Source organism: Melopsittacus undulatus, chromosome 9 (genome assembly GCF_012275295.1).
Source record: "Melopsittacus undulatus isolate bMelUnd1 chromosome 9, bMelUnd1.mat.Z, whole genome shotgun sequence".
NCBI classification, from domain to species: domain Eukaryota; kingdom Metazoa; phylum Chordata; class Aves; order Psittaciformes; family Psittaculidae; genus Melopsittacus; species Melopsittacus undulatus.
This window is the reverse complement of record NC_047535.1, coordinates 20,861,677-21,005,855: the sequence shown is the minus strand read 5'-3', so window position 1 is coordinate 21,005,855 and position 144,179 is coordinate 20,861,677. Positions and strand designations below refer to the sequence as shown.

At 37.6% G+C, this 144,179-nt stretch overlaps 2 protein-coding genes across 6 annotated transcripts; one reads left to right on the top strand and one right to left on the bottom strand.

The window, feature by feature from the left end:
* Nucleotides 1–60,731: 60,731 nt before the first annotated feature.
* On the top strand, nucleotides 60,732–114,869 carry DMXL2 (Dmx like 2). 5 transcript variants are annotated; one of them, XM_034066001.1, is made up of 44 exons: nucleotides 60,732–60,818; nucleotides 69,756–69,881; nucleotides 71,588–71,659; nucleotides 72,477–72,555; nucleotides 73,154–73,307; nucleotides 74,258–74,324; nucleotides 75,791–75,966; nucleotides 76,677–76,860; nucleotides 77,804–77,978; nucleotides 78,788–79,021; nucleotides 80,096–80,373; nucleotides 80,553–81,249; nucleotides 82,633–82,754; nucleotides 83,764–83,853; nucleotides 84,852–84,969; nucleotides 85,698–85,817; nucleotides 86,269–86,496; nucleotides 87,004–88,683; nucleotides 88,967–89,077; nucleotides 89,833–90,002; nucleotides 91,083–91,180; nucleotides 91,344–91,509; nucleotides 93,575–93,839; nucleotides 94,473–95,569; nucleotides 96,560–96,751; nucleotides 98,112–98,188; nucleotides 98,855–98,985; nucleotides 99,683–99,931; nucleotides 101,522–101,703; nucleotides 102,035–102,168; nucleotides 103,019–103,104; nucleotides 103,326–103,527; nucleotides 104,560–104,677; nucleotides 105,511–105,573; nucleotides 105,955–106,041; nucleotides 106,122–106,243; nucleotides 106,991–107,129; nucleotides 107,734–107,794; nucleotides 107,883–108,010; nucleotides 109,584–109,661; nucleotides 110,263–110,354; nucleotides 110,933–110,985; nucleotides 112,029–112,246; nucleotides 113,347–114,869. In XM_034066001.1, exons 1-44 carry the CDS (start codon nucleotides 60,732–60,734, stop codon nucleotides 113,533–113,535), a joined length of 9,195 nt encoding a protein of 3,064 aa, XP_033921892.1. In that variant the 3' UTR covers nucleotides 113,536–114,869. The 5 variants fall into 5 exon arrangements, with proteins under 5 accessions (XP_033921892.1, XP_005145942.2, XP_033921893.1 ...); XM_005145885.4 differs by lacking the exon at nucleotides 105,511–105,573; XM_034066002.1 differs by lacking the exons at nucleotides 103,019–103,104; nucleotides 103,326–103,527.
* A 403-nt stretch (nucleotides 114,870–115,272) lies between these two features.
* On the bottom strand, nucleotides 115,273–135,310 carry GLDN (gliomedin). The gene is made up of 10 exons (XM_005145884.3): nucleotides 135,170–135,310; nucleotides 130,995–131,046; nucleotides 129,190–129,207; nucleotides 127,887–127,994; nucleotides 125,686–125,832; nucleotides 124,853–124,978; nucleotides 120,906–120,986; nucleotides 120,700–120,825; nucleotides 119,832–119,982; nucleotides 115,273–116,468 (listed from the first exon to the last, which is right to left on the bottom strand). Exons 1-10 carry the CDS (start codon nucleotides 135,200–135,202, stop codon nucleotides 116,009–116,011), a joined length of 1,302 nt encoding a protein of 433 aa, XP_005145941.1. The 5' UTR covers nucleotides 135,203–135,310; the 3' UTR covers nucleotides 115,273–116,008.
* Nucleotides 135,311–144,179: the final 8,869 nt, after the last annotated feature.

Sequence of the window (144,179 nt, the reverse complement as noted above, 5' to 3'; positions counted from 1 at the left end):
ATCACCAACATACAGATGTGTCCATGCCAAGAAATCCTTGATTTTGGTTATTTTACAGAAGAGGATTCCTCGCCTAGAAGATACTGGGAAGCAGGTCATGGAATTGATAAAACAATAAGGGTTTGATTCAGTCAACATGTCATCAGGTTGCCACTGCTGAATTAACAATATTTCCATATATGCAGTACATTTCTGGGTACTTACAGTGCTGTGTACCCGAAAGAAATGGGAGATCTATAAGATATAAAACACATTATGTTTCTTACAGAATAAAACTCACAGTTTGAGGCTTACTAGTCACACTTTAAAGAATATCTTTAATATTCTGTTACAGGCTATAGACTTATTCACCCTAGGCTCCCTTTAATAATCAATAGAAATCTAGTTGAAAGTCAATGTAGTCTAGTAGTCATTTCATTCTAAAATAAACATTTAGAGTAGATCAGACATACTATTCCTTCAGCATGTCCATAAAAACAGAAACTGACTTTATAGCCCCAGTCTTGTAGAATTTACCTGGCATGTGGAGATCTGGGTTAGAGATTTTTAAACAAAGCAGAAATAATATGGTTTGATCCCAGAGCCTATATATTAGTACCTTAACCAGAAAGCTACTGACTACTCCATCCTGTGGTTTATTATTTCCCTCTGCTTTTCACCAGAAGTTGCACTGTGGATTTAAGAAACCCTTCTGAAAAAAAAACAAAACTTACATTTTCCTTTAAGAACACTGTCTCCACATGCATTCTTACTAAGAATCTTAGTTTGAAACAAAGAGCAATTCTTAATGGGATTTTTGAAACATACAAATTTAATTATCTAAAGCTCAAGGTAGAAAACTGTTGTTACTGGATATATTTTAAGCCACAGGAATGGAAGTTTTATTTTAGCAGTCCCAGTGTTCTTATCAGTTGAAAACAACAGACTACAAAGTTCAAGTATACTCTCACAGCATTCATTTCACTGAATCAAAGCTGGCTTAATAAAAAGAAACAAACAAAACAAACAAACAACCCAACCACAAAATCAACAATTGTATTTACTGGAATAACAAAACAATCAATATCATATGCATTTAATTGCACTTTTCTAGTCATTTGTTTAAAATAAACAACTGTTGTTTTGAACAGAAGAGAGTATGAACACATTTGCTCATACAATTTTGCCCAAAGTAGTAATATTTAAAAGTATGGGATAAAATATCACTTAAACTCACTTTTCATCACAGTACGTAGAAATTTAAGGCATTTCCAGCCCTAATATAAAAATGACTGCTCTTCTTTAATACATCCCCCAAAATATATACTGTAAAGATTACAGTCAACTATGGTATTAGGAAAAATGTGAGTAGAGCTCAAATGAGAAGAAAAGAAAGTGATGAAGCAGAAACCCAAAAGTATATTAAAAGAATTCCATTATGTTGTTTAGGAAAAAAATCCCACAATTTTCCTAAATATTCCAGCATCTTACATCATCAGAATCTGAGACTTAACAAGTGACATATTGCCATTAATATGGTGAGATTTTATCCCCTTTAAGCATGTAAGCCCTTCTTGGTAAATATCAGCTTTATTTTATGAGTTGCCTAGCACATGAGTGGATGCATCATAAATAAATAAAATTTGTATTAATAAATTATTATGATAAAAAATAAATGATGATTCAAATGACCCACTAGCAAAGCACAGATACTGAGTTATTAACTTATTTTAAATTCAGACTTTTTAATTCACTCTTTGTTCCATGGTGCCACAATATTACTATACAGCTCCCATCTGCTATTTCTCAAAATGTAAAGTTTATGTTAACTTGACTGGAACGGGAACTAGACACTGGCACAGGGTGCCCAGAGAAGCTGTGGCTGTCCCATCTCTGGCAGTGCTCAGAGCCAGGTTGGAAGAGGTTTGGAGCAACTTGGTCTAATGGAAGGTGTCCTTGCCCATGGAAGAGAGTTCGAACTGGATGAGCTTTAAGTTCACTTCCAACTCGAACCATTCTATGATTCGATGATTTAACTATTTCTCAAATTGCCTGGATTATGAAGTAATATATGTAATGAACAAAACAGCCAAACACAAGAAACAAAAACCCATACACCACAAACAAAACCAAAACCAAACACAAGAATAGAGTAGAAAAGGAAAAGAGAAAAAAAAAAGGAAAGAAGGAAAGGAAATGAAAGGAAGGGAAAAGAAGAGGGGAGGGGAAGGGAGGGGAGGGGAGGGGAGGGAAGGGGGGGGGAGGGGAGGGGAGGGGAGAGGAGAGGAGAGGAGAGAAAAATCCACAGATAAATCTGATTACATTGAAACTGAAATGTTAGACAATATATACTAGAAGTCAGTGGCTCTATACATCTCAGATCAGATATTATGCATATACACACAATGCTAGAATTGAAACATTTTTTTAGTTAGAAGCATGAGCATATCATATGACAAAAAATGAGAAAAAATATATTGAAAGTTTAAAATTATTGCAATGAACACTGTTTTGTCTACTAAGGCATTTGCTACATATTCCAGGTATGGTGTTATTTTGATAAACTCCCACTTACAAGTCGCTATTAATGCTCTAGAATGGAATAAGGATTCTCTGATTCTGTCTGAAAAGTACAGAAGCAGTCATTCATGCTAAAGCCAGCAATAAGCCTGTATGGTAGGGATCTTTGGAGCTATGAACAATTTATCCTGAAATGTCTTGTGGATAAAAAAGAAAAGCAGTATTATATATATAAAGCAGTATATATGTCATGGTTTGAGCATGTTTTGAGGGTGTTTTTTGTTCAAGGTTTTTTCCAGCCAGGTGGAGGAGGGGAGTCTGGGAGGAAGGAGAGACAGGACACCTGACTCGGGCTAGTCAATGAGGTATTACATACCATAGCACGTGATGCCCAGGATGCATACTGGGAAAGAGAAAGCTGGAGGGGTAGAGCTCTGGGAGAAAAATGGAGGAGGGAGCACATGGTGCTCGGCTGGGCAGGGTGGAGTGAGTTATGGGTTGGTGGCTGGTGGTGTGTTGTATTCTTTTCACTTGCTGTTTGCTGTATCATTATTATTTGTAGTAGTAAATGGCAGTAGGGGTTTTGTGTTATGCCTTAGCTATTAAACCGTTCTTATCTCAATCCGTGGGGGCTACATTCTTTGGATTCTCCTTCCTAACTCTCCAGGAGTAGGGGGACTTGGTTTAAACTACGACAATATACCATTAACACTCATCAAAACTATAGTAACCATGAATAAGTTCTTCTGTGAAGGAAAGAAACCTCAAGGGAAAAATAACACCTCGAGAAACAAAACTTGTGCGTCTGCAAGAAAGAATGCCTAAGGGAAATGCTTCTCCAGTCAAAATTATCTGATTGGCTGTGGGGATGAAGTGACCCAGGGGACAATCATCACAGAACGTTCACTGCACAAATATGCAGCTTATAGCTTTTAATGCGATAAAGTTATGCATATTTACCGATATGCAAGTCACAGACATTGTGTTCATAAACTCTGAATTTTCAGACCTTCATCCTTGAGAGTCATGATAGAATAAAATGACAGAATGGTTTGGGTTGGAAAGGACCTTAAGATCATACAATTCCACACCTCCTGCCATGGGTGGGATACCTCACACTAGACCATGTCACCCAAGCCTCTGTCCAACCCAGCCCTGGACACTGCCAGGGATGGAGCATCTTCACTAACTTTCTTTTAGTTGTACTCATGAAGTCACAAGGTATGTGTATGCTCCTTTACAGTGCAGAAGCAGCAGTTTTAAATTCCAGTAAATAAAAAACTTTTGATTAAATAACTTACTGAATAATGTAGCTGGTTTACTGTATTGTTTACAGGCATAGTATGCATAGACTGTTCTTGCTTCTATTTCTTATTTTTCTAACATTCAAATGATATATTTGTGACTTGCTTAATCCTGGAGAAAAATATATTAATTGCATATTTACAGATTGATTTTTCAGAAGCTCATATGCAATGTTTTCTTGTTGGCCATGACAATCTTTGATATACCCTGATGAGATAATTTCCCTTAATAAAAAAAATTTAGAGTTTTAGGTGATACGAATCTAAACATCTCAGGGATCCAGAGAAAACTTGCATAACCAAATTGGATGGCATATAAATTAATCTGCTCCTAAATTTGTCTAGACATTAAAAATATTGCTGACTGACATTCAGAAATAAACTGTAGACAAAGTCTGGCACATCATTCTGAAACATATTTGCACATGTTATTGCTTAACAACAAAGCCATATGAGAACACAAAAGAAAACGCTGTCCTACACAATGAACTTGCTAGACATGGATCTAAGTGGCTGCTTAAAAAGCTAAGTTTTCTTAGAATAGGGACTCAGAAAAGATTCATTCAGGGTGAGATAGCAGATTCTTGCCACAGTTTTCATAAACCCAGATGCAGAGGTATCATGAGTCAACTTCATTAGCCAAATTAAAGAATATACTAAACTCTAAAAGAAAATATTAAGAGTTGAGAGTACATGAGCTTCCTACAACCTTCATTACATACCTTTAAACATTGATCAAAATCTCATCTTACAAAACATATTTGTATATTCTTGACAAGGTAGAGCACTAGATTTTGTAGTGAATGTGGATATAGTATAACTCGAATATATGTAATTCAAGTTAAAGTGGAAATATACAACAAACATTTTCATATATCCTGGTAAAGACACTGAACAGAGCAGTCCCAAATGAGACCATAATAGGGCATCACACTCTTTGTCATATTGCTAGTTATATCTAAATTATGCAAATAAAAAAAATGAATAAGAAATGTCATCTTTCTTAGAATGGCACCAAATTGACTATGGAAGTTAATGAATGAGAAATACTCTTCCTGCCTTCCTTTCATACTAGCATTAAGTAGTAACAAGAAAAGAGATTCTCCACTGAAAATCATTTCAATGCTAAGACTCACACTGGCATAAATCACATCAGAATTAAATGTAAAGTTTAAAGAATTAAATGAATTAATTACAGAATTAAATGAAGTAAATGTATACATGCATTGGTAAAATCCTAGTTTACATATAAAACCGCAGGAAACCAGTTTGGGCATTAATCTGGCCAAGGCTGCCAAAGTAGAACAGAGACTGTATTTCTGGGACTTTGATCCCATAAAAGAAATACACAACTATTTTTCTCGCAGTGTTCTCTTTTAAGTAACACCACAAGACCTGCTAGATCTAGAATTTGTAAGGAAGTGTCTCTTCCTGACAAAATTTTCATCAAAATATCTATTCACCTCCATTACTGAGCACTGGAAAAACATTCATTACAGCACCACCACCAATGTGCTCCAGGTACTGTTAGCATATGTAACCAAGGGCATCACAATACACCATTTTCCCTTCTGCTAAGGCAAATGTGACTGGGTCTCTAATCATACTGAATCCTAAGAAACAAAATCCAGCATGGACAGAAAAAAAAATGAAACTTAGAATTACAATATATTAGAGCAACAGTCAGGCAGAATTCAAATGGGTATGAGGTTTCATTATAAACAAAGTTTCAAAAGTCTCTATACTCATATTTTTTCTTTTTTCTTAAAGTTTAGTTCCAGCACCTACTGCAAATTACCTAAAAATTCAAATTAAAAAAACTTCCATTCCTCCATTTCAAAGGAAAACTTTCAAATACTCCAAACTTCTCCCTTGTTAGCAATGTTAAAGCATCTAAATCAAAAATGTATGGCAATGATCTGCTAATGAAATACTAGTCAAGTCATTCCAATCTTTTTCATACTTGTCTCACCCAGGGGAAGACAAAGGCTGAAACAAAATTCCATTTCTGACTGAGATGTGTGGATACCACAGCAGTACCATGCATAATAATCTTTATTCACCTCTGCTTTCTCAGCTGTCAAATTCATCATACCCCACTGCAAAAATTGATTGCTACCTTTTCCATTCACATTCTTCAATGCGAATGTCCCTATACATTCAAAGACATGATTTTGAGCACAAAGGTTTTAGCCTTATATACTCTTGTTAGGAAAAAGTTTTCAGATAGCCTTATAAGCTAGCTTCCTGTTGTACATGTCTGTACTTGACAGAAAGCAAATAGAAACACATCTATTTGCTACAGAAAATTTCCACCATGCAGACACAGTGGAATTAGAATAGCATTATGAAAAAAGTCCAAACTTAATTTCCTACTTATTTCATATTCTGAAAAGTGGTAGCAAAATATTCAAATATGGAAATGAAGGTCTCCATATTTGAACAATATTAACATCAAATAAGCTGTTTGCAAATGATATGCAGACATACATATAATATAGCTTAGCTGACTTCTCAAAATCTCTGGCCTTGACATTTCTAATGCAGGGAACTGGCATGAAATGAATACTGTTAATATTTTTCCATTTATTATTATTGGGGGTGGAGAGGGGCTTTCCAATTTGTATTTACTACAAGCTTAACTGGGCAAACATTTCTTGAGTTAACACTGGCTTACTAAACTGCATGGCTACTTCCATAGCTGGTACCTGATCTCAGACAAAGATGCCCTTCCATTGATCAGGCTTATTGAAGTGTTTGTTGATTGCCTACATCTGCCAGATAAATGACTGCTTCATATGGAAGCCTAATACAAAGCAAGAAGCAATTAATCAGATATGTTAAATGCAAATGAAGTAAATCAGAAAAGACAGAGCACTGATAAATGAACAAAATATTTTTCTTAACCAATCTATTTTGAGACAGTAGGCTGTGCTTCTGAGACTTCTAGGGCACAAACATAGTACTAAACCCCCCCAAAAGCATCATCTGCTATGCTGACCCCATCCAAATGCTAGAACAGCAGAAGCAGACTCAACAATGAATGTGACTATTAATCCAGGAATTGCACTGAGCACAGATACGCCCCTCTGCAGTAGCCATACGCAGACATTACCCAAAGCAAGCATAATAGCTAAGCATCCCTCTTCAGCTCTCTAAATGCTCTTTACCCTGGGGCTCTCTTCTTAGTGTTTCTTTTTTTTCCAATATCAATAAACATTATAGTAATAGCATACTGAACAACAACAGAGCCCTGGTTTTGCATGCTAAAACACTCGTTGAAAGCTTAAATATGTATCCAAGGATTCCTACCATGGTTTATAGATTAGTATAGAAAAAAATATTACATCAGTAGAGGAATGTAAAATTTGACCTTCAGTTAGACAGTGATTGGCATTGACTGTAATTCTTCATGAGATTTCACATAATCAACATGCTAATGCATGTGGGAAGAGTACATAATCAGCTGCTCTTGATCAGAGACCACTTTGCATGAGAAAACAATCCAGCACTGGCATTCAATTGTTCAGTTATCGCAACAATTGTAGCTGAAAACTAAAGTTATAGGGAAAATATTAAAGGGAAGTTGGAAAATTATTTGATTTTGAATAAAATACTACAATCACAAAAGTTTTATATACTTCAGACTGAGAAGGGATAATTTACTAAATCAGATGGATTTTAGTTACAAATTATCTACTTACTAATATCTACTTACAAAATATCTGCTTGCTAATACTGTTTGAGAACTTCTAACAATACACTGAAGTTATCCTGCAGTAGATGCATATGCTATCTCCTGTGATGCACATCAACAACAAAAGTTATCTACATTACCAAAACTTGGGTATTGCCTAACTGTACAACTGCACATGTAAATTCAGTGATTGCACTTAACTGCAATAAACAGTTAATAATTGACTTAGAGAACAGGTAATTTTCTTATATTCATGTGCACTTGCAATGAGTGCACAAGCAACCACATTTACACAAAGCAGAATTAAAACTGGGCCTCATTAAAAATATGACATTCATTACAATTAAATAGAAGTTTCAGGACCAAAGAATGAGATGTGTCTTCAGGTTGAGTTAATTCCCATTCCAAACAACATCTTGTACCTCTTCTGGGAACTAATAATGTTCTGATGCAGGTAGTTAAGAGGAAACAGAATTTAAATGAATTTTTTAGCACTGATCAGTTACAATTAGAATTTCCCTGTCAGAGGGAGAGAAAAGTAAAACCACCTCATCAGAGGGAGAAAGCCCTTCATTCTTCCAGCTGTCTAAAACTTAAAACTTACTAGCTCTCAATTTTACCAAAAATACAGATGCTATAGCACACACTTTGACACCCACAAGATACAAGCTCAAGATCAGAAATAGGAAAGCTTTACTAATAGATAGTAAAGTTTGTGACTACATTAAATACAGAAGTCAGCTAAGCCAAAGTTCCAATACAAACTGTTGATAAACCCCACCTCAGAAAAAGTTGTATAAATCCCCAGTAACAATTTATAATTTTGGAAATGTTTGATATGGAAAAAAGAAAAATACTAAAATGCCTTCCTCAGCACACCTGCAGTGTGTGTTGGGTTTGTAAAACAGCTAACTGGGTGTCATGGGTTCGGCAGTAGCAGTCATTATTCTCCTTCTTGGTAGCTGGTGCAGTGCTGTGTTTTGACGTTCGGGCTGAGAACGGTTGCTGATAGCAAGCATGTTTTGAGTCACTGCTCAAATGCTTGGTTTTGTCCAAGGCCTCCTCTGAGCTCATGCTCTGCTAGGGAGGAGGGGAACCCAGGAGGAGGGAGAGATAGGGTGCCTGGCCTGGGCTAGCCAGGGAGGTATTCCATACCACAGCACATCATGCTCGGGGAGGTAACTGGAAGTTGGCTGGAAGGGGGGGAGTTAGCTCTTTCTTCCAGGTTGGGCTCATTTCGGCGGGTGGTATCGTATTCTCTCTCCTTGTTTATTTCCTCTATCATTGTTTTTATTAGTGGTAGCAGTAGTGATTTGTGTTATACCTTAATTACTGGATTGGTTTTTATCTCAACCCGTGGGAGTTACATTCCTTCGGTTCTCCTCCCCATCCCTCCGGGAGTGGGGAGGTGGGGGGAAAAGGGGTGTGTGGTACTGCGGGAGACTGAGGTGGGGTTTTAAACCACGCAAGCTGTGTGGATTGGTTTTAAACCACGACACTGGGTCACCAAAAAGTGTGAAGAGTAGTCCTTTACATAACAGTTAAAATAAAGGAAGGCAACTATCAATTCAAATGGACTTTATCCTCATGTGGGCAACAAACAAAAGTTGTCAATCTATACTCTGCTGCGCTTATAACCATTTCAACCACTGTACAACTTATTCACTGCTCTGATCGCACATGTGCATAGGTGCATTTTAATTAAAAACCCATTCAGTGTCTCTGTTTTCTCTCTAGTAGAAATATAATGTGCTTCATGTTAAAAGAACTCCTAAGCAAATAAACTTTGTCAAAGAATGAAAAAGAAAAACAGAATTGACATGATCATCTACCTTACTAAGTCTCAGTTTGCACTTCAATACAAACTTACAGTAGCCCCTTTTCCAGTCCTGAGACATAATACTTTCATATTCCCCAAGAAGAACTCTAAAAGAGATGACTGAAAAGGAGACATCTCCTCAGCTGATTTGCAGATCACATACAATGACAGTGTTCTGGTCCTGGCTTTCCCTCTTTGAAGCAGCATTCACAGCAGGCATATTTGTACAAGTCCCTAAATATGTATCTAGGATATATAACTAAAACACAGATATACCTATATGAACATAGCAGTTTGGATAACACTTTCTGTGCTGAATGTGTAAACAGAAGCAACTCAGAAACAATTCTGGACTTGTGCACCTTCGCATGGAAAAATAACATTTTGTATTTCTTGGTTATACACACACATGTATATATATTGGGAAGAAGGTCATTCCAGCTGGCCCCTTTTTAAATTATTCATTGTTGTACACACAGATTTTTAGTACTAGAAAAGGTCACTCCTCTTCTGATTCTGCAACGCTTTCTTGTGGAGTAAAGAAGTGTCCCATGAATATGCAGACACACACCCCTGTAACACTTCAGTCACTGTGCATTAATGTGTGCTCTCTGTATATTTCAAAGTCAAACAAATAATACCTGTCATGAACATGAATTTCTAATATCTTCTATATTTCATTTTAAATGAAATGTCAAAATGATGGAAAATATTTTCCAGAAAGTTTGCAAAGGGCAGTGTCTAGTAAAAAGCTGCTATATGTAATTCTGCAGTGGTGCGAAACATCATTAAAGGGACACTGCCACAGCTTAAATCAGATTTTTTAAATCATTATTTTGCTTACATTTGTCAATCTTTACAAAGTGTAAACTGAGAACAGAAATCTGTTTGTAAACCTGATCGGTCATTCTCCAATTACAACAGCCATTTAGATTTCCATGCACCTGAGAAAATGGATGCCAGGATACTCTTTTTCTTTGTTATACAGTCTCATGTTGAGAAAATATTTACAAAACATATTGAGCTGGAAGCAGAGTTTGGATGTGTGGTGTTTGCAAAACAAATTATTTTCCTGGCTCTGTCACCTAGTATGTATAAAAGTATTTTTGTACATTTATTTACCAATATTGGTTCAGCCTATTAAGCACCAAGAAAGACTTAAGTTTACATGGGTATTCCAGTCACTCCTAATTCAAAACATAAGGTGCCTTTTACATCAACAAGCCAGGCCTAACAGCTATCCCCAGCATCAGGATCTAATATCTTCCTTGTGTCCTTGGCAATCCTCCTTTCTTCATAGCACTCAGGCTATATTTTTGTAGTCACTCAACAGGCTGCTTCTTTCACTTTTCTTCCCTGCCACGCAGTTAGTGGCTTCTGATGTTCAAGGAAGCCACAGTTAGGCTACCATCTTATGTGCCTAAATCCTTACTGAACATACCAGAAGCATTTCTTATCCATTTTTCTCTCAGCCACAGTAGTTCTGTTCTCCCATCCTCTGCTTCTCTCCCCAAACCATCCAGCCCCTTCTCCCCTGCCAACAGGAACATCAATGCTTAAATGCACTCAGCTTCACCCTGGGTTTCTTACCCATCACTTCCCACAATCCCAGACTACAATCAGTCTACCTTCTCCAAAACAGAACTTCTCAGTACACTCCTCTAGATGCATCATGATGACAGACTGCAAACATACAATTCTTCCTTGCAAATATGAAAGTGTTTAACCTGAGCAACCGCCAAAACGGTAGATGGTGCTAATTGCTTTTCTTATTCTTTGTAGTAAACCAACAGATAGTAAGTAGTTATGCCTGCCTTTAATACACTGCAGGTACAAGTTATTTCTTTTAGTCAGTCTTCAAGGCCAAATACCTGCACACTCTCCATTTTAAGTGGTCCAGCTTAACTACTCCAACGCAAAGGAGCAGTTCCTGATAGAAAACACTGGACTTCAGCAGGCAGTTTACAGCAGTTCCATTAATTCAAAGGCTCTATGTTGATTTCTGTCTGTAAAGTTTGTTAACAAATGCCTTGCTAATAAATGCTGCTGTACCCAAGTAGTAGTAGCAAAACAATTCCTTTTTGGCAGAAAATTGGTAGAGTGAAGCAAGATCTCCTTCTCTTTATCTGCATTAACATTTTGTCTTAGCCCCCAAAGCCACCTGTATGCAACATTTTTCATCTTCAGGCATTTTTAAAGATTTGGGTCTCAAAGATTGCTTCAGCAAGAAGCAAATATCCAAGCAGCTGTTGGATATTGGTTCTGTTTACTAAAGTGTATAAACAGATTTTGTGTTCCTGAACACAGTATTAACCAAACAGCATCTCTTTGTTCTAAGCCTTTTGACAGCCTACAACTTGCCAAGATGCTAACTCCCACTCTTTTTTTTTTTTCTCCATAGCTGTTGTGCAAATGCTTTGCTAACCACACATATGACTCCCTCACCATCACATTTTGGAGTTTGTGCTTCCCTCAGTTTACCCGCTCTCAAAAGAGCTCTTCTTCCAACCAAGAACCAATACTTGCACCTCTTCAGCTCTAAAATAAGTCTTAGGCCACATAACATTGATGTCAGACAATCCAAACACTTTCTCCTTACGTGATGACTGACATTGATTTGCTTTTGTTTCTCATAAAAAAACTTCAAGTGTGATGCTTAGGAAGTGAGAGGAACAGGTGTCTTTTCCTGTTGGGAATTGCTTTTCTCCAAAAGGAATTGTAAGATTCACTGTCAGGTGTTTCCTCTTTCAGCTCACGCACATTGTGCTTGGTTTGTGGGCAGTTCTGGTGAATCTTTGTTAACCCAATCAGTTCACCTATCACTAGATACTCTATTTTTATGAAGATAGCTAAAGTCATTAAGCCAAGTGACATAATTATCATTACCTAAGGAATACAAGAAAGTGTTGTTTAGCTGGGTGGTTTGGGGGTGGTGTTTTTGTTGGCACAGTCTCAATTTCTTGCAAACATTGTTATTTCAGACTTAGGATGCATCCAAACATAGTTCACACAGCTGAAAAGCTGAATCTTACCAAAAAGAGAAAGCATTGATTTTCAGGCAGAAAACAAATCTCTGATGTCCATAGTACCTGCACCCTGATCACTAGCAGATAAATTATTAATGCAAGTGTATGAACATCTATTTGTTGTGATTAGATTTCACTTAAATTTTAATTTTTAAAAAAGTCACAGGGGATTGAAAAAGCAGTCACATAAAATAAGCGAGTCAGTCAAAGTTTTATTTTTCATGTTTGTGTGCCAGGATTATCTCAAGTCTTATCATTCATGCAGCAAATTACCAAGAACTACATTAAAAATGTGTATATAGCCATTTTCATTTTTGAAAGATTCAAGAACATAAATAATTAAATGGGTGAGACATCTGTTATTTATGAGCTGAAATGACAGTTTTAATTTAGTTCTTCGTTTAGCTGAGCCTGACGTATTGAGACTAAGTAAAAGAAAACACAGGAAATATTTTAAAATGACATCTCACAGAGCTCAGACCTTCCAAGGGCACAAACCAAATATGGTTGGGGTTTGTTTGTTTGTTTTGTTTTCCTTCGAGGACCATCAGAAAACACTCTTGATTCATGACCTAGTATTGCATGTCCATGTGGATTCTGGTGACAAGGTAGAGCAACCACAGCGGCTTCACAAAATAAATCAGCTATGTTACTTCTCCACAGACATTCTGAAGAGACAAATTGTTTATTTAGTACAAGGATACCAGTCAAACATGTTGCTCAAACCACAGCACTATTATGAAGCAGAGTATTTCCCATACTTTCCCCATTCCTTTTCTCTCTACAACCACACTCCTGCACTTCTCTAGCTAAAATATCACACTGCCCTTTTTCAGTGAACATGTGAAATTCATAGACTTGCTTTCTCCCAGGGCAAATAAGAACTTGGTTTATTAACAGATAAAAGGGATCATATGCAATGATCCATATACCAGTCCTGATGCAGATCATACTGTTGTGAATGGAAATATGCCCCGTGAGAGACTCCAAAAGCTCTGTAACAAGGTTGCCATAAAGCTGGACGAGTCAGATAAAAATAAAACATGCCCATCTCCATGTTGCCAACTTGCCTGCTGAAACTCATGCTTTAGTTTGTGAAGAACAGGGATTGGGCCCAGATTACAGATGTAGTATTCAAAGCAGAACAAAAAAAACCCACACAATACTTTCTTTGTGATCCCAGTTATTTGTATATACTCCATCTCCAAAAAGCATATTGCCCACAAAGCTGAAGGACCCAGAACTGAGAACTCCTAAACTTAAGACATGCAATTATTTGTATACATGTATCATTACAATTTATTCCAGATCAAGTTTACTTTGGAGTTGACTGTCCCCAGGTGGATTAGTAGCTTGAGGATATTGGAGGATTGGATTCCTCCAAGATGGAAGTTTCCCAATAGAAAGGAATGTCATAATTCTCAAACTGAGGAGAATCAGGTCTGGGCTCCCAAGTGGCCATCCTGAGACAAAACTGCTTCTCAAAGATGATGGACATTCACAGTTTTCACAGAAATCAATGGCAGTCATCATAATTCACTCTCTCTGAAAAACATTTCTGTGAGAGAACAGGTTCATAACACGTGTTGAATCCAGTGATAAAGAAGGGTGCTGGAAAAGAAAAAAAAATAATGGAAAAAGGCCTAAGTCCAGGGACATGAACTTGGTAATAACAAACTATCTTTTATTAGATCAGTTATGAGAGGCAGACAAAAGGAAAGTACTCTGTTTTCCTCATAAGAGACTATCTGTGTCTGTGAACACTCCGTTTCTTAGATCTTAGGCCATCAGTGACATAACTTTACTACCATGCTTGGAATCTTCAGTAGCTTCAGTAATCTACTTCCACAGAGAACCAACTATATATTCAGAATTTCAGGGTAGTATAAACCTCCCACTGTTATACAACTGTAGTGTTTATTATTGGCATGGAAAATACCAATGTCTCAGCTTTTTGATTCTTCACCTACTGCAGTACTCTAAAAAGGCATTTCAAGAACTTGCATGCTTTACATTTTTTCTCTTGAACAAGAAAAGGCAACACAAAGTAATGCTGACATTTAATTCATTCAGAATAAGGTAAGAAAGTCTTTCTCTGCATCTTATCTCATTCTCATTGGTCATTGCCCATTTATTTAGTAGGATTGACTCTAGTTCAGCTGTAGCAGTTATTTTTTTCTCCTCCTTAGTAGCTGGCAGTGCTCTGTTTTGGCTTTAGTCTGAGAACAATGCTGATAACACACTGATTCTTCAGTTGTTACTAAGTAGTGCTTATGCTGACCAAGGACTTTTCAGTCTTGTACTCTGCCAGGAAGGGGGGTAGGGGAAGCCAGGAAGAAGCAGAGACAGGACACCTGACCCAAACTAGCCAAAGAGGTATTCCATACCACAGCACCTCATGTCCAGTATAGAAACTGCATGGAGTCACCTGGAAGGCCACTGGGCTCAGGCTGGGTATAGGTCAGTGGGTGGTGATCAATTGTATTGTGCCTCACCTGTAGGCTTTGGTTTTTTTTTCCAATTTCCATTTTTAGTTTTATATTCTCTCCCCTTCTTATTTCCCTTATTATTATCAGTAGCAGTAGTTTTATATTATACTTTAGTTATTGGACTGTTCTTATCTCAATCTATGGGGTTTATATTCTTTTGACTCTCCTCCCCATACCAACCTGGGAGGAGGGGGAAAGAGGGAGGGCAAATAAATGTCTCCCACACTGGTGACCTAGAGCCTGGGTTTAAACCACACCAATGGAAGCTATTGAGGTTTTCCACATACACACAGGGGGGAGGTATGGGGAGTGGTGGTTAAAAAAAAAAATAGAAAAGGAAAAAATCCCAAACCACAACTGCAAAAATAAGGGGAAAAGAATAGAAGAATAGGATCTATTGTTTTCACTGGAAGATTTGCCTGTCTAAAATATAAAAATCATGACTTTTAACATAATACGTAAGCAATTACCTTTCTCCCCAATATGTAGCAGTTGAAATGCTTATTAAAAGAAAATGCGGAGGGAGGTAGCAGGTGTTGAGGAGCATTCAGTCCAAAGACACTTGCTGGAGAAGTCAAGAATATTGAAAGAAATCAGGGACATACAAAAGGACAAAGATAGGTGAATGCCAGAAAAGTAACAGTGGGTGTGGAGAAAAATTAAATGATACCGATCACACAGATTAAATTACAAGCTTGTAGGTAAGCATTGCTGAGATGCCCACCTCATGAGTATAATCATTTGTAGCCACAGAAATAAGTTTCCAAATTACAGCCTGATGTAAACTTGGTCATATATACCCTATAACTTTTAAAAGGTACATGAGTTCATTTCAAATCCATCACTTTTCGATCAGAGGAAACTAATGTGTCCTGAAAGCACCTAATAAAAGATAAGAACATGAGGGCAGGACTGCATGAAATAGACTATTATAAAGTATTATTTTAGAACATCTGGAAATCAGATGTCAACTGGGTGGCCTTGAGTGACAAGAGAAACACCTGCTTCAGTCCTAGCATGTGGGAGCTATTTTGGCACTGGAGCTGTGGACTGCCTGATGTCCAGAAATCTACAGCATCTGGAAAAAACTTTGTTTAGGTCTACTTGAAATGCAGATTCATTCAAAGGTGCCAGATCACCAAGACATATTTTTAAAAGTATTAATGAAGTATAATTTTATTTTTGTGAGTCAAATTTCATTAGGCAATTCTAGAAGATGTATAGAGCAGAAATTATATATGAAACTTCCAACAGCATTGCTTCTCCTACCCCTGAATTGAAAGAATAGAGGGATGGGAACACAGTATCCAACAGAAGTAGTTATTATTTACACACAGTGAAGTTCAAAGCCTGCAGGGAGAAAGCATTAGTTCTCCTTTAAACAAAAAGGAGACCAACTCTATGCATTAGTTTTCTGGACATGGCTCAATGCTTGTCTGCAACAGGCCAAGAGATACTTGATGGACAGGCTGATGGACACATTGAGGAAGTTTGCCTTGCCAGACAACAACCCAGTGGACTTTGGTTCACTCAGGGCTGCAGCAGCACTGAGGGGAAAAGCCCTGCTCCCTCAAGACTCACTGTAAATCTGCACATGGTTAATATGAATTGCTTTTGCCACGTGGTAGATTTCTTCAGCAAGTCCTGGGGAAAAGCACTGCTGGCAGATAGGTAATACTTGCTGCCACTTAACAGTCTAAAGACGTCAACTGATAGAAAGTTTTGGTTCTGAATCTAGGACACTAAAAGTTGGCCAGATGAGCAGAAGGATGTTGCCATCACTGAAGATAGGGACTGACCATAATGTAAAGCAAAAAAAAAAAAAGGCAGGCAGGTGCTGAAACAGGGTAAGTTGTGAACTGCAAACAGCTTTAGTATTCTGTATCTGAAGGTGCTCTCAGCTCATGACTGTACTGAACAAGGTGTATGTCATACATTGCAGATTCACATAGGTTCCTTCCCTCACTTGACTACCATGCTGTTCTTGCAGCAGGTTTGGGACACTGCAAATTGAAAAATGTGTACTGGTTATATAGGAACACACTATATATTAAAAACATCAAAAAGTGTTCAAGATTAATGAAAGGTTTTCATTTTTACTTGAAACCCACTTTTGTACAAAAAAAAAAGGCAAACAAAAACAAACACGAAAACCAAAACCCAAATTATAAGAATCTAAATAGCATTATTCTTAAAGCAGAGAAGTGGAATACTCCACTATCGTCAGCAACAATGATCTCATTAAAAATAAAATTACATCAACCCTTCGCCTGTATTCCTCACAATGTACCATTGGAAGAGCTTTATACTAGTGTGACCTTTGCAAAGTGAAAGACTTATGAATTCTGTAGCCATATCATGGATAAAATAACTCCAAACTATGAAATACATTTTATCCACATTAGTTCTACAAAGAGTTGCTCAAAACTTGCCATTTTGCTTCCCCACCAAGAGAAGTCAGAACTGAAAAACTTCCCAAACTAGAGTAAATCTGAAAAATAAATACCACTTCAGAAATAAACTCAAAGTTTAATTTGAAATGCTTTTCTAAAAAAAGAGCTGTCTCAAATTTTAGAATATTCTATACTAGTGCAAAGGTTTTAAAGACCACTTTGTCTAGTTTATGGAGTACTCTGTTTCTAGTTTTCCAACAAGTGTCAAAATACCAGATTTTGTGATTACAAATATGAGACCCTGATTTCCATTAGAGGATGTTTCAGTGAGTGCTACACTGTGGCCATCAGAAAGCTTTTATTTTTTTTTAATAAAATAAAATAAAACCCAGCAGCTTGCCTGTTTTTTGGTCAGGAAATGTCAGTAACAGGACATAGCATACCCCAGTATAATAACATGTATCTTCTGCACACCAATACTGCCAACATGTGAGGAAATCATTGAAGACAAAGTATAAGATCTTCTGTCCTAGCACTTATAACTTAATAGCATACTACTAAAAGTAAATTGACATTTAAAAAAAACAAGGGAACTAAATTTTTCAATTGAAAGTATTGAAGGGAGAGGAGATTAAGATCTTTCTTTGCAACTGACCCAATTTTATGACAAAAAAACCCACATTTAACAGCAATGACATACTGCTTCAAATGAAATCCAAACATCAGTGCTTTTATATGTCCACTGATAGAGAATCCTAGAGTTAAAATCATAGTTATAGTCTGTTGAATAAACAGATAAATGACTAATACACCCATGCAATAGAAAGCATAAGCAATTTGTTATTCTCTAACAATGCTTCTAAAATGTGGGAAAACCAAGTTGACAGGATTTTAGGTTAGCTTAGGTTGCAATTATAATGGTAGGAAAAAAGAAAGTCCAACTCCAAGCTTTAAAATGATGAACAGTTCTGCATGTGCAAATCATGTTTCACCACATTTTAATTACATACATAAGTATTTTCAAACTATTATGTGCAAAACTAAAGTAATGGTAATTTTGTATTCTCCTCCCACTTGCATAATAGCTGACTGCATTTAATTGAAACCTTCCTGAAAACTTTTGAGCTGAGACTAATGATGACAGTTTTGAGACAGCAGAATTTTTCAAAAACTTAGATGGTGAGGATAAAAAAAGGGCTATAATGAAAGTCTGTTTGCAACATTAACTAGAGTGCTTACCAGTGCAGAAATACCAGAAATTATCAACATACATCTTTGCTCAGGTAAGCCGCAGGATAATTTACAATGCAAAAAGATACATTCTTCACTGGATTTACACAAATTTAATGTATATATCCCAACAGCTTAGTGTGAAAGACAAAAAACTTTAATTTCTACAAGCCACTTACGAGTTCTCCAAAGCAGAGAAAACTGCCTGTAGATGTATAACAAAAAGTCAAGGGCAAATCTTGAACAAATAAGAACTATGTTAGCATTTCTCACGTGAGTTGTCCCAGTCATCCAGGCATGAAATAAAGGTTTTGTTGATCATAGTAACAAGCAGCAACACTTCAGTAGAGTGTACCAGAAACAAAAACTACAGTATCATTGAACATTATACAGGTATTTACAGTCATATCTGGGGAAAAAAAAAATAGACATATGATACAAAGACAACCTATCTCTGAAATAATTCAGTAGCATGCAAGCTAAGGTTAAAAGTATTGAAAATGAAGAAATTGCAACATGTCCCAGTGCATATAGTTTACTTTTTATAGGAGATGAAAGGCTAGATGCAGTAAAGGAAGTCTCAGAAGCTCAGAAGTCAGATCTTGACTTAGTACATAACCCTATAAAATAACTTAACAGCCTTCCTGTTTTACTTGATGGCCTGTATGCCGATATCAGAACACGTGATAACTACATACTTGCCTCCTGCCCCCAATCCTTCTGAAACACAGAAATGAAGCATCACTTTGTCTTTAGGAAGCCAACAAATGAGCAGATTTTCAAAGTTAGGGCTCTGCTGCTATGACTTTGTTGTTGTCATTGTTGATAGAAGCATGACCCCCGTTTATCTATGATGTAGCTGTAGATATAGCAAAGGCTAATACTTGCAAACTTACGTTGCGTTCTTGGGTGGTTTATAAAATGGACCCAACAAGGCTGGATCATAGAATCATAGAATAGTTAGGGTTGGAAAGGACCTTAAGATCATCTAGTTTCAAGCCCCCTGTCATGGGCAGGGACTCCTCACACTAAACCATGCCACCCAAGGCTCTGTCCAACCTGGCTGCCCAATATAAAAGAAAGAGCCAACAAAAGAGGATCAGCTACTTCAACATAAAACCAGTCCTAGCCAGCATGCTGCAGGGAAATATGGGGGTCTCAAGCATCAAAAATGGTACCAAAGGAAAACAGGCATTTTCCCCACTTTCCCTATACCCACCACTGAATCTATCCCATTTTAAGTAACAGTCTCCCATACCTTGCCTATCTAAAGCATAAATAAGTGAATAAAAATGAATAAAGATACCCATGCTTTCCCTAGATATTTAAGAGAAAAACAGTATGAATAAGAAAACAAAAACAAAACAACAACAAAAGATGACAAAAAAATATTGCAACCAACTCCTTTGTCTACAAATAAACCATACAAAGAAATATCTATCATTGTCAAGCTTCTTCCTTTTGATTTCTTGCATCGAGAATCCAATTTAGAGATATATTCCTGTAGTGCAATGATGCTCATTCACCTATTAAGTTAATCAGTGGTATTTGTTCCCTCTGGATATGTTTTTGAAAAGTTCTTTTCATTCAGTCCCTTTTCAGGATGGCAGTCAAGTCAGGAGGCAAAACAAAGTTAACTCTGATTGTACCAAGCTACCAAGCTGCATGACAAAGCACTACAGATTCTAAAATTCACCTGTGGAAAGGCACAGAGTGTTCACAAACACCTGAAATGGCCTGTTTTTTTCTTACTTGCCAAGCTGAGTCTGAGAAAATTCTTAATGGACTTGTAGCAATGAGGAACAGGAAGCTAAGAATGTGTATACATGGGATAGACAGGCAATTGAGCTGATCCAAGCAGTACTTCTACACTGCATATCACAGTATTGCTTCACAAGAGGACATTAGTGCTGTATTGCAGTCAAAGTAACAGGTCCTGCTGAGCTCTGCAGGCTTCTGTCACCTGCACAGCTTCCCACTGCAAAAGAAACCTGTTCAGAAATACCGATCCAGCTTAGTTAAAGAGTATAAAAAGACACAAAAAATTGTTCTCCCGCTGGCATAATGGGATATGATGAACTACTGCCCCATCCAGAATTTCTATCATAATACCTCCTTCCACTTTGGGCACACCTGACAAACAGGCTTAGTCTGGTTCCTTTGATGTACCCTCAGAACCATGCAAACAAAACCATAATTGCAGTAACCTTCCATAGCTATATAGTGGGCACATTTAATATATGCAGCTGGCAACAGACTGGTTTGCATCATGTGTATGGGAAGAGCATCTCCAATGTCAACTTCTAATTCTATCCAGATAATAAATGCTTTAAAGGCAATCAGCTGAGTTTTGCTTTGTGTTTATACAAAAGTTCACACATTGGATCCCAGATATTCTTTAAGCCTTCTAATAGGGACCAGTAATAGCAGTTAAAGATATAGCAACTTTAAAAAAAAGTTTTTAAATAAATACTGCCTTGAGGATGTTTGACCTTTTCTGCCTTTGAAGGGAAAAACAAACAAAAAAAAAAAAAAAGCCAAAACATAACCCAAGACTGTCAATCTCACCCCTTGCAACTACCAAGGGAAGAGGAGTGGAAAGGATGTGTGTGTGTGTGTGTTGATTATTGTTAAAAACAAAGCCATAGATTTGGTCAAGGTCATAAGCCTGCCTTGGCAGATATGCAATCCTAGAACTCCAAGGAGGAACTGTCCACTTTCAAAACTTTCAAGTAACACAGGTATGTATCACAACTGAGTTTCCAGAGCAAAATTCCTCTACAGATCTGTGTGGCTGATACGTGAAAAGAAACAGCAAAGTGTTTCCACAAAGAGGCCAAACTCCATGCTGTGTAGGTCAGCTTGCTCTAGTCCCAGGATCTGTGACCTTACACACCTTCTGTGGTATGCAAGGCTGCAAATCATTACAGCTTAATAGACCTTTAACAGAAGAACCAGCTCTCTGCTTTGCTCCATGCACCTCTGGAGAGAGGGAACAAACATCCAATAGAATGGTAATCAATACATACCTGACAAAAGCAATGTACATAAATTATAGATGAAGGGTCATTTAAATACATTCAAACAACACAGCCCTTCAGATGCACTTGAAATGCAGATCTTGTTATAATGAAAATTGGCTTCTGACACATAATTGTACAGGGAACATTTTTCAACAGAGGCAGGTCACATCACAAACTCTGGCACAGGCAAAAGACCAGCTGCTTCAGAGAGACAATACCATCAGACTAATAGTAAACTGCCAGTTATTTTCTGCTTTCCCAAGGTCCAGGTCCTTTGTATTAACTGAAATTTACATTTAGGTATTGATTGCCTTCAGCAAAGTGTTTCTTGCTTCATGGTTCCATTCCATTCATTGCCTGCTTACTTCCACATATCTGCCTTTTTGACCACTTTGTCTTTCAGACCAAGGAGTGCTGAAGGCACTGCTAACAATATTATTCATCTGTTGGCCATCCTTTTGCTCAAGGACCTGAGCTAAGTAAAGGCAAACATTATCATTTTGCTTATACCACATCTGCACCAGAATAACTGCTCCTAGAGCAGTTCCTTAGCCATGTCCCCTGTTCTTTCTGTGGTGCCAGTGAGAAATTAACTGAAGCACTGACATAACTAGTCCATGCATTTCTCATGAGCAAACTTCTCATTTTTAATTTTCTTTATTAATCTCTCTCACATATTTTCTTTCAGTTATAACTTTTCTCCTCTATTCTTCAAATGCTATCTGGAAAAACATGAGAAAGAGCAATCTAATTTGATTCAGAGGTATTCCCCCTCAGATGAACAAAGGAGTGAGCACCCTCAAAAATGAGGCACTATAGAAGTTTATTTTGCAACAAGTACAATGGAGTATGTTATGATTCCAGAGACAATTCTACCTAAATCACAATAGCTGGCTACTTCAAAGGCACATTATCTTTATTTTGTCATAAGCAAGGTGTGGACAATTTCACATGGTAAACTGATGCATTAGACAACTAATTAAACCTAATTTGCTCACTAACCAGAAGTATTATGTCAGTGACGGAAACACCAACACCACACCCCCTCCAGTTTCTCTTATGCTATACTTGTCTAAAATCTACCTCCTTCAATCCCATGCAGAATATATCCACAGCTTCTGAGCCTTGTATGAAGAAATTACAGAAAGGGACTATGTGCAGAAGTAATCCAGCACACACACAAAAAATTTAAAAAGTAATTGAAAAAGAAATTTTGCACCAACTATCACTTTATCAACTGAGATCATGCCTCACTTTTCTCCTCAACATAATCATTTTCTTGAGGAATACAACTTGATAGCCTGCCCCTAACATAGCTCTTACTGTCAAAATTTCTTCATTCATACTTTCATACCTCCCAGCTTTTAATATCTATTCAGCTGCATGCAAGAGTGAAATATCCCATTAAAATTTAGACTAAGCAATTCTACTGAAAAGCTTTACTGTAAAATCTTTGTCTAGCTTGAATTTAAACTAAGGAGACTTGCCCTGCTCACAGGAGCATCAAAATCCCACAAGCACAAGACCCAGTTGTTTCCAAGAGGTTTACACCTTGCACAGAATGGCAAAAGAGCAGCTAGAAATGAAAGCCTGAGCATTCCTATAGCATAAAAGAAATCCCTATCTAGCACAGAGCTAATTCTACAGCAGCACATGTAGTAACCTGGTAGATACCTAGAGCTCAGTTTCCGCAACAGCCAAGTGCCCGAGTGCAAGTGCAGACTTAGTGCAACAAAATGAACTAATGAAATGGTTAAAGAGCATGTAGCCTGCCTTGAGCTCTGTGCAGCCACGTTAACAGCCAAGAAAATTCAGGTACAGCAGCCAAGACAATTCAGGTAAATTAATACAAATTGCAGTCACCACAGCTGTATGCATACCAAAATAGATTATTCTGATTCCAAGTAGACACAAATGCATAAAACCAGACCTTAAGATGTTTATAATAGGTCCAGATTAGCACATGGCATAAGCCCTTTCCAGTCCCTATTCAGTTCTCCTAGAATCACTCAGCACACAAGAGCAGAGATGAGGTCTGTATAAAATAACATGTACTTCACAAGGCACTCTAGCCCAGAACGACTTTACTGCTTTCCTGAGATCTTTCCCAGAAGGAGCAGGGGAGCATTTGTTCTAGTCAAGGACAATTCACCTTCTCTTGCACCCAGCTGCCAGCCTAGCTCATGTGGTTGCCCCTTCACAGAATCACAGAATCCCAAGGGTTGGAAGGGACCTCGAAAGATCATCTAGTCCAACCCCCCTGCAAGAGCAGGGTAACCTAGAGTACAACACACAGGAACTTGTCCAGGCGGGCCTTGAATATCTCCAATGTAGGAGACTCCACAATCCCCCTGGGCAACCTGTTCCAGTGCTCTGTCACTCTTACAGTAAAGAAGTTCTTCCTGATGTTAACGTGGAACCTCCTATGCTCCAGTTTACACACATTGCCCCTTGTCCTACCACTGGATATCACCGAAAAAAGCTTAGCTCCATCATCCTGACACCAACCCTTTACTTCCGTCCAGAATCACTCGCCACAGGAACCAGTGATGTTTCTCCATTCTGCAGCCTTCCCCGTCACTTTCCCACAGGCAAAGCAGAAATGGGATATTAGTACAGAGGTAAACTGTTGCAGGGATTATTTTCAGAATTCCTATATAAGATGCATTTTTAAGAAGAGGTACCTGCGGGTGCTTTTATTTGCTACAGTGTGCAAAAAAAAAACCAGTTACATGACAGCTACTCAAATAGGAGGGAAGGCACAAAGCATTAATAAAGCACATTGAAGTTCAGTTGAACTGAGGTGATAGGATTACACTACCAGTTGGTAGTCAGACTGTTTGGCAACGTCAGAGATCTTTGTGTCTCCTGAGGACAGAAAGCAAGAGCTCCTCTCAGGAGCCATGTCTGATGTGACTAGTGGACAATTTGGTTAAGTGTTCACTATGCCTTTTTAGTCAAGACTTCAAAATGCAAATGCCAGGTACTGTAACTCACTGCAGATCAAGGTGGCAAGTACACCCCTTCATGTATTAAAAAGACAAATCTAATATTCTGGGTTAAACTACAACACAGATTTAGATGTGCAGATGTACAAAATATGACATCACATAACTAGATAACTAGTATAAAACTGCCAAAGTTTAATTGGTCAACAGTCAGTATGACTCGAGATAGAAATATTTGCAAGTTGTATCATACTGTGCAAGAAATAAAAGCAGAAAAACCAAAACTATAAAAGCGGACTTGCAAAATGAAAGCTCTGCAACATTCCCAGCCACAACTGTAAATCCAGATACAGTAATTTATTAGTAACACTAAATAAATTAACTATATTATAGTAATTGTAATAACAGCAGTTATGAGAATTAACTGGAAGTTCAGAGGAAACCAGGTAATACTTGACAAAAATATCAAATCCTTACCAGGACCTCAGTGTTTTTCACTCCCATAGCATGCTAGGGTAAGCAAGTGACTATGAAATCACACCTTTACACACAACCTGTGTGCATGTCATGCATGCCACCATATTCAGTACAGCCTGATGAAAGAGGATTTTATTGTTAGTGAAACTGTGCTGTAATGGAAGAGGGAGAGGGAGAATAGGAGATCAAACGATGAGCTCAGCAAGCCCTGGCAGAAGTAACTGGCCTTAAATAAAAGCTTAAAGGTCAGAGGGGAAAAAAAAAATAGAAAAAGAAAAAAAAAAAAAGAGGAGTTCAGAGACATGCACATCTATCTTCTTTGAGTATTACCAAGGCATTCAGGCACTTCCACTTCCTGGCAATGCCTACCAAGTGTTGAAGGCAGCAGTAAGCATGCTAAAAAATACTGAATGCAAATAGAACCTCTCCTTTACTTGCTTCCTTTCCTCCTATTTTGTTGGGGGTTTTTGTGGTTTTGGTTTCCCCTCTAAATTTACAGTTGTGCAGGCTGGTCCTAAAGGGAACTAGCTTGCCAAAGGTGCATTTAGGCCAAGTTTGACTGTGTATGAGCCCACGCTCTTGCTGAGCAGGCCGAGTGAAATCAGCATTAAAACTCACTGCACAAGGGAAGAGAGTTACTGGTAAACCCAGTTTCAAAACAGTCAGAACTATTCATGAAGGAAGCAAATATTTTTGGCCAAAGGAGGGGGAAAAATATTCTGCATGGCCTAAAAATGAAAGCATCATGTCAAATACTTTAATTAATCTAAAAATTTAAGCAAGGTTTCAAAGGTTAAATGAAACAAAACGTTGATGACTAAAGCAGTTTTGTTTCTCTTATTTTTATATTTGTCCACTAACAAAAATTCCACTTCTCACAAGACTGCAGTGTAAACCAATGTTGCTGCACAGAACCCCAAAAAGATGTAACACTTTGTTATTAGCATGAACTACCCCTACATCAAGGATGTTATTGTCATTAGTATTCAGTCAGCTGTTTCACTCCATAAAATACAGTTCTTCTAAAATAAAGTGGTAAATATTACTAAGAATTCAAAGAGAAAAGGGTTTTCCTATTGTATACATCCCTCAGTTGACCTTTAGATTTTGCTGGTCTGGTGCTACACTAAAATAAATTCTTACGTTCTCCCATATTTTCCTCACCTTACAACAAGTTTGATTTACACATCATTTCTACCTCAATAGAGTTTCTATTGTTGAGACTAATAACCAATATTTCCTACAATCACCTCAGTATCTATATAGACATGTCATTCTAATGATTGAAGATGTGGATCTGGCCAACAATCTACAAGGTAGTATCTATTTCCACCTGAAAAAAAAATGCAGCCCAAAAACTACATGCCTCTACTTACACCTACAGTCTTAATATTGCTCCTGTTTACCATCGCAGCTTTGCCTGCATGAAGAGTTGAGTTACTGAGTGATCCACAATTGACAGGACAACGCAAAGAGGACTTGAGAATAAGAAGCCATGGCCAACAGGGTAACACAAGCTTTGGTAGAATTTCTGGGTTAACAAGTTACAGGAGAATACCTGAAACTGCTAGAATTGATACCAGCATAGACTAATTTGAGCAGCAGCCTGTGCTGACACATAGCTAAAAAAAAAAAACAAAAAACAAAATAGGAAGAAAGGTACAAAGCATGTATGCATATACCTGTCACCACACAGAAATAGAGTGTGGAAAGCAAACCAGTTTGGTGATGAGTTGACACCACCTTCACCATCTTACACTGAGACAAGCAGAGCAAGTGTCCAATCCCCCAAGGCTTCACTGCACCTACTTGCTGTAGTGCTAACTGGGGCAGGTCTTAGTTAACTTCCTGCATACATGTTCCTGTTTAAAGCTTCTCTGACATAGTTTATCCCTCACTTGGCCCACTTACTAAAAGAGCTTAACAGTGTCATGCTGTTTAGTGTCTCTTTTGCCATGGGGAAAGAAGGACTGATGCACGTTCTTTTTCTAGAAAGGAACAGACAAGGAGTACTTCCCCAAAAAGCTGCCACTATACTCAGTGTCAACTAAAGCAGGCTATGTCCCTGCAAAGTCTTAGAATTATAACTGTCCTCTTCCATACATCACTGATCCTACTAACAGGGCTGCAGTAATCCCCTATTGCAATAAATTAAATTTTCAATTCTTGTTCTGCAAGTTAAAGAATTATCTAAACAATTGTTACATGCAAATTCTCTGTAGAAGGGAGGTAGCAAGATATATTGCATCTCACATTAACAAGCAAGTTCATTTCATACAAAAGCCTTACTATAGAGCTACAGTCCCTTTTCCTCCAGACCCTAAAACCAAAATACCTGCCATATTCATAAATCCCAGATAGCTTGTGGAGTCCCAAGAGCTACTGTGTAATGAGTTTCCATCTTCACAGGAACTACATTATTCGAAGGACCTTGCACTTCTAATTTGTCATTGTAATGTGTTCTTCAATACCTTGCACTGACATTGTGTAATTTGACAGTGTTACATGAATTGGTCTCTGAAGACAAGTTATCCAATAATATTCCCAGTGCCATTAGTTTCACTGCTGAACATGGCCACTTTCACAAGAAGGACAAAGGATATAGTTATTGCAGAATAATTATTTCCATATTAGTTAATTTTGTTACAAAGAATAAAAGTGGCCTCACTAAAGCTTAAACAACCTCCACCACCCTCTTTCTTTTTAAGTCTCCTAAAACAAAGCTGAAACTGCCAAGATGGCAATGATCAAATTTATCATGCTCTGCACTAATATGTTCTATGGCTTAAAAGGGCTTAAAAGTCTTTGTGGATGACACTACTTTATCATAAAACAGCACCTAAAAGTCATTGTACAGTAGCTCCACAGACTGATACATCAAACCATGCACCAGCAAATCACTAACCATCAGTAGCACTGCCACATGGCTGAAGTTCTTTATGCAAGGAAGAGAACAGATTTGAGGACAGTAAGCAAAGACCAGGGATGACAAAACATATATGCCAAGTTTGGCACATCACAGGATTTGCTCTTATTTGGAGCATGCTGTACTTTTCATTTACATTTCCCTTCAAATAACATGCTGTTCTAACAAGGAGTGTTCTAGGGTTTGTTGGATTATTGTTTGAGGTTTCCTGGTTTGGTTTGAGGAGGACTTTGCGGGGGATCCTCTTCCTTTTTTTTAACAGCTAATATCCATAGTTTACTCTGATAATAACTAGATGAACATCATTATCACACATGTCCCTTAAAGCATATTTTAACATAGTTTAAGCAAGAACTGCTAAAAGTGGAACTCATTAGCCCAGACTATTACAGATGTGAGGAAAGAGCTCTGTAAAACAGACACTTAGCTACTTGATTATGTTTAAAAAAAGATGCCAAAACATTGATGATATAAAAATTACTGGTAAAAAATTTGGCAGAAAGATACATTGACATTTCAAAAGAGTATCAGTCAGAACAAGTAAGTATGACTTCTAAGCAAAGTAACAGGAATTCTCAGCTTTACATTCTTCAGCTTTGCTGATTTAGGGGCTGCAAAGTTGCAGCTCAGTTCCCAATAACTCAGTGTCTTACTCCCTCTGCTGGAAAATCCATCCTACTACACAATACAAAAATGCATAAAGATGAAGTATTATTATAATATACTTTTGACTCCTCCTGCTGGGGGAGGTTGAGGCTCTAACATAAACACAGCTCAGTGCTTTTGGAATGAATGCTGCGTTTCCTTAATTTATTAATTTGGGTATAGTGCTTCGTTTTTGTTAATTACTTGGAATCTTAAGTCAAAGGACTGCAACAGTTACTACTTAAAATCTCAGTTGATGACAACTTTAAAAAATAATTTTCATGATTAATGCACACATTGATTCCTTCCAGGAGTTTGGTTTTGTTTTTTTTTTTTCCAGAAAGGAGGGAAGGAATGCTGTGTTTGAACAAAATTCTAGAAGCCAATTTTTTCTCAAAGAGAAAACAATGAGCCAGTGAGCAAGCACTTCGTAAGAACTTCCATACACAGATACAAAAACTAATTTTAGGTTCCAGTGATGCTGAAATTAATGCTTAGGTACCAATCACTGGTTGAAATCAGTAACAGTATAGCAACTAACCAACATAATTTGAAGAAAACTCCCTGTGAAGATTAAGAACCAATGGAATTAGTTGTTCTGTATAAATATTTCATAACTAGCGTAACTCATGCCACCATAACATTGCAAAGAGGTTTTCCTAACATACTAGAGTAGGGAGTTTCTGGGGTAAGCATGTGCAAGTAAACCCATATACTGAAGAAATACATATGGAGACATTACTTTTTTGATACCCGCCCATGCTGCTGGAAATACCTACTGCCAAAATACAATTGCCACATTGATGAATTTGGGTTGAATACCTACCCAGATTCAAACCACTGCAGTGCTTCCAAGAACCAACTACCAAAATTCCACTTAAGTCATCAGAAGAACTATAAGGAAAATGAATGAATAATACATCAAAAAGCAATTTCCTAAATGAGGCATTTATTTTGTGTAATAGCTACATCATACACTTCAGGATGACAGTATTCAACTCCGTTATCTAAACTGCATCATGATTGAACACATTTTCTGAAAAGAACAAACTGTAATGAGTTGCAAGTAAAAAAAATACAGCCTTATTAAATGGAGTAGTACCCATGAAATCCTGAGAACTGCTTTCTGTCACCAAGGCCCTATTCATACACCCTCCTGTGCTGAGTCTGCTCCTCTGACAGAAAAATAATGTATTCTCCTTCCAGCTCTATAGTATTTCAATTCTTTTTGTTTGCACCCATGTATAACTGGTATGCAGCCAGCTGAGATAAAGGCTACTGTCAAGTTTGTTGCTGAGAGGTTAAAAGGGTAGAAGGGCCTTGCTACAACTCTTGTTCCTATGGCACTAACAGACAAATAATTCAAATATTATGCAAAGATTTTCATCTTTCTCTAGTTTCAATACTGTCAGCTTCTCAAAAAAAAAATAATCAAGCTGAATCAGCACAACTCTTGTGACAATCCCAAGCTTCTGGGCAGGGGATAAACTTGAAAAATGTACTCAAATCAAGTGCATTTGGGTGGTCAGATGCAAACTTGTCCCATATCTATTTACATCAAAACCAGATCATGCATTAGCAGAATTAGAATGCAAAAGGATTTTGCATAGTTGTCCATTTAGGATAAGGTTCTATCTACAGGCAATACTATTGTAATACAGCCATTTATAAACACAACAAAATTATAATACTTTGGGAGCCCAAATTTTGTGTACCCCAACCATTACTCAGCCTGTAAGATTCTAGCATATTAAAAATGCCTGCACTCTTCAGCACAGCACAGCCTGTGTTCATACTGCCAACCTTTATCAGTGCTGCCTACTGCAAATAGCACCTACCTGTGCTATTCCCATGAACATAGGACAAGTGCCAGCTGGCATGAACCATGCAAACAGCTGAACAGTATAGACTACCACATGTCAATGTCTCAGCTCCTGCTGACACATTCACAGTTTTCTGTCGCAGACTACCATGACCCTTCAGATGAATGTTAACTAGTACTTAGCAGAGCGATCCTGTTCAACTTAAGACAGCTGATCTCTGCACCAGAAGCCTTAAAGTAAAAATCTTGTCTAGCAATAACCATTAAACACTGCAAAACTACATTTAAAAAACTGCCTGAATTGATAGCTTTCCTTCACAAGCAACTGACCCACACAAGGCACGCATGTGAAGCAGTGCTGAAGACTGCCTTCTGGCAAACAAGCTCCACCCAGAACATGTAAGCAAAACCGGAAGTCGCCCCTGTGAACAACAAAGAATGTTAGCACCTTTGGAATTACTACTTTTTCAATCCAGGAAGGGCTCTTAAGAATGAGTTTCACCTGATGAATTTTGGACATACATGATGAGTGACTGGAAAATAAGAAACAACAACAAATGAAAAGGTTTTCAGAGATTCATTCAACTCAGGAAAAATAGTTAGGGGAACATAAAAAATAATGCAGAAGATCTGAAAATTGAGATAATATCCACAGAAATATGCAGAGGAAACCAAACCAGAGAGGAACAAGAAACAAATTAGCCTGCAAGTTTCACACACAGCTGCACAATCAATAACAAAAAAAGGAAACCTCAGAGTAGGGGATATCTCCACAGAGCTGTCTCAGAGCAAATCCCAGGTGGCAGATTTCCCCACAGCATTGGGGGGGGGGGGGGGGGAGGGGGGAGGAGGGGTTAGAATTTTACAGTTTTAAAATAAACAATGTAAGAGCAACCAGTGTTTTTCTGCCACTTTAAAATGTGATATATTGTTATAGCTGCTCTTCAGGGCAGTCTCCTTTTTCAAATGACATCACCACAACTTCATTCAAGTAAGGTATTGGACTGGGAATCAAAACTCATTAAACATTTTAAGTGCTTTGACAGCATGCATTAGGCTGCCATAGATCTTTGACCAATGCATATAAACCCAAGAACAAAAAAAATGCTTAAAACAGTACCTGGGAAACACAGCTGCTCTAAACTTTTCCTGCATTTCCCAATAAGTCACTATGCTGACCATGGCTGTCAGCTACAATGACCTAACAATTCCCACAAGTTAAAAAAAAAAGAAGATGATGACTCATTTCTGCAACATTCATTAGCAAGGAAATGATCATCCAAATGTGTGAAGACAGAGCATAAGCATTGGCGAGGAGGTGAAGGGAAAAGGAGCATCAAAGATTACTTGGATTCTGTACCATCCGGATATTGTGGATTAAGCTGGATTGGAAGTAACAATCCAGAAGCTTTCAAATTTGTCCTATCCTATGCCTCAAGTTTCTCCTGAGAGTGTCAAGAGCATTAAAATTCTTTTCACTTCTGCACTGTCTTACTACGGCAAGAACTGAACAAGGACTTTCATCAGCCTTTTTCTTCCTGGAGTGTTTCCATACATTGCTCCGAAGTTTCATTATATATATTGAAACAAAAAAAAAAAAAAAACATACCATTTGCTGTATCTTTTCTTTCAAAGCAACCTTTTTCAAATTGCATAAATAGCACAGATCTACTCCCAAGTAATAATCGAACGTTTTCTGTAAATGACCTCTTCTTAAAGGATTTTACATTAAAGCAATGCCAGGAGACAAACAAATGAGAAGAGATGGTCTCCTTTGACTCGGGCTCTTTTTCCTAAGGAGTCATTTTTGAACGACTTAAAATAACCATGAGTTGTTCGCAGTTCGATCCATTTAGCAAAACCGTATAAGCACTCTATTACAAGTATGATTATTTTCAAGAGAATATTATATTGGCAGCCTTTTCATTCAAGTAAGTAATATGCTATTCAAATACTGTATTTCAGTTACAGCTTTCGTAAAATGGTATTTTTAGAGCTTTTAATTTCTGGGGTGATGCCAGAAATTAAAGTATAAAAGACAGACTTATCAGATGACTAATAAATCTTTCTAATTTAAATCGGCTTTGGATCAAGCTCCAATACAAAGAAGTTGCTGAGCTTTTTCCTGACACCAATGTAAAACGTGTTAGAATGTGCAATGAGATACATCACATTAATGGATTTTGTCCTGTTGACAGGTGCTTTTCAACAGTTTAAGTAAATATTTAAGATACTGTCATGGTTTGAGCATGTTTTGAGGGTGTTTTTGTTCAAGGTTTTTTTTTCCAGCCAGGTGGAGGAGGAGAGACAGGACACCTGACCCGGGCTAGCCAATGAAGTATTCCATACCATAGCACGTGATGCCCAGGATGCATACTGGGAAAGAGAAAGCTGGAGGGGTAGAGCTCTGGAGGATAGTGGAGGAGGGAGCACGCGGTGCTCGGCCAGGCAGGGTGGAGTGAGTTATGGGTCGGTGGCTGGTGGGGTGTTGTATTCTTTTCACTTGCTGTTTGCTGTATCATTATTATTTGTAGTAGTAAATGGCAGTAGGGGTTTTGTGTTATGCCTTAGCTATTAAACCGTTCTTATCTCAATCCGTGGGGGCTACATTCTTTGGATTTTCCTTCCTAACTCTCCGGGAGTAGGGGGACTTGGTTTAAACCACGACAGATACAAACTATTTGCCAACTATATTATTTAATCGCAGAATATGTATAAACATTACCTCAATTGCAAGTGTCATTATTTTGCTTCCTAGGCTACATTTTTTAATCTGGAGCTTTTTTTTTTTCCTCCATAAAAGTACTTGTGCATTCAGCTCCTACTCTCATGCTGTGTAAATCTCTTGACTACGCACGTCTAAATTTCATTTTGTTGTGGTTTTGTCCTTTTTCCCCATATCATGCACAGAAGGAACTCAGAACCAGCAGCAGGGCTCACTGCATAATTATTAACTCCAGTGGGAGATTGTGTATGCATCAACAGTTTTGGAATTTTTTAATTTTTCTAAGGACTACTTCACCTCTAACTCCTGAGGTTGATTTTTAGTTTTATCACAGGCACATTTAGCTTTGATTTAATGTTGTGTTTTTTAAGTGTTAGTATTTCTTAAATATACATAAACCTGTAATTTTATAACCTAACACTGAGAAATACATATTAAATGTAATGAAATATTGCAGCAGTCCCGGAGAGTGAACTGTTATGTTTTCTATTTTTCTATTCATCTGAAATTAAACCTACTAGTATTTGTAGTAAATAAATACTTTGCTAGTTTGAACCCATTTTTCTTTTCCAGAATTGTTCATGTTGAAAATTAGTAAGTTGAGCAAATATGAACTGGGAATAATGAATATTTGGATGAATACAAGTGAGCTAACAGTCTGATCAAGAACTGTATTTGTCATTCTTCCCCTTTTACTGTGGTGTAACTTACTTAATTTGCCCCTCAGTAGTATAATTTATTCTTTTGAATTCAGAAAAAAAGTAGGAAAAATAGTTTGAAATACAAGGTAACCGATCCAAGTTCCATGCACATGTGTTTCTTCTTCCTACAATAAGAACTGCAAGCTCCTATACCCAAAGATAGGAATAACAAAATGAAATGTCCTATTCAAGACCAAACCAAACAGCTGTTTAAAATTCAAACAGCTTGAAAACACTGTTGTGTTCACCCCAACCCATCAGAATGACTCCATCCAATCTATTGACATACCACATTTCTTACACACAGTTTTTGAAACACATACCCAGGGATAGCAATTTTTGAAACTTTACCTCTATGCAAAAGTGTACAATTTGGAAAAACAACCTAACAAAAAAACCTCCACAAACACCACACTGCCTCAACCATTTCCCTTATCTGCCTACTAGTGCCAAGAAACTGTAAACACTTCTCAACTATTTGAAAACTGCATCCTTGATACCAACCTCATATCTATTTGCTGGTGTCTGTGTCTGATTTGTAAAACAAATTAAATTACAAGGCATAAAAAACTATGTTCTGAGTGTTCATTTGATAAGAATTAAATTTTGGTAGAGTCTAGTAAATTCTCAAAATAACCTACAACCTCCTTATATTCAGACCATGCCACTCAGAAGTGGAACTATATTAAAGAGAAAGCGGCTATTGCAGAGGTGCTGTTGAACATGCCTACAGCTCCTAGCAGTTGTTCCTCCTCACATGGATGTTCCTGTATTTCTTACCATTGGCTTTTGTAGGTGCAGACTGTCTCCTAACATCTCTCCTATCCATGCTCCATTCTTCTAAAAAGCTGAGCCTAACCAAGACTTTTAGATCCATCCCCTCAGCTGTAGTTTTCCCATGCAAAAGCAGAAGAAATTCAGTTTATAGAAGTCTTTTTTATCAGCCACGATTTGTAAAGGTGCTTATTTAGAGAGATTAAAATCTGACTTAAACTTACAAAGTGCATATACAATCAGCCAGAGCAAACCATATAATTTCATTAATAGTGATAACTGTGTGCTACCTGTGCTCCCATCCAAACTTTGCCTTTTATCTATACTGTCTCAGCACATACCTGGACTCAACTGCTTAATAAGGCAAAAACAGTTAAGCCCACAAAACTGGTGGGCCTTCAGTTCATTACTGTAGACATCACCATGCTCTTCTGGTGATGTCAAGTGAACAACAGCAGACAGATATGTCAATTATAAAGTCCTTCCTTGGAAGACCTGTCACTAAAGCAGATGGGATTTGTAGACAATCAGAACACAGATGTCTTTGTAACACTCAAATGTCACACTGAGCAACAAAAGTCCTATAGCTGTCACTGTGAAGCATCGCTGCTTCATCTTGCAGAGGTGTGCAGGCATGTTGTTACACTTGATCTCTCACTTGATCTTCTTCCATTCACTTGTCTCTGTCTTTAAGCAGGTTCCACACGGCACCATCTCTTCCACTAAAATTCCTTGTTGTGCATAGGAGTCTTCACATCTATAAGCTAAAGGCTAGTAGCTTAAGGGCACATCTATGTGAAAGAAGCATGCTTCATCACAACTATGTTAATGCTGTCACACCTTCTCAAGTTCAGCTGATACCAGCTGAACTTTATCCAGCAGCAAAACAAAATACATTGTGCAACTATACAAAGAAGAACCACTAAAACACAGATTAGGCTTAAGATAATGAGTTTTTAGAGGTTTGGAGCTGGCTGACTGTGACTGCCTACAAAGTTTCATAGCCTAACTGAATATATGCTCAGTACTTTAAATATGAAAGAGAGTTAAATAACTCAGTCTCCACCAGAATATTCTGAATTCTAGTCTCCTCAGCAAGAGGGTCTCCCGGTATTGATAAGATATATCACACAAAGAACTATAAATTATACTTCTAATTTTGTACAGTTCAATTTAGTTAATAAGAACAGATGTTGTTGCTTCCCTCTGTACATATTTTTCTGTTGTTAAGAAAGTACAGACTATGTTTACTGGTTTTTAAGTAACTATGAACCTGATACCTTGTTTCCCAGCATAATTTTTCTTATTCCATCTTGACTGGCACTGTCAGAGCACAGCAATCTGCAGAGCAATCTCCATGCTCATGATTAAATAGCTCCTCATGGTATTATTCATTTCTCTGGGAGATATGATGAATATATTCCGTAGTTAAATGCATGCATCTGAAAAACCCCAACATTATATTTTAATATTTCAGCTCAAGTCTTGATAAAGAAAGACAGATACAAGAAAATCAGTTCCACCACTGATCTCATTTCAATTTCATGGATTCTCCTCTGCAATCATAAAGCCGTGTACTAGCCACCCTGAATGGAAATATTAGCTGTTTTAAAATGATCAATATTACACAGAAATATTGTGTGTATTGGAATTATGGGCCAGTAAAGGCTGTAGATAGTAAAACTTTGAGGGCTGAGTGACTATTTTCAGGTTTACGGTCAGTTTCCTTTGCTGCTCATTGCAAGACCCAAACCAGCCCCTTCACAAAAGCAGCATCTCTTGTGAAACAGGTGCTGAAGAAGTGCAGCCATGCTCTCTAATTACCCTTAGCATCTTCAGAAAAAGGATCAGCACACTGCCAGGCAAGAAACATACCCATGTTTCATTTTATGAAATAAAGGAAATAGAAGTTTTGAACAAATTCATGCAAAGGCAATGACACTGAAGTAAGGTCATAAATCATGCTAGCTCAGCTTAGCTTCTAAAATGGAGACAGAAGAAGCTGCTGGGTTTAACATGCTTGGTAAATTACGCCTGCCTTTGATGAAAGTAGGATTTTATTCTGATTAAAGTCAATGCCAACAGGCTTTCTGCACCTGCATACTGCACTGGCCTGGCTCCCATAAAAAGAAAAAAATACCACCACTAATATCAAGTATATCTTTTCTCAGGAACAAGAAGACACCAATATCATCACTGTACAGCTGAGGATGTATTCAGAACTACACGACTTGCCCAAGTACACGTAAAAGTAAGGAACTGTATACACATCTTCCTCATGAAGCTTAAAGTTTACATCATTCCCTAGTTGAACACAGATAGGTTCATAACCTAGGGTTCTACATGCATTAGATTATCTTCTACACCGCCCCCTGCCTCTCCCCCTACCCCCCCCCCATCTCTCTCAAGCATTCTTTTCCTTTCTTACTGCAACTTTCTAAAGCCGAGAAAAGTACTAGTAAGAGCGTATCACCTTTGTATGTCACTGAGGTATGAAATCTTTCTGCCCAGCCTTTTCATATCCTCTGCTAGAGTCATTACCTTGGGGATCATCCATATTTAGAAGACTTATTTCCAAGCCTGAGTATTTAGACAAACACTCAGACCCCTTGCTACAGGTTGAACAACAACAACAGAAAAAAAATAATCCTAAATAACTTACTAGGATGAAACTCTCAGTGACTTCAACAGTACATTTTGCTTTTGAATAGGCAACAGTGGACCCATAATCTCAAAATGCCTTGCCAACATTCATCACTTATTAAATGTATTTGCAAAACAACAAATCAAGTCCTAGCAAAACATACAGGGTACAAAAGGGGGATGACAGTAGTGTAAAATAGTAAACCCAGCTTTCTGTAGAGTTACTTAAACCAGTGGAAGAGTAAATAAAATGTTACAGTGTATCATTTAAAAAATGTGGGGGGGAAAAAAGAGGGTATGTAGGGAAGCACAGAACACTTTCCCCATTGTTATTAAGTCAGTGATAAAGTGAGAACCATTTCACAGCTAGTTTAAAGCGTTGGTTTTCCCCTTTAATCTCTTAAGTTTATTCAAATTGGTGAAACTAAAGTACAAGCAGAATACATACCTAACAAAGGCACATGGATCTCAAACAGTTTTCCAATAGGTTCTCTAAGCTCCAGTTTTTGTAAGGGAAAAAAAGCTGTGTACATTAGTCCATAGCAGAATATAACCACTTGGTGTCACTAATGATCTACGAAAAGGGAGCAAGCTACTGCATTTTACGTGTTTTCTGATGGAAATATTTCCATATGCTTTGATAATCCTCAAGTTTTCAAAGAATACCTACATATTTAGGACCACATTAATTTTAAGCAGGTGAATAACTGACAGTACAGAATCTCAGGAGGTCCGTGTGTGTTCCCAAGAATCAATACTATTTTTGCCTCGACTCTAACTGCATAGCATCCAATTTAGCAAGCAAGAAAATCCTAGCATAGAGCAACAATACATGAAAGCAACTGTTTCTATGCAATCATTCTGAGAACAAATCAAGCTAATCAGTTGATGCCAAAGAGAACAAAAAAGCCAATATGCTCCTACGGTAAAAATCAACAGCTCCTTTATTATAATTTTTTTTACCAACTGATAATAAAATACAGCATTGACAAGAACTTTTCAGTGTGCTTTTTATGCCTGTATGGTTGATCTGTAAGTGAGGTTTAGAGGTGAGAATGCTATATGTATTTTTTTCCTGCAAATAAATTAACTTTCCATAAGCAATGTTCTATTTTAGCCTCAATAAAGCAAAGTAATTAAAAATATTTTCTTTCATCAGGTTTAGCAAAAGCAGTTGTCAAGCTGTCAGCTTTCTAATCACTTCACAAAAGACATACATACAACAAATCATTCAGGACAAAATTAACCTTTTTGTATTCACAATATTTTCAGTATAACAATATTTAACATACAGTTTTCTAAATGAACTACCCAAGTAGTACTTCTGATTCTTTTCAATAGAAAAGGTCAGCTATAAAAAAAACCCATAATTTTAAATCCAAAACTACAGAGAACACATTTATCCTTTATAAAAAGTAGAGCATTACCCATTTCCTCAAAAATTGCTTATTATTCAAATGTCCTGGTTTGAGCAGTAACAGTCATTTTTTTCCTTCTTGGTAGCTGGTGCAGTGCTGTGTTTTGACTTCTGGGCTGAGAACGGTTGCTGATAGCGAGCATGTTTTGAGTTACTGCTCAAATGTTTGGTTTGTCCAAGGCCTTTTCTGAGCATGCTCTGCAGGGGAAGGAGGGAGGCTGGGAGGAAGTAGAGACAGGACACCTGACTCAGGCTAGCCAAAGAGGTATTCCATATCATAGCATGTCATACCCAGGATGTAACTGGGAGAGACCCGGAAGGGCTGGAGCTCTGGGGGATGGAGGACGTATCAGTCAGTGCTCAGTCAGGCAGGGTGGGGTGAGTTATGGGTCAGTGGCTGGTGAGCTGTTGCATTCCCTTCACTGGTTATTTGCTTTACCATTATTATTTGTAGTAGTAGTGGCAGTAGTGATTTGTGTTATACCTTAGTTATTAAACTGTTCTTCTCTCAACCCGTGGGGGCTACATTCTTTGGATTCTCCTTCCCAACTCTCCGGGAGTTGGGGGAGCAAAGGGGGGAGTGAGTGAATGAGCTGTGCGGACTTGGTTTAAACCATGACAAAGAGTTAAGTTTTCTACTACTATCATACAATCTTGCTAGGAAAACTAAGTTTAAGGAATATTAAAAAATGTTATGCTAATAACAGTACATCTCATTAAGGTTTTATACCATCACCAATGGTTCCATTTCTTTCACACATGATCCCAAACTCATCATGTCCCACTTAGCGAAGGCTTCCCTTTGTGAAAACTGTATGCTGACTGATAGAAGATAATATGCTTGTTTCCCTTTTATTTATGAGTTGCACATTAAGTATCTGGTGTTAATGTGTATGTACACAACATACATATGTTATGCTTTCCTTTCTCCAGTGCTATGTAGCTTGAGTATTCAGCACGCATCATTCCGCAAAGCCCAACAAAATGACATGAACAAAACAATTTGGTCAAAATATGGCACAGACAAGCTAGCAAATTTATCTTGCTATTTGTCCCTGCACTTTTTAATTAGATAATAAAACACATATTTGATGGTTTTATTGCAAAGAAGATACACATATGCATGCAGAAAGAAAACAGATATTGCAATGAGATTGAGAAGGATCCTAAAATTATGTCAGCAGATACAGATCTGTTAAAGACAGCAAAGCAATGCTGTTTTATATCAGTTAAGGTCCAAAGTATCTTAAATACACTTGTCTTTATTACAGTATCAAAAATACTCTGGGATCAGAAAACTTCATAAGCTCTCAGGCATCTGTCAATTGCACAACAGAAAAACGCACTTCTGGAAAACAAAGCAAAACACAACAAACAAAACAAACAAACACAAAAAACTCCCCATCACAGCTAAAAGCCTGACTTGTACTATTAAAGTTGAAGATCTTTTCTCTCGAGACTGGGGAAGGCAGAATTATTCCATAATCACTTCTTGACACATGAAGCCCTATTCCTGAATAGGTGATTCTGACTATGTAAATTAAAACAGCTTTGGATGTTCCATGGGTTTCATGTTTTCTCAGTTTTATAGGTGCAAGGCAAGTTCATTTGCAACTATCTGTAACCTAGAGTTCTTTAACTTGCAAAAGCTTATAAGAAAACTAAAAGGCTTCTGTTGTGTTTCTCTACATATCCATTCTGCCAGTATGTGCCCTTCCTGTAACATAACATGCTATGTGATGTTGCATTTGAGGGTGCTTAGTCATTTTCCCCAGTGCAGCTATCAGATTATTCCTCAGGAAATTATTATGACCTACTTCGCAGCATTGCTGCTTACAAATTACCAGCAAGGAGGGACAGATTTGAACTTTGAGGCACTGAACTAGGAAATGAATAGTAAATATTTCTGAACAGCAAACTGACAACGAGCTACACAAAGGTATTGGAGATTTTTTTGCTAGTGTAGATCATCAGAATACTACCTTGCAGTTCATGTCCCAGAGAGTTATTTGGAAAATGCTGTTTCAGCCTTCCCCCACCCCTTCTTTTTTGTTGTTCTACTAGAAACCCCATTCCTGGGCTAACCTTCCTACTTCTCGTTCTAAAGTGGGGAGGAGAGAATTTAATTGAAGTGAAAACTCAGTTCTCCTTTGATGAGTTACTGTAAACATAAGGCAAAGGAAAATTCAGTTAATTTTTTTTGTATTCCTGAGTAGCTCTCTTAGGGTTTTGAAATAGCAATTTTAAGGTCTGCTGAACCCTCAGATGGAGCTGCAAGCAAAAACGATTTACAATTGCATCTCATTGAAGAAAGTAACCAGGTTTAAAAGTATCATGAGAAGTTTCCTTTATAGCCAGCATCATATCTGTTGAGACCAATGGTGGCTTCTACCATTTGCTGGACCTACAAGCCTGAAGCTCCTCATCTGACACAACAAACATTTTACGAAATGAATCACAGAACTTTCTCACAGCTAACACCATCTGGCAGAGTTCTGAAACACTGAAATGTTACCTGATGGGTACAACCCTTTCTAAACATAGTAGCACAGACTAGCTCCTTTCCCACTACATCTTCCTGCAACAACTGAAGAAATTTTTTGAGGCATGGATAACAATGTTCAATACATACTTACATATTTTTGCTACCTTTTCTGTAGTATGTGCACTATCCTCCCAAATTAAAAACAAAGCCAAACAAAATCACACAAACATACAAATGACACCTAAACCCCCAATAAGTTAATCACACCGTCTGCACTGGCTTGTCATTTTTTCTCCCACTGCCATCTGTTCAGTTTTTTTTCAGCTGGAAGCAAGAGAAAAAGCCAACAACATTCAACCACTCTGTGCCTTGGAAGTTGGAGGAGCCAAGAGACCAAAGTCTAGAAATGGACCCATATTATCTATATATTTTTAGACACATTGGAAACTTATATCTTTTGCATGTCTTATGAGCGAAAAAGAAAATTGTATGGTTTTGTCAACATGAATGTAAAATGACCTAACAGAAATGCAGATAGTAGGATAATTATCTTAGGCCTTTGGGCTCTATGTAGCCAAACACATAAATCCACTCATCTCTTCCCCATCAGGAATAAAAAAAAAAAAAAAAGAAATATATTAGAGGCACTTTCATTCTCTGCAGTTGGAACTGGAAAGCAAAAGCTTGCAGGTTTCCCAAGTTACCCACCTTGGGGGTGGGAGTAATGAGGGGAGAGGAAAAAAACTAAAACAAAATGAAAAAGAAAGAAAACAAAACAAAAACACCCCACATTTCTTTTTTTTTTTTTAATTTTAATTCCTCCTTCATAGTTGTTCTGGTTTCTATTTTTCAGTAAAATGTTTCAGAGTTTTCTTCAGAACAGGGATTCCAGTCAACAGCAGCACTAAAAATTATTCTGAGTTCTTTACTTCATTAGTACAGCTGCACAGATGGAGAATTTGCACTGGTACTAGAGATCTAAGCAACCAAACATCAAATTAAGCTGTATAAACCATAATAAAACATTATACAACTAGATTACAAAACAGCTGATTTATAGCTAGTACATTTCTTGACCATGGCAGAACAAAAAAATCCAGGCATTTGCAATGTTGAGCCATCTATCCTAGGCATCTCTCCTTTTCAGTTTTATTTACTGATTTAGGACCAAGACATAATGGGAATAATTAATCTTTGTGCTGGCACTGAGCTCGGTTCAAGAACAATATGGAGAGCACTTGGCTGCTCTCAAGCCTATCAGCATTATTTTGGCTCTTTGATACAAAGCAGTCAACATTCAAGGTTGACATAATCCACTACTTGGAGCAACTGGCAAGGTGTACTACAGTGCTACTGGTAAAAAGCAGCTCAAAACCACAAAAATTCAGCCCGGATGTCTCCCGCTCCAGAGATTCCCAAAGAGGCGAAACAGAAGGTAAGAGGTAGCAACTATTGGAGTCATCACCAGCAAAACACTTAACAGTTTCTTTAGCTAAGTGAAAGCTTATGACTCCAGAACAGGTTAATGAGGCACAAAGACGTGCTAGGATAGAGAAAACTGGAGACCATTTGAACATCAGAATACACTGTTTACAGATCCCCTATGCCTCATATCAGATTATTCAGTAAAATTCAGTAATAGAGCACAGCTTGTGTCCAAATGGCTATTTGCAGATGGGAAAATAGTCAAAAAGGCTGAATAGTCCTACTCAGGCTTGCTGGCCTTCTTAATAAATACTTGTATTTAAGACCAGCTGCCCTTAGACAATATAGTATCTGATACTAGCCACTGGTAGTCTGAGATCCTTTACAGACCACCCCACTCCTCATTGCATGTTGGGATGCACAGTCAGTGCTAAAAATAAAACTGTTTTAAGTTATTTGACAAAAAATAATGGCAAACACCCATGAGTAACAAATACAGCAGCAATTGTGATTAGTCTATTTGATCTGCTTAACTCCAAAAATCAAAATACAGACTGTCTGATAACTATGACTACAAGGTCATTGTTAAGTGATCCCTTTTTGAGTACATTATTATTAAGACATAATAAATACTATATGACCTACATAACAGACTGCTAGTCCTGACACTTCAATTACTGGGTTTACGTATTTGCTGGAAAAGCAAAGCAAAACAGACACACACAAAAATCATTGTTGATCAGATATGGAAAAAAATATTATTTACACAGCTAAAGCCTCTTAAATTCATAAGATCCAAGGAAAATTCAAAATATTAAAAAAAGGAAGAAGAGACTTTGAATTCAGAGAAAATAAATATTCAGAGAGGGGAAAAAAAAAAGAAAAAGCTTTTTCCACAGGCTTTAATTTAAGGAAAATTATACAGTTTTGTGCTCCCCTCAACGCAGCAAACCTTTGTGAACAGATGGTAGCAGTTCTGTGTGATGCAGTAGGCAGCATTCCATATCACGCTGCTGGCAAATATCACCACCATTTAAACGACTTACTCCTGTGCACACCCTCAGAACACACGTACACATCACTGACCTGTCAGAGATGTTTGGCACGTACCACTTAACTCAGTGGTAATGAGCAGGCAAGACACAAGTTAAGACAGTAAAACAAAACCTCAAAGAAATATACACACATTAAATGACACAAGAAACACTTTTCCCACCAAGTCATTGGCAAAAACTATGTGTTTACTTAGGCCCAAATTTCACCTTCTATCTTAATTTGAGGTCTATGACTGGATATCTAGAGTGCTCTTTTGGTGAATTTGTTTCATAGCATAATTAATGACGGCTAGCTTTTGGCTGATTTCTCATATCCTGTTTGTGTTTGTAGGAACTGAAGGAATGTTTTTCCACAAGCACACATCTTTATTATAATCACAGAATTATCTGCAAGATAAGAACTCACAGTTCATATCCCAAAATAATCCTAGAGGCTCACAATAATATGAGCAGTCAGGCAAATTTTACTTTAACATGTCCTGTAGCATTCTACAAATCAGTTTGAAAAATAGAGTAAAATCATCATATTCCTTATAAATATGCTGACACAGGTATCAATAATCCTTAACTGTTACAGCATCACAAATCGCCACAGTTCAAAACCTCTATGGACTTCTCACTTTCTCTACAGAAAAGCTACAAACAACTGAGTTGTTCCATATGCAATATTCTGGGAAACAGATTTAGCTTATTCACAACAGGAATTTGACTTTTATTATTTATGATGAGTAATAAAGAGTCCACAAGAGTCAGTCACCAGTTCAAAACTATGAAGTCCATAGAGCTTTGCAAATCATATTTCATCTTTCAACTTACTACCTACAAAAAAAACCTTATGATGCACGATTTTAGCAACTGAATACATTGACAGCATTTTGTTCTTGAGATATGTTCCTTAGATGCCACTTCTAGAATGCAATTTACAAATATATAGTGCATATACCTTCAATATTAATGTTCTTTATGTATTACTGCAAGAAATTCTCAAAGGCTTTTCTGTGGACACAGATTATGAGGACTGTGAAATATACAGGAATGATTCGTGTCAGGAACTTAGGCGTCCTTGTCGCCATTGCACTTTGTGTGAAACCAGCCCTCCTTTGTGACCGTGATTATCATAAGTACTCCTGTCAATAAGGAGAAACAAAGGGGATAATCTCTCCTAATCAATCGCTTTGTTTTTCAAAGGGGACTTCCCTTTAACGGTTTGACTGGCCTAAGGAGATTAGATAACCAAGAGATACATTTTGTTACAGGATGTTGCAAACTTGGGTACTAGGCAAATAACCATATAAGGTATAGAACAAAAGGTTAAGACTACGTTAAGCTTGTAAGCATTTTTCTGTTAATACATTACTAAGAAAATTCAACAACGTCTTCACCGGAGAAAGACCCCAGCAAACAAGAAAAGAACCAAGGAAAGGGGCCACGTCGACATTCGGGTAAAGAAGACAACAGGATTGTCTAAAACCCAAGACTGAGAAGTATAAGAGACTGTACTCCAAAGATCCCGGTGTGCGTTGCTGGTCGAGCAGAGACTCCCCTGCGCACCCAGCGCTGTTTTGCTTATTGCCTCTCTTAAATTTCTAATCAATTGTGAATAAAATCGATTGGGACAAAAACCCGGTTTGCGGTAAATTTTTATAACAAGGACACATATTATGTAAACCAAGAAACATCTGAACATCTGAAATTCAGTAAATTCCATGGCAGTTATGACTCACTAACTCCACCATGCAAAGATGACAAACTGCTGTCTTCCTGAGAAAGAAATCAGGATAGCAAAAATTCTAGATAAAATACCCAATAACTAAATAGGCCCAGTGCAAAAAGGTATCCGGAAGTCTTGGTTGCATGGCTCTTCAGTACTGAAGAGGAATTAAAAAAAAAACAAACACATATGATACACGGGTAACCAATGTACAGGGGGGTAATACAGAGAAATTGTACAAGGGGGTTAAAGGAATCCCTTTGCTTAAACAAAAGTATTGTCTGTCCTAAGTACCTGCCATTGCCATCTTGCCAAGGCATTGATTACTGCTGGAGGGGGAGAAGCAGATGCTAGTTCTACTGACAAAAGCAGATGGTTGGTCCTGCTGATAAGCCGGGGAGAGGCAGATTGGGCGACCAAGCCATAGGACCATGACAAAAGCACAGGTGTTTGGTCCTACTGAGAAGTGGGGGAAAGGCAGACTGGGCGACCAAGCCATAAGACCATGACAAAAGCACAGGTGTTTGGTCCTACTGAGAAGTGGGGGAGAAGCAGACTGGGCGCCGACTAAACCGTAAGGCCATGTCTGAAGGTTAAAAGGTGTAAAGTTTAAGAAGAAGAAGACTCATTTACTTCATCTTGAAGACCCCTACCCACAAGAGGAAGACTCATTTACTTCATCCTGAGACCCCTGCCCATGACCAGAAGGGGCACTGCGCAGGTGCAAAGGACCTTCTGGCTCATTATAATACAAAGCAGGGATAGATAATAAATATGTATAGGTGAATTGAGCAACCTCATGTCTATGTATACCTTAAGAGAATAAATGTAAAGGGAGAACAACCCTGAGGTGTGCATGCTTTGCAGGAGCTATCCCCATGCACCTCAGCACTGAATAAAAGCGTACCTACTTTACAACTTTAACGAGTTGTGGAATCTATCCGCGCATCACATACACAAAAAAAGCCAAAAAAACAAACACCAAACCACAGAAACAATATAAATCAAGATACTGATGCGCGGATAGACTCCACAACTAGTTAAAGTTGTAAAGTAGGTATGCTTTTATTCAGCGCTGAGGTGCATGGGGATAGCTCCTCCAAAGCATGCACACCTCAGGGTGGTTGTCCCTTTACACTTATTCTCTTACGGTATACATAGACATGAGATTGCTCAATCCGCCTATACATATTTATTACCTATCCCCGCTTCGTATTATAATGAGCCGGAAGGTCCTTTGCACTTGCGCAGTGCCCCTTCTGATCATGGGCAGGGGTCTCAGGATGAAGTAAATGAGTCTTCCTCCTGTGGGCAGGGGTCTTCCAGATGAAGTAAATGAGTCTTCCTCTTCTTAACCTTTTCACCTTTTAATCTTCAGACATGGACTTAGGGTTAGTTGGCGCCCAGTCTGCTTCTCCTGCCACTTATCAGTAGGAACAAACATCTGTGTTTTTGTCATGGTCTTAAGGCTTGATCACCCAGTCTGCTTCTCCCCGGCTTATCAGCAGGACATTTCATCTGCTTTTGTCAGCAGAACTAGCATCTGCTTCTTCCCCTCCAGCAGTAATCAATGCCTTGGCAAGGTGGCAATGGCAGATATTTAGGACAGACAATACTTTTGTTTAAGCAAAGGAATTCCTTTAACTCCCTTGTACAATTTCTCTGTATTACCCCCCTGTACATTGGCTACCCGTGTATCAGTCCCCCCTTTTTCTATAAAGTGAGTAAATTCTTTTACTCTATTATTTATGACAGACCTATCCATGTTAAAATTATACCTGGAGAAGGCCTTGGTTAAGTATATCTTTGAACCATTCAGTAACTCCTCATCCAATCCACTTCCAACAATTTTAAGCTTTTGCATATTCCCCTGCAGTTTTCCCAGCTTAGCATGGATTGATTCAGAATGGTCAGATTACGTTCATGCAGCACATACCTTTGAAATCCTCAAAACCTTTTCTACAAGACACCCACTGTATCTTGCAGGACTCAAACCACCAGATGCCTGCTGCTTAAAAACCAAAACTTTTTCTACAAGACACCCACTGTGTCTTGCAGGACCCTAACTACAAGATGCCCACTGCCTCCTGTGATTGTAAACCATAGGACGCCCGCTGCTTCTTGTTTTACACTTAAAACTTTTTGTACAAGACATCCACTGTGTCTTGCAGACCCAAACCACAAGATGCTCACTGTCCCCTGTGACTGTAAACCACAGGATGCCTGTTGCCTCTTGTGGGTGTACACCAAACGGACACTAGCAGCCGGGTATACACCTAATTAGGCCAAGCTTCATGTAGTATGTGCAGAACTTGTACTGCCCTTATCTCATACCTGGATTTATATTCTGATTACAATTGCAACATTGTGTTAACACTCATGGATCACTCTATCTTTCACAAATTTGTCTGTTATTACCGCTCGATGTGACTTTCCAGGGAGCTTTTGGAGCCTTTTTGAATTCAGACGCTTTGTTCTCTAATTTTGATAGTAGTGAAAGTTGTGAGTAATACTTGGAACGGCCCCTTCCACCTTGGTTTGAGATCTTCTTCCTCTGTGGGTCTGAAAGATTTAATCTCCAGGTTGTATATTATGTACTGGACTCTCCAGTCCTCTTTTTCGAGTTCCAGCCACATGGTTTTCTTCTCCCACTTGGAGAGGCACTCCCTGTTGGACCCCATATGGTCTTCCATATAAAATTTTACATGGTCTAGCCTTTTCTTTCGACCGAGGTTTAATTCAAAGCCTTAATAGAGCCAGTGGTAAGGCTTGGTACCAATATTTATTTATTTCCTGACATATTTTACCAGTCTGATGTTTTGATCAGATGAATTATCTTTTCTACTTGCCCACTGACCTGGGGCCTGTATGGTACATGTAGTTGCCAATCAGCTTCTAATTTTTGCTAGTTTCTTGTAACTATTTTGCTCTAAAGTGCGAGCTTCGGTCGGAAGAAATTGCCTCTGGTGCTCCAAAACAAGGTATATCATATAACGATGTTCCAATTACTTGTCTTACATTATTTATTCTACAAGGGAATGCTTCTGACCACCCTGAAAAAGTATCCGTTAACACCAACAAATATTGGTAACCTGTTCTCGGTAACTCAGGAAAATTTATTTGCCCTCCTGAAGTATCTTCCAGAGTTGATTACAGGGAATTACAATTCGCCCATCATGTATCTGAACCCAACCCCCTTTTTCCCTGTCCTTTGAGATCTTCAATCAATTTTCTATCCTCCTTTGAATATCTAGGTTTAGATTTCTCAATTGTTAGTTTGCCATCAGGGATTCAGCTTCTTGTTTGGCTTCAATATTGGCCAAATTATTTCCAGTTTCCTGATCAGAGTCACCAGCTTAAATTTAAAAACCAAAAAAAAAACCATGAAGGAGATAACCAGTGGGCTTCTTTCTGTTCCAGAACTGCTAATACAACATGAGACACTAGTACAGTAATCTTTTGTCCCAAGGTAAATTTGCAAGCCTCTTCAATGTTCATGACCACTGCAGCCACAGCCCTTGGGCATCTGGGCTATCCTTTGCTTGCTTCATCCAGCTGTTTTGAAAAATGCACCACTGTCTTCTTATAGGGTCCTAGTTTCTGAGCAAGGACCAAAGCTATTCCCTGCTCTTCATAGGAATATAGCCAAAATGATTTAGTCACATCCGGAAGTCACAGAGCTGCAGTTCTCATTAGCTCTGTTTTAAAGCCCTCCTCTACAGAATCAGTCTATTCCAAAGAGAGAAGTTTCTTTTAACAGTTCATATAGTGGTCTTACCAGAACACCATAATCATGTATCCATGTCTGCATCATCCAGTCATTCCCAGGTACGTACTCCTTGATGGCTGATGGTCATGGTGTTTGATAAATGGCTTCTTTTCTAGCAGTTCCAACTTCTATGTTCTCCTGTTGTTTCATATCCTAGGTAGGAAACTCAGGTTTGAATTAGTTTGGCCTTTTGTCTGGATACCTGATAATCATTCAGTCCCAGAAAATTCAACAATCCCACCATTAACAAGACATATTCTTCCTTTGTTCCTGTAGCAATTAATAGGTACATATTGTAAGAGAGTCCCTCTGAGTGGTGGATTCCATGTTTCTAGTTCCAGTGTTAACTGATTTCAAAACTTGTCGGACTGGTTTTAAACCCTTCAGGTAATACTGTCCAAATTAGTTGAGTTTTCCTTACAGTGCCAGGATTTTCCTTATTCAAAAGCCAATAAATTCGGGTTTTCTTTGGCCAATATTAAGCAAAGAAAGAGTCCTTTAAATCCAAGACAGCAAACCATTTGATTATTATTCAATTTAGTAACAAATGCCTATACCCCCCTTCCTTGGCAGTTCTGTAAAGTCAATCTGCCATTGTTGGCCTGGTCCATTTGTTCCTTTTTAGATTTTTCCAGACTGCAGGGTCACTTATATTACTCTCCATTGCCTCCCAGGGCCATCTCTCTCCCCGGTTAGTTCCCCCAAAAACACAGCAGTTAGTTACATTCAATGCTTTAGCTATATTTTCAGCAAGATTTACAAAGAGATTTTTTTTTAGCAACTGTGGGAATTTCATATTGGACTCCAGTTTCCATTTCATGATAATACATGATGTTGTATTGACTCTTTATATTTTTCTTTGATCTTAATACTAATAATCACATTTGGGTCTTCTCCAGTTCCATATATTTTAAGTCCAATTTTAGTTACTTTTTTTTCTGTTTCCAATTTTTCAGTTAAATTTCAGTTAAATTTACTGGCTTGCAGGCACGGGTTGTACAGCTATTCCTGCTATTAAACCTCATAGAGTCTTACATTGATAGTCATATCTCCAGCCTGCAGTATTCCAGCATACACAAGACCATCCTTTTCTTCCACAGAGGTGTATCCACCTGGGCAAATATATTTTGGTTGGCTACTATAGTACCACCTCCACTCTAAACTTCCACAATTAGTATCTAAATTATCAAAAATTATTGACAGTGAGGTACTCGAATTGGTTATAACTTCATTGTAACTTACTCCAATTAATCTTCCTTCTGAATTTGTTCTCACTGAGTTTGATTATATATGCAACTGCCTTTCTTTGTTCCTTTGCATTCATAAACGGTGTGGTAGATCATTATTTGAGAGATTACTCTCCCTTGTCTAGTTGTGGTAATGCATTCACTACAGTTGTTGTGAATGATTTTCCTATCAGAACTGACACCAAAAGAGGTCCGGTCAGGATCATAGTGCTCAGCGGTCACAGCCCCAGGGGTTGCAGCCCTTGGCAGGCCTTTTCAGCTGCAGCACCGACTCCCTCCGGTCTTGCCCTCTCTGGTAGGTTAAAGGTATACCCCACAACAACTATTCCAACGAGGTGGTAATTTCACACCGAATGCAAAAAGAACTGTAATTGATTTCTCAAAAACTATTCGTGGTCTCCCCTACCAGTAATAATATACTTCAAACAACTGGGACACTTGGCTCTTAAAATAATTTCAACTATATCTGCATTTCCCATATCAAATTTACAGGAGTCAATATAAATTCCTTCAGTTACTTATCCGAGTCCTCTTGAGGGTCAGCTTGATGTCTCCGGGTTCAGTCACAACTTTCCATTCTTTCCTTTTATTCATGACGCATGTGTCCACCCTTTTTCAGCAGTTCTTATTGCCGTTTCTGTAGTTAAAAGAACAAGAAAAGGTCCCTCCCAACGAGGGGATAAACTCTCTTCTTTCCAGCTTTTATGTCATTCTTGTTCTAATTCATTCACTGCAGCCCCCCCATGGCACTCCCCTCCAGGGCAGTCTCACTTCCAGGGTCCAGACTCCCCATAGCACACACACCGATCTGGTTCCACAGAAGAGCCTACTCCCCCACGTCTACTCAACATTCCTTCTCCACCAGTTTCAAAGCAACCGCTTTTTTTTTATCCACTTTCCATGTTTCCTCCTTTACTCCCAGTCCGCATTTATCAACATGTCTGTTTCCACTTGTTTGTCTATCCCGGCACCCATCCCATGCTCAAACACAGGAGCTGCTCCAGCTCCCTCCTTAACTTTAAACATCTTTCCCCAGTATCACAATCTGAACAACATCTCTTTAGCTTTTAGTTTTTCCTGTCCTTTTCCAAAGCCAAAATTAAGGGATCAGGAAGAGGTATATTAATTTTGCACTGTCACATCTGCATACATTCCATTTTCCTTGTCACTTCAAAACAACATTAATTATAACAATGTACCATAATTCAAAGTTCCATTCTTGGGCCATTTTCCTTGATCTTCCAAAGTATATGAAGGTCAGCATTGGTTACAATATTTTACCAACGTTTTCTTGTTTACAGAGGCCCCAGAAGATCCTCTCAGTTCTTTCCAATGTGCCAAAATGTAACCCAATGGGCTTTTCTTCAGAATTTCCTTGTTTTGACCGGCTCCCATTTCAGCCAATCTTTTACAAATCTCTATAGCTTCTTTCTCAGTGCTCTGCAAATGCACTTATGAAAATGAGAGCACCTACACAAGTTTCAGTTACAGCAAAATTTCCTTTGCAATCATGCCTCTTATTTTTTTTTTTGACATTTTTACATTTTTTTTTCTTTTTTTTTTCTTTTCTTTTAATTTTATACACAGGACAGATACAGGACCACAAAACATAGACACTTCGTCCGTCTCCGGCCACTCTCCTCGCGGAGACACGGAACCGCGGATTGGGACTCCACACTCGCTTCGTAGCTATGCTACGTCTCAGTCACACAGAAACACAAAATTACACATGGGATCCCCCACTCACACTATGGTTCCGCTTACCCTCCTCACGGTTCTCAGAATTTGAGATACAGCAGAAACCTGGTGGGTTCGCTTACCCTTCACCTGCCCCCCTAGCAGGTCCGTCCTGGCTCCCAAAACTTGGGATACAGCGAAAACCCGGGCTCACCCGATCCGCTCCCAGGATCGCTAGCAGCCGCTCTATCGGTCGGCGAGCCCCCCGCTTGCAAGCCATACCAACCAAGGGGAACTTCGCTGTGCGCCAGACGTCTCTGCGCGCCTTACCAGCAGCCCCGGGCCACGCGTACGCCTTACAGGCCACCTAAATTACCAAAACCTAAATTACCAAAACCCAAATTACCAAAACCCCAAGCATACCGTTTCTCCGCAGCCGGCACAGGTTGTTGTCTGTCCCCGCAGTGAGCAGACGAGAAGTGGAGGTCCTCCAGGCAAACGGCCTGTGGCGCCGAGGATGTCCACCCCTTGGCCGATCCTGCAGCCGGACAGAGGTCTCCTGGCTGGCTCGCCAAATTGATGCGCGGATAGACTCCACAACTAGTTAAAGTTGTAAAGTAGGTATGCTTTTATTCAGCGCTGAGGTGCATGGGGATAGCTCCTCCAAAGCATGCACACCTCAGGGTGGTTGTCCCTTTACACTTATTCTCTTACGGTATACATAGACATGAGATTGCTCAATCCGCCTATACATATTTATTACCTATCCCCGCTTCGTATTATAATGAGCCGGAAGGTCCTTTGCACTTGCGCAGTGCCCCTTCTGATCATGGGCAGGGGTCTCAGGATGAAGTAAATGAGTCTTCCTCCTGTGGGCAGGGGTCTTCCAGATGAAGTAAATGAGTCTTCCTCTTCTTAACCTTTTCACCTTTTAATCTTCAGACATGGACTTAGGGTTAGTTGGCGCCCAGTCTGCTTCTCCTGCCACTTATCAGTAGGAACAAACATCTGTGTTTTTGTCATGGTCTTAAGGCTTGATCACCCAGTCTGCTTCTCCCCGGCTTATCAGCAGGACATTTCATCTGCTTTTGTCAGCAGAACTAGCATCTGCTTCTTCCCCTCCAGCAGTAATCAATGCCTTGGCAAGGTGGCAATGGCAGATATTTAGGACAGACAATACTTTTGTTTAAGCAAAGGAATTCCTTTAACTCCCTTGTACAATTTCTCTGTATTACCCCCCTGTACATTGGCTACCCGTGTATCAATACCAACTTCAAGTTCCACAGAACATATATGTTCCCTGTCAGAAGAGCAAATACAAGTAAATAAATTCCAGTCCATTTTTCTGAGTCTCTCCCAGTCATCAGAAGTCATTAAGTCACATATCAAGCAAATATTTGTCAGTCCATTTCCTAATCAGGCAACTTCTCACTGAACACAGGACTCTGTAACTCTAAAATACTGTTTGGATGAGCTTTTTAATCTAAAAATATAGTAAAGAATATAATTTGACCTTTCATTAAGAAAATGTCAGTCAGTAACTCAAATTTAACTCACTGAAATACTGCTCATGGGTATTACTGTTGCTTACTACTATCTAAAGTTTCCTTCACTAAGACTGGTTTACAATGGATAAAAAACAACTAAAGACTATTCAGTGGACCTGATTCTAATTAATTTTTCAGCTGGAGAAGCATATCAGGGCAAAGCATCTAAAGTAGAGGTATTTGGGGAAATTTTTGGTTTTTAACTTTCCATTTCATGGCAGATTTTGTATTGTCAACTGTTTACTGATTGATGAGGGGGAAGAATATCAGTCTCACGCAGTCTCAGACACTACTAAATATATCCCCAGCTTTTTAAAAGTCAATTAGACACAAGAACCTCCCTCAAGTTTTAAAAATACATTTCACCACTAAGTCAAGTTGGTGAGAGATGCCTCAGAGTTATGTTAGTAAGAAGGAATATTGATAACTATTTTACTTGACTTCAAATGATCCATAACTGCCAATAGGCTAAATACTGGGGACCCAAATTTACTCACAGTAGACACATTGGTGGTGCCTAAGCCACAGCCCATATAGATACATTGCAATGTTGTTCTCAGCATAACAAAATGCCATTGAGTTAATCAGCAACAGCTCAGGTCAAGTGTCAACAAGGTCACAACAATTGTGCTATAGACATGAATACTTAAGAGTTGATGATTAGAGCCTAAAAAAAATAATAAATCAGCAAGCTAAACTAAACCCCAGCAATTAGCACATAGTACATCAATTACACTGATGAGTAGTATACTTTCATAAGGGGAAAACACATCTCATGAATTCCCTTTATAGTCAACAAATTAGTAAGACATTCTGCAAGCAGTCTGAAATACCTAACTAGGTACTATACATATGCTCTGCAAAGATTTTGCTGAGCATATAAAGAACAAAAATTACAGTGTGGAAACTGTTTCCACTCCTCTTTCTCACTCAGTATACTTTGAGATAGAAAAATAGTGGTTATTGTTTATTAATATTGCAAACAGAAGAACATAAGTTCATAATGACTTTTAACAGCTAAATCCATAAATGTTTGCATATTTTATTTACATCTTCAGTTCAAAGGAAGCAAAAGTGACAGATAAAATGTTACAAGCTTCGTTGATTTTACTTACAACTTAAAAACCCATGCTACAATCTTTTGAAATATAATTATCTATTCAGGCTTAAGTTAGTTAGGGTCTTATCAAAAGCCAGTGAGTCTTAATATGATGAGTTAGGATGCTTTCAGGTACCTGTAGGAATTAAGCTAGGCAAAATAACATCAAGATGCACATGTTTTTAAAACAGTCTACATAGGTGCCAGTAAAATTCAAGAAGGGTACCATGCAGAAATCAAAAATGAAAATAACACAGGAGAAAAATTCTTCCCTTAGTTTTTTTTTCTTATTAGAAGAATAATAGCCATCTAAAAAAGTTAGAATTTATTAGTGACAAGGTACCTTGAAGAAATAAATACACAGTACAAAACCTACTAAGAAATCGAGACAAACCTGAACTGATGACAGGCTTTCCAAATGTCAGTCCAAAATAGGGCAACCATATGGGCTTAAGATCCCCAGAAGGGCTTTTAATTGTAGTCTTCCTCAGTCTTTGCTGTGGTGCTTATATAACGGTTAGTGTTGAAGATGTGGCCTGAGCCTGAAAACAGTCATCAGAAGTTCATAAACAGAATCCTCTTCTTGTGTCCTCTGGATATGAGTCTGTGCTATAAATAAACCCATGCAACACCATTCCTATCCTCCTTAACGACAGAAACATCTGCTGTTGACTCAGTATGCATCTGAGAATTGTTTCTGCTTTTACCCCAATAAAGATGATATAGGGAAATTCCCAGGACACCTTTCATTTACATTTAGTGCCAACAGAACACTTGGTCTGATACAAACTATTTTTTGTTATGTTATGAAGTTATTTGTCTGCAAGTGACATTAAAATCATTTGTCATTCTACTAACTCATTTACAGTAGAAGTTAAAGAACTCTATGTATATGACCATTTGTGACTTCACTGGAAGAATTCTAGTTTCCAGATACTTGAAAGATGTATATAGAAAAGAAAGATACACAGATGATCAGAACTGCAGGAGTACAAAGTATTCTTTCATCTGAAAAAAACTATTTGTATTAAAACAGTGCCTCCTACCATATATTCAACCCAGACACTCAAAAAATCATGCTAAACATGTTTGTTTGGTAGAAGTTTCACTAAGCTTCTGTATAACATAAGCGTTTGGCATAGAGCACACAAATTCAGTCAACTGAACCAGTTAATACTTAATCCTATGCCATTAAAGTATAATATTGTCCTGGGTTTAGCAGTAGCAGTCATTTTTTCTCCTTTGAAGCTGGTGCAGCTCTGTATTTTTGACTTTCGGCCTGAGAGCAGCGCTAACACTGTTTTTAGTAACTGCTCAAATATTTAGACTGACCAAGGACTTTGTGAGTCTCATGCTCTGCCAGGGAGGAGGGGAAGCTGGGAGGAAGCAGACAGGACACCTGACCCAAACTAGCCAAAGAAGTATTCCATACCACAGCACATCATTCCCAGGATGTAACTGAGAGTTCCCCAGAAAGGCTGGTTCACTGCTGGGTGGGGGCGAGGTATTAGTCAGTGGGTTGTGAGGCGTTATATGCTCTTCCCTTGTTATTTCCTTTATCATTATTATTATTGGTGGTACCAGTAGTGATTTGTGTTATACTTTAGTTACTAAGCTGTTCTTATCTCAACCTGTGGGAGTTACATTCTTTTGATTCTCCTCCCCATCCCTCTGGGAGTGGGGGGAGGAAGGGGAGGAGTGAATGAATGAGCTGCCTGGCTGGGTTTAAACCACGACAAACATCATGCCACACATCACTACTAGGAGTAATTAATGTTTATTCTGCCTCTGCTTGTCTAGCATCTACTCAGTCATTTCCTAAAAATAAAAAATTAGAAAATAAAAAAGTCCTAAACCACTCCCCACAAAAAACTCTACCAGTCTGCAACTGCCATCACAATTATACAAGGTAAGAAAACAAAAGCTTTGAAACTTCCAAAGAGAATCAAGACAGCATGCTTAGATATAGCCTTCTCCTTAGCCACAGAAAGTCAGCACCTTCAAATAAGGGCGTCAGCTCCCCTGTGCTGCTTAAATCACCTGTCCTTTTTCCTACTTCACCACTTAATGGATTGGCATTTTTAATCATTAGTTACCTCCTCCACAAGTAGCCAATTGTGGTTTAAAAGAATTACCAAAAGGTTTCATTATTAATGCCCTTTTTTTGTCTTCTGTATAATAGGAAGTACAGGTGATTATTCTACAGGACAGTAAGAGTTAAAACAGGGGAAGATGTTGAGACACCTATGCACTACCCAAAGCATTCTGCATTTAGATATCCCTTGGGAAGCAAGACTGTCAGTTTCCATAAACACAATCTTTTAAAAATATCCAAGCAAAAACTGTGCTGTAGCAAGAACTTTTCAAGAGTATGTAAGAGGTAACCATCCTTCATAAAGCCTTTAAGGCTTTCTACAGAAACATGGTGAGCAACACTTCACAAAATTAAGACCATTACAAGGACAATTTACAAATTAATATCTTTTTGGCAACTACCTTGTTCTGTCAGTAATAACAAAGGTTGGGAGAAAACCCACACAGCAGTTCAGAAATCAATATGAAAGGGTGTTGCATCTTATGGATCAAAGAACAGGATTTTCTCTAAGTAAAGCTAATGGCTGAATTTGAGTTCAAGAGAAAACAGGCAAGTAGTTCCTCAGGCAAAAAACGCAATTTGAAAAACACAAAAAAATACTTCAAGAACCCAGTGAAGTTTTGAGACAGTCATTCACAGAAACATAAAAGCATTACGCTCACAAGTTCCCTTTTTTGTGGACAGGTAAAGGCCTTCAGGAGGAACATGGAAAGCTGACAGTGTTAGAAATGGGGTGTGTTTTTTAGGTTTCAAGATACCAAGCCTGGAGTGCAGTATTTGACTTCTGAAATGAAAGGCAGTCCTGCATAGGTATTTATCTTGCATGATGACTCTTGTGAGTCTTGCTTTCTTTCTCTAGGCTGTGCACAGCATATTGCTTTTGCACATGCTTTAAGATTTCTTCCCTATGCAGATTTCAGAGTAAAGAATTTTTTTAATTTTCTCCCATCCCATAAAAGCCTCTCTTTCGCCGAAATAGGAAACTCTCATATTTTACCCCTAAGCAAAACTAGAACAAACAAAACCAAAGATTTTCCTATATATAATCATGGTTTCTATATCAAAACATGGTATTTCCTTCTGATTATTGTATAATACCACCTTGTTTTGCCATGTAAAAATACTTTTTCTTACTGCCAGTGCCACTAAGTTAGTTACCCATGGCATCCACGTAATCCAGTGTCTGTTTTCTAAATATGGATCTCTTTCCTTTGACTCCACCTCTTTTTGGAAGCAGTAGCAAAGATTTTTAAGTAAAGTCTTAACCTTTGAATACTTGTAGATTTTTTTTACCATCCCCTGTAGCTGAAGAAACAGAAAGCAAAACTGTAGTTGTCCTTATGCATGATGCAGGCAAGGTCTTGAGAGGTCATCTAATCCATCCGGCTAGAGCAAGCCAAGAGCAAAGGACCCTCAGCTTTCCTAACACATTCTTAAAACTCCACCTAAGGTAGCTCCAGCTTATCAGCATAAATTAAATATGCCTTTTCTCAGGGTAGAAAGAAAGTAATTGAACAAAGCAGCAAAACAGTCAGAAATTAAAAGAAAAATGAAGAGAATGAAGGGCTTTTAGCATTATTATTATTATTATATATACAATATTGCTTCATGCTCTTGGGCACAGAAATCACTGTTACATATACCACAAATTTCTTTAATGAGAGGTCTTCAGGTCTCTAACAAGGAAGAATCAATTAAGGTAAATAAAACAACCTGCCAGCAAAACTCAGATGAAAACACTTGTTTTCAGGAAGAACACAAAGGCCTTATCTGCAGATGCTTACAGAATGATTCTTGCTCAAAGCTTTGTGCACAGAGCTAGCAGTGTCTGCAGGCTTCCACAGCCACAAATAGGAGTATCTTACTCCTGAATCCATAATTTGACCTTTTTAAAGAGGAACTTCACCCGTTTCAGGATAATATGCAGTTTTCTGTCCCACAGCAAAGTCTCAATGAAAGAGTACCACACAAGCCAAAAGCTACAAAAAGCTTCTCATCAATCCAAGCAATAAGATGAAAGTCTTCTCACAGTTGGCAAGCCCAACAGCTACTGGCAGTTTTAGGCTTAGGTGACAAGACTGGGCTGAAGACCAAAACTCATCCTCATCATGTCTATTACCCAGGAAATAACTGCTCTTTGCAGGTAGTCCACCTTCGCTTAAGACTTTTCACCATTAAAATCAGAAAACTTTACTACGCCTAAGAAAGGAAAATGCTTTCTTTGGTAACACACTATTCTCCTAACATCCTACTTAATATTATGACTGACTGTGTAAATTCAAAAGCTAGCTGTCTTTTCAGGCATTAGCTGGACTTCGTTTCACTTATTTAAAAACAGACAAAACCCCAAACAAAAAAAAACCCCAAACCAAAACCTATATGACACTGCTTTTGCCTCTAAGTCCTGTTGCATGAATTCAGGGGAATAAAAATCTTACCCAAAATAAAAAAACAACTGTAAATTACCATACATTTTATATGGACAATTTCTTCAACCAAGGAAGTTATGGAACACTAATCAGTGGAAACATATTAACACCACATAGTGGTTTCACATGTGACCAGGTCAACTGAAGATCAATGTATTTTTTTCCCTTTCATCCCAGGTAGAGATATCATTCCCATTAAAAAAAAATAAAAAGAAAAAAAAAAAAACAAGACAGCCTTTAACAAGCACAGCAGTCGATAAAACCGTAAATGCTACGACAACATTTTCTTCCAGCAAAGATAACTTGGTTATGCCTTCATTTGCCACTACATTCTGAGGAAACTCATTTATTCAGTAAGAGATGTACACTTTCAAGAAGAGGTGTAAGGCAAGATGAATCCTGCAGGAAAGCTGCTATAGACTGAAGAGATTTACCTGTGCGGGTTCAATCATTAGCACTACTGGTACAACAGCAAGACTACCATATTCACCTAGTACAAAAACGAACTTTCCTCATAATCATGACAAACAGCCTAGAAAGTATCTTCCCCCCCCCCCCCCTTCAGAGTTTAGAATCACTTCCAAACACTTTTCAGGAACCAGCCTTCTTCTCACTTCTGAGACAGAAAAAGGTAAGCACATTTAAAGGCCTTTATTTTCAACAATGTTTGGCAGCTAACACAAATAAAGCAGCATAAGCCCCACGATAATTTGCGTGAGGTCACACAATGTGCCTAAAACAAAACCACACACCTTAAACAAGGGCTGTCCCCCACCTCCTCATACTACGCTTTTAGTGTCAAGTACTCGTAATTTTCTCACCAACTCCTAGTAAATGAGTATTTTTACAATGACCCTGAAACATGGTATATTTTTTACAGACACAAAGCAGTCTGACTTAATGTCGGCCCCATTCTCGAATCAATAGCTAAGTACAACCCCTCAGTTATCAACTACAGCACACCAGCCAGCAGCTGCTGGTGGCCTCCACTGGCAGATTCCCAAGAGATTCTTAAAGAGCTTCACGACCAAACGCGAGGATCCTTAAAGAGAACAACCCAAACCATCCACAGCACAGCTGCGCATAACTAGTAAAAGTGCAGCGGCGACAGCACCTGAGGGCCTCCAGCCCCGGAAAAACTGCCAGTCCCTTCTCTGATGGGACACCGCTCCAGATCGGGGGACACGCCTCCCCAGCCGCTGCAGAGACAGATAATCTCCTCCTCCTCCAACTCCTGCTTTTCCCTCAGCCCGCCCAGTGATGTGCCCTGCCGTTCCCTCACCAGACGGCACCAGGCGAGCGCTCCGCATCTTCAGCCGTCCCTCCCTCTCCTCTTTCAACCCCAGCGCTCTCCTCTGCCCCACCCCTCAACCAGCCCTCGCACTGACAGGATGCGCAATTACCCTCCCCGGCCACCCCTCGCGCCTTTAAATGCCACGCGGGCGCGCGCACGATGGCTGCTGCTCGCGCGGGGGCGGTGACTGTGCGCGCGCCTCACCTGACTCACTCTCAGCCCGGCGCGTGCGCCGCCTCCTCGGCGCGCTCCCGCCCGCCAGAGGCGGCAGTAGGCAGGGCCTCTGCTCCGCGCGGAGCCATCCGGGTCTCGTCCGCTCGCCGCCGGTGGCGCCACCGCGATGCATCTGCACCAGGTGCTCACCGGCGCTGTCAACCCCGGGGACAACTGCTACTCAGTGGGCAGCGTGGAGGACATCCCCTTCACGGTAATAGTGGCGGTGCGAGAGGAGAGCCGGGCGGGAGCAGGGAATGGGGGGTGTCATGTAGGCCCGAGGAGAGCGGTGGGAGGGGCTGGAGAGGATCAACCTGCGGGGCGGGGGAAAGCAGGACCTCTGCGGTCCTCTTACTGGGGTTGGGAATACCGAGGTGGGGAATACCGGTGTGGCTAAAGCGGGGATTATGAGCGGCGGCGCGGGGCTGTGACAGCCGGCATGTTTATGGGTGGGGTGCAGGCCGTGACTCCGCCGCCTGTGGAGAGCCGCGCTGCTCGTCCCGCGGATTGCCGCCTCTGGGCGGGTCGGGGTCCGCGGGTGCACCTGTCACCACTGGCGAGGGTTCTGGGGGTGCTCCGGAATCAAGGAGGGACCTGGGAAACACCGAGTCGGGCGTCCCCAGATCTTGATGTGTGCTTGGGGTTTTGTGTGCGTGCGTGTACCATCCTCCTGCGAAGAGAAGATACTAGGCTTTTTAAGAAGCCTGTCCACTACTGATGTGCATCTGGCTTCAATTACTGTGGTTAATAAAACACAAATTTGTCAAATGGTCCTTTTAAACTGGAAGTGGAAAGAAACTGAAGGAAATACACTAAGTAAATTTCAGGATTCCGGTAGTTTACATAATAAAATCTGTTTACCATCCACTGGCTATTTTTGTCTATTTCAGTGTTAATTTCCACTTTCTCAGTTTATAATATGCTTCTCTGACTCTCGGAAGTGATGAGCCCCTGCAGTGTTTTGCATACTGTGGTCTAATCAGTACGTTATTATTTGGGAATAAACTGTCTCATTAGGTTTTTTTTATTAACTTTTACAAGACTATATCCCAAGCACAAACCAATTCCAAGCTAAATGATACAGAGTGTCATTTTTAGTCTAAGATAACTGTTAGCAGTCTTGTCAAACATTTAAAGCTTACTTTAGATCAGCACAGATGTCTAATTTCAGTATTGAATGCTTCAAAGTCTTGGAAAAAAATAGGTGCCATGTCTGTCTTTATTTTCCTTGTTCTGGTGCTATGCAGCCATACTGCTATTAAAGGGACCTCTGTTACTTTTTATGTTTATATAAGAAATAATTTACTTATATTCATATCCTAATGTGTTTCTTTTTACTGTGACAATTTGAAATGTCAGTCAATTTGTATTACAAAAGATAAGCTTATGCTTATTCTCATAATATTGTATATATTTTATAACATCTATAATGAATAATATATATATTGTTATTTACACAAGAATTACCCAAGAACAAAAGTCACATTTTACAAAAAAAAATGCAGAATCATTTGGTAGCATGTTAATTATGGAACTGTATATAGTAAGAGACCTCACTGTCTTCTCTGGATGGTACATCCAATTTTTTATTATACAGTAACTAAGGAGCTAAAATGATATCTTAATAAATGTATATTCTGGATTTCCACAGTTGTAATGTTCTTCTTCCCTTTTCTTCAGTATTATTTACTGCTGAGCTAGACCTTGATCCTATAGTAAACAGTATGGCTAAAAACATCTAGTTGCAAACAGCTGGGGGTCTTATATCCAAATTCTTGGGAAATTGGTCACCTACATGACTTTCAGTAGTTTCAGTCTACCCTCAGCTGCAGGTGTCACCTTTGTTAGTGCCTAACCTTAAATTCTGTTGGTCAACATAAGTAATGCTATATTGACATAGCTTTGCCACCCCGCTCCCTCCCCCCCCCAACCATTAAGCTGTTTGGAGTCATAACTTCAGGTCAGGAAGCAGGATTTGCAATTTAGAGATCATCTGTATTCGTGACAGGGTCTGACTGTCTAAATGTGCTCTTAAGACCCATGTCAGCCTCTAAGAGCAGAAGCAGAGCAGTGAAAGGGCAAGTGGTGAAGGGAGATCTACACAGTATGCACTGTACTCTGAATCCATGTGAAGTTAGGCTGTGGCAGAGGAGCCTTTGCGTGCATGTATGCTTGCTTGTGTTTTGGTTGATGTTAGGGCATTCATTTAAAATGTGTAAGAAATAGTTCAGAATTGCTGCAACTGATTCATCATAGGGACTAGAAGATACAGCTTTTTGTATGCAGAAGTGAATCCTTCATGTTGAAGTTACTCCACTTAACAGAATAAAGGCTTGGGTACACATAAATACGCATTTGCTATTTGATAGTTGGGGGTGTAGTTCCTTCCCCCTCCCCCCCCCCCCCCCCGCTTTTTTTTTTTTTTGAGGAAGAGGAGAAAAGCGTTAAAATGAACTTGCTTTATTGCTTTGGGTGCAAGCAATCTCCAGCATTCTTAGGATTCTGAGAGAAGGAACTTTTTTTTTTTTGTCCTAATTAGGGACCCTGCAATTCTGAAGGTTCTTCATCCTTTCTTTTTTCTATGGTAAGCTTTGCATTTCCAAGTCAGTGTAGCTGGAGCTAAGATGAGGACATGTTCTGCCTCAACTTTTTTAAAGCTTTGATGAAAGTCATCTAGTTATTCTGAGAATAAGAAAAAGAAAGAAATAATTTTGCCATTATTTTTTCTTTACTTGGTAAACCCCAAGTAGTGGGGTGACTTTGGAAGGAAAACAAATTCAGAGAAGCAGAGACAATTGCTTAAATTGTCGAAAAAGTTTTTGTCAGTCCTTCGTCTGAAATGCGCATAGTGTTCTTTCCTCCCTGTGCTCCCATGTCTGCCTGCAGCAATCCTGACATGTATCTAGCATTTCCCAAATAAGGGGTGAAGCACAGAAATGTTTGGTTAATAAAGTGGCTTCTGGATGTTACAGCTGTATTGTGGCCAGTCTAGTAGGGTAGGTAGTACACAGGAAAAAAGGTTTGAAGGTCAATTAGAAGAAAAATAGCTTCACAATGCTATGCTCTACCAAGCAGTCTCTTCAACCTCCCTTCATTTGAGCTCCAAAAAGGACACTGCATAATAAAGGGTTTAAGTACTAAATGAAAGAAGTTCTGGTAATAATCCTTTGCACTATTCACCTTGCTGTTGCTTCATGTACTCTTTTCAGCAAATATTGTTAACTGTGTTTCACAAGTGAGTTTACAAAAGGTCAGAGTTGAACTTTATACAGAAGGAGCTTACAGCAGACCCTGCCTAGACAGAAGGATATGTTGTTTGAACCTCATAATCTAACTGGCAGCTAACAACTTTTTAAAGGTAGTAAACTGCTTTTCTCAAATCACAGTCGATATTGCTTAGCTCTTGTTGTTAAGCAGCTGTTCTATGTTGAGCTGCTTTCAGTCACTGACCTTAACTCCAAATGGGATGTATGTTACCAGCCTGACTTTCTGTGATGTGGAGTGAGGTGTTTTCAGATAAAGATAATGAGCTGTTCTGATTTTGTTTCAACAACTTCTGCCCTTTGTCCAAGCTCAGGGTTGTTTTTTCCTCCCCCTGGAACCCTGAACAGAATATGTAGCTGTTTCTAAGATCAGTCTAGGTTTAAAAGTAGTAAAAAAATTCCATAAGTATGGCAGTTACCTGCAGGCTAGATCCTATAAATATAAAAATTCCAAGCTCCCACAAACAGAAGATTAATGAGTACTTACCTCTTGTAGAAGGTAAATATGGAACGCTAAATGTTGATGAAAAATCAGAATGTTGAATTTCAGACTTAACATTACAGAAGAACTTTGCTGACAGAAGGGATTTTTTTTTTTCAGTTTTGCCATGCCACTACTAGCACTTGGCCTGGACCTGCATGTAATGCATTTCAGAAGCTGTTATTGTAATTGAAAACAGCATATTTTTCATCCAAAGTATTATGTCCACAAAATACTGTGAGTGAGAATAGATTTCCTCTGTTGTGTAGGTTTCTCCTCTACTTCATCCTTCTTGATACTTATTAAAACCCTTATTTGTAAATCCTTGTCATTTATTTATTATAGTTACATATATACACCTGTACATAGAATCCTAGAATGGTTGCAGTTGGAAAGGACTTTAAGATCACCTAGGTCCAAACTCCCTGCCATGGGCAGGGGGTTGCCTCACACTAGACATGTCACCTAAGGCTTTGTCCAGCCTGGCCTTGGATACTGCCTGGGATGGAGCATTCACCACTTCTTTGGGCAACCTGTTCCAGTGCCTCACCACCCTCACAGTAAAGAGCTTCTTCCATATGTCTAACCTGAACTTCCTCCATTTAAGTTGAAACCATTACCTCTTGTTCTATCGCTACAGTCCCTGATGAAGAGTCCCTCTGAAGCATCCTTGTAGGCCCCCTTCAGATACTAGAAGGCTGCTGTGAGTTGACCACGCAGCCTCTCTTCTCCAGGCTGAAGAGCCCCAGCTTTCTCAGTCTGTCTTCCTACAGGAAGTGCTCCAGCCCCTTATCATCTCTGTGGCCTCTGAACTTGCTCCAACAGCTCCACATCCTTCTTATGCTGAGAACACCAAAACTGCACACAGTGCTCTCAGTGGGGTCTCACAAGAGCAGAATGATGGAGGGGCAGAATCACCTCTATCTGTATGTTCTCCACTGTGTCAGGTTTATGTGAACTGGATTACAGACACTTAACATCTGAATCCATACTATGTTCCCTTTTCTCTGTAGTCTGTGTGTAAGCCTATTGTAAAGTGTTTCATCATGAATTTGTCTCAAATGTCAATTTAGGGAAGTGTTCTACAGGCCACAAGCTAGCAGTGGGTTGGATTGGTTTTGTTGGTTGGTTGGGGTTTTTTTTGCCAGTTTGCATTAATGTGTGTAATTGTAGTAATACATAGCCATGTGAGAGGGCAAGTGTAAATGTTGTATCCGTTATGAGAGTATGGAAATATTTCAGAATTCAGTTGCCTTCATCACAGGTAGGAAAGTGAAGGAATTTCTGCATACTACATTTACTATCCATAGTCAGAAACTTAAAGACAAGTGTTGTTATACTGGAGGAGTACTATAAGGACAACACATGCTTTAATAAAGGTTTTAATATGTATTTTAATTAATTTATGTAATTTTAGATGTTTATGTAATTTCTGAGGTTTTTTTAAATACCACTGTGGGCCAGTTTTGTTCCCTCCACATCGTTTACCTTCTTGAAGTGCCTCGGTGCCCCAGATAGCACACATTGAAGCTTGAAGACATCTGGTCTATTTCAGTTACACCGAATTTGTAAAGAATTGCAGGTTATAGAAAGAGAAGAATCTTTCTGTAAGTGTGTGTGTATGTATGTGTGTGTGTGTGTATACACAGTGAAAAATATATAAAAATAAGATGAGAATGTGAAGGAATAATCGTTGCCCTGTCTGTTAGTTCCCGTGTTCAACAACCAAATCAGACAACCAAACCAGAAAATATGGGCAGCTGAAAAAGAGAGATGCAGATGCTGCCTCTGTATTATTTGAAAATTGAGGATATAGCATAAACTCTTAGGACACAATGTCCTACTTCCATCTGGTGCTCCTGTATTCAATTAAGCTTTGTTGTTCATTTCAGTGGTCCCAGATTTTGAGTTAGAGCAGACATTGGCACATTACAGCTTATTAGTTGCTTATGGATCCTGCAAGTCATCCTTGCATTCTGGCTGTTTTGCAACTCCATTTAATTTTCTCTTAGAAGTCATCAGTGACGTTAGAAATGGAATTTGGCAGATACTCCATGTGGATGGTTTTTACTGCAATTGTTTAATTCAGTGACTGCATATAATTCTGTTTATTTAAGAACTCTATGCTGCTCTCATCCACAACAGTATCTCAGCATCTTATTTGCAATCTTCCCTTTTTGTATAGCTTACTGATTTTCCATTCCTTTTATCAGGCTATGCAGATTGCTGCCACAAGTACTGTGGCCACTGTTATTTGTGGCAGGAGATGTCTGTAGTGGCATAAATGATCTTCCGGAAAATGTTGTCAGCTGAATCCTTAAAAGGAAGTAATGATGTTAAATATTACGACACCTCCCTGTTCTTTGCCACTGTAGGGTGCTTTTGCCGCATTACCAGCTTAAGGAGTGAAAGGACAAAGCAAAAAGAGGATTTAATAGAAATGTGTTCTGTTCAAGTATAAATATGTTCAATATATTGAGTATATAAGAAAAGCCTTGTAAAAGTAATCAAATGGAAAACTTGGTTTTAAGTATATAAAATACAGAAATATCTTCCAGTACATGAAAGTATATTAATATTTTTTGTTTTGAGAAATTTGGAGACTATAAATACGAAAAAGTGGGCACATTAAAATGAGGGGGCACCTTTTCTCAAAAGTTATAATAAATGTACTTCTTAAAGTAAATTTAAGGTTTAAGGTAAATATACTTTAAAATGCTGTCAAGAAATGAGACACATTCTCAGAATAAATATCTACACTGAGAAAATTACCTCAGAACCAAGAGACAGCACTTGCTGAAGGCTGATACCCTGCTGTTGGAAATGTGTTCTGACTAAGCTTCCTAACAGACTGGATCCTCTCTGCTGGCATGACACTTACGTGTGCTGAGTCACTTGTTGGTGCAGTGCCAAACACAGGCAAAGAGTAGGAGGGATGTGGATGGCAGTAATAAAAGTACCCACAGGAAAGAGATCTCTGCATCTTGATTATTCTTTAAGAGGAAGAAAAAAACGAACTACTGTAAACCACATTTTTACTTCACAACCATGTTTTTTACTTAACTTTGTAAAAACGTGCTAAGTAGTATAATTAGCCAGAAAAAAATATGTTGCTTTGTCACTGTAATACAAAGTGCATATAAGGGACAGGAGAGAAACTAAAATGTTTTAAAAGGAAGACATTAAATTGTTTTGCCTCAGAGTCAACAGACATAATTGGGTATTTTCTGTTTCATGTGTTATTAACTATGCACACACATAAAAGCATGCATGTTTGAGAATAGTAAGCATAAGACAATTAAAGTTGAGAAGTCTTTTCCTTTGCCTATGTCATTTCTGAGACACACATCCCTATCTCCTGCTAACAGGATTGAAACTAGAGGTAAATTATGGTTGGTTTAGTTTGAAATTTGCCAGTCCAGTTATCAAAACTGACAGTGAAAACATGGGGTATCAGAAAAGTTTAAGACCTTGCTTGAAGTGGATATGTACCTTTTTTTACAGTATTAGGTAACAATTTAAATAATGTCTTTTAGTAGATTTGTATTAGTAGCTATGAGACAAACTGTTGAAAAAAAAGGTCTTTCAATCCTTTGCTGTTTTAATTGTTCACCCTTTGAATAAATGGGAGAATCAATTGCTTTTGAACATTAAAATTCTGAATAAGTTATTGGAACAAGAAGACCTTTTGTTTTTCTGTCTGCTTGTGAACATTCAGATCCTGGTCTCCATCATTTTCCCCTGTACTTGTGTACATTGCTGGCCTGTCCAGCACTCCATGCTACTGATGGAGTTTTGTTTTGCAACAAATTCCAATATTAAAAAGTTAGGAAAACAAGAAAATGAAGAGACTTCCTTTTCAATGCCGCAATCCCATTTTTCTTTTTCTTACTTTCTGGAAATAATCCTATTCCATTTTAATAACAACTGATTCCCTTCCAATTGGATCTAAGAATTGCATAGCCCGATCTTCAGAGAGCTAGGATATTCTGTTACATAGATAATCTCCCTCTAACAGCAGTTGGGTTTTTTTTCCCTTCTTCTGCTTACAGTGTGAGTAACTCTAGTATCAGTTCCTCAGACCTTCCCAGAACAAGGCCTGTGAGCTTGAGGATTCAGACAACAGTGTTTCACTTTGTTTTTATGAGATGACCTTGGAAATCTTTTAGACAATCTATGTTTTGAACAGTTTTCATTTTTTTTTGTGCAATTGTATGGTGTGTTAATTTCTGAGGCCTCAGTTTCTGCTTCATTGCTTTTATTGCTGTTCCTTTCTTGGTTTTAGAAGTGACTCTACTTTCACTAAGTTAAACCTTTTTCTTCAGACTTTCTCACTTGTTACTCCTTCCCAGGAGGATTAGAAGTAGATGTAGAAGGTCATGAGACCTAAATTGTGCATTCTAGTTCCATCTTGCACTATCCTCTTCATGTACACATCAATGGGCATTGATCCTGTAAACCTACAGAAATGCAACTTCTCATACACTTCTTAAAAATAATACAGGTAGCCTTTAAGCTGCTTCTGAAGTTTAAAGGAGAAGGCTAGGACTCAGGAATTTGGAAATTCCCCTGTGAAAGAAGCAGGGGACAAGTTAAAATGCCAAAGTAATTTTGTACCATCTGAAATTGACTGTCAAGGATTTGCACCCTCTGCTTAATTCATCTCTTGTAAAATTTCTGCCTACTGTATTGAAATCAGTGGAAAACTTACTTTAAGGAAAGAGAATTATAGCTATAAATATTTACTTTAGAAAGGCTTATTGGTAGACAGATGCTAGAGAGGATTTCTTTGCCTGAATGTGGGAGTCAGTGGAACAGATCATCTGGAGTGATTGACTTTTTAGAATACTCTGACACACTAGGACAGGTGAAGGTTGGCAGGCAGATATATGTGATTTATTCTCCCAGTAGCTGCAAGCTTTCATTGTTCTATAGCTTAAAAAAATAAATAAAGTGGGACACACACATATTTAAGAAATGTATATGCCAATTCAGTTAGTCCACCTGAACAGCGGACTTTGGCTGCCTCCCTCTAAGAGGCATCAAGAATTGGAGGGGATTAAAAAACCCAAACAACTAAAATCTGGGGAAAATAAAGCCCACAAAACAAATTAATGTATGAAAGTACAAACAGAGCTTGAGTTCTAGACTAAATTTGAAGCTTTGTTTGTTTGGGTTTTGTACTGGTTTGTTTGCTGTGATTTAAGCCCTGGGAGATTTAAGTCCTCCTTTGCTACTTGTTGCTTATTCTCCCAGTAATACTGAATTGGTTAGGATAAACCTGCTACATAATAACATTTTGTTTCAATTGAGATTTTCACAGAGCTCTCAAACTTGTCTAATACTCATTCAGGTTTTTTTTATATTTTTAATTGCTTTTTTTTTCTTTTTTTTTTTAATATTCCAGGCATATGGCTCTGGTTGTGATATTGTTATTTTGGCAGATGACTTTGAATGTGTGCAAATTATTCCTGGTGCTAAACATGGAAATATCCAGGTCAGTTGTGTGGAGTGCTCCCAGCAGCAAGGCAGGGTAAGGATTTTAATAAATTTCTATAGTTTTGGTTTTTTTTAATGGAATACTCTAAATGAAATAAACAGCAATATAATACATAAATGTTGTTAATGAGTTAATTTCATGGCAAAGATTTTACTGATCTGCAACTTTAAGTAACACTTCGAGGTTTGTGTTACTCAGAGAATTGTTTCAATTTAATAGTTGGTTTTTTGGGGGGACAGGGAGGGAGAGGGCAGACATTTTGTAACAATGGGTTTTATTCCTTTCCAGGACCTGCAATAAGAGGTCTAACAAAATGTGGAAATATGTATTAGTTATAGTATAGTATCAGAACTGGAACGGTACTGAAATGGTTGTTATTGTTTCCACTATTGTATGCTTTCATCTAGCTAGAGAATCTACATTTAAATATTCATGTATACATATATATAAACACATGTGTGAGTGGATGTTTGTGTCCTGCAAAGTAATGAATTAAAAATATTTTTCAGAAAAGCTTAGGCACATTTAAGGTGTTTAGAAGTGCTACAGTATGAGCAGTCACAATTGTGAGGGTCCTTGCCTGGCTACGTGGTTTTATTTTTAATTCCTAAACAATGCTAAAGAGACAGTTCATGTTACTGGGAAAAACTTACAAGTTATGGTAATGTACTGAGCACATTTTGTTTGTCAGTTGTCACTGCCTACTAATATTAACTAGTTAAAAGTTAGTTGCAGTACTGAGAAAGCCCTCGTTAGGGTTTGGGTAGGTTTAGCTGGCAAGGTGCCTGCACAGCAGCAGGCAATTCCAGTAGAACTGGAAGATATTCCAGCTGCACAGGTGGCCCCTACAAGATCATCATGACCCCCTGGGTGGTTCTGCATTCAGGACTCTGTATTCAAGAATGTTGTTTTTTGTAGGAGTGTGTTGTTGCAGCCTCCTTCCCCTGCCCTGAAGTGGCAATAAGATTTCATAATCAATATTTTGAAACTTTTACATCATTTCTATATTGAGGAAACCAGATCCTGAGTGGGAAGAACTGAGACAGTCTTTTAAGAATCTTTTAAGGAAGAAAAAGGATTTTTAAAGATAGTCAAAAGTACTCATAAGCACATGAGCATTAGCAACCCAAACAGATAGATTCCTAATAAAGACCATTTTGTGTAGGGAGGTTTCTGTGAAATAAGTGGGTAAAAGAAATTGAGGGATTCAGTGGTGCAAGTACCTCAGTTTTTCCATTTACCATTTGTCTCCCTAAAAACATACAAAACATTCAAAATAGAATTACATTTCTTTCCAGTTCTCATAATTATTGTTCAGTGGTACAGAATGGAATCTGGGAACACAGAGACCCAGTCACTAATAATTCATTTGTTAGTTAGCTGTGAAGTAGACAGAACATGAGCAGAAGTAGTGAAGGCATCAGCTTTCCCTTATGCATTAACAGTAGTTACCCTAGAAGAATGTATTAGATCTGACAGCGGTTATCCCACTGAACAAAGTGTCTTCCCTACTCAGAGTTAAAGATGGGCTTGTTCAGAAGGATGTATTTTCTCAACTTCCTTAAGAAAGTAGACATATAACATAATTAATGACATTTGGATTAATTTCATTTTTCTTGAACAATGACACATAGAAGAGGTACTGGAAGTTATTTAGATATTTTGGAATGCTGAGGAGTGGTTATACTTATCTCCTAACCTTACAGTTTGAATCTTCAATTTTACTTTTTTCTTTACAGATTGCAGCATCATATGGGAATGCTGTTTGCATTTTTGAACCACTTGGTATAAATTCTCATAAAAGAAATAGTGTAAGTATGTATTTCATGATTGTAACTTGGTTTAGGCTCTTAGAAGAGGCAAAAGTCTGTCTGCCAGTTATTAAGTTACATTGGCACACAAGACTAAAGGATAAACATTTTCCACCATCCATAATAAAATTGGATGTGTAGAGTCTTCCACAGCATGAATCAAACTGGGATCTGCACATCTGCTAAGTTCATAATAGTATCTTGTTCTTGAATCGCATACTAGCATGACACAGTGACACGTTTGTGATTCTATAGCTTGAAGAGATCATCAAATATGTGGTACAGAAATATGACTTAGACTTGCATATATGTACCCAGGCTTGTATTAACTGCACAGCCATAGCTGAGCCCTCAAGCATTAAGTATGTTCTTGGTATGGTAAATGCTCCATCCCTGGCAGTGTTCAAGGCCAGGTTGGACAGTCTTGGGTGACATGGTCTAGTGTGAGGTGTCCCTGCCCATGGCAGGGGGGCTGGAACTGGATGACCTTAAGGTCCTTTCCAACCCTAACTATTATGTGATTCTCAAGCAGGTTTCACAATCTTTGTTCTATTTATACTGACATCTTGTATACACTTATATGACCTAGCTAAAGTAATCTACATACATATTATATCTGTGACAGGTCCTGGTGTGATGCATAGAGTGTTTTAATTTTTATAAAACAATTAAAGAAATTATTAAAACTAAATTCAGCCAGCTGCCACGGGGTCCTGAATGTTTTTGCAACAGTTTCATAGGGAAAGAATGAAATACCAATACCTTTGTATTTTGCTGTTAATGTGAGAGTTAATCCTTTACTGTTTTTAAACCACAGCAACTAAAGTGTCAGTGGCTTAAAACTGGGCAGTTCTTCCTCAGTTCTATGACTTATAACCTGGCATGGGATCCTCAAGGTAATGTGAAGTTTATGAAGTATTTGTTCAACATTTGTAGTTAGGAAACTTTGTACACAAACTGTTGTTATTGTAGTAAAGTGAGAACATTAATATGGAAATCTTAGATTATCTGTTTTCAAGTAGGGTTTCATAAAATACAAGCTACATTTAACATTTGTGAAGATGCTGTGCCAAGTATTTGAATCTCTTATGCAGGATCTTAGTTTGGGAATCACAGTGTTATTAACTGACTTGAATTTCCATAGATAATCATGTAGGCATAATTTTTTCACAGTTAAAATCGGCAGTGTACATGGACACAGATTTTTATAAGATGTGTATTTGAGATATAATGTTGATTATTTAATATGATTTATCATTTGAAGTCACAAAAACCCACTGATGTTCTTTCTTAAAACATATAATAAATTCAAAGTGTTTTAATAAAAACAGTTGTGTAATATGATTGAATACCCTATCATATTTAAAACTGACTTTATAAAGTTGGGGTTTCAACCTGTTTCAAATAATTCTCAGCAAAACATGATGACAGGCTTAATCTCTCAATATACATGTATCATCTTGCCTTCACAGCTTTGCTATTACTCACTTTCAGGTAACAGGCTGCTGACAGCAACTGACTTTTTGCAGTTGTGGGCCCCTCCATCTAGTGACATTCTGGAAGAAGATGATGATGATCCTGAGAATCAGGTTAAAGATGATAAAGTTCTTCCAGTTCTAAATGACTGGAAATGTGTCTGGCAGTGCAAGTGAGTGAGATAATTTTTATTTTAAGACAAATTGCAGTGCCACCTCATTTATCAACTGTATCTTCTTTCCAAAACCATATTTTAAAACATCTTAAAATGCCATAAAAATCCAAATGATGTTAAGTTATTCCAAATAAAAATTCCTCACTTTTGCAAGTGACCTATCACCAGACAAGCTAGTTGAAGGCTTACCCAAACGGTAGCACTGGCAATGTATCAAAATTGTCGCTTTTTCCTTCGAAAGTAGTATTGAGATATTAGATAAGTCTGTAGAGAGGAGCAGTAGCAGGCAGATATGGTACACTGATAAAGATGAGACCTGCTTTTCGAATGTCAGCCAGAGGGTCCCAAAACTTTTTGCCCAGTTCTGTCTGAGATCCATGTTACGGAAGTGCTTCATGATCAGCCATTTCTATAAATATGCAAGCAGACTTGGGAAGCAGCTGCCTATATACCTGTTTTCTCTTCGCTTTTTATAAGCCATTTTAGCTTTTGTGCCCACAAAGCACTATATAGGCTACTTTCCTCTTTCAGGCAGCAGACCGTTAAGCTGTAGTCACAGACAAATAATATCACAAATTATCTAGATGATCTTCACTTTCATTTCTTCCTATGATTTGTCTTCACTGGTAGTAGAGGAGTAGGTGGGACAAATTCCACTTCTGTGATCTCATTGGAAGTAGCCTAGGCTTGCCATACTTAAAACAGTGTATTTTATGGGATGTTTTTCTGTAAAATTTTGAAAATGCTAATTATTTCATTTCATTGTAGAAAATACTTCTTATGATTCTGCCATTTCTAAAGTATGCTTAAAGCAACAACTATAAAATAGTAATACATTTAATTTACGTAAAGAACAGTAATATTCAATCAACTGATATATATGGAATAATACTGTGGAATAAATAGACTTTACTTACAACTTAAAACTTTACTCTTGTATTCTTTAGGACTGCAGTATCAGTACATTTGATGGCATGGTCTCCTGATGGTGAATACTTTGCAACAGCTGGCAAAGTAAGAACAAAAAAAGAATAATTGAATAAGTGATTCAACGTTTTTTATTTGTTTAAGAAAAGGATACCTTTTGAACTGATACTATGTACAGCTCAGTGCACAAATTAGGAAAGATTTTCTGTTTAGTGAATTCTGGGTTCAGTTATCGGTTCTTAACTTCCATTTCAGTTTGCAGTATTTTTTGTCGAATTGCTATTCAAGCTAAGTTTTCAATTAATAATTCTCATTATTGTCACCCTCTCATTTGAGTGATTCCCTTTGGTTTTCAAGTCTGGTTAGGTAAGCATTTATTGCTTGCACTTAATGTTGGTTGAACAATTAGATGAATTTTAAGAAGCTTTGTTTTCCTACACTTCCTAAAGAATCATAAGCTATGTTGTTTTATGACTAAACTCTTACTTTCAGCTCCTTAATAACTACTACTTATAGAATCATTGTGGTTAGAAAAAGATACAAAATTTGCTTCGTTCTGTATTTTCCATTAATATACTTTTATATAGCTAAATATTTGGCAAATTAGATGAGGCAGATGGTTCCAGAATTTTCTGTCTGTAGGACAGTTCTGTAATTTTCTGCCTGTCGGACATGTTGGCTGTTTCATGAGATACACAATCCTGATCATAATTCTCTAACAGGGCTGCCTGTCAGACGACTTCCTTCTTGCAGAGAATGTAGTTAGATAGTGTACTTTTTGATGCTTGTCAGGAAATACTATCTCATATCTACACTCTGAGGTCTGTCATTCATATTTTATTCTGTATCACCATTCCAGCAGCAAGTACTGATATTCAGAGATGTGGCATCCAGCTGTGTACAATTACGGTAGCCATATTAGCTCACATCAATATAGTCATACTCCAGTCTCACTTAGCACCATTAATAGTATTGCTGTTTCAGCATTTCACTTCTGTTTCAATTAATTACATCAGTGGTGCCCAACCATTTAAACCAGGAAGGTAGCATAGGCTGTGATGGTGGAGGGTAAGGTTGTGATATGCATCTGCTCCTCCACTCTGTGCCTGTACTCAGTAGGTACAGTGCTTTCCATGAAAGTCAGGCTCCCTGTGCATGGGAACCAACATGAGTTGTCTCAGTGGAGAAACTGACTGTGAATAAGCTTAATATTGTAGTGTTAGCAGCAGCCTATTTCTGGCTTCTGTCTTTGCAGGAAAATGGACATAGCATTTTAAGCATGCATATGTGCTAAGCAGAAAATGCACAGTGAACCAAGAGACTGGACTGCAAGAAAAAGTGCTTATAGGAGTGGAATATTGCCAGCAGAATATTTCTTCAGTCCTGTAGCTTATTCCAGGAGGACTATCAATGAAATAAGTGGTCTCAGAAATGGGTTGTCTGAAAAAGTGCAAATAGTAACAGAACAGCAGTTTCCTTATTATTTGGGACTATTTTTGTGATATCTTTAATTATAACTAGCTAACCCCATGGTTTTTTGTTGCTTTACCTAGAATGACTGCCTCTTAAAGGTTTGGTATCCTATGACTGGTTGGAAGTCATCTCTTCTGCCCCAGGAGAATGAAGAAAAAAAAAGCTCAGGGGTTGTTGACTTCGCATTTGTTTATTTGGCTCATCCTCGAGCAGTGACAGGATTTTCATGGCGTAATATTAGCAAGTACATGCCCAGGTTCGAAAGTTTTCTTTTTAAAAAAACCCAGGCAAGGCTTTGAACAAGTATTTTTTTAACACTTTGCTTAAAGTTTGGCCATCAAGAGCATGATTAGATTTTTCTGCTTATACTTGGAGGAAATAAAACATGAGCACCTTCCCATAAGCTTTTGTATTACCTAGTACAATAGTGATAGTCACGTTAACAGTTGAGATTTATTCTAAAATATAAACTTTAATGCCTTCTCAAGGTATGCCAGGAAGCATGAGTATAAAGCTTTATCTTCACCAATTGGTGCTTGATATTGGAAATAAAATACTTATTTAAATTATCTGCATTTAGTAAGCTAATTTGCATTGTATATACTGGTTATTAATTAGTTGTTCAATATTACTTTTAGGTATTTAGTAAAAATTATGCATTCTTCACATAGTCCAACAAGTCAGACAGTTTAGGCAGTTTGAAAACTGCAGTTTAATAATAACTGTTGCATTTATCAAATAATAATCATTCCATGTTCACATGCACTTTTGTCAACGATCAATATAGGTTTTGCCAAATCCAGTATGGGTTTACCAGCATGCCAGAAATCACTAATGATATAAAACCTTTAGTTAGTGGAGAGCCAGAAATTTGGATGAAACAAAACTTCTCTTCCTTGATTTCCGCTGTGTCCATATAGCTAATTTAATTGCATTGGGCAGTAACCTTGATATGTCTATTGTTAGGGGTTTGGTCTGTAACGTGTTACTCACATCTTGTCTTGATGGCATCTGTCGGCTTTGGTCAGAGACGTTGTTACCAGAAGATACTCTCCTTGGTGAGCAGATCTGTGAAACCAGCACTTCCAGCATTACCAGCACCGTTTCTCAATCTGGAAAGCAAAAGGACAGTATACAGCATGCACTAGAGGTACAAGAAAATACTTGTCACTTTTTTATTTCAAGATTCTTAAAACTGAAATGCTTAAAGGATGTATAACTCTATGAATGTGTATTATCTAGTTCTTACAAGGATAAAAATAGTCTGAATTACTACATATCAGTTTTTGAAGTTCGTTACTAAACAGTGAAGAAATCAGACTTTGCAACTCTGCACCCAAGCTCTATGTTCTTAAAACTCGATCTACTTTTTCTATAGCTAATAGTGATGAGACAATATTTAATATGGAATAGTGATAGTTTCATTCTGATTGGCTCTGAAAGTCTGTAATTATAGAAACAGAGGCAGTAAATAAAATCTTTTAATTTTTATTTATCTGATTTGATAACTGCATTTCCAAAAAGTGGTACTATAGGGCTCAAAATTTCAATGGCAGTCATATCAAGGCTATTAAATTTACAGTAAGAGAAAACCTATCAGTATAAAACCAAGAAAATAAAAAAACACCCCACTACTCATTTGTTGACCATCACAGTCTGATGAAGTTCTTCTTATATATCACGACTATCAACAAAGAGGGAAAGTGGAACCAAATATGTTTTGTGCTGTTCAGTCAGTTGTGCTCTCAGCAATTTTCTATTCACAAAAATAATTCATTATAAAAATGACATTGGAAAGGTTACTGCTTTTAGATTGCCATAATCTTGTTTATGAAAGTTACACAAAATAGTGTGTATTTTTGTGTCGTCGTGTTAGCAGATATTAACAAAACTTTCAGAAGACTGTTGGAAGAGCTTTGCCTTTAGCTAGAATTGATCTATACGTTATTAATCTCTGCTGAAATATATTTTAAGTAATCCTTTTCAAATTAATCTTCACATCTTACGTAGAAAGAAGTTTAAAAGCTTTAGGCTTTACAAAGTGTGAATTTTTACCTTAAAGTTTGATTTTATTTTTTTTATAAATATACCAGACAATTCATGAGTTGAAAAATATAAGAAAAGGACAAAGGAGGTCGTCAGTTCTTGTTACCCATACAGATGCATTGCCAGATCAACAGGGTACTCATGAAGTTCAGCGTCACATTTCACATCATGCAAATGCACTTGGTCACTTCCACATAGCAGCAAGCATCAACCCTAATACAGGTGAAATATTACAAGTATTTATTAAACTGTAATAATATATTTACACAAAATGGACAAAAAAAAGGTGGGGGGGGGGTAGAGAGGGGACAGAGATGCACATTGTTTGCTTTACCTAATTGAATACAGAGAATTTGTAGGAAGACTTATTTCACAAGCCTGTTATTTCTCATAGAGTTTTGTAAGATAAATGAGGTTGAATTTATTCTGAATACCTTCAGAACTGCTAAAAGCCAATTGAATTCATCTTTGTTAGAAAACAAAAGAAACCCAAATTGCATGTCTGCTTGGTGTTAGATTGTTGGGTTTTGGGAGTTAGTGGTATATGATGAATAGAGTATTTGTGTCCTACAGAATTGATAATGAATTAAAAAAGTCTGTACCAGACTTTTTGGCAGGAAACCAGATGCTTTTTATAGAATAATGCAGAATATTATAAACAAGTGAAAAACTAAAGATCAATCATGTTCGTTACAAAAAATCTGTATGTGAAATGACAATGCTGCAACATGTAAAATTGCACAATTAGAACTGTTGAGTATCATTTACCATTCACATAAGTATTAACTTTCATGTAAATTTAGTGACTTCAAAATATCTTAAGAATTTTTTTTAATTTCAGTTTCATGTAAAACCTTGATCTGTATCCTACCTTTTCTGATCCTACAGGCACAAATTATTAATGATTTTTAGGTTCTACCTAAAATAACTTAAATGTCTTAAGAAATCTGTGTGTATATATTGTATATATATATTTTTAAGGTGAGCAGTTTAATATATAGCTGTTTTTATTTATTTTAAAATATCCACAGATATCCCATCAGTCTTGGCTGGAACAGCTTTTAATATAGATGAAGGAAATGGAGGCTTCGTTGTTCACTGGTTGAATAATAAAGAGTTTAATTTTACATCCTCTATTGAAGTTTTTATGCAGCATCTAAGAAAAATTTCTGAACAACTAGTAGAACAAGATTTTGATGTTGAGGCTGAAGAGGAAGAAGAAATGGAAGAAAAAGAGAAAGGTTTACATATGAAATTAGATCATGGTCAGTAATACTGAGATATGTAGCACAAGAATTATTTTGAAGTGCAATAATGCGATAATTAATGCATTTATTTACCATGAGAATGAAAGTGCTAACATCACTAACCTGAAATAGACATTTACTGCTGAAATTTTGACTGCTGTAATTGTAGGCATAAAAAATGCAGTGAGGTAGTCTGTTGGAATGCAATAGTGACATACAGAATGAAAAAGAAAGGTAGCTTTGGTCTTTCATTTCCCTTTTGAATATATTCCACTGAGCTATGAAATCATGATTAAGACCTGCTCTCTATTTACCTTACCTGTCTGATTGTCAGTAATGACAAACCAATTTATGGCAGGCCTTAAGTAGAGTTGGACATAGCTCCATTTTAATGCAACTGCAGTGTTTCCAGTACTGCTAAGATTCACATCTTAAGCTTTAGCCCATGTGATGATGCCAAATGTAGCTGTTCACAAAGCAACAGAGAGACTATTTTGAAATTAATGGTGAAAAAGTGTCCTGCCAGAAATACCTTACATTGCTGTAGGAGGGTCACTTGGTCAGTAAGCATGTGTAAAAATCTAAATCTGTTTACAGAAACCAGGAAGACCATTAGTGACAGTAAACTAATGATGTATTTTGTTATAAGTTTCAAGGTTCTTGAAATATAGATTACCAGTGCAGTAGTTAAGTGTATGATAATTCTTATTGAACATGCAATACATACTACTTTGTCAATGATCACTGTGATCAATGATATTTCATTGTTACCTTCTAAATACAAACAACCACCGACATTAGTTTGAAAAGAGCATTCATATAAAATATGTGGATTTATATAACTGAACAGAGTAATTTTAGGCAGGGTATTACTGTTAAGTATCTGAATTTGGATTATTACATGTATTATTACTTGTACTGAATAGTTATAAGCCATAGTCAAGGGCCAGACCCTCACATTTTTCAACAAAGATGTTTCTACCCACAATGCACATGAATGTTCTTATCAGACAAGAAATATTATGTTTTGAATAGAAACTGATGGGGAAATCTTTTTAATGTATTAAATGGCACATTTCTTTTCTGTTGCAGACTTGTCTATAGATAGAGAATCAGAGACAGGGACTGGTACAGGCTCTTCAGAACATGAAGATGGAGAAAGAGAGGGAAGCCCCAAAACATCTCTACTAACAGACCCATGTATGCCTCTTCCGACAGTTTTGTTAGATCAGAAAATTGAGTTGCTCGTAACTGAATGGAACAGAAATCCAGATATGCTTTTTACTATCCATCCCATTGATGGTACCTTTTTGGTGTGGCATGTGAAATACCTAGATGAATACACTCCAGGCATCTTTCAGCAAGTTCAGGTATTGTATATTTGAAAATGTTTTATTATTTATGATCTTAATCAACAATCATTATGTCCTTTCTTTTATACCTGAACATCGGTATGAGCTTAAGTACTTCCTGTGAAACAGCTAATATTTATTTAGACTTAAGCTGTGGTGTTAAATTCTAATTGTTTTTTGTTGTTTTTTTTTTTTAGGTTTCATTTTCTTCTAGGATTCCTGTTGCATTTCCATCAGGAGATGCTAGCTCCCTTAGCAAAAATATTATGATGTATGCTTGCCCCATCTTTGTAAAAGATGATAGTAATGCTGTCTATCCGAAGACAATGGACTTTCCAGCTAAGACTCTAGCAAATAAAGGATCAAGCTTTGACCAGGATAGTGCAAATGTGAATATAATTTCTCCAAAAGTAATGATGGTTTCCAAACATATAGATGGCTCTCTAAATCAGTGGGCAGTTACTTTTGTTGATAAATCAGCTTTCACTTCTGTGCTAACGGTATCACATAAATTTAGGTACTGCGGTCACCGTTTTCATCTCAATGATCTAGCTTGCCATTCTGTTTTACCATTACTGCTAACATCTTCTCATCATAATGCTCTATTAACTCCCGAATCAGACAGTTCCTGGGACTCTGATAGGATAAACAGAAAAATGGATCCAATTAAACATGTGAAAGGTTCTTCCAGGAAGCAGCTTAAAAATGCAGCAACCTGTACATTCCATGACCCAAACGCAATATATAGTGAGCTGATTCTGTGGCGTGTAGACCCTATAGGACCTTTGTCATACACTGGAGGAGTATCTGAATTGGCTCGAATTAACTCTCTTCATACCTCCGCTTTCTCTAACGTAGCCTGGCTTCCAACACTTATTCCCAGCTATTGCCTTGGTGAGTATACTTATATTAACTTTTCATCAATTTCCCTGTATTATGCAAATTAAGTATTTTTATTTCATTTGAGGTTAAACAACTTCAAAACATTTCATCTGATCTGAGTGTGCCTGTAGTTACTGTGAATCAACTGACATTCAGTAACTTCTTTGTGCGAGTAAGTAATCGTTGCTCTCACAAAGAATAAGATGATCTCTTTCCTCAGTGCTTTAGCCAGCTTCACCAAGTGTTCTCTGCACTCCCATCACATTAATAATGTAGATGTTCTGACAACTTTGGTATCTGGTTTGGTGGTCACATAGAGCTGCAGGAGGCTATGGGTCAAGCAGAACTAGTACTTGGCCCACTTGAACATCTGATTAGTTGGGAAAGGCTTTCAGACAAAATTTACGTTTTGATATAATTTTGATAAAAAATATCAAAATCTTTTGACATGCTGGCTAAAAACTGCTTAGAAGATCCTGAAACAGTACCCACATTCTTCAGGCTGCCAGTGTTTTACAAAAGCCCCATTAGAACAGAGTACTTCTAAAGAAACAAGCTACATGAACTTTAGAGAACTGCAACTACTTTTTCAGAGGTCAGGCAGTACATCATCTGATGTCTAATGCCCTAGGATGACTCTCCAGGTTTTGTATTTTAGGGCTTTCTACTGCAGTTAGCAAAATAGTTTCCAGTACTGGTAAGACCAAATAGTCTCTAAAACTATGACTCTCCTCAGTCACTTAAATAATTATTTTTGAATGGTCACAAGGATGCTGTTGTAGGAAGTTATCATCTTTGCATACAGTACTAAAAATGTCATTTTTCCAATGAATGTAACATTGTTTTCTGTTAATAATGCCAAGTTATTTTATTATGTTAAGGCCAGTCTGATCTTTGCGATGATAAAATAGGTGTCAAAGATGTTGTACAACTTCAAAACTCCTAAATATACTTAAGTGTGTAAAATGTATTTTATTTAAAATAAAATTAATTATTTTCTCTGCTTACATAGTAATATTCTGTGCTGTCTAAATCTCACAGTCTTCTAAATGCAAACAATTACATGCTTCCCTTAAGGACTGGCAACATTCCTCCAGGTGTACTACATAATGTTTTTTCTATGTGTGAACCATTATTTGTAAATATGAGTTCTGCTTAGATTATTCAATTTTAATGAAGAATTTCAGCTACATAAATGAGCAGAAAATTAGTTATTTCAGAATTCAGATAATGGTGGTTTAATGCATATATTTGCTTAGGTTTTTTGCTTCGATACTTAATGGAAATTTATGTTAGAAATGGATTCAGATGCTGTGATGTGGAATGTAATAGATTACCCGATGCTATTTCACTGCCCCTTTTTTTTAACTATTAAGTTTTTGTGTTTTCTATTAGGTACATACTGCAATTCTGCTAGTGCTTGCTTTGTTGCATCTGATGGCAAAAACCTGAGACTCTACCAAGCTGTTGTAGATGCACGAAAACTTCTAGATGAACTATCTGACCCTGAATCATCTGTAAGTTTTCTGTAGCAATGGTTTGAAAGTATTAAAACTACTTAAGATCACTCCCCTCTTTAGTGGGGAATTTGTCTTCACATGGTCTGTATAACTTTTTGTCATTCTGTGTATAGGATCTTATGCCTTATACCTTACATGGTTTGCATCTCGGTCTAAACATCAGCAGTCAGAAATACAGCTATTACTACTAAAAGTGGCTGCACTGAAACAAAATTCCCCTGACAGGTTTCCCCAGCCTGTAGCAGGTGGGGAAAGGAAAAACAGGATTTCTTTCTTTGTTTTCTTAAAAGAGGGGAAGTCAGAGTAAGCAGGAAGGTGAGGACAGTAGAGCAGACTTAGATGTATCCACCGAAGTTACATTTGTACATGAGGAAGGGCAGAGATGGTGGGATAAGGGGGAATTGGCAGGTTATTGCCAAGGTAATATTTTTTCATCCCTCTTCAATATTTCTATAACTTTAAGCAAAGTAAAGCCTGATCTTTCACTGTTATAGTATAAAGAAGCACATCTTTCCTTTTTTCCATTATTTAGTTATTTTCTAAGCTATCCTGCAAGGTAGAGCCTGTCAGTATTCAGATCAGCCTGAGGAATCTGTTCCAAGAGCAGTAATTATGAACATTCGAGCAAAAATCAATAGAGCCTTCAGTTTATGTATAAGCTATACTGACTTTTTTTACATGTTGTGACAAAACCTTAAGCTTTAAATGGAAGTAAAGCAGTATATTTGACTTTCTCATGTCACAGATACCAAGTTATGTTATTAAACTATAAGTTTTAAATAAACACTCTCTAGTACCCATTAAAACTTATGGACTATCCCCATGAATAGGTACAGACACAGCAGTGCAAATGTCTTAAGAAATGCTTTTTAAGTGACGACAGTAAGAACTCTGTTACAGCTTATGCTAACAAGGAAAATTAAAGCATCAGTTTATTGTGACTGCAGTTTCCTTCTGTCTGAAGGAAAAATATACTAACTCCTAATTTTTTTTTTTTCTGTTTCAGAAACTTATTGGGGAAGTGTTTAATATTGTGAGTCAACAATCTACTGCTCAACCAGGATGCATTATTGAGCTTGATGCAATAACTAACAAAGTAAGTAAATTGTTAAGTCTTTAAGGGTTTCACATAAAGGTGTTTAGTAGCTGACTGTTAATTAACCTAATTAGCTCTAATACAGCTATCCATTTTGAACAATGAGGGGGCGGCAGCATTATATTTTGTTCTTGCTCACAGTTATTTTGACCAGGCATGTTCCAGTGCTGTTTTGTGTTAGGAAGCAGCCTCTCAAAACAGTGTTCTACCATTTCTTAATTAGGTATCTGGATGTTTTTGACACATACAAAGAAGTAGTTCTGTATTTGGCAATAAATTTCCATGCTTTTAAGTATTAATCACATGTGATCTTCAATCTTAAGTTCAAATTTACAAAATACTTGTCTAGAATTTTTTTAGATGAGTACAGAAAATACTCTTTCCATTTTACTCTGGAAAAACAGGGTGTTTTGCAGCATGAAAATTTAGCCATCTCTGTCTTTGGGGACATATTCTTCCTTGCCTGCAGAAAAGAATTTCACTGCCAGCAGCCTCGTTTGTAGAGAGGTGGAGGTACTGCAAGGAAATCTGTTGCTGTCAGGAAGGACAGCTGTTGAGATATACAAGAGAAGGAAAATCTGAAAATCATTCCCTTTTTTTAGTTTTCCTAAGCAGTTCACTGCAGACATGTCTTCCCACTGAAAAGGAATAAAGTCTAACAGTTTTTCCCCCTGTCATTTATTCAACACCTAAAGCAATACAAACCGATCAGGGACTAATGCATCTGTCAATAACTGCAGCAAAAATGTTATTACAGAATGTGTCTAGCAGAGTAGATCTCAGTGAAATAATTTGCATATACAAACAATAGGTTCTAGAATATGCTGTTCTTAATATAAAAGGAAAACATTCAGGTTTTCGGATGCATTAAGAGAACTTTTATCATTATAAAAGAAAGTGATCCTCATCGGTAGCTAGATTGCAGGAAAGAAATAATTGCATTAGTACTAAATGTTGCCTAATTTTTCTGGAAGTGTAACTATTGCTTATTATTTCAGTGTGGCTCAAACACACAATTGCTTCATGTCTTTCAAGAAGACTTCATTTTGGGATACAAACCACATAAGGAAGATGTGGAAGGGAAGGAAACTGAGATTTTTTTCCAGCCATCACAAGGTACAGAATAAAACTAGCTAATATGAATGAAGTGTAGGTACCAGAAATGTTTTTTAAGATACAGAAGTAGCCAGCATCTGTTAGTTTCCTTTTTATGAGAATCTGTAGAATCTACTAAAATGGCTGTTTTATGTTGCTCGTATGAGTTGTAGTTTACATGGTAAATGTAATAAACAAAGGCGTTCTAATTTGCTTAGAGTGAAACAACCTATATGACAAAGTCCATTTTTCAAAATGCTTTATGTTGTATATGTAAATGTGTACAAAATAGAGCAGAAGTATATTTTCTGCATCAATATGTAGTTCCAGGTGATAAGGTGAACATATTTGACTTCCAGGCTAATACAATAAAAAGTAACTTGGGGATTTGGTAGTAGACTTAAAATTTTAAAAGGAAGAAAGCATGAAGGTAGAAGAGTCTTTCCAATATAGCAAGATAGTTCAAACTGATCTGGAAGACAAATACATCTAATTAATTAGATTTGCTACTAGTACTCAGGTTGTCTGTAAGTCAGTTTGTTTTTGTAATAGCTCTGTAGGCATAAGCAAACAAATGTTATTAATGTTTAAAAAGTTATTAATCATACTGTTTGAATGTTTTCAATCAAGTGATTTCTTTCACAGATGAAAACAGGTTTTTTAGTATAAATAATTCTTAGAGAGTCTTCTGTTATTGAAAATAATTTATGTTGAAGATAAAATTCATGATAGTGATGTTCAAATTACAGGGTATCGTCCACCACCTTTCTCAGAGAAGTTCTACCTAGTAGTAATTGAAAAAGATAGTAATGGCTGCTCTGTTCTGCAGATGTGGCACCTTCATCTCAAATCTGTGCAAGCCTGTTTAGGTGAGTGGCAGTAATTTTTTTAGAGACGGACATTTCTTTAATATTATTTTAAAATAAAACTTAGAGATTGGTGTTTCATTTCAAAACACATTATCACCTTTACTGAGCAGAAGCCTTGAAAGTCAGGAATGTATAGAATTCTATCAAAGCAATAATAGCAGTAAGATTCCTTACAAACACTGGCTGTATTCTACACCATTAGCAATGCAAAAATTTCTTGATAGGCACTGGATTCTTTATTTTTAATTCTTGGTATTTGAGAATGTTATGGGGATCCCAAAATGAATAGTCATAGTATGCAGTAAAAGTAAACACAGCCTGCACACATCATATGATTATTTTCTGTGTAACTTAAGCATGGCTAAAAATAGATCTGATATTGTAGGATATTTGTGCCTTATCCTTACTTTAACAATTTTTCTAACACTATTGTCATTTTTTTTTAATATAGCAAAGCCAACTGAAGCTACTTCACCAGAGAATAAGCTTAGTGTACCTGTGCAAAAGAGTGTGGTTTCTTCTCCAAATATAGCACCTGGTGTAAGTCCCATTCCACGATCTTCATCAATTGCTAATCTTCAGACTGCTAGTAAGCTCATTCTGAGCTCCAGACTTGTGTATAGCCAACCTCTGGATCTTCCTGCTGGTATAGAAGTAATAAGAGCAACTCCTTCAGCAGGTAAATGTAACATTTTTTCTATCTAGTTTGTCCACTAATTTACTTCCTAGTTTATAGGATTGATTTATCTCCTCAGCCTATCGCATTCTGATTTACTGATACAGGGAACACCAGACTTAAAAGGCTCTCTCAAGTCATTGTGTCCATGTCATATTACCCTTCCATAAATATATCAAATCCCCACAGGAAAGCTGTTCCTGAAACTTGCTGCTCTAATGGTTGGAAACTTAACTTCTAGTCTTAATTTTTTAATGAACAGCATATACCTGCTTTATATCATCTGCCAATATTAGCATGTTGGGTATTTATATTACTATTTATATTATATGCTTTTTTTACCTGATGTCCTTACTTTTTTACCTGATGTCCTTACACCTTCTTCTGTATGTCTGTCTTCATGTCCCTCCTGTCCTTCCTCCTCCCTCCCCTCCTTAGGTTTCATTTTATTCATAGAGGCATTATACTTCTTATTACTAAAAGTAAATATGTAATGTGTTCTAACTTCAGGTCACCTGAGTTCTTCATCAATATACCCAGTCTGCCTTGCACCTTATCTGATAGTAACATCCTGTTCAGACAACAGAGTGCGGTTCTGGAGATGTACTGTAGAGACAGACCTAAACAGCAAAAATGAAGAAAGGGAAACATATCATTGGAGGAAATGGCCTTTAATGAATGACGAAGGAGAAGACAACAGCAGTACAGTGAGCATTGTAGGAAGGCCAGTTGCTGTTAGCTGTTCTTACACAGGACGTCTTGCAGTAGCATACAAACAACCCATACAGCATAATGGTTTTGTTTCCAAAGAATTTTCCATGCATGTTTGTATACTTGAATGTGAGTCTACAGGAGGATCAGAATGGGTTTTGGAACAGACCATTCATCTGGATGATTTAGTTAAGGTGGGAAGTGTACTTGATTCAAGAGTCAGTGTAGATAGTAATTTGTTTGTTTACAGTAAATCAGAAGCTTTTTTGAATAAAGACAAATACCTGGTGCCTAGTATCAAGCATTTGGTGCATTTGGACTGGGTATCAAAAGAAGATGGTTCACATATATTGACAGTTGGAGTTGGGGCCAACATCTACATGTACGGAAGACTTTCAGGAATTGTAACAGATCTAACTAGCAGCAAAGATGGAGTAGCTGTCATTACTTTACCACTAGGTGGTAGCATAAAGCAAGGTATAAAGTCGAAGTGGGTGTTGCTTAGATCAATTGATTTGGTATCATCTGTAGATGGCACTCCTTCACTGCCTGTTTCTCTGTCCTGGGTGAGAGATGGTATACTGGTAGTGGGAATGGACTGTGAAATGCATGTTTATGCCCAGTGGAAACACACTATCAGGTTTGGTGATGGAGAAAGTGATGTTTTTACTACTGAAGACTCAACAACACAAGATCCACTCAAAACAAGCCTGATAGCAAAGAAGTCCAGTGTAATTGATAGGGCTGGTATTGTGGATGATGTTTTTGGCACTCCAACTGTAATACAGGATGGTGGCCTTTTTGAAGCTGCTCATGTTCTTTCACCTACTCTACCGCAGTATCATCCAACTCAGTTATTAGAACTTATGGATCTGGGTAAAGTTCGCCGAGCCAAAGCCATTCTATCACATTTAGTTAAATGTATTGCAGGAGAAGTTGCAATTGTTAAAGACACAGAAGCTGGAGAAGGAACTGGTCCTAAACGCCATCTTTCTCGCACCATTAGTGTAAGTGGTAGTACTGCAAAGGATACCATCACAGCTGGAAAAGACGGTACTCGAGACTACACAGAAATAGATTCAATTCCCCCGTTGCCACTGTATGCATTGCTTGCTGCAGATCAAGATGCCACTTTTGTTTCTGAAGAAACATCTAAAGTACCTCAGGGCTCTGAACATCATGATAAGAGAAAAACAGAAGATCAGTACTCAGACTTATTCCAAATTCCGTCTGTTACAACTGAAGACTTTATTGATTTTGAGCCTGAGAAGAGGGAGAGTAAATCCAAAGTTATTAATCTGTCACAGTATGGTCCAACTTACTTTGGCCGAGAACATGCTAGTGTTCTGTCAAGCCACCTGATGCACTCAAGTCTGCCAGGCCTCACTCGACTGGAGCAGATGTTCCTTGTAGCTTTGGCAGACACTGTGGCCACAACAAGCACTGAACTAGATGAGAACAGAGATAAGAATTACTCAGGTTAGTAACTGACATATGGAATTAACATTCTTGTTCTTCTCAGCAAAGGTAGACTTAATCCTTGCGTATTTGGGGTAACAAAGCTAGTATCAATTATTCAGATTAGATACAGCAAGAAAGAAGAACTTCAGTATACATCTCTACTTATAATTCATACATAATAACTTGTAGTTCAGTTTTCAGCGAGTTCTGAAACATACATCCCTCACTGCATATGGTAAGTTGTATATGTATGCTCTTGTAGTCATCCACATGTTCAAAAATTAGCATTTATATTTCACAGGAAGAGATACCTTAGATGAATGTGGCTTAAGATACCTGTTGGCTATGCGCTTGCACACCTGCCTCCTGACATCACTCCCACCTCTGTATCGAGTTCAGCTGCTTCACCAAGGTATTTCTTAGAGTGAAGTTTTGATTTCATTTGATCTACTTGAGCTGATAGGGTCTGCTTTTTTTTTTATATCTATTATTATTATTTATATTATCTGCATATTCATTTCAGATGCTCTCTATTTCATTAAGGCCCTTATTTTGCAAAGATTGAGTACAGACTTCCTTGCATGTACTGTGAATAGCAAAAAAAGAGTAGAACAGAATAAAGATTCTGCCCCATTCAGTTTCATGCATGAATATGTTCTCCAACCAGATAACAGACAAACTGTATATATTGTTTATGCTGGAGAACGAAGATACTGCTTTACATAGGATGGCTTTATTTTACCTTAAAATTCTTCTATTGTTTCCATCACTGCAGGTTTTTTCTATGCTCAATCTGAGTACATGCTGTTGTGAAATACAGGAAATAAAAGCAGTTACCACCTAAGCAAAAGACAGAAAGGTTTCTGGTACAGAATAGGTCTGCCTCTGCAATAGGAGAATAGTTTTTCTTCAATCTTTCACTATATAACCTCTACATATATGAATGGTGCACTGGGAAATGACATAAGAAGCACTGAGGAGAGGACATCCCTAGCAAGGAAAAAGATATTTGAGCTGTTCCTTTGGCAGCTCTGCTTCATGTTGAGGCAAACAGTCTCACTCAGATCTACCTAACTCGGGTTGGAGATCCCACTTTGATCTCTGTCATACTTCATTTGCTTATTAACAAGGGCTTAATCTTCTCAATTTTATTATGTTATTGTTTAGGCCTTTCTACTTGCCATTTTGCATGGGCTTTTCATTCTGAGGCTGAGGAGGAGTTGATCAGTATGATTCCCGCTATTCAGAAGGGAGACCCACAGTGGTCTGAATTAAGAGCTATGGGTATTGGTTGGTGGGTCAGGAATATCAACACACTCCGAAGGTGCATTGAGAAGGTACTTTTCACTGCTTACGTGTTACAGTTAACATGCTGTTAGGTATGCCTTAACAGATATGTACATGATTTGCATATAGCAGATTCCTTTGTACTGCAGCTCAGCCAGGACATAGCTTAAGTAGTTTTTTCTATGCCAGCTGATGTTGTCACTCTTGGCTTACAAATTTCATTATTCAATAATAAGATATATTTCAATAATACATAAAAATATGTAAAGGGTCTTTTTGCCAATTTTGTATTTTTTATAATGAAGTACTGTAGAACATAAAATATCTGAATTGCAACTAAAGGCAGCTTTTACTCTGCTGAAGAGTTTTTTCTATTTTATAGAAATAGTCACCTATATTATGTAAAATCAAAGTCTCATTTATATGCATTTTTCTTATGGGAGGTGTAATAATTGATAAAATGCAACATATTTTTGAGATACCTAAATTTTCCTATAGATACCAATGAGATGTAAATCCTTGCTTTAGTAAGAATTTCAGCTTTTTTGTAACTTGAAGTTTGAGGGATTTGAATAATTACTAGATTTTGCTTTGAATTACAGCAAACAAATAATGCAATCTCTGAAACGTCTGTGGAACAGAAATACTTACTAGTTATGCTGTAAAAATTCATTTTTGAAAAAATACAGGATACTGGAATCCAGAAGTAAAACTTAATTATCCTAGTATTCCAAATTACATCTCTGAGTCCTATATAAAAAACAGCGTTCATTAAGGGAATACTTGTCTGAACTTAGATATATGGAAATAATGGAATGCAAGAGGAATTTCATGTGATAGTATGAGTTACTGTAACACTTTCTAAGAAAAGACTTATTTGCATAGCTGCAATGTCCCACTGTGGTTGAGAGGGCTTGTATCTGCAATAGTGCCATTTTTTTGAGTCTTAAGAACGTTTATAGTGAAATGAGAATTGTGACATCCGAATAAAACATTCTGAGAGAAATTACTTTTGCTTTGTAGAAATAATACAGTCACCTATACCATCCTTCCTGTCAGAAAGCCTATGTTATTTAGCAAAAAGCAGCCTCTTTATTTTCAGTAACAACAGTAGGTTTTGCTTACTGCAGGTTGCAAAAGCTTCATTTCAGAGGAACAATGATGCCTTAGATGCTGCACTTTTTTACCTTGCTATGAAGAAAAAGGCAGTGGTGTGGGGTCTGTTTAGGTAAGTTCTGTTAACTGTAAATTTGATTAAATCTTAATTGAACCAGGAATGCAAAGTAGAACTCATCCAGATTAGAGTTTAAATATAAGTGATTAATTATTCAAGTGATTGTATGCTAAGATGATATAATAAGTAGTTGTATATGTCACATTTACTTATGCAGGTCCCAGAATGATGAGAAGATGACTGCCTTTTTCAGCCACAACTTCAGTGAAGATAGATGGCGCAAAGCTGCTTTAAAAAATGCTTTTGCTTTGTTGGGAAAACAGCGCTTTGAACAATCAGCTGCATTTTTCCTGCTAGCAGGTTCACTGAAAGATGCTATCGAGGTATCCATTTTTGAGAAATTAAGTTTCAGTTTCTGATTTGACCTATGTAACTGCATCCTTACAAGCTGTTCTCTGCTAATGTTTTCCATAAATTGTGGCAGCACAAATGGTATGGTGTGCCCATACATGACCTCCTTTTGCTCTGCAGACATACCATTTACCTCCATAGTACTGTAAAAAGCAGATTGAAAGCTGATTTGAAGGCCAGAATAATTTTTCAGATACATCACTTCTCAGTGGAAGCACTCTTGGGAATAACAGTAATGATCCTGCTGGCAAAATTTGGTAACAGTTAAGTTGGAGCTCAGCCTCCAGCTATTCTGCATGACCTATTGTTACAACAGTAAGTGAAAAAAAGAAGTCTGACTTCTCTTCTGAAGCAGCCCTAGGATTCCTTTTTAGTGGAGCTGTGATGTTGCCTGCCACCAGGGAGGTGAGAGCTGTAAGCAGGATCATAACCCAAGCAGTACCTCAGAAGAGAATGAGAATTAGAGAATCTTTAGTTCTCCTGCCTACTTATATGCAGTATGTCTGTCTTTACCTGAGAATGTAAAGAATTTTCCTGAGAGATGCGATTCTGCAGATGAGACAGTGTGAGGAATATCTTACCAGTGTTGTATTAACATTAAAATTGGAAGTTACCTTTGTTCTACTAGGTAGAATAAACATCTTCTGCCATATTAGTCTTTGACATGGTGATGTACTGGTATTCGTATGATAATTCCTGAAACAGAAGAAAGCACACCTTTTTCCAAACATGGAAGAAAATATATTACTTAGATACCTTATCACCATGGGTTTGACCCAGAAATATATATGTACTGAAAGAACAGGTATGATGAAGTTAAAAAAAAAATAGTCTATTCTGTTAACATTTATTGCTATCCACTTAACTGTCTCCCACAGCATTCTCATAGATAAGCTAAGGAAGTGTGGGCTTGATGATCAGGTAGTGAGGTGGATCAAGAACTGGCTGAAAGGAAGAAGGCAGAGAGTTGTGGTCAATGGCACGGAATCTAGCTGGAGGTCTGTGACTAGTGGAGTCCCTCAGGGGTCAGTGCTGGGACCACTGCTGTTTAATACTTTCATCAACGACATGGATGAGGGAACTGAGTATACCCTCAGCAAGTTCGCTGATGTCACTAAACTGGGAGGAGTGGCTGACACACCAGAAGGCTGTGTTGCCATTCAGCGAGACCTGGACAGGCTGGAGAGTTGGGCAGGGAGAAACTTGGTGAAATTCAACAAGGGCAAGTGTAGAGTCTTGCATCTGGGGAAGAACAACCCCATGTACCAGTACAGGTTGGGGGTTGACCTGTTGGAAAGGAGTGAAGGGGAAAGGGACCTGGGGGTCCTGGTGGATAGGAGGGTGACCATGAGCCAGCCATGTGCCCTTGTGGCCAAGAAGGCAAACGGCATCCTAGGGTGCATTAGAAAGGGTGTGGTTAGTAGGGCAAGAGAGGTTCTCCTCCCCCTCTACTCTGCCTTGGTGAGGCCACATCTGGAATATTGCATCCAGTTCTGGGCCCCTCAGTTCAAGAAGGACAGGGAATTGCTTGAAAGAGTCCAGTGCAGAGCCACAAAGATGATGAAGGGAGTCGAACACCTCCCTTATGAAGAGAGACTGAGGGAGCTGGGTCTCTTTAGCTTGGAGGAGACTGAGGGGTGACCTCATCAGTGTTTACAAATATGTAAAGGGTGTGTGTCAGGATGATGGAGCTAGGCTTTTTTCAGTGATATCCAGTGGTAGGACAAGGGGCAATGGGTGTAAACTGGAGCATAGGAGGTTCCACGTTAACATCAGGAAGAACTTCTTTACTGTAAGAGTGACAGAGCACTGGAACAGGTTGCCCAGGGGGGTTGTGGAGTCTCCTACTTTGGAGATATTCAAGACCCACCTGGACAAGTTCCTGTGTGATGTACTCTAGGTTACCCTGCTCTTGCAGGGGGATTGGACTAGATGATCTTTTGAGGTCCCTTCCAACCCTTGGGATTCTGTGATTCTGTGATTTTAAAGAACTACCTCTCCCTTATAAAGCAACCTTTTCCCCACTTCTCATCCTAGGTTTGCCTTGAGAAAATGGAAGACATCCAGTTGGCTATGGTTATTGCTCGTTTGTATGAATCAGAGTTTGAAACCTCCGTCACATACACTTCAATTCTTTATGAAAAAATTTTGGGCTGCCAAAAGGATGGAACTGGGTTCAGCTGTACTAAATTGCATTCTGATCCATTTCTGAGAAGCATTGCATACTGGATAATGAAAGATTACACTAGAGCACTGGACACGTTATTGGAGCAAACCCCTAGAGATGATGATGAAAATCCAGGTAAGGGAAAAACCTTAGTCTGATGGGACAAATTTATTAAGACAGAGTAGAGAAGGAGGAATACTTCCTATGCAGTTCCTTTCCTAAGATGCCATTATGCATTAATTGCCTTACGTACTGGCCCACTCAATTTTTACTTGAGAAAAAAAAAATAAAAAGAAAAACAAACACACACCAACCATCTTTTCTGAATTTCTTTCGAAGACTTGTCCAATGGACTTAAATTCTCACTCTTCCTTCTAGGAATTTGCAGTGTTCCAGCAGGATTTCCTATCCTGTCTCTTTCAAGATTAATGTTAAGGGACAGTTGGCTATATGGGTTTGTGTGGCATATTCCCTCCCTTGGGGAAAAATCTACCTGACTGATCACCCCAGCTTATTTTTAGGCCTAACTGACTAAAATATAACAGTGAGGCAAATGAGGGAATTTAGTATCTTTCTACTTATCCAGCTCATACCTTTAATCTTTTTGTGGGGAATAAGTAATTCTTCGTTTTGTTTTGGCAACTAAACCAAAAAGTGTCTTGGTTTTTGTGTTTTTACAAGTCTCTGTAATGCAGGAAATAGTGCAAAACAGAATAATACCATTTTAAAGCCATTTTCAATAGCTGTCATATCTGTTTAATTTCTTAGTTATCGTCAAGTCTTGCAATCCTGTGGTGTTCAGTTTTTACAATTATCTTCGGACACATCCTTTGCTCATCCGAAGATACTTCAGTTCACCAGAAGGGACTTTGGCCACCTTAGGTCTAAAAACTGAGAAAAGCTTTGTTGATAAAATTAATCTTATAGAAAGAAAATTATTCTTCACTACTGCAAATGCACATTTTAAAGTGGGCTGCCCTGTACTAGCCCTTGAAGTCCTTTCCAAAATTCCAAAAGTAAGAAAAAAGTCTACTGTAGATGCAGAGAAAGAGTCACCTAGTACTCCAACAGCGGCTGGTGTTTCAGATTCCAAAGCCCTAAGGGATGGTGCTGGAAGTGGTGGTATAGACTGGTCAAAGCCAATTTCAACTTCCTTTGCATTGGAAAATACTGTTGAATCTTCAGTACAATTTGACTGGAGTCAGCCAGCAGTAAAATTTGATGATGAGCCCCTTACTCTTGACTGGGGTGAAGACAAAAATGAGTCAGATGAAGAGGAGAAGGATGTTGGTATAATGATGAAAAACTCAAAATCTGATTTTAAGAGTGGAGAAGATGATGAGAGAACCTCAGACACCAACATCCCACAAACACCACATGGGAAGATATGTGATGCAGGAGATACTGAGGTTGATGTTATTGCTGAACAACTGAAGTTCAGAGCTTGTTTGAAGATCCTTATGACTGAACTGAGGACTTTGGCTACAGGTTATGAAGTAGATGGAGGAAAGCTCAGATTTCAGCTGTACAACTGGCTTGAAAAAGAGATTGCTGCTATGCATGAAATATGCAACCATGATACAGAGGGCAAAGACTATTGTAAAATATATACCAAAGTAAATGGGGATCTGCTTGATCACGATGATATGGATAAGCCAGACATTGGTTCATATGAACGGCACCAGATAGAAAGACGCAGGTTACAAGCAAAACGAGAACATGCTGAAAGACGAAAGTGGTGGCTGCAGAAGAACCAAGCTCTTCTAAGAGTTTTTCTAAGTTATTGTAGTCTTCATGGGGCACAAGGTGGTGGTTTAGCATCTGTAAGAATGGAGCTGAAGTTCTTGCTGCAAGAGTCACAGCAGGTAAAACATTCAACTAATTTCTGTTCAGAAGTATGATTAGTTCTGAACTGTCAGTTTTGTCAAATGCTGAAGTTTGTGCCTAGATAGATGTTTCTCACGTTCTGCAAGTCTAATGTTCATGATCATTATGAGACACTGAAGAATAGGTTACCTATAATTATGGCATATTAATGCTGTTGTTTATATGATAACTGCATCATTATATAGGTGTTCCAATGAAATTCTAATTTTGATCACACTAAATTAAATTCACAGTTACTGAAATCTGACAAAACCTGATTCCCTGCACCTCTGCAAGTCATTCAAGGGAGCTACAAGGAAAGGGATAATAGCTGCAAGACTCAACAGATTGTATTAAGACAGGGTAGTGCTCCCTTTTACTGGGGCATTCTCAACATTCACAGAAAAAGAGGTATTTTCCAGCAAATGCTAATGGCTAAACTAAGCTACAGTAGATAATGTGATACCAGGCAGTATCAGATTATCTGCTTGAGTCCTAGGTTTCTCACATTTCATAGGAGCAGTAGGTGAATATTTTGGTGGTACTAAGCTTAGAGTGTAAATTGAAGGATAAAATAAAAACATTGTTTCCACTTGAGAAACTCAGATTAGTGCAAATTTGATTTTGTTATTAAACTCAGACCAGTGAGTACTATGTCAACTTATTCTACCGCAAGTGCATTTTTAGTTAGTGTTTCTTATTAGACAATCCTAATATTTCCTAATGAACTACATAAAAATACTCTTCCTGAAGTAAATTAAAAGGTGTTCCAACAAATATCGCCATCGGGTATGATCCATGTCGTTATAGTAAATAAGATACTTTTGACATCAGTCACAGTAAAATCTTGTCTATACTGGGTAGACAGCAATGGAAGAGGATAAATAACACCAGAAAAACATTTAAGATGTAAAATTATCTTCCTTTTTTTTAAAAGTTTTTTTTTTTCCTCAGCAGTATTATTAACTACAATCTTTTGTTTTAAACAGGAAACTACTGTAAAACAGCTTCAGTCTCCTCTTCCACTACCCACAACACTACCGTTGCTTTCTGCGAGCATAGCATCCACAAAAACAGTGATAGCTAATCCTGTCCTATATTTAAACAACCACATCCATGATATTCTTCACACTATTGTGCAGATGAAATCACCACCACATCCTCATATTGAAGATGTCAAGGTAATGAAAAGCTTTCAGGAAATGCTGAATGATTTTTTTATAAAATGGGGAGTGAGCACATGAAAAAGAAAATGCAGTGTTTGAGTTAAATTTTCAATTTACCAATACTGACCTTCTCCCTTAAGTCTGGTGAACTGAAAATGCTAGCTAACCACTTGCTTTGTGACACCTTTTTTGAATCCAGTTAGTTCATCCAGGTTCTGGCCATTCTCAGGAAACTATTCTAAATGTGAATGTTCACTAAAACACAGACTTCTGTTCAGAGTCAGTATATTTGTGGGTTAGGGGTGTCAAAGAGCCTGAGACTGACAGTAAATTAGTAAGAAGCTGAATCATAATTTTGTACATTTAGATCCGTATTCCTATTCATTAATTTGAATTTCTATTGATGAGATGAAAGTAGAGAAAAATTAGGAAACTAAATGAGCTGTCCCACTTCAAGGCAGTAAAGTTCCTAAAACTATAACTCAAGCTCATTTAAATCTCATTTTCTCTTGTATTTGTTGACTCTTTTTCTATCCTGCATTATACTACAGCAAGCATCTTTCTCACTCTAGAAACTCCTACTTCACACACATTTTCTTTTAATAGAGAATTCAGACAGAAAAGCTGACACCTCCTAACTGCAAAACAACAATTTAAATAATTCATAGCTTTAGTCTAAGGTTTAACATTTGATTAAATGGAAAGGTGGTAGGAAAAGATAGAAATGAACACATGGTGAGTTTAAAAAAGTTTACATTTTTAACAGTTCGACAGTACCATTTTCTTCACACTGTGGATTTCACCGGGCTTTCCAAAAAATCCTTGAATTTCTTCTGTTTAAGAACTGGAGTATTTCTGTTGCATTGTGAGGCAATAATGGAGTATTTTTCTTGTTATTCCTGGAGACTTTTGGAAATTTGTAAGCAGAGAACTGAGGTAAAAAAAGATATAATAGATAAAACAATCATACAATGATTACACAAACTTTGTATTTTACGCATTTTGAGCAACTACTACATTGAACTGTGATGTTACATAATATGGCTTCCAGGAACCATCCGATCAAATACATTATCATATTAGGACACACTTAGTAACTCCTTCCACATACTCATTCAATGCAGCAGTTCTGTGTTAGAATCAAGTTAATTAACATGCCATATTAGAAGGTTTTGACTGCAGTCAGATGAGCTTGAACAAGCAGTTGTGATTTTTCAAAGTACTGTATAGTAAACTTAAAGGAACATTCAACTTCTGTTTCCTGCACTTGGTTTTAAACCAGGATATTCCTGTATTGCACATTTCCAGTGCTGTTTAGAAAGAATTGAGGTTTACTCACCTTTGATATATAACTTGCTGGCTCATTTTATTTTAGGTGTACACGCTTCATTCTTTAGCAGCTTCACTTTCCGCATCCATTTATCAAGCATTATGTGACAGCCACAGCTACAGGTAAAAATGGAAGTTTTTTTACAGTCCTGTATTTGGAGTATACTTTGTGTATCTAAAACAGAAATCCTGCATGGACACATTGAAAAAAGGGATTAAATATCTGTGTATGGGTATAGATACTTACAATGTTAACACGTTGCTAGCTTTGATGTGCCAGATCAGTTTTATGTAGATTAAATAACGCAAATCATTTGGATTTTTTCCGATAAATAGTAGGAAAATATGGTGTCACTCTCACTTGGGAAGCTTCTGAAAAATAACTGAAAGCTGGCTTTCCATGGCACATTCTTTGCTGTTTAGTGGTGCAGGGAAAACACTTGAAACCTAACTGAAGTCAGCTTTCAGGCAGTTTATATTCCAGACTTGAACAGAATGCTATAAATATTCACAACAAACATATTAGTAAAGTTTTTGAAAAAACCTTTTTCATACCTGGAGTCATGGACAAAACATATTAAAAGTGGTAATGCCATATGAAAACATTTCAAGTTTTAATAAACAATGTATTTTGTATACTGTGAAATTCTAAAACTGCTGACTTAATCCCATAGAATTTTAAATGTTGCATCTTCTGATTAAAATTACAAGAATGTATATATACTATACTTTATTACAAAAACATTCTAAAATCCTTTCTCATCAGAAAAAAAATTAATTTGTATTTAGCCTTCAAGCAGATACAAATCAGTTTACAGGGATGGTTTATCAAGGACTGCTTTTGAGTGATCGACGCAGACTGAGGACAGAAAGCATTGAAGAGCATGCAACTCCAAACTCATCTCCTGCTCAGTGGCCTGGTGAGACAAAAATATGGTTACTTTTGGCACCACTGGATCAGCTCCACATTTCAAAATAATTTCACTCCCCTATAATATGATGGATGGTCAGTGATGTATAAGTGTTTCTGATTTAGTTTTCAAAGTAATAATGGCCTTTAACTTTTTCACCTACCAAACCAAACAAAAATAAACTTTCTACATGGGAAACATCTTGCTTGAAAGAGAGACCACGATCTTTAAGATAAGCTCAGAAAGCTGATAATTTGTCATCCTAAAATGTTTTTACCAGTCTGCCTCATCCCAACAAAGCTAATTCTGTTAGCTGTTTCCACAGTACTGTCTTACATCTATACATCTATGGTATAGCTATCAAAACAACTACTCCCAATATATGAGCATAAATTTAGTTTTTTTGAGGTCAGCTGTGGAAACAGTGCAGGAATTTCATAGGCAGACTGGATTGCCCATATTTGCAGAGAAGTACAACAACACAGAAGTCCCATACCAAAGAAGGCTTTTTCTAATTTTGATCTTTATGATTTTAAGAAAAGTATCAATAGGACATTTAAGGAAAATATTGATAGTACAATTCACCTGAATAAAAATATTTGTGGCTTTTAACATATGTTCATCATAAAATGCAGAGGTAAAACATTTTTTTATATTTGTACTTTTACTCAATTAACAGAGAACTTTTCTTCTTTTCTCTTTCCAGGTGTGAGTTCACTTATAAATCTGTTAAATTCAGCTCAGGATGAAGATCAACCAAAGTTAAATGTCCTACTTTGTGAAGCTGTTGTAGCTGTCTACCTGAGTCTCCTTATACATGCCCTTGCAACGAATTCATGTAACGAATTATTTCGACTAGCAGCTCATCCTTTGAACAATCGAATGTGGGCTGCTGTTTTTGGAGGCGGAGTGAAGCTTCTTGTAAAACCTCGAAGGCAGTCAGAAAATATTCCAGGTACCTTGATCTCTGAATGTCACACTAATGATTTGCATTTTATTCCTTTTAGTAACCTAGTAGGAGAGATTTCTCTCCTTTTAAAGACAAAAAGCAAGCAGAATTTAAATATTTACTGGCAAGAAAACTGATACATAAATTAAAAAGAAAAAAATTAGTCTTGCAGTTGTCCTTTGTAATGGCACCCAGCACATTTTGAATTTGCCATAAAAACTGCACAGTTATTATATTGCTAATATTACTATGAGATGCTTACTTATAACACTTTTCAGGGCTTTCAGTCACCATTTTTTTAGTGAACAAACAGTATGAATCAGTGTTAATATCTATGGTTTTCTGTATGTGAGAGATGAGTATTACTGTTTAACAGCTGCAGTAACTTGGAAGCAATATTTCTGATACCAGTTTCCATTGCAAGATACGGTTTCACCTTGCACAAGACCACAGAGAAGAAATATCAACTTCATCTGCTGGAAAACAGTTCATGCATATGTAAGCTCCACCAAACCCAGGAAATCTTGCAAAGATGGATGAGCATGTCTTACTATACTGCACAACAAAAACAATAATGAAGATTGAATTCAGGCTATGGAGACAAAAGCAAATGCAACTATTTGTCAGAGAGTTCACACTGCAGCAATACGGAAAACCATGTCACACAGACTTTCAAAATAGTGATAGGCTTGAAACTTAGGCAAAAAAGAACATTTCGTATCTGAAATATAATACCAAACAATAATAAGGCAATGCACCATTATAAATATGCACAATAGATATTTGGCATCCATGCAGTAATTTAAACTTATTTAGAGTAGTTATTCTCAAAAGATGTTAATATGAATAACTTGTATAAAGCCATGTGTTCATGTGAGATGTATTCTGTTTTCCTTTAACCTACAAGCTGCTACAGCTTCTGATGTTTCAGAGGACAGTAATGAAGGTTTGTAATAACTTGCAGTGTAGATGAATGTTAGTAGTGGCTTTTTAAAAAGAAAAATAATTTTTAAATATTTAGCTCCTTTTTAATAAAGTAAGTGTGATTTTCAGTGTTGCCTGGTCAATAACACTTTGAAAACCAAATTCCGCATTAATATTTTGATAACTCTTCAGAAGTTTTGTATCACTTTAAATAGACTTCAGTTATCAAAAAGCCTGTCTCTCTATTCAAATTTTCTTTGCCATGAATTCCTTGGCATATCTTCTGAATAACTACTGCTACTTGTGCAGTTTACAGTTTAGTGACAATTTATACATTACATATATTTTTCAACAAAATTTCTTAAATTCGTTAATTTTTTAATTAAAACTTTTTCAGCTAGAAATTTATTTAGAAGCTGCATCTCCTGAGAACTCGATTCAGATAATAAAATTTATTTCTCATCATATATGTAAGGTATAAATGCCACAGTTATTGAATTCATCATAAACAGACTTTTTCTATAATTACACTTACTTTATTCAGTCTGGCTTTGACTTCTGAAATGGTAGAAATCAGTACCTATAACAGTGGTTTTAGTTGCTTCGATTAGAAAATACAGCCATTTCTAGAGATGCAGTATTAACATCAGCTTTTCAAATACCTGAATTTAGCACCACCTCTTCCATCAGAAGAAATGGATAAACATCGCCGTCGGTTTAATATGAGAATGCTGGTGCCTGGAAGACCAGTAAAAGATAGCACTGTACCACCACCTGTACCTGCAGAAAGACCCTTTTACAAAGAAAAGTTTATTCCTCCAGAACTCAGCATGTGGGACTACTTTATGGCAAAGGTAATTAAAAATGGAAAAAATAGGTTTATAAAAGCTTATTTCTTCTTACTAAATTTTAAATTATAAAACTAACATGAAAATTTTGAGTGCTTTTCAGAGTCTGCACAGAGTATTATCCTTGTAATAAAAGAGCCTGCGAGTCTATTACTCAACTTTCAAAATGTATCTCTGGCCGTTAAGAGATACTAACACTTTTCCCCTTGCCACTTGTGTTTTAGGGGAACTTATTTATCAGTTTAGTAGTATCTATGACAGTGATAACTGAAGTAAGAATTGAATATTGAGAGATCAGAAAATAGCTGTTATAGCAGACTTTTGTTCTGTATTGCAGCCATTTCTTCCTCTGTCAGACAGTGGTGTTATATATGACTCCGATGAAAGCTTTCACAGTGATGAGGAGGAAGAGGAGGATGCTTTCCTCTCTGATACACAGATCCAGGAACACAAAGATGCCAATTCCTACAGGTTAGCAGAAATTACCACTATTTCAGAATAGTTACATCAGGTCCTTACCTTTGCTTCCAAATTAAAGAAAATACAGGTCCTCTGCACCACTCAGTTTAAGTCAAATAATTCTAGTACTGTGGGTAGACCTCTCTGTGGCAGTGGGATTACACAAGTGACAATTTCTCATCACAGTAACAGTTCTGAATTTATTTGCCTAAAAAAACAGGATTAGGAAGTCAAAAGTCAAAAAAATCTTCATTTTTAAGGCACAATGATCCAATTCAAACATGCATTTTAGCTTTTGAATGAGGAGCAGACACTTAAAAAGATTAAATATTGCAAGATAAAATGAAATAAAATGTATCACTTCATCATTATAAAAATGGAGAAAAATTATACTTCCTTTATGTGCTCTTCAAGTATCTTATTAGTCATTACAGCTATAATGTATAGGATTTGCGTCTTTCATATGTGTGATAATCTTTCTGTGTGAAAGCTTCTACCATGAGTACCAAACTCAGATAATGTCTTGTATTCATCATGATTTCATGGAGAATTACAGGAGGCATTTCAGGAAGCTTGTACTTATTCTCAGTCATACAGAGGATTGCACGTGCACACTCTTTTATCTGGGGGAAGAGTACAATAATCTGGGATTTGTAAAAGAGAGAAGGGGACACTGCTTGTTACAGTGAGGTGCCCTCACAGGCACCTCGAAGAATTGCATAGTTATATTTCTCTGTGTCTGGTAAACCTCAGTGAACAGCTATATTATTCTTCTAATCTGGATATTTTGTAGAAGGAGAAAAATGTTCTGGAGGTAACAGTGTTAATGTTTAATACAACCAAATCTATTCTTTTTATACAGCTGGGCTCTTCTGCATCTGACAATGGTAAAATTAGTTCTGCACAATATTAAGAACTTCTTTCCCATTGCTGGTCTGGAAATCGCTGGTACGCTAAATTCTGCTTTACATCTTAGTTTTCTGTATAAGTGGCTTTCTGTCAGACTTTGCTTTTTATTTTCATTTTTAAATACATTATTTTTACAACTGCAAATACATTTTCTTTCATTTTTTTAATGGTTGTATTATTCTGGGGACTTTTATACATACTGTAACTTCATTGATTTTTTTTTTTCCTCTAAGCCTTACTTTATTAATATTTCTGTTTAGATCTGCCTGTAACATCACCATTGGGCATTGCTGTAATAAAAAATTTGGAACACTGGGAACAGGTTCTTCAAGAGAGAATGGACCAGTTTGAAGGCCCACCACCAAACTACATCAATACTTATCCTAGTGACATTGTCGTAGGTGCAGGACCAGCCATTCTCCGCAATAAAGCAATGATTGAACCAGAAAACACACCATTCAAGTAAGCATTATTTTCAAGCAAAACCACATTCTTTGATCATACGAATATTAACAAGTATTTCCATCTAAACAGCCAAATAAAGGTTCTAGATAATGCTTTACAGAAACCACTTTCCCATGTTTCCTTGACCCTTCTTATAGAGCTGTCTCCTGCAGCAGCCTATATTTATTCTACTGCACCTTTCACAACTGCAGCAAGAAAAGAAAATAGGAAGAGCAGAACTTGAAGGACAAGAGCAATGGCTGCAATGGGAGGACCCTGTTCAGCCTCTTTTGCTATTCCTCCAGTAGCAGCTGTTTCCCACCTTACCTTAGCAGCAGAAGAAGATAGTTATATAGTACATGCGAGATGTCAGGAGGAAGACAGAAAGCAAGTTACAGTATAGAGCTTGTAATGCCAGTCCTCCTGTGTTTAGGTAAATGTCATGCTTGAAGGTATCAGTAAAGGTAGATAGTGAGCTGTGTTTTCAACTCAAACATAGCTTGCTTTTATCAGTATACTAAAACGCAGTTTTAAGTTTGTTCACTATAAATGACTTTGGATTCTTATGGTTAATACTGCTATAGGATTTTATTTTAGAAATCTTACAAACATACACAGCTTCTTTAGAAGCATTCGTCATCAAACATGAGGCAATGAATTTTATTGGTTCATGAGCTAAATATTTGTGAATTCTTTTGAATACTGAAAGAAATACATAAGGAAATTCTATAGGGCCAGCATAATTCCAGCATAAAAGCAGTTTTAGTAGAGTGCAAACACAGAATAAATGCAAGTCAGCCGATTAAAGTGTAGTACTTGGAAGTTCATAACATAGTATGTATTTAAAAAAAAATGTAAGAAAAAAAGGATCTCAATATTTGATTAAAGCAAATTAGATCTTAAACTTTGGTTGATTTTTTTTTTCTTCAGAATTTCATCTAAAGGCATTGAGTCTTTTTTTAGATTTTTTTTCTGTCCACCTGTAGTTACACTGAAGCTTTATCTTCCCACTGCCCTCCTTTTTTCCCCCCTTTCTTTTGTTCTATCCAGATCAAAGGATTATTCAGCACTTCCAGCAAAAAGACTCTGGCATTTTCTTGTGAAGCAAGAAATTCTTCAGGAGACTTTCATAAGATACATATTCACAAAGAAAAGAAAACAAAGTGAGGTAAACAAAGGATTTAACTTTTTTCTTAGGAGAAAAAAGAAAAACAAAACCCCCAAAACCAGCCAGACAAAAAACCCTTCAATTATAACTGTTCCTCAGTCTCCTCAGTATTTCTTTTTATTTTCCATTTTTGTTGGTATTTCAATTTCCTTTCATTTAGTAGTCTATGGATTTATTTTTTTTAATCAACATGACTGTCATGTTGCTTATTGAAATATCAACTAAACCAGATAATTTAGACAAGACATATCTCACCTTACATGTTTTTTGAATACTGTCCTCGTAAAGAAACAGAACATTATCAATAAGTAATAAGCAAATAAATTTGAGTATTCATATATTTTTTTGTGTGTCATATTGAAAAAGAGATCTAAATGAGCTATTGCTTTGTGTATATGTATATATGAATGAGTAATATATACATATAAAAATAATATTATATAGTAATATATAATACAGGTCTTTACAAATTGTACCAGTTACAACTGTAATGAGTTCTAACTGAAAATTTAAACCAACACATAACTACCATGGGATTAAGTATACTACTTATTATCTTTAAGAATTCCTGTAAGTATGGAGTTTGTGTGTGTATTACTCCTCCATTTATTTACTACATCATACATTTTATGTTCATCTAGGAGGCATTACCTTTTAACTGAGCTTGTTTAGATTCCTGTCTTAGTTTCTGTGCCTTTTATAAAAAGTTAAAAATACATTTGTCATCATTTACTGACAGAGTGGCCTTTAAAATCTAGTTTGGAATGTTTCATTCTTTTTTTATATTTGTTTGTGCATGTGTTTTGTGTTTGTGACTGTGTGATGTTATGTAGTCTGTAGAAGATCGTGTGGAGCAGGTCAAACAAAACTGCGTAGCAGAAGATCACAAAAACAAGGTAGTATCCCTTCTCCCAAACCTCTAGCACATTCTTAAAAGTTCTGTGGAACTGGCTTGTCTTTCTCTAATGTGACTAACAGAAGCTCTATGTTCTTTGTAGTCTGTGTGACAGGCTTTTAATCCGCGAATTAACTTCGGATGTCCTGATAATTGGGATGAGTGAACACCCTGTAAATAGCTTTGTGTTTCTTACACTCAAATAAAACTTTCAGCTTCTAGAACACTAAAGAGTATGAGAAGTCTGAAGTCTAGCTTCCTAAACAATGCTGAGGCCACTGAACTTTTCTTGCATGAATTTTGTTTAGATTTTTGCAGTCTGAGTGTACCACTACAGAATGGATTTTCATGCTAATTGCAATGTCTTACACATGTTTTGTAGGTTGAAGCAGATCTTGGCTACCCTGGTGGAAAAGCAAAAATCATTCACAAAGAGTCAGATATGATAATGGCATTTGCAGTTAATAAGGTAAGCCCTCAAATACTACAATAAGTGTAAAAAAATATCTTAATTGTAGTTAGTATAAACTTTCTCTTTGTGCTGCATAGGCAAACAGCAGTGAAATTGTTTTGGCATCTACACATGATGTTCAAGAACTTGATATTTCAGCTCTACTGGCTGCTCAGTCATTTATATGGATTGGGGAAGAATATGACAGAGAGTCTAAAAGGTAGGATTGCTTCTTTGTGCTTATATTAAGAGTACTGGTTTACTGCAAGGATGCATATATAATACCCGTGTAAGCACAACTGAGTCATAAAAAAAGCAGATTATTCTTCTTCACTAGGTTTCAGATTGCTTTATAAAGGAGTGAAGAAAGGCAAAAGAATAATTAATTACTGTCTTTGTTTTACAAATGGAAAAACTAAGGTATTGAGGGTTTTGAGTATTTTTTGGCATGTCTGCACAGTAAAGTCCTATGGTGCACGGGCTAATAAAGGAAGTGCTACCTTATAAACACTGCAGTTGCATCCTTGCAGTGTTGAGGCTAGTTGTAGTGGCTAATTCTAGTTGTATAATGCAATGGCCTGAATTACTGTCTCCTCCATTGCCATGCTGAGAAGTATACAAATATCAGCTGCACCAAGCACTCATCCTTACCATGCTCCATTTAACAGAATAGGTCTAATAAAGACATACAGGTCAGGAATATTCCAACAATATTGTTCTCAAAAGATCTTACATTTGTAACATCTGTCTACCACAGTTAGGACCATCTATTGAAGTTAAAACACGTATAGTTTTGGAACATGTGGAAAGCATTTGTACAATGTAAGTGCAGTAATTAATCAGTTTATAGTTCCATTATAATCACTTGTCTACCCACTTCCATTAAGCACTTGACAATGAGATAACCAAACAGTATTGGTAGAAAAGAAACACTTGTTTAAAGTGTAGCACTGCTTTTGTTTTACAGTTCTGATGATATTGACTTCCGTGGTTCTACCACAACACTAGCTCAGTCTTCTGCATCATCTTTTGGAGCAACTCAGATACAGCCTTCTTCATCTATGCCCTGGTTAGGCAGTGGTCAAACAAGCACTGGAGCTGGTGTGGTAAGTACTTCTGTTGCATGCAGCTCACGACTTACTTTTTTTAGTGTATTATTTAGTAGAGACCCCTAGTGTGCAGAAGTCATCATACTGTTAATTCAGTGTTGACATAAAGGGCTCACAATGATTAAGACCTGCCCCAAAAGAAGGCCAAACTAAACATTTTCTTGTTTATTGTGGCATAGAATTATTGTGACATAGAAAATGATGGGACAGTCAGGTTTTTCTTACGGGAACTTGGAGGTAAGACCTTTAGTTTCTGGAGACAAACAAACAACAAGGGCCAACTGAAACCAGAACAAGCCCAGACTTTAAATTCTTGCACTGGGACTAATATCAAAAGCATACACATCAGCATGTGCTAAAGTTCTTTGTATAATAGAAGATAACATTAATACTATTTGAGCTCTCATGTCTAAAAATGTTATGTCATGAACAGGCTTTAATTACTATACCGCCACTAAACATAATTAGATGCAAATAAATTTAGCTTAACAGGCTTTTTTAACTGGAGGAGACTCACCATGTAGGCGTATAAACAAAATTGAAGAGTGTGTTTGTGTCTTTTTCTCAAAATAATGTTAATTTTTATTTGTCTTATATGAAGCTTATTAAAAGAAATCTGAATAACGTCAAGAGAATGGCTTCACATCCAGTCCATCAGTATTGTAAGTGAATCATATTTACTAGTAAAGATTAGATAATTTTGTGTAAAATACTGTGGTATTAATGAATGAACATCTACCTTAATCTTAGATCTTACAGGAGCACAAGATGGTAGTGTTAGAATGTTTGAGTGGACAAGGCCACAGCAACTGGTATGCTTCCAGCAGGCTGGGAATGCCAGGGTTACAAGAATGTATTTCAATTCCCAGGGCAATAAAGTAAGTACAATATTTAGAATTTTTCTCTTTTCCCCCCCCCCCCTTTTTTTTCTTTTTTTTTTTGGGGGGGGGATTGTTTGTTTTTATTCTTAAGAAACATTTGATTGTGCTGTAGCCTCAAAAGCAGTTTTAACTGGTGATGCACCAAACTGTTAAGATGTCCTAAAATGATACCACAAATAGTGTAATTTTGTCTGCATATGGAAGCTTTGTAATAAATGCTGACCTTTATTCTCCTTTCTTTTCTGCCAGCTTTACACTGCTACCCTATATCCCATTTGCTGCATTTTCAGACTTTCTGTTCTACCTGTTCTGAGATCTGTATTCCTATGTGGTGACCTTTTTGAATTAAACATTAAAAAAGTATAATACTGAGCTTACATATTTTATAGAAGCAAACTTGTATCAGTCTAGGCATGGGTCTTCAAGAGTGCTTCACATTTTGCATTCTGGCCAAGACCAAGTTTTGACAATGCATTACCTAGGAGATACACATAATACAGTGTGTTAGTTTGAAGAATATAAATATATTCCAGTACAGGGGAGAGCAGAAGGAGAGCACACCATATGCTTTGGCCAGAAATGACTCCAAGGTATATGAGATGCAGAAAGCAGAGTGGCCAAAGAAAGAAACTGGGAGGAATATCCACATCTTCAGTTTTTCATGTTGCCTATTCGGTTATTTTAGTAGGTCTTGTCTGCATTTTTACTGTCTAACTATTTAACCTTGTTATAGTTAAAAGCCATAAAAAGTGTATTAAAGAACTTTGGGCATGATTGCAAGATAGCTATAAGGCAGTGAAGGTCAACATTTAGAAATAGCTGGAAACATAATGTATCTCCCAGCATATTTATTTCCAGGTAGCATAAAATCTCATTTAAACTTTTTTTAAAAAGATTAGTGGTTTGATTATATTTTGAGTCATTGCAATCTTAACAGCAATCAATTTTAAGCAAGAAACTGAGATGTACTTGTTCCCGGTGTTTCACTTTGAGGTTACTCAGGGAGGACTCATGAAACCTAACTAAAAAGAGAATATAAAAAATACTTCTAAATATTTCTAAAAAAACTTTAAGAATACTTGCAGATATAGAATATACTGTATAGCATATACACTATTATTTGCTATGCATTTTGCTTAATAAATATAACTCAGTCATTTTACCATTCATGATATGGTAGAGTCCTTCCATAACTGTTATCATGGTTTAATGGCTCGCTGTCATGCATCTTACTTCACTAAGCATTTTCAAGTAGAGATATGGAGGAATCATGCCTGTGTAAACCTTAGCATTTAACATTGGGATTTGAAAGATAAGCTTCCACACTTAAAAAGCCTCTATTTCCAGAAAAGATTTAGGTATGTAGGAGAGCATCAATCATTAAATAATCATTAAACAATTCACACTTGAACTCACTTGGTTTCTAAACTACATTTTTGTACCTAACAATCATTATTTAATATGATTTGGTGGCTTAGGTGTTTTTTTTCCTGGTCAGCTGTTTACTGTCAGGAAGTAAAAGCCCAGTAACCACTACATTGTGCTAATAAATCCAGTTTATTCCTTTCAGTGTGGTGTTGCTGATGGTGAAGGATTTCTAAGTATTTGGCAAGTAAACCAAACCACCTCAAATCCTAAACCCTATCTGGTAAGTACACAAAATTCTTTAATTTTTTTATTTTTTCTTTTTATAGAGGAAAGTTACATCTTTAAGACTTCAGATGGGCCCTGAGTGTAAGGTTTCACTGAGGTGTTTTGATTTTGCTGCTTTTTAATTAGCATATTTTAACAAAACAACTGTAGCATTTCAATGATAAGTCTTCGGAAAATTAATTCTACAATAACCATAAATGGCAATGTAATTACAAATACTACTTCAGCAATATTCTTGATTAAATTAAAAATTAGAGCCGACAGTAACAACCCAAGCCTTAGTAAAAATACACCCTTCGATGCTTTTCTCTGATGCTTAACACGAAGACCAGACCATGCTTACCTATGGTTATGGTGATACACTATATTCTGGATTTGTTACAGTTTACTTATTTAGTATCTTTGATTTTATACTGGATTTTTAAGCCATCAGTCTGTTCTCTAAGGCTTCAAACTCTGTTGCCCATCAATTTTTAAACTTTGTCTAAAAGACTGCTTGTGTTATGCTGTCAGTGACATCAGCCTGATAGTAACTTTTGATGTAGAACTGAACTGGTAAGATTGCATTTTTTTGTTCGTTTGTTTTGTTTTTATAGAGTTGGCAGTGCCACAGTAAAACCACAAGTGACTTTGCCTTTATAACCTCCTCAAGTCTAGTTGCTACATCGGGACAGTCCAGTGATAACAGGTGTGTTTAAAGAAACATTGAAGAATTTCACCAAATTTACCTACTTATCTCATTAACTTGCTAGCTCTTGTGCATTAATGTGTGGCTGACATCTTCTCTTAAGGCTCAGTGTTCTAAGCTTTGTTATATTTGAACTTACAGATCACTTCTTTGAACATACTCCTTCAGTTGCTGGTTTCCCAAATTCAATTTTTGTGAGGAGGGGTCAACAGCCAGTTTTTTCAAGGTGTATTCCAAATGCAGCTAGTCTGACATGATACTGTTGCTGGGGGGAAAAAATGTTCAGCAAAGATAAGATAATTCTTTTTCTCTGAAAAGAACAACTTCTATAATTTCTTGGTACAATTTAGGATTACACATTTTAAAGACAGAAAATATAGGTCCACTAAGAAGCATGAAAGAGCATAGAAAGAATTAAAGCTCTTAACTGTTTGTGCTCTCTGATGACTGCAGAGTCAAGGACTCCTTATTCAGTTCTGCCTTCTAGGCTTTGACATAAAATGTAAATGCTTTCTGAGTCATGTCACCCTATGAATCACTTAGCAACAAGCCATAATGACTTTTTCCCCCTCCCTCAGAAATGTGTGCTTCTGGGACAGTTTGGCTTCATCTGGTAACAATCTTATACATGGTAAGTAATGCAGTGAAAATTAAACCTCTACTATTTACTGTCTAAAGAAATAAAGTATGCATATGCATTTGGGCTAAGGAGGAAAATGTGCACAGGGGAACTGGTCTAAACGTGTATTGTACACTAATGCATGCACCAGAACTGGTACTGCTTAGTCTCCAGCATGATGTCCATCAGTTCTATATAAGAAAGTATGAAGAAAGAAGGTTATCCACAAAGCTGGTTTTGTGCCAATATTAATAAAGGCTGAAATATCTGAATACAGTCCTAAAAAAAAACCAACTAATAAGGCTGCTTTATTGAACACTTTCGTATATGCAGGCTGCCACTTAAAAGTGGCATTTCCTATATTCAGTACTCTGTTGTAGCACAAAGGAAAAGACAACTGTAGCTAACAGTAGAAGCAAATCCTTCTGTCTACTGTCTTTGTCTTTCAGCACTTGGATGGGAGTCTTAAAAAACTTTTGTGCCTATTTGACCAAGTTCAGTAATTTCATTTTTATGTAATGAACCAAAGCAAAATCCTATCCTGTTGCGCTATGAAAGAAAAATACATCCAAATCCAATATCCTGTGCTTTTAAAAGAGCAAGTTTGACCATCAACATCTGCAAATAACTTCATTACCTGAATAAGCAATAGGTGCATTCTGAGATTCATCTTGTAAAACCAGGAGATTGCACAGTTCAGCCTCACTTTAAAGAGATGTCTTAGTTCAGCTATATATATATATTTTTTTTTCTTTTTTCAACTTGGGAATTTAACTTAATCTGTGAAATTTTTATTTTCTCATTTGTTCTAAATCCAGATATGTGCCTATATTATAAAATGAATTAGACTTCATACTGTATTTTCTTGTGTATTAGATCTGCATAGCTCTTAGGAGAGCAACAAGCTGTCAGCTGATACGACATTACCTGCGTGAAGCAATGTACCTGTCAAGTTAGAAAATACTCAGATAACACTTTATAGAAGAAATGCATTTTAAGATCGAAAACTACTCACAATTTCAAATCTATTAATTTCTGACATCCTCCTTCTTCAGCCTTCACTTGTCATGATCATGGTGCCACAGTACTTCAGTATGCACCTAAACATCAACTGCTAATTTCTGGAGGTAGGAAGGGATACATCTGCATCTTTGACATCAGACAGAGGCAAATGCTTTACACCTTCCATGCACACGAGTCAGCTGTGAAGGCCCTTGCCCTGGACCCTTCTGAAGACTATTTTGTCACAGGCTCAGCAGAAGGCAACATGAAGGTAAGGTATTGGATGAGCCGAGTTGTATATAGTAGTTAGCTGAAGTAGTACACTGACACACATTGATGGGCATGCTGCAAATAGCCAGATGAATGCAGTAACAAAACAAACCCCCAAACCCACATTTGACACACAGGATGCTTGCTTTAATTTATAACATAAATTTAAATGTACTCATATCTTTCTAAAGCAAGTAGGTTTTGCTCTCCACTTAAACAGTCTTTTTTAAGTTGTGTGACTGATACTTAAGTGGATAAATCAAAGTGCATGACTCTGAAACCTTACCTTTATTTTTCTCAGTTAAAAATTGTCTGGTTTTGCCTTCGGCTACTTCTCCCTGCAGTACAGGGGGTGTTCAGTTACTCAACAGTGTGTGAAGTTTCTGTAACACCAGGTTCTGTTCAATCTTGGTGCTGGAGCCCAACGCAGCCCAACACAGCAGTAAAAAACAAAACCCAACAAAACAGAAAACTAGTCCCTGTTTTAAATGGCATATTTCCTGAATACTACAGGAAGAAAATACAAGAACACGGTAAAGAGAAGGAGAATACAGTTTCTCTCCTTTTAGCTGGACTGCATACTGTTTAGTGAGCGCTTTCTGTGCCTCTGTGCATTTACTGGGCTAGTCTTGATGAGGGCTTCTAAAACTTAGGACACAAGAGCAAACAGCTCAGCTCTGCTACCACTCTGCTTGCCTATTAGTTATGCAGCTTACTTTGTGCAGCATTCCATAGCAGAAAAGCATTCCCAGCTGCTGGAAAGCTGACACTAGTCATCTTGGATAAAAATGTAGCCTGTCCATTTCTGCAGCTTTCATGGGGAGAAGCTGGGAGGGACACTACTGACCAGGTAACACAAGGCAGCTTCACCCTGCCCAATAACCAGCTGGTCCATATTGAGGTAGCTTTCTGCTGTCTCACATTGCTTCATCAGGAGCCTCTCAAGACTCTAGGATTTGTAGTTGATGCTAACAGACAACAAAAAATACCATTTATCATTGCTGAGTAGCATTTAAACCAGCCAGGAATCTGAAATATCAAGGAAAAAATACAAATCCTAATTTTAATCTCCTTTTGTCATTTCTCATTCTTTTGATACAGGTGTGGAGACTGACTGGCTATAATTTAATTCATTCATTTAAAAATGAACATGCTAAGCAGTCCATTTTCAGGAACATTGGTGCTGGTGTCACCCAGATTGAAACTGTGCAAGGAAATCGTATTTTCTCCTGTGGAGCAGATGGCACACTGAAAATGAGGGTTCTTCCTCGTGCTTTCAATGTACCTTAAAGCATATCTGACACTCTGTAGCATCACGTAAGCTAATCCTGGTTTTATATAATGTCCCCTTAAATAGATAAAAACACAGTGATAAGCACTGTGGAAAGGAAACATTCTGTTTCTTTTCAAAGCAGTTGCTGCAGCATTAAGTATTACAGGGGAAAAAAGATTAAAAAAAAAAAAACTACAACAAAAAAAATCCAACCCACGACACTTTTACAACAGGTGTATTTTGAGTATGCCCATTAGGATCACTGGGGTGGAAATGCATGTACTGTATTGTAAAAGCAAAGAATTAAACCCAGTACAGTCAGTCACAGGCAGGGTTATTGCTTAGTAACCCACAAGCTGCATTTAGTGAGCGTATTGCAAAGATTCTGACAGTTGTCAGTCACTTCACAAGCACTGTGGCTCTACAAGTCAGTAAGCATTTCTGATGTGATTCTGGTTATTTTTATTACAGTTTTTCGCACTAATTGAAGCATGTGTACAACTTCTCATTGTAAAATAGTTTAGTTTTAATAAGAGTACGTGGTGTATTTTGATTTTTGCAAGAAAGTGTAATGGATGCAAATGCCGTGGAACATGTGCAATCAAGAACGTACTGTGAGACATATCATTTTATGCTGAGATTTTTTTTCCCTAGTGAATATTAATACAGAGTTGATACTGCAACTTGTACATCAACACATTTTTAAACACAATGTTTTTTAATTTGCACACTATTTTCCTTTCTTCCCCACAGCTATGTTTTCTATTGGACACTTGCCTTTACTTTAGAATGTATTGTAAGCACTAAATGTTTGTAGTGAAGACATCCATGATTCTGGTCAGCTTTTAGTTTTGAAATTCATTTGTCCTGAAAAATACTTCATTAAATGAAGCTGTTAAGAGAATACCAATGGAGCATACAATGCCACATTTCAGATGAATGTCAGGCTTTATGTGGCCAGCTAGTAAATAGTGAATAAAACTGGTAATTCAATTATTACCACAATATATTGTATAAACTATGCAGAGTTCAATATTGTTTGCTTGTAATATAACTAGCTACTGTTGTCAGATGTATTTTTCTGTTGTAAACAAAAAGTATGTTCTTAAGAGACTGGAACTGATGTCTGCGTATTTAAATGTTAACAAGTTGTCTTATTCCTCCAATGAAAATTTTAATGTCTGTGCTGTATTGTAAAATATACTAGAATAAAAAGCACCTTTCTCCCAAGGTGATTTTAAATTGCAGGCAGTGAAGTGCGAGAAGTATGAAAAGAAAGAAGAGTAAGTGTCACTGTTTAGTTTTCCCTTTGTAAGTTAAATAAATTACTTTTATTTCATGGAACAGTCCATTGCAGAGCTCTTCCTTATATTTAAATGGATTTGACTAAACCTCTAGTGGACTGACTGGATACTGCTGAGCTGTCTTTAACTTGACCTCAGATTGTACTGATGTAAAAAAGGATGAGCTCTTTTCCTTTTATTGTCAGCTGTCCTAGAAAAGCATAAGGTGAACAGAGTGTAGATCCTCATCTCCAACAAAGGCAGCTGCAGGAAACACAGCCTGTGGTTTTTATTTTTCTAGTAGCAGCAGAAACATATACCCTTCATTTTATGACTTTGTTTGTATGGATAAATGTGGAGAATTTTTTTATAGATATATGTCTTACTATAATTAAGTATAGGTATAAGCAACTTGTAGTGGTGTAGTTTACATGGCAGTGAGGAGTAAGGAAGAGTCTGCAGCAATACAAACACTGTTAAAAAAGAAATTTTAATCATAAATTTTACATCTTCTCTTCAATTTTATATCTCATTACTTTTTCCCCGTGCTCCATGTGCTAAACACAATTTCATGTATATTGAGTATTTAACATAGTTATTCCCATTTCCTTGTACTTGGGATGGACTTTTCTTTTGATTACGTAACAGTTCACTGGGTTTGTCAAATTCAAAGCTATTGCCTTTTTTTCTACCTGAACAACAACTTCCATCTCCATTTTTAATAGCTATATACCTTTGTCCATATAAAGCTCACAGAGAATCAGTGAAAAGTATTAAGTGAAAGTGACAAAGGTATTTTTACACAACAGATCATTATTTCTGCTAAACCATAATCACTGATGAGAAAATGATTGCAGATAAGATGATTGCAACTGAAAGCTATAAATAGTCTCCGCTGAGCACATGACCATGGAATCAATGTACATTAGATATAATTATCAGCTGAATAACAAGGGGAAAACAAAAGCAAGACTGTGCTGTGTGCCAGCTGCAATATCAAGCACCTATTCTTATAAAGAAATGAGAATGGACGGTATAATTGAAGTGTGTTTATACAGAGGTGCCTGCTCTCTCTTCTATACACACTCAGAAACCACCAACAGTGAACAGAGAATTATCCCAAGTGAAGAGACCTCTGTGTACCATACAGCTTTAAATAATCTATTTAGTCAAACACAGCTCCCATACATGAAGTTTTAAAGTATATTCATCTCCCAAAATGTACAGGGTATACCATTAAGCTCCCATTCTCCCATGTATACAAATTCTTATCTCTTAGACTGTATGAAAGCATGGCAAGAACAGACTGTGAAGACCGTAACTCAAACCTTGCATCAATCTGCTTCTCTTTCAGTAAATCAAAAGCAAAGCTTACTGTCATGTCCTTAGTATCAGTAACATACATAATGCCACATGCTATGAATGCATTACCCGCCTTGGACTTGGGGTATGTGGTATTGATATGCCGAATGACTGAAAAGGTTTCTTCCTCAATATGTGCAACTATAATATTTTCATCAGTGCTTGAGGCGTATATAATCCAAAGTCCCTTCTCATCCACTGCTACTTTGAAATATGTCTTTGAGTTAGAAAAGAGGTAGTTACGACCATGATGTAATGCATTTTCAATTAGCAGCTTGCCCAGCGATGCTTTGTCAAGCCCAAGTCTGAAATGAGATAAAGTATTTGGATTAGTTGTGTTAGAAATTAATTTTTATACACACTGGTTGAATCAATCCAGAGTGCATTATTACTGATGGAAGCATTGCTGAAAATACTTGTTCTCAAGGACCATTCTGATGTCTTTTAAGATTATATACTCCACTCAAATCACCTTCCAAAACACCAGGAGAAAATTCCAAAGCAATAACCAATCTAAAAAGTGCACAAGAGCATGAACTCACTTTAGTAGGTTTCACTTTATTTAGTCTATAAGCTTTATTATCACTAGGATGAAAGCAGAAACTAAGAGGAATGTGTATGAAAAAGAATAAGATAGCAAGTGAAGGCCCAAACTTATGAAATGAAATCTGTACAGAAGTTTACTTTCTACTAGGTGAGAACTAAAGCAAGAAAATGTGATTGACCAAACCAGCATGAATTCTGGGCAGGATCACCTAGTCTCAGAGTTCCTTTTGAAAACAGTCCAGATAATGCAGTGCTCAAGTAAACATCAAAGGAATAAAAATTCTACTTTTGCACAGCCAAAATCCTGACCTTATGCTGGCCTCTAACAGGACAGACTGTACGTCTCATCTCTGATACATAAAATTGTTTTTATTCCTTGAAATTCCTTAATAGGATGATCATCTGAGGACAGCAGAATTGAGCAGCTAGACTGAGTTCCTTTACTAGTTTAGGCGGGTAATCAGCTACTATCAATAACATTTGCAGTTAGCATTTAATCACTGAAAAATGCAGTATTTTAGCAAAGGCAGAGAGAGTAATGCTTTAAGCAATGCCTTCTGTATAAAGCACATTTCATTGTCTGATGTTTATCTAACTGTATAGCTGCATTCCTCAAATAGTGAAAAAACTTTATTCAGTACAGGAATACGCTACTGATACAAAATGTTTCTGAAAAGACAGGCTTAATGACAGGAACGTTTCAGATCCAGGAACTTACAATGGAAGGAAGAATACTGGAAACATAATTTTTCTGTAGAAGTGGTGTTGATAGCATAGTTTGGAAGAATCATGGTTAAGAAAAGTCAAGACTGACTAACTAGATATTCCCCTCAGCTTTTGTAAAACTCAGGCCTGCAGCAGTTCCATATTCCAGCAGCCTGTATGGGCAATATGAAAAGGCTTCCAGGCTGGAGGAGATTTCTGAGCAACGTGTGTGTCTTAATCTTGCTAGTTGCTTCATGTTTGTAAATAACCTTGCAAGGGCTAAAAGGACAGCCCTTAGCAGGAGCAGTCACATAGGCAGATTTTCTTTATGACTTTTTTCTATAAAGAGCCAACAAGATAAAAAGCATCTCAAGATTCATTAGAAATGTGCAAAAACTGCAACAAAACCCACCCTTTTAGTCTTTTATATAAAAATCCTGAAGGGAACAGAAAAGTGAGGTTTCATTCCTGAGGTTCTTTTCCGTTCCCCCCATCAAAGACAGTCTAGCCTAGAACTTCAAACAGTTCAAAAATCCCTGAATCTTCTGGCACACTGAGGTAAATGACAAGATGCACTGTAATGTTTTCATCAGCTGCAGGGAATTAAACCTACAGTTTTGGATTGCTAATATGAATCAAGTCAACCAAAATTAAAAAGAGGTGCAAAAGAATGTGATGAAACAACGGATGAAAGGATGAAGCAATCTCATGTCAGGTATCATGAGAAAGCCTGTCAAAAGTCAGACAAACCTACCAGCTTTTAAATATGACAGAAAACTTTCTTTAACTATATTTATCAACATCTGCAAAATGATCCAACCAGGTCCTCACCTATTCTTTCAATTAAATCAATGCAAAAACTCCCAGAAGCTTTTCTGGAGCCCAAAATCAAGGACTTTACTGTCACAGAATTCATGGTGCCTCACTCTATCTGTGCTGAAGATAAATAATCTTAAGAGTGAATAACTGAACAGAAAGGCCACGTCTCGGCAACTTCTGAGAGAGGTTTTGAAAATTCCACAAATAGTTTGTGCTCATCTGTACATGAAGGCATTTCCAAATTAACAGTACCAAAGCAAAAGTGAGGAACCTCTGTGCTATCAGCAAATATCAACACTGTGTGTTGTATTTGTATAAACAAAAAGCCCAAAAGATATGTAAAGGAGCTTGCCAGAAAGTGTGCTTGTCTTTGGCAGAATAAACCTGGCTTAAACCACAACAGCATTATAGAATCCAAGCAGCTTATTCACATTCCTTGGCATCTAAATGAATATAGGAAGGCAGCACTCACACCTGCTTGAGAGTAGACATCAAAGTATACTAATGTTCTTGGCTCCAACATCTGAGTCATTTAAGAGAATCTGAAAGCAGATGCAATCTTTCACTTGCCCTTGGGCTGTCTTTCTTTGGCTCTTCCCACAAGATGAGAGTTCAGTTTTGATTTGTATTGTCTGTCTCTGTCCTCAGTAGAAACTGAAGAGGGAGATGTAATTCCCAGTTCCAGTTCAGGGAGATGCACTGGGGGAGTTGTAAGAACTTATTACAAGGAAATCAACCACTGGAGCCACTCCACAGCGAGATGAACAATCCACCAGGTCACCAGCTGGTGTCTTGGTGCATTCGCTTGCACTAGCAGGATAAAATCAACCCCTGCTTAAGAATCCCTAACCTAAGAACAGTACTATCCAAGATCAAAGTATGTGTATCAACCCAGCAGGAAGCTCTGGAAAGCCAAGCTCCACAGGTGGGCTTCAGTCATGTAATTGCTCATCCATGTCCCCCAAGCTGCAGCTGAACCAGTTCTTACTCTGATGGAGGTACTGTACATCTGCTTTAGTTATTGGGTTGTTTGGGTTTTTTTTTCACTCGAATACTTATCTCTAACCACCAAATTCCTTCACTCATTTCTTTATCACAATTATGAGCACAGCAAATCCAAGTGCAAGAACACCCACAGCAATGTAACTTAGAATAGAAACCTGTTGGTCTCACTATAGCCAAAAGAAAAGTCTCTTCACATCTGTACATGGCATCTCATTTATCTAGAGGTCCCATTATCCTACCATGCAGGGACCACTCAGGATAACCACTTATGCATTTAATGCTTAACAAACTGACTTGTCACAGCAGAGTAAAGGACCTGGACTACCCTCCCAACTCCTCTCCTTTCACAGCATCTACACACATAGAGGGAAGTCTGGTAATGCACATTCTAGTTACAGATTGGAAAGCATTAGTAGTTCTACTCTGGAAAGAATTCTGAACCATTTCTCTATTCTTCCTATTCTGGACAGGATCAAAATTAAATATAAAATGGTACAAGTGGTCTGCTTTTCTGAAGTTCACCTCTGTCACTGTAGCCTATTGCTCCTCCTTCCACATCGTCACTTGCCTTGAGCCAACTATGTGTGACTTACTTCAGAATGACATTGGTTCCTCCCTTTTGATAGTACAGATGATTGTTTCGTACTGCATGACCACATCCATAAAAGAATCCTGTGATGTTAATTATCCTGTAGCTGTCATTCAGCAAGGCATTGGAATTCTCATATTCTTTTATAGAGTTTCCTAAACAAAGGGGAAAACATACAAAGAGAACTATCATGTATTTCCTCTAATTTTGAAATCTCTATCCCAAAATTCCATCTCAAGTGAAAGTCAACCTCGATCAAATATCTGTCAGACAATTGTGTTTTCAATAGTGATTCAACTTGCTGGAATGTGATAAAACAATTCAGACACACACACACACAAAAATAAAAATCAGAGATGGTGTTCAAAGGCTGCTTCCCACAGACCTGGTGGACCCCAATTCTGAACATGGTAAATATACAGAAACATCTTTTTCCACTTAGGTCCTCTGCTAAGTGTAGCTCATACAGCACCTGATTCATTTTCATGCCTCGCTAAATGAAAAGGCAAAACTAGCTACAGTTTAGGGAAGTAAAACCATAGGAAACTGTTGAAAGAATATAGAAAAATGCTTGAACAACAGGTATTTCAACTTGGATTGGTTAAAAAAACAAACAAGCAAGCAAAAAAAACCCAACCAAAATCCTCAAACTTTTCAAAATTCGATGTTGACTTTGAAAAACATCTAAAGAAACTGCAAATGTCTATATATAGTCAAGTATTATATAGGTAACACAGAAAATATTCTGAAAAAGATGTGGGTACAAACCCCATCATTCTTCATTAGAATTATTAGTTTAGGGTTCTGAAGGCATTCAGAAAGCAAAGTTAGTATAACAACTGGTTTTTGATGAGTGACTCCTCCCAGTGTACCTGAAAAATGCATGGTAAGCCAAATCCTTTCATCACTTATATTTGCAGGTTCCCGCATCCAAGTTCCAAACGTTTGCTGTACACTGACAAAGTGAACAGGACTTCCTACAGATGTTATGACACATGCTAGTAGAGAAAAAGCACATGTCGTTATCTGTGACATTAAAACAGTAAGTAGCAGATAGTCGCACTCTGTAGCAGGTTACCAGATTTTTTTGAAGGAGCAGGGGCTCTGTCTTCAGCTTTTCCAGCCAGGGTATCGTCATTTGGTACAGCACATGTCTCACCTAGAGTTGAGAGAGAAAGGGTCAAATATGTCACTTTTCTGTGTCTGACATGGCAGATATGAACATCAATGACTCCACTAAAATCATGGAATGACTACTGGGATTTTGTTTCATCTAAGACAAAAAGCTTAGGTTAGTCTAGTCATAAGGATATAAAAAGAAACTTGCTCTCACTTCCACTAGGTGTTCAGGCTAGTTTTTTTTTCCTTGAAGTCATTAGACAGTCGACTTTGAAGAGTAACTGACTTTACTCAACAGATTTAATTCCTGGGCTGTGAATTTCTGAGTCGCTGCTTAGAAAGGCAGAGTTGCCCCTTTCCTTAGATAGCCAGACGACTGAGATAGCTAGCAGCTGGCTGATTCAGCAGCAATACCAAAAATAAGTTCTTGGGAGTGAGTGAAGGCTAAACTCAAAAGCTTCATGCCCAAATATACACACATCAGCAGAGGGGGTGTAGGCAATACTGGAAGTTTTGCTTATGCTGTTAATGCCCAAGACAGTAATAAAGGTTGAACACATACAATGACATGTAATGCATAAGAACGCAAGTCAGTCATCCATGCTATTAATCAGCATGAAAGACTAAGGGAAATTTTACATTATATTCCTTATACACATAGAAATGGCTCACATTAGAAACAAACACCTGGGAATAGTTTTCCCCATCTCTCAACAATTTAGACTACCTAAATTCTAAATTGGGTTGGGTTTACTCTTAGCATTTACTGTTACAACAATGCTTGAATAATATTATTTATGAACCTTTGTCTATAAACCCAGATACCTCTTCTGCCTTCAAAACAATGCAATGCACTTCAGTTTGCTTAGAATGAATAACCAGAGAGAACAGTTCTCAGCTCTTTGCAGAAGATACCCTGATTTAACTGTAGCTTTGTTTTCTAATTCCATTCTTAACCTTCATCTCCTTACGCATTTCACACTGCTTGACGTGCACGCAGCAAATTCTCTGGGACATGTATTTTTCACTGTTGCCTTCCAGTATATTTCTAGGACTTACATGGCTGTGCTGAAGTTTAAATGAGAAAGACAGTGAAAATATGAAATAACTGTAAAATAATGCTGAAAGGTTACTGTGACATTTAGGAAAGAAGGGACAAATTATACTGCATTGTTTTTTATTCCTTTAGGTTATATTCACTCTTTGTTCATGAAGAACAAAATTACTCCAAGATAGAACAAGAACTACGTATATTTCTCCCACCCATTTATCTAGGACATTTAGTGATGACATTAAAAGTTTGTAAGTGATCACAGCGTATCTCCACAATCAGGCACAGTCAGTGCAACCAGAGGAAGATGAATGCCTATAGCTAGAATCCAGCAATCCTTCTAGGTCCCTTTCCAGATTCTGATCTCAAAATAGTGTTAAAATATCTCTGAAAAGGAACCCACTCAGTGTAAATTATAAATTGCAATGCACAAGTTAAGTTTCTTGGACTAAGTCTAACAAATGCAGTTAATTGAATGAGCAGTGCCTTGTACAGCAGTTTAAGACTATAATCAAGGACTAGGTCAGTATTTGCAGTGAAGCTGAGTGCTCTATTTACATTTGAGAGTATCTGCAATACTCTGAGGACTTTCAGCTCCATGAAACCGAAAGTGACTAAGATTAAAAAGATGGTTTTCCATCAGAGATTCTTGGGTGGAATTTTCTCTGCTTTCTTTAAAAAAAAAATAAAAAAAATAGCTGAAACATTCCTGAGAATTAATGGAGTTTACAAGACATTAAAACTACTGATTTGGGCTGTCTGGGAGGATCGGAAGGATGGAGCAAGGGAGTGTGGAGCAGGGATGTTTCTGTTAGAGATAGCTAACAGTACCACTGAGAACAAATGCACCTGAGCTTTCAGCTGATTGATTGTTCTCTTCAAGTGTTACCTGATACAAAGTTTAAATTAAAGAAACTGTTCTTGTATTCTATGCAGTAAGTTAACTACAGTTGTAAATCAGCATCTGTATTCTTTTTTTTCAAAGGGGTATGAATATTTAATTACAAAAGCTGTTTTATTCCTTGAATTTTGGTAATCAGATCTCACAGCTACTAACTCATAAAAAGTAAATGTGCACTAAGGAAGAGCTCATCTTTGCAGAGTTATTAGAGTATAACTCCGCACTGGGATTTAAAATCCATCAGGTAGCTTATCATTCAAAGCACTTCAGTCTGTTTCAGTACTTGAAAAGAGGGTACCTGAGTAAATGGTCCAATTATATCTTGTACAATAGTTCATGCATTACTGAATTTCAAATAGGATGAGATCTCTGCTCCAGCTACCTACTTTCCATTGTAAGGAGGCTCTCTGGGCTCTGTTCTGATACATCAACACCCAAAATCTCTTGATTGTTACTACAATTAAATGCTATAATAAGAGGCAGAAATAGTCGGTATGTTTTTTCACCCAGTATTAAATGTTCACTTGCTAATTTTGACACTTTTTTACATTAGTGTTAATTAATGCATTTATAATAATAAGAAAGTCATCTCAGCAAACTGTGTTGAATGATGGTGACATAAAGAGATATCACCCTATTAATGGTGCGACATACAAATTGTTCTGCTTGTTTCACACTTAATAACTGTATGTAGTTCTTCAGTTCCCAAAAGGGAACCTATTCCCTTTTGGTATGCCTATAATGAAACTACATTCCCAATTATGAAAGAAATCCCACTTTACCAAGCAGTGCTGCAAATAACTCTCTTCCAGAAATGTGTAAGATTAGTAACCAAGACATTCTTTGCTATTCCTAAGTTTATCGCTCTGATCTCCCCTGAAAACATGTCAGGGGAGGAAAATCCATCCTAGAACTCTAAGGGTAGCAGCAGTCACTGAAAGCTGCCACCCTGTTGAATGCAATACCATCCAGGGGTAAGGGACAAGGACAGCCAGATGCAGATACAAACGCAAGAGTTTGCTTCCACTCTCAAGCAGGAGTAAGCTAAAAATACAATCCTGGCATAATTTTTCAGCAGTCCACAGTATCAAGTTAAATCCATGAGGATTTACTAGTACCCAGCACACCTGAAAATCATAACAGAGATTTCTCATGGCAAACTCTTTATTATATCAGCACCTGATCAGGGACTTAAAGCATAGCAGCTGCTACACTTCAGCGTACAATCTGTGAACCAGGAGTCTGGATGCTCATATTTTGGTTCTAGCAGTAGTTGCTGTGCAATTTGTAGATGCAGTTTGGAGGGAATCTACTCTATTATTTTCTTTATGAATATTAAAACTAGCCATATATTTCACAACCAAAGCTACAGTAAATGAAATAATAGAGGCTCATGATCCAACTGTCATTCGGGATGCAATAATGATGAACAACAGTAGAAAAGAACTCAAGATCACCCTGCTCCAAAATTTACATTTTCAAATGACCACAAAGTCTCAGAGAATCCTTTTGAATTCCTCCAGCTTTTAAAAGTCTTAGCTAGGTCAAGCTTGCTTCACTTCTGCCAATAATAGGCAATTTCATTTTGTAAAATACAGTGAAATGTAGCCTGGTTATTAGGTGTTATAGTTACATATAAAACTAAAATTCAACATTTAAAAGCAAAAATGTCAACAGCCTTTCTCTTACTGTCCAAGCGTATCCCATCCAACAGAAAACCCCATGTATAAATACTTTACCTGAGCACTATTAAGTACATTGAATAGAATGATTGAAAGACTACTGTTATACTGGAAATAGATCACTGCCTTATCCAGATTATATTTCAGCAAAACACCTAACCACATGCTCAGCTTCAAGTTTGTACAATTTTATTGATGCCAGCAAAATTAAATGCATGCATACTGTTTTATGAGACTTTACTATACTAAAAAGAACACTGGAAAGAACTAGCCTGTGCATTTGCTGCTGTATACGTTCTCCTGAAGCTGTGCTTTATTTTTGCCTTTACGTTTTCCTGGAGGCCCTGGGGGTCCAGGTGGTCCAGGGGGCCCTGGGGGTCCAGGTTCACCTTTTGCACCTATGTACAAAACAGAGTACAATGATACAGGCACTCTAGGGAACAGGCAACCTGCAGAGAAATGTATGTGCTCACATGATGGACTTTCAGAGATCTGTAAAACAGCCCCTCCCTTCTTAAGGGGTACATGCATATAGAAATCTGGTGCAATAAACACAGTGGGGTGCTGTATGTTAGAAGATGAACCATACAAAACTTCACATGAAATCATGCATCAATTGTATGGCATCAGTGCAATTTATCTGTTGGGATTACAGGCACATTAGAGTTATAAAAGCACTGCTGGCTTTTAGTCACTATATTCTGAGACTTCAATGTCAGATGTTACAATGCTGTAATTTTACACAGCTTATATTTATGGCTGCTTCACATATTCCTGAGAGGAAACCTGCCCTTCATTTTCTAATAGACAAATAAAACAACACTGCAAGAAAGAGCAGGAGGAGCTCAACTGGCTGGAAGTGTACAGGAAAGGTCAGAATCCATGTACACCTCAACTCAAAGCCCAAGCAGAAAAGCTTTTGTGAAGACTTGCATTAAAGAGAGAACATTTTCTTGTGCACAGAGAAACACTCAAACTTCACTGTGGATAACATGTTTGTACTGGTTGGTCTTACTCCTGCAGATCACATTCATGCTTCAGAACCACAGCACATCTTTATCAAGCACACTGTTGCAAGAGAGCTCCTAAGAGCACTTCTTCCTACCTTCTAATATCACATCATTGTTTGCATCCCCCTTTTCACCCTTTGCTCCTCTTGCACCTTTTCCTCCTGGCATACCATCCTTGCCAGGTAAACCCATTTCTCCAGGTTCTCCTTTCTGTCCTTGATCACCTTTTGGTCCTGGCACACCTAGAAATAAAAAGTGATTCAGTACCAAGAGCACTGTTCCAGTATTAAGCATCAATCAATAAACTTGAATACAAAACATAATCACTCTAGTTGTTTTTTTCACCTGTATTTAACTGTGTAGCTGTAATATGTCAGATTCCAAAACAACACCATAACCTAATATGAAGAGAAAGTTGGTACAATCTGTTTGGTGCTAATAATACATTATTTACCTAGTGATTGCTGAGGCTTGAGCATGAAATATACAGACCTGGGTCCCGTTAACACTGGCTAGAAAATTCCTGGGTAAGAAAGAATAGTAAGGGAAGATGTGAAGTACTATCTTTATCTCACATTTGTAAGGAACTGAAGAACAGCATTTTCATGGTTCTAGGCTTTTTCTTAAAGCAATTACTAAACATTACAACACACACTGCACTTCTAACATTTTCCAATGTTCCAACCGAGAACACGAACGGCTTCCTGGTAACATTTTCACATGGCTACTAAAACCCTCCCTCTACACTTGGTGAAAGCATCAGTCCAGGTATTTCTTGCACTCAACTGTTTGGTAAATTAACATATTTAGCAAGGTATTCATTCCTTTGTCCTGTGTGATTTAGTTGTGCAATAAGAAAAACAATGGTGTGTTTGCACAACTGACACATCAAAAGCTTGCACTCTCTACTTCTGTGGCAATTTGTAATTTCTTGCTTTAGAATAGAGAATCTTAACAGTTGCACAAGTAGAAATGTGCATGTTCTTGCAGCCATAGGTTTCAACTGAATTACATTTGTTAATACTTGAGAATAAAATGCATAGTTTTCTACTCATGATTTTACTATTTCAATTGATCTTGTGGAATCTGAAACAATTACAGTGGCACAATTGCTACTGATTCTGAATACTGGTTCTCACTTCCATTTCCAATTTTAAACATTTACTGAGGACACTGGAGTGACAGATCATGCAGTGTCTCGAGATATAGTAGGCAATTGTTCCACTTGTACCAGGTAGCAAATCCACATGGCTATGTGCAAAAGCCAGAATAATAGATGGGTCACTATAAATACCAACCTGGTAATGTCAGCCTGTTCACTCATGGACATACTCTTCCCTCTTCTCTGCCCCTCTCAAATTTACCATTCTGATGCCCTTTTGTCTCCTTATCCTTCTACCATGCACAACCCAATTGCTTTTTCATTCTGCCTTGAAGGCACAAATTATCCATCAGTGCTTGTACATTGCTATTGTACATCAGACAAGTCAGTGGATAAACCAATTGCTTCCACTTTACAACTTCACAGTACTTTGCAGGCTTTGCCTGAAGTAACTGCCTCAGCTGCTGTGCAGTGATCTGTTGAACCTAGCTTGCCAGGTCTACTTCTGTTCTCCGTAGTCAGCCTTTCTCTGTCCCATTTCCTCATGATGAGTTGGACAGCTAAGAAATGACAGCATTTCTGCTGCTGATTCTCTCTTGTTTTTAGCAGAAACATGTTGTGGTGAAATCCGTTAAATTGGGCTAAATAGCTTCCTCAGCCACCATAAAAAAATCCCTTGTGGGCTAAACGCATTACAAAGTGTACCTGAGACTGAAAAATAAGAGCTTCCAGCCTAAATAAACAATATAGAAAAGCAGCAAAATATGCAAATATACAGCTCCTGCCATAGTTATTATGAATCTGGAATCAAAACTGTGATAATATGTAACAGATTTCACCCACAAACTCTGGCTTTCTTTTTTTAAGACATCTAAAGTCTAAGGGCCATTATGTTGGCAGGTGAGTGAAGGGAAATATTCTTCCAATAACAGTATTTACTAGCAAGTTCGGAATACTGAGATCCAACAGCTTTAATTTACAATACTGTATCATCTTCCTTACTGTGGATTGAACCTGTAGTAATCTAGCACAGTTTGGTGTAAGACTGTGAATCTACAGAATTCTGTAACATGCAGCTTCTTTGTAAGCACTGAAACCCTTCTCCTTGTACAAATGTCTAAAAGTAACTACATTTGAAATAATAGTAAGAAATTCTTTTTTAAACCACCGCAAAAAAAAAAAAAAGAAAAATACCTATTTTTCCTCTTTTTCCATTTATTCCTGGTTCTCCCTTTTGTCCTGGTATACCTGGGAGTCCATCTGATCCATTGTAGCCAGGTTGTCCATCAAGTCCAGGAGGCCCTGAACAAACCAAACAGCATAAATGATAAATGTTTACACTGTTAAATGCAATTTATCCTTAATTCTGCTATAGTTACATAGAATAAGTTTATATATATTTAATACATATGACATATAAAATCCTCTATTTGGCCATTATGTTCTTCATGCCAATGGAGTATCCTCCTACAAGAAACAAACAAAAAACCACCACCAACAACAGCAAACCCCCACCACACCACCAAACCAAACCAATACAAACAGGAAAACACCCACCCACAACAAGCAACAAAAAGCTATGAAACCAAACTTAAAGGTAAGATGCTTTTTTGCGCCAGCCTCTGCATAAGAAAACTGACTGAAATCAATACTGCCCACAATCTGCATTAAGGCCAGCACAGATCAGCCTTTTAGATTCCACTTCAATGACAAGCACTGTGGAACCCATTTATTTCTGAATTTGGCAGTGACTATAGCACCTTCCACAAGCCACGTAAGCTTTAATGTTGCTCATGGTACCTGCTGGACTGATCTAACACAAGAACAACATTTACCTACTTGTCCAGAATACTGCAGTGCCAAACCATGACTGGTTGATTGAGAAGGCAAAACTGCCTCTCACTGCTATTTGAACCCCAACAAACAAAATTTACCTGATACTTTTCTGATACAGAGGATTATTCTAAGCAGACTCACTGCTAAAGCAGCACCGAAAGCAAGCAAGTAACCATTCACATAGCCTAGCAACCCATGAGGGACAACAGAAAGAATTAAATAAGCAAGGAGGAAAAGTTACGGGGCAGGTGAGAGGGTGGAATCATTAACCAACTTTTTTTTAAGTGATGCTTTTAGTGTTATAATATCAATTTACCTGGGTTGTTGGGGTTTTTATATACATACATTCATGTCTTCAGCTAAATGCTACTTAAACACTCTTAATATCACCTCGTTTTGATCAAATAAGTTTTGGCAAATGTGAAACTATTGCATTCCCTCCACTTGAAAAGTATAATGTCTAAAACCTCCCCCCTGCTCAGAAGAGGCACAAATTGACCTAAATACAGTAATTATAAAGGCAGGCAATCATTCAACCCTCTCACTCTAATTAGCAAAGGGAGACTGTGCCATAAAAGGATACTTCTACATTTCAAGGTTTTGTACCAGCAACTGTTCCTATTATCCAAAAATGTTAGTGCAATTGTACCAAGCATCTTACCTGGGGGACCTGGGGGTCCTACAACAAGAACAAGAAAGAAGAAATGATGAGTTTAAGCTAGTATGAAACAAAAAACAAATCCAAACTGAATTTATCAAGATTAAATCAGAACAGTAAAAGGGGAGGAAACCCCTCCAGATTTCAAAAGGAACACCTATGGGTTTAGCTGCTTTGTATTATAAATAACAATTTAAGCATTAGCAGAAACTCACTTACTGAAAGAGTATCCTTAAAAGCAATTGCACAGACACATGCATATTGCTTTTTGCAAATTTCTATTGATAAAGGTTTGGCAAACAACCACCTCCACAATGTACTCTCATTGTCACGGCTTAGACGGCATTCAACAGTCATCACACCTCCTTCATATAAGTGCTCTCCACAATCCTACTGCAGAAGAATAGACTTAACAATACTGATGAATGTCATAATTAAAAATCCTGTTGAAAATACACATTAAAAATACATGCTATATTTCACGTGTTGTATTTCATTGCAGTTCAGGATTCAAATTATTTAAATAGGGAAAAAATTAAAAAGTCTTGTCATTATTATTGACTACATCTAAATCACAATCAGGTTTTTCACATGTATTTGTTCTCCAGTCTGGAACCCAAGCTTCCCACAGGCCCTGGCTGGTATATTAGAAACTGGCCTTGGCTCAGTTATTCAGCAACATGCCATGCAATAAAATCTGTCTCATTCTCTCTGGCTTAGTTCAGGTATAGGGCCTCAATGAGAAGAAAAGCACAGCAGGCAAGAGTAAAGCAAGAATAAACCAAAAATGTTTCTGTAATAAGATCTATCACCAATACATTTAAAAAAAAAGAGCCACAAAAAACAAGCAGGAAAAGCAGGTTAGGAGAATACAAAGAAAGGTGGCAGCTGCAATTAAAGAACCAAATTAGTTCTGTGAGCATTTTCAACTAGCCAACAAAGTAGTCTTGTTTCAACATAACCCTACAACAGAAAATAACAGTAATTACTAGATTTCCATAACGACAACGATTTTCAGCATTAATTAGAAAGCATTATGAGTAAAGTGAAAACTATTTTATAATACCATTACAGCAATTATCTCTTTTAATCAGTACAGGCAGTAACGTCAGTTAACATCTTTCTGCCAATTTTCCAGTAAATGACCATTTTTTCCACACTACAATGGTACATCCATCAATGCGTTCAATTACTTCCTTATCTCAAAAGCTGAGGATCTTTATAATCCTTGTATAAGCATAATGTAAACAAGAAATGTACTTGAAAAAGCAGCAATTGTCACACAGGCCTATAGCAGAGAGAGCCAGTAACAAAGTTTAATGGTATCAAGAGAGCAAAAATGTGCAGAAGGCACCAAGCAGCATGAATTCAGAAGTCTGTAGCCCAAAGAAACAAACTTCTAAGTTGTCTATGGTTCAGCTTCAGCTGCAGTCAGAACTGATCCGCATTTTCAGAAGCAGTACTTAGCATCTGTGTGTACTATGGTAATAGTGCCACAACACGCATTGATGTTGAAATCAGTTCAGCCAAACGGACCAGGCAGCCATTTGAAAACACAAACCACACAGTAAATGAAGCATTTTCTTAAACACATAAAAAGTGGTTTATTTCTAATCTTCTCACCTTCAAAAAAGAACACCATTCAGTCTGTTACAGAATTCAAAGCTGGACCATAGCCTTTAAAACAGTTACATCCTGACATTCTTTTCACCAAATCACATAGACATACACAAAAATACTAAGACTAAACATCAGCTAGTATTTTAAACACTAAAGTCTGTATGATTAGCTTAAGGCAATAAACGTACCTGTTAAGCATATCCCTTTTGTGCTGTTACATAAATCCACCATCACTCGGACCTAAAATTGCAAGGAAGGTAAAGTTCAAGACAATGCATACCATAGAAGTATCTGGTTTACTTTGCCTACAGAAATAATTCAAAAACAAGGACAAAACTATCCATTTCGTGTTTGTAAGAATAAACTACCTTAACCCTGTGATTCCATCCATCTCTCCAGGCAGTGATTCTCATAGGAATCTGTTTAATATACCTCATTTTAAATCTCACTGAAGGTAGGAAGAAAATATTTAGCAGACTAATCTATACGTCATCTAGGCATTAAAGTTCATACTTTATTGTAAAACCTGTGTGGCTGTCGATGCATTGACTCTATCACCAGAACGTATTAAAAGTCAAAATCAGTCAATAAAGGTTACGTTCAATTTTATTTTAAATTCATATCAAATGATGAATAGTTGTCCAACATAACATATCTAGTGAGAAATATGAATGAAGTGATTTCTTATCTTGGAATAACCAAGATCTACTAATTTGGAATGGACTTTCGTCCATTCAAAATACTTCATTCCAGCAATGACTGACTTTATAAAAATCAAGCTGAAAAACACATTCATACACACATTAATTCTTTTAATTCAGAATAGACTAAAGCTTATAAATCAAAAAGTCATCTCTACAAAACACAGGGATTTTGGCTGAGAAAGCTTTCATTTTACATGTCCTGCTTGCTGAGAGTGAGAGTCAACACCATAAAATGTTTTGCAACTCATCAAAACACCAAGCAGAAATGAGAGTATTATGAACCCAAGCACTAGAAGTGCCTCAATTCTTCATAGGCAATTCTAATGTTTATAGTCAGAAATTAAAAAGGTCATTATTTCAGAACTGTATGACGATTTTGGAACTATTTACCCAGAGTTGCTCATTTATTCATCTTTATAAAACTAGTCTATTTACAAATAATGGAATGCACCAGCCTCAAAGGAGAACAAGCACAAGTCAATCTGAAAAGCAGACTGATGTTTAATCCTAGTAATGTTATTTGCTGCTGTTAATCTTTACTTTTAAAACTAATGCATCATTAGCTTCAAGCAACAAATATAACGGACTCAAATAAAGGACAACTAGTTTGATGCAAGTACTCTTGCTGCAAAATCAAACGGAGGATTTGAACTCAGTCAGATACATCTGGAGAATTTGCTGGATTCTAGACTGTACTGGAACAGCTCTTGTATTTACAGGTTTTAGACTCAATTTAAATTAGCTGAGAAGAGCTAACTTGTTTTGAATATCAGAATTTGATTGTTCTCCTTCCTCTCACACCCCTCCAAAACACCTGGATTTCAACATGTAACTTGTAAAATACACATTATCCACGTGTGCTCTAATTCAAACTGCATTTTAATCTAAATGGTTTTGTTGAGGTTGCTGAAGTGATTGCAACTTGCTTTGGGGCCCTCCAATTATCTCAGCAGTATTATTTTACCAATCAGTGCAATTCAGGTGACAATTAAAAAACATGGCACTCGAAGTGTGTTAGCAAATAGCTTACAGCAGAACCTCCTGATTAGCTATGAAAGATGTGTGTATCAGTCACCCAATCAGCCACACCACCATGAAGAAAAGCTACAGATAAAAGTATATTACTTAAATAATGAAAGCTTAGTTTTCTCACTAAGAAAGCGTGAAAAAAAAACAAAATGAAACAACCAAAGATATGAAGCAACAATTCTGATAACTAGATAGCCATAAGCCATCACCTCTTGCACTGTTTTTAATCTCACTTTCAAACTTATTACTCTCAAATTTATTGGGCTGTTACCCTCTTAGCAGCCTTTCTAGAGCAGCAGACTTGCCAACTTCCTATTTTTATTCTCTTACAAAGTAAATATATTTAAATACATAAACAAAAGGCCCAAAACCAAAAAACTATACTCATGTTATTAAAGATGAAATATGTCTTTTGATACCTAAAGCTATTTCAAAGACTCTTGAGCAGTGGTCACAACAGACCTCCCCTGACCAGCAATTGTGTAGAGCTGTAGGATATTGATACAGCACCAACCTGCAGAAACCTGTGCCTCTGCTACAGGCCAGATCCTGCTCAGGGGAAACTTCCATTCAGGGCCCACATTCAACAGAGGCTTGAATATCGTTCTAAGCCCTGCTTTTCTAGTAAAGATCATCTCACCAACTGCAAGTAACTTTACCTCACACTACAAGTGAGACAAAGAAACATTCAAGTCTTCCTATTACATTAGTGGGAGTTAGGCACAAAATGGAAAAATGAAAGAGTGGGCGGGGGGTGCTTGAAATTTTTTCTGAGGACTTTCCCCCTTGATCAAGTGTGTCTGCACACAGACACACACCGAGCAACAGCCAGAATGAAAAACATGCGATGGAAACCTTGTAAGAACAAAAGAGGCACAAAAACTGACCCAGCAGCTCCCTACAGAATACAAGTACTTATACAAAGCATATCGCACACAGCAGTAGTCACACGGATGATTTAAATTGAGACACTACACCAGTGAATAGTCTTGCCACATGCTGATAAAATACACACCGTGTCACTCAGTGCTATTTGAAGAGGACAATAAAAGTCATTCAAGCCAGGCATCCTACCTAATGACAGCAGAGTAGCATATTTAACTGCCACTGTCAAGATTATCTAGACATCCAACTGCCGCTAATGATTTAAGCCCCAGCACCTAACGGAGAGCATCAGCAGCATTCAGTCCCTGTCAGGATCTGAACCTTTTCTCTGATAATCTTATTTGTGGATTCCTTAGACTCAAAGCAGCAGTTCATGTCAGCTGGAACAAAATGAGCTGTAACTGCCAAAGACAAAGATGGTTTCATTAGAGAAACAGGAAGAAGTTTTGACTAAATGTTTTGATGAAAAGCTTAGCTACAGCACATGAAAATATTTCACTGGGTCATCAAAATTTTTAATGTTATCTGATCAAAAAAAAAAATCTAAAGAAAACATACTGTTGTTTTCCACAGTGGGTTTGTTTGTTTGTTTTTATGCTTCTAGAAAGTCATTCCGGTTTTCAAATTTGGAAGAGTCCTGCTCAGTAACAGTAATTTGAGAATTATGGTTCCAAAAATAATGATGAACATTTCACTTTGAGTTGAAATAATTATTTATCCTGAACTCCCAACAACTGCATTATTGAAATGCTATGCTATGAACACCTGTACTCTACAATTTCATTACCTTGAATAACGCCATCACTGCAAAACCATCATTACAATGGTTTATTAGCAAAAATGCCAGTGGAGCAATACTGAAAAGGTAATTTCTGTAAGAGGTGTTTTAAACCAGTAATACTGGTTACAGCAGAAGGAGCTAGAGTTAGCCTCTCCTGCTCTTTTGTGGGTCAAGGCCTGAAGTTCTCACTGGGACAGAATTTCCACTAAGCTGCCCATAATAGTAATACTTTTCTTGTACTTCTGACTCAGAACTTCAAAGCTTTTAAATCTATTTAGACTTTTTAAACTATATGACATGTATATCTTCTCAACTACATAACCTAGTTAATACCAAGCAAGGATGATCTTTTCACTGAAGTGCAAAAAAACTATGTCATTTTGCTGGAGAAAGGACATAAAGTTCTCTACTGACCCATCGAGTACCACTTGTAAATTTAATACTTCCTGAAAGGGTTCTATCAACTTCAGAGACATGTGCTGGTAAAGTGATGTCAAGTACCTCACCTCGAGATACTTAACAGCAGTAAACACATGGGATTCTACTAGTTGTGCAGAGTATTTTTGAAGCTTCATTAAACCTATGCTTCTAACAAATAACTTCACTCTGTTTATCTATGTAACTATCATTTTAGAAGTTTAAGCATAATCTGTAACCTAGACGGCACATCAACTCTAAGGCCTCATCATTTACAGATAACAGTTGCTGTTCCTTAGGCACACTCTGAAAGCATCAAGCGGGTATTTTTGCACAACGTTAACTCAGCAGCAGCAAGAGCGGCCCAGAGCTGGCGTCAGCATCGCCCATCCAAGGGAACCATAGGGCCGGAGCTGGAACAAGCCTCAGCTCCACTACCCCCCAGTCCCGCAGCCCCTTGGGGTTAGAGGCGGGTACCAACGACCAATGCCGCCGCTGTCGGCCCCCTTCCCGCCCCAGCCCCAGCGGGACGTCCGCTCCGCCGTACCGGCACCATGGAGTAGGTCATCATCATCAGCATCTCGTCGTTCTCGGCCCGCACGTGTCCGCGGGCGCGCTCGCCGCGGTGGCTCCGCTTGCTGCGGGCGGGCGCCGTCCCGGGGTCCAGCAGATCCCGCAGGGAGCCATTGCCCTCCGGGGGCCGCGCTGCCTCCAGCTCCCGCAGCGCCGCTCCCAGCTGCCGCCACTGCGCCAGCAGGAACAGCGTCCCCGCGGCGCTGAGCGCAGACAGCAGCCCCACGGCCGCCAGCGCGCACCGCAGCGCCCGCCCGCCCGCAGCAGCCGCCATCACCGCGGGGTGCCGCGGAACGGCTGCCGCCGGCGGGGAGGGACTTATGTCCCCCGGCGACGTGGGACGCTGGCTGGGCGGAGGGGAGTGGCGGGGGGCCGGGAGCCGCCGGAGCGGACAGGGGCAGGGGGTGAGAGGGGCGGTAACCCCTAGCACAGGGACAGCGGCCCGGAGCCTGCTCCCCGCTTCCGCACCTGGACCGCGCACCTCGGGGCAGGTTCCCACCGCCCAGCAAAGTCGGGCTGGACGTGACGGGGAAGCTGCTCCGAGTGGACTGTTTCCAGAGAGAGACGTCGTGGGACAGCCTTCCGCTGACTGCCAGTAGTCACGATGTAGTTTGAAACGGCTCAGATTGCACATGACTTTCTCCAGGTATCGCGATTCTGGTTAACTCCATTCCCCAAAACTACGGTGCAAAAGTAAAAATCCCTCCTTCATACATACACTGTCATTCTGTGGCTCATACAATCACAGTTTAAAAACGTCATCTGCCATTCACTAATAGCACTTTACCTGTTGCTTTAATGGTCATGCACTGACTTTTCGCAGATAGCTGTTGCTAAACCTTCTGTGACGTGGGCTACCTTTAGTAGTTTGCTCCCAATTGATTCATCATAAAGACAAGAAAATGAGCTATCCAGAATTTAGCTCTTGTGAACAGCAGAATTTAACTGCATATAAAGACTTAATGAAGAATATGGAAGTTACTAAACTCATAAACGTTATTTTAAATGCTAGCATTTTGCTTTCAAATACAAAGCAGTGTGCTTTCTGACATTGCTACTATTTCAAATCGATCTCAAGACATGAACAGCTTTTGAATGCCAGGGTTCCTACAAGAGAGGGTTCTTGATCCTAGCTTCATAAAAGTGACAGTCCTCTGCAGATCTCTGCAGCTGATCTGGTACATTTTGTCTCCATTCTACCTATGCCATGGACTTGCAATTCGTGCTCATCCCACAGTGCACTGAAGGGTGAACCATTAGGTCAAATCACGTTTGAATTGAATAGATGTGGTTCTGCTGCTGTAGCTTAAACACAGAAGAGAAGCCAAGACAGGAAAACAAATCCATCATATTAAAGTTCTCATCTCTCTGAAATAAAAATTTACTGCAAAAAGTGGTGGTGTCCTCAGGCATCACATCGGAGACTGTTTCCTTCTGAAACTGTCATGATGGATTTGGGTAGAGCAGAGTGAAAGCAAAGGGAACAAATATTCCATCTCACCCCACAATGACAAGTGAGAAATGCAAATCATCACGCATGCGAAGGGACAAGGCTCACCACCACAGAATCAGAGAAAGCAGATTTTGCTGCTCAACGTCTTGGGAAGTTTTTCAGGTTGTTTTTTCTTTTTTTTTTTCACCATTTAAAACTTAATTCAGAAATCAACCCAAACCAAACCAAATATTGACAGAACTACAACCTCATTACCTAAATATATTCCCGCTACTGGCCTCCAGTGAAATGTTCCCCAAAAACAGAGTCTCACTGAAGCTCAAATTACTGTTGAGCTCTTCACCATGTATTGCAGATAATGCATTTTATGTAAGACTACTAACATCACACAGAGGTACATATCTTTCTGCAGGATGAACAATCTTAGAAAGGGTTCCACCAGTAAAATATTGACATTCTAAAGAATAATAACAAAACCAAAAATGTAAAAACCTCCTGAAAAAAAAATAGTCATGAAAAGGGTTCCACCAGTAAAATACTGACATTCTAAGGAATAACAACAAAACAAAAAATGCAAAAACCTCATGAGAATTTTTTTTCTGAGGTGTTGGTAGACTATTCTGAAGCTATCACAAAGTTCTACTTATATGTAAATAGTGTTTGTGACACCAATGAAGATAACAGGACTAATTGTTTACTTTGTGTCATGGTTTAACAGTCAACAACTAAGTGCCATGCAGCCACTCACTCACCAGAGTTTATATACTGAGCAGGACGCTCTGTGGTATGAAATACCCCACCTACTTGGCATCAGCTGTCCTGGCCATGCTGCCTCCCAGCTTTTTGTTCAAAGCATAGGAAACTGACAAGTCCTTGATGAGGGTAAGCACTACTTAGTAACAACTAAAACATCCATGTTTTATCAACAGCATTCTCATAGTAAATCCAAAACACAGCACTGTACCAGCTAGTAAAAAAAAAAATTAACTTTATCCCAGAGAAAACTAGGACATTGAACTCCTAAGCAAGTACATATTTGAGTTTTGCTTATACTATTAGTCTTAGTGGGGGAGAAAAGAAAAAAAAGAACTATGACCTTACACAGAAATTCCCAGAAGATACAGCTTAGTTTATAATTTCATAGATACAATAAAACTAGTAAGTATTATAACAGCAAACAAGGGTGTTCTTTCTGAGAACATGAATAGAACTTCACTCTAGAGACCAGATAGCATAACAAACAGCAATTTTTCATGTTTATTGTCCATTTCAGAGCATAATGATTGAGTTAAACGAGTGTAATAATCATAAGCTACCATCTAGAGAATAACAGAAGCAATAGAACATTATTTCCCCATCTGTCTAATCTCGAAGGGCTTTCTTTGCATTACAATCAAAAATAATTTGAATACTGTTCATTTTAAAAAATGGGCCATTGGATCACTATGAAAATCCTATCCAAGGCTCATTTGGCAGAATTAGCAGGGTTCTTACCTAGGCTGTTAATGGCTCCAGAGCTGCTACGTATACCAAAGTTACATGGCAGTCTGTGCAGTACTGTGATTAGTTTGCTAGGACATAAGGTGTCTCACCTCTGTCAAGAAATTGCCCTGTCTTGAAAGTCAGCAATCAGTTAACAGCAAAGTTTTGTGGCAAAGGGGTTCCCAAGCTGAAACTGTTTGGAAAGTCCCATTAGCTACACCAGAGGCAGAAGTAGCTCTCCCACTGGGCTGTGGATGTGCCTTTCCCAGCTTTCTACTGAGTCTCTCCCCACACCATATAACCAGCACTTCCTCCACGTCTCTCTGATACTGCCCTACAATCCCATGTCTCCTTTTATATCTTCTGTCCCTTTATAACACATCTGAAATTTTGGTCTGTCCATACATCACTTGTTATCAAGCGTGATACAGCTTCATGCTTTATGTCTCTGTTCCTTCTCCATGATGAAATGGAGACTGCTGATCAGCAAAGCAGAATGGTAGCTTGGGAATGCCAATGACAAATTCTGGAAACTTTCACTCCTGTTTCCTTACCCAAAGAAATACGCTTACGGAAGAAATATGCTCAGTAGCAACCTAAACCAATGTGAGAAAACTGTTATCCCATAAACCCATCAGTCTTTTTTTTAGGTGGGCAGAACAGCAGCAAGCATCACTTCGATTCCCTCCTGTCATTTTAGAATGACACAAATGTGCACCAAAACTGACACGTAGTGAAGCGTGGCCTACAAAGGTGATGTAAATCTGCCAAAGTTATACTGGAATTAGATAGAAACTATCAATATAAATATGCAAACCACAGATATATCATCATGTTTATGCTTTTCACATAGTCACACAGTTAAAATAAATTGTTAGGAGGTAAAACTCAGGTTTACCACAAGACATATTTTTGTATCTACATCACACTCTACGTGTATAATAAAGATTATCACTTGGTTATTCTGAGGCTGATAATGTATTCAGATAGGTTACATTTAACTAATGTTTGCACTGATGTCTTACTTTGCAAAAATTGTTATTACTGAAATCTCATCTGTTTAGGCAGCTGTTGAAGGGATCAAGCACACTGGAGATTGGCATGCTTTTATATATTATATGGCATGTTATTTTCACTTGGATAACTAATGCTAAGGAAAGTCTGACTTGCTGAGGATGATGCTCTTAAAGACAGAGAAGCAAACTTCCGCTGGTGAGGCCATTTAAAGATTATACAGCTTATAATCTCTATGAATGCTATTACAAAAAAAGTAATCTCTTTTCCTGAGCTAGTTAAAGTGAAATAAACGTATAAAGCTTTCATAACTTCCCATGATACCTGACAGATTTTATTGAATCCCCTTCTTCTCAGGAAATATGATACAGGATTAATAGATTTGTTTTGGGATTTCAAATCTACTCTAACAGTAGATGGGGAAGGTAATTCTTTGGATCTCAAACTGATGAAAGTTAATGCTTTTCAATAACTTTGGCATGCTTTTCCTTCCAATGGCTGATACTGGTAACTGTTGCAACTCTATGTTCAGCATGGCTGTACTCAGGAAAGCAAACCACAATGAGCTATAAAAGCCCTTTTTCTTCATCTCTGTTACCACTGTTCCGACCATGTAGCACACTAGCAGCCAACCAGCTGCAGAGTTCCTCCATCCAAATCACAATCGCAATTCAATATTGGCACCAAAACCAGCACTGTTTCTATAGAAAAGACTTAGCTTTGAAATGTTAAAATGCTTTCTTTTTGCCATATGCAAAAAGAAAGGCTTGATTTTGAAATTCATAATAGGTCCTAGACTATTCACGTTCGGAAAAATGGAATATGTAGGTTTGAAATGTCTTTGCATTAACTGTAGGTCAGTCACAATAGCAGACTTACAGTGATTCAGACTACACGAAGCTCCACGATTACCCTCACCCTACAGAATTACTTCAGGCTTGTATCAGTGACAGACACCACAATGCAACCCACTCCATTTCTGTATGTACATTCCACACAGATTGTATAGCACATTGGATACACAGGCTTGCTTTCCAAGTTAGGAGGGAAAAAAAAAGCAAGAAAAACCAAGTGAGTATTTTTAAGAATCAGAGGAAGATAAAATGTACTGATAATAGTACAATTCTGACCATTTTATATCCCAAGAGGTGGGGGGTTTTGTCATGAAAAGGAGTCTTAGATGCTGCTATAGAATACTCCAGAAAGGTTATTTAATTAAGTTTTGTATATTAACCTAGGATGAAAGGTAATAATAGAAAGAAAGGTGTGTGGAATTCTTTCTTCACTCCTATACTTTGGCAGGAAGAATTAATCATTAATTAGTTTCAGGAATGAATGTGCCCTAAACAAAAGTATATTACCACCAAAACAGCAGCCAATAAAAAAAAAAAAAGGTAAAGTTACAGACTGAACAGTACTAGAATAAGTGAAATTAATGACAGAAATATTTCATTAGAGATAGCGTAACATCATTTTAAACAATACGCCTTGGACAAGGGGTAATGGGTTAAAACTTAGACAGGGAAATTTAGACTGGATATAAGGAAGAAATTCTTTACTGTCAGGGTGGTGAGGTACTGGAATGGGTTGCCCGGCGAGATTGTGAATGCTCCATCCCTGGCAGTGTTCAAGGCCAGGTTGGATGAAGCCTTGGGGGATATGGTTTAGTGTGAGGTGTCCCTGCCCATGGCAGGGGGGTTGGAACTAGATGATCTTAAGGTCCTTTCCAACCCTAACTATTCTATGATTCTAATACTTTACAAATACAAATTCTGCATGAAAAGAGTTGGAATTGCTAGGTAATGCTTATCAAATTACTATCTGAAAAAGCTGGAGCTGTACCACAACCCTTCAAGTTTCCATTGTGTATTTCATTGGCACAAGGATGTAAAGCTCCTTAAGGAATCAGCAACATATACCCTAAATACCACATCTGATTTCAGGAAGTTCCTACCTACTTAATACAGAGATGCAAGAATAAATAAATATGCAGAGCAAGGATGTACCAGCTGCTACTTTTTAATATCCAGTCTTAATGATAAATCATAAATTAAGAACCAATGAAAAACAATTTTGTATTAAGTGAGCCACAGGGGTGTTTAAAAATCAAAATAAACCCATAAATATCTGCAAGTAGTGCAGCACAAAGAGTACTATTCAGTGGCATCAGCAGAATATTTCATTGTCTTTGAATAAATGTTCTGTAGTCTCCGAGGAAGATGCCTTAGAGATTCATCATTAAGGCACTGGCAGCTAAAGACTATTTTCCCAGAAAACTGCTCAGAATTCCTTCAATACATGTGTGTGAGACAAAAATCAAAGCTGAATCATAGAGAAATATGACTTAAGGAGTGAAGTCAAACGGAACAATTTAAACACCATGGCTACAACCACCCATTCATAATTTAATCTGTGGGAATAAAAGCAACTGATCAAAACACATGACAAATGCTAAGCAGCTCGACACATGTATCACATCTTTGTAACACCACTGGAATATGAAAACAATAAATAGAAGTACAGAAATCCACAGACCTTAGAAAATGGTCCTTGCTTTTTGTAAAGTATCCTGCGCTTCAGTAAGGAATCAAAGGAAGAAGAGAACACTCCTCAACCACTACACAACCAAGCCAGGAAGTAAATACTGAATATCCATTATCAAACAACGTATCAAACCTAAATTGTGTATATATTGAAAGTGGCACACAAAACAATAAATGTTTTTTGGTAAAGGGTTTCCAACAACAGAGGAAATATTCAGAGTTTGTTATATTATGGGATCTCTCTTACATCACCCGCTTTCCAGGATCTGTCCAAGGAGAAAGTGTGGTTGTCTCTGGGGCACAAGGATGCCAGAGTGGAAAAGGAAAAACAGCTGGGTATAAAGTAGAGTAGCATTAAGGTTGCCTCTACTTCAGAAATTTCTCTTTCTCTCCACATTACATCAGGTGTAAATTGCATCCATCCTTCTTACAGCTAGTATTGCACATAGTGCAATCTAATAAAGAGCTGATTAAAGCAATCTGTATCACTTGGCAATTTTCACTCAAAAAGTACTGAATAGAAACAGTATTCTAGCTCCTTTTCCCTCAATGTTGTCATTCAATTTATTTACCATTTTCATTCTCAGGGAATTATTTTTTTTTAAACATATTAATTTGATGTATCACTATACACATCATGAACATACACTGTAAGACTAATTATAAAGCAGAGAGAAATAAATAGCAGTATATAAGCTGTTTGACAAATCATACAGAAGAAATTTCATATACTGAATATACTATTAGTAAATTATTAGGTATCTACAACTTTCAGAAAGCTAAAGGCAATAATAGCCACAAAGACAGCTGCAAAAGAAATGCACTGGGATGTGTGATAATTGGAGAAGATGGTAATGTGATCTCAGAACATTCACAAGATAAAGAGAACTGCTAGCTGTTTTAGGCAGATTATTATAAGCACTATATATCAACTCAAGTAAAAACCTCAGAACATATTCTCTGAGGTCCTGATGGCAAAATACATTGTAATTTTAAAGACAGAGAAAACTGAAAGGTACCTGAAAGGCTATATTAAAGATGGCAGTAAAATCATGCAGTAGAATGACATTAACTATATTAAAGAAACTTATTCTGCCATTTTCATCTTTAAACTAGTAGTCTAGAATTGCATTTTCTTCAGTCAGAAGAGTTATAGCTTCTATAAGTAACCTACCTATTTACACATAGGATAAAAATCACATACAATGGATTAACTGAAGAGCAACCCTTAATAAATTTATCTATGACACCTCAGTGCCTCTTACAGACAGGCATGAAAACCAAGTGACCACATAGACTTCTACCTGAGAACAAGGTGAATCACATCCTAGAAGTGACAGCTTTTCCTCTAGTGCTAAAAAAGCAAGTCCAGAAGACAGGTTTAGACAGACATGTCTGATATTAAGGAAAATTAATTGTATCCATAACAGTATTACTACTCAGGGAAAGGGGGATACTAAGACAGATCTTATTAAAACCCATTTCCTAAAAGACTGTCTCTATTTCAAAGATTTTATACACAGCAGAAACAGGAACCAAGCAAAGAAGCAAGAGATGGAGTCTTTATATATAAGATTTTTATTATTAGGTTGGACTTTAAATATAAAGTAAGGGTTTTTAATATAAATTTTCTAGATGCACAATTTGGAGGAAAGGCGCACATATAACTCAATGATAGAATGTATACTCTTAAAAACTGTATTTTGAATACTTTGCCTTATTTAGGGAAAAATCGTGGAAGGTACCGAGGTTTTTCCAAAGAGAAGAAGAAGGAGCACATTCCCTCCCTTTCCCAAAACACCCTTATTTAAGAGCTGTGTGTGTCCTAATTAGCAGAGCAGAAAATGTGCAAGTCTGTGCAGATCTCAAAATGGCACATGGCTATGACACAACATTCAAATTGTTCTGGGAATACAGGATGGAGGGGGCACTCTGGCAGAATACTTAGTTCCTTCACAAGCATTGTAGCTACAGCCCACGTCAACATGTGAGCTATTTGGCACATTCCACGTCTGGGAAGATCCCCCTCAGATTGCACTGTCTGAATTTACATTTCTTGCCTCCGTATTAAAAGATGTGAAGGTACCACAAAAGGATAAGAAATGGCTTAAATCATGACTCAAAGAAAAAAAAATATAAACAATCAGATCTTCAAATAAAAGAGTAATTTTATCAGACTTGTGAAATGCATGACAGTCTGGATGCTACAGGACTGCAGTCTCAAAGGTGCTCTCTATGCTTTCTGCAGGGGCAGAGATCCTCTTATAAGAAAGAGGTTGGGAGTAATAATCAGATGTAACAATATTCTTGATTCTTGATAGAAACAAGAGATTGTATTGGCAGGTACATTTTATATTACAGACAACAGAATATTTGGGCAACTGAGCTCCAACTTTTCTGCTATGCAGCCTTTTTTACTATATGGTCTTTTGGACTTAAGCTAACTTTTTTTTTTTTGCAATGTAACCTACTATGCTATTCAGTGTTTCTAT

What these genes read in the sequence shown, in the direction of transcription:
- DMXL2 (XM_034066001.1), top strand. Translation starts at nt 60,732, where the DNA reads ATGCATCTGCACCAGGTGCTCACCGGCGCTGTCAACCCCGGGGACAAC. An exon ending in TGCTGGTCTGGAAATCGCTG is followed by an intron (nt 103,105 to 103,325) that starts GTACGCTAAATT and finishes ATTTCTGTTTAG; the next exon opens with ATCTGCCTGTAACATCACCA. An exon ending in CAAATCCTAAACCCTATCTG is followed by an intron (nt 109,662 to 110,262) that starts GTAAGTACACAA and finishes TTGTTTTTATAG; the next exon opens with AGTTGGCAGTGCCACAGTAA.
- GLDN (XM_005145884.3), bottom strand. Translation starts at nt 135,202, where the DNA reads ATGCTGATGATGATGACCTACTCCATGGTGCCG. An exon ending in CAATGATGTGATATTAGAAG is followed by an intron (nt 124,979 to 125,685) that starts GTAGGAAGAAGT and finishes TTTTGTACATAG; the next exon opens with GTGCAAAAGGTGAACCTGGA. An exon ending in TGCTCCTTCAAAAAAATCTG is followed by an intron (nt 120,826 to 120,905) that starts GTAACCTGCTAC and finishes TTTCTCTACTAG; the next exon opens with CATGTGTCATAACATCTGTA.